The sequence below is a fragment of the Trichosurus vulpecula genome, chromosome 4, assembly GCF_011100635.1.
Source record: "Trichosurus vulpecula isolate mTriVul1 chromosome 4, mTriVul1.pri, whole genome shotgun sequence".
Lineage (NCBI taxonomy): Eukaryota > Metazoa > Chordata > Mammalia > Diprotodontia > Phalangeridae > Trichosurus > Trichosurus vulpecula.
The window spans coordinates 174503510-174647688 of NC_050576.1; the positions used below are offsets into that span (position 1 = coordinate 174503510).

Here is a 144179-nt window from a genome sequence, read left to right on the forward strand (position 1 = left end):
TCCCTATACCAAAGAAATCCCAGGTCCCTCTCCCCGTCCAATCTTGACTTGTGTCTGTAGCTGATTCTTCTTACTGCCACAGAGCCTTCCCACCAGTTATCCACCTATTAAAATGAAACAGTAGAATGAACATTTTTAATTGATTCACCAAATGTTGAAGGAACCCATGGATGAATAAATGGTCTTCATGGCTGCCCATTATTAATAGTTCTACAGCAAAGGAGTTCAGGAGAAGGGGTATTAAGGAGACAGGGATCTAGACAAGGTAGGCTGCAATAGTAATATTGATAACTCCCATTTATACGGTGCCTCAGGGCTTTAAAAGGACTTTCTTCACAACGACTCCATTAAATAGATAATGCAAATATTAATATTTCCATGTCATAGGGACAATAGACAATTGCTCATTATCGTGGTTAACAGACTTGCCATCCTTCTCTTGTTCCACACTCAAAATCTTTCCACCTAAATAGAATCTGAGAATCTAGGGCCCCATCTATGCCATAAGAAAGCATCGGAGGAGGCCTTTGGTGGAGGGTAAAGTCCAACACAACTACTAAAAAGGGCAAGTAATGTGTGATTATTGGCAAATGGGAATGGGTATATGGAATAATTTCAAATGAAAGAAACAGAATACAAGATAGTACATAAGCAATACTCTGAAAATATATTAGCAAAGATCAAGAGAGAATTTAAAGGCATGCAGATAGCGAGAATGTGATGTTCACTTGGTTCTTTTGGGGCAATATTTCCCAAGTTCATAATAATTCTTCTCTGAGTCAGTCTTCCATTCCTTTGCGATACATCTATGAAATTATTGGTAAGAGGCACTGTGGCATAATGGACAGAGAGCTAGCCTCTGGAAGAACTGGGTTCAAGTCTTGCCCTTGGTTGGATACTTAGCTTATCAGTCTTTGAGGCAACTAATTTCTTAAAACTATAGGCTTCAGAACAGGTGCCAACCCGCAATTTGTAAAGGGAATTAAGTCATTTGTGAGTTCCCCTTGCCAATGAAATCACAGGTCAGATCACTATCCTATTAAGACAATAGTCTAAGAAGTTCCAGCATAATTGGAGACCAAAGAGTTGGCAAAGCATAGTGATTCTTCACATATTTAAAGTATTCCAAATTCAATTTGGAAACATATGCTTGTGTTTTGGACGTGCTTTCTGTGCTAATTTGGGCCATCCCTTAAACGGGATTGTGGCCATTACCTGAATGGAGTCTTACAACCCACCCATAGCTGTAGGTATTTACATAATGAGACTTTGTCTCTTCAAATAAACAATGAATCTACTGTAACACAGAACTCATCAGAAGTAAACTGGATCAATGCAATGTTTACTGATATTCGACTTTGAGGAAAGAGCCGTTTTAGGTACTTCGAGGGGGGTGCAAGGAGTTAATAGTTAATAGTTTGGGGCATTCCACTACCTTAAGGAGGGAAATCTTGTACATCTATTCTCCCTCATACAAAAATGGAAATATGGTAGCTTGAAGGCCACCATACTTTGGTTCGTTGAAGAAACTTGTTGAGTGGGAGGGAATAATGTTCCTAGCAGACTTAGAAGACCATAGATTAAAAGTCCAACCCAGATGAGGCCCAGAGAGGTGAAACAACAAGTCCAGCTTATAGAGGTAATAATTGGCAGAACTGGAAGTGTGCCCAGGTTCCCTGACTCCAAATCCAGTGACCTTTCCACTGGACTAGCACTGCTATCATTCACCTTGACCATTACTCGTTCAATGTGCAGGTGTCTGTGTTGTGGAGTAGGCTCTTCCATCATCAATTCATCCTCTACACAACTGCCAAAATAATTTTCCTAAGGCATAGGTATGACCAGGAAGCCCTGATAAACTCAAAAGCCTTGAGTGGTTCCTTATTACCTCTGGGAAGGTGTAGTCGCAGGGGTGGGGAACCTGTGGCTTCCAGGCTACGTGACCCTCTAGGTCCTCAAGTATGGCCCTTTGACTGAATCCAAACTTCCAAACTTCGCAGAACAATCAGTTTGGAGTCAGTCAAAGGGCCACACTTGAGGACCCAGAGGGCCACATGTGGCCTGGAGGCTGCAGGTTCTCCACCCCTGGGGTTAGATAGCTGATCTCAGAATCAGGAAAATAGTGGGAAAATGAAGTTCAGTTGGTTCTTTTAGGGCAATATCTCTTAAATTTATGATTATTTTCTGGATCTTTCATTCCTCTTAGACAAATCTTCAAAGAGAATAGTGAGAGGCATTGTGGGGAAGGAGATAGCTTACCTTGGCCAGGAAAAACCGGGTTCAAATCTCAACTCTGACACATGGTGACCTTGGGCAACTCACTCGGTCTCTCAGTTGTCTAGGAAACTCTAAGACTGTAAGTTATAGAGAAGGCGCTAACTAGCATTGATAGAGTGAGTTTCCTCATCTGGGAATTTCCATGACCAATGAAATTATGGGCCTAATTCTTACTGTTATCCTTTTACTCAACCTAGAATTTAAGGTCCTCTACAATCCATCTTTCCAAACTTACTTTACATTACTTTCCATTCAGGGATTTACTGCATGTTCCAGCCAGATTGAACTACTAATATTCTCCCAAAATTCAATCTCCTGCTTCTGTGAATTCATGCAAATTGCCTGGAATACAGTCCCTCCTCATCTCTGCTTCTTAGATTCCATCCCCACCCTCTAGGCTTGGCTCATTCTTTTCCTGTCTCTGTCTCTCTTGTTTCTGCCTCTATCGCTTTGTTTTTGTTTTCCGCCTCCCCCACCAAACTGTTATACTATACTTATCTCTATACATGCTGTAGCTCTCCCCCCAACCCTTTGCCATCATCCGGCACAGTGAACAACCTGTCAAACTGCTACTGTTGGTCCTGGAGCTCCTGCATCCTCAGCAGTCATAGCTAAAGTCCCCAAATGGAAATGGGGGAGACCTGAAAGGGCTTGGACCCATCAAATGGTTTAGCATCAGAAACCTGTATGATTTTATTAGTGGAAATGATAATACAGAAGATGCTTTGTGGCTTCACCTTTCCATGTGACTTGTAAGTGACGTCTGTGTTATCTCCCCATTAGAATGAGATCAGGGGCTGTCTTACTTTTGTATTTGTGTCCTCAGCATTTTGCATAGAGTAAATACTTAATAACTGCCTTTTCATTAATTTTATGAATTTATTGTTTATTCATTAAAATTTGGAAACGCCAATGAGCAAGGAATTAGTTATCACACCTGCTTTGCCCCCCGTCCTTGCCTCTTTGGCATCCAGGGACAGGCATTGGTGGTAGGACGCAGGTGATTAGATATAGACAAACCACCTAGGAAATGGGCGTCAGAAAAGCTGAAGTTTTATATCAAATGCAAGTCTCTAGAATCTGGAGTCAGGAAACAGGGACTGTATGGAGCTCAGAAAGGCTGGCTTTTGTCAGCCTCTCTTCTATTTCTGCACTCTCGTCTTTTTCCTCAGTAGGTCTATTATGCATATGTCTATATATATACCCATATGGAGAGAAATGGGGGGGAGGAAGGGATGGAGGAAAGGAAAGGGAGAGAGAAGAATGTGAAACAGAGGGAGGGAGAGGAAAAGAGAAAGAGAAGGAAGAGGAGGAGGAGGAGAGGGGGAAGAGAGGGAGGAGGAAAAATGAGAGTGTGAGACAGAAAGGGATGGAGGGAGAGAGGGAGAGGGAGAGAGAGAGAGAGAGAGAGAGAGAGAGAGAGAGAGAGAGAGAGAGAGAGAGAGAGAATCTATATACTTTATGGAGAGATCATTTTCCAAGCTCAAAGGGATAATCTCCTGGCTTCTTCTCTATAGCCCCCTGGCTAAAACTATGACCCCTTAAGGACAGAAGAAGCTCTTCAGTCACAGTGCTTTTCAAGAGATGAAATGATTTTGCAGACAGAAGAGGAGGGAGTTTTCTGTATGGACATTAAGGCATCTGGAGTTTTCCTTTGTTCTTTTCTTTTTTATGTGGAGGACAAAGACCTTTGGGGAGCAGGTGATAAGGCTATTCACTGTGTGGGAGTCCAGAGAAGCAGGCAACAGACTCCAGAGGAGGAACTCACAAAACTCACAAGGGGACAGCTAACTTCTATATTTTACACCAGCATTTAATAGATTTCCAAAGAGAAGATGAAGCTTTTAAAAAATTTGCCTCACTTTGAGAAGGAGGTGACAGAGTACCAAGTACACTAGACCTGGAGTCAAAAAAGTGAAGTCTGAATTCTGGCTTTGCCATTTATTCCCCATGTGAGCTGGGTGAGCTGGGCCAAGTCCTATCCCCCTTCTAGGCCTCAGTATCTTCGTCTAGAAAAATTAGGAGGTGGTACTAGATGGCCTACATCTAACACATCTTTCACCTTTAAAGCCTCTGATCCTTGAGCAAATAACAGGCTCACCTTAACTCATTTTTTCTCCCCAAAAATGGCATTTGATATTTAGGGCTATTCAATCTGGGAAGGAGGTTGTTTTCTGAGGGGAAAAGAGCTGGATTCTAAGTTCTCAAGCAACCTCAATGAAAATAAAATGTCTCAGTCTAAACTGGGAGCTACCACCTAAATAGATGCTCAGACACCTAAATTGGGGACTATTACCCAAATAGATGTTCAGACACCTAAATTGGACACTACCACCCAAACAGATGCTCAGACACTTTACCTTCTGGAAGTATACCTAGCTTAGGGCCTATAAAAACCATCCCCTGAGGTTAAGCCCACCTACTTCCAAGAATATCCAGACAAAACACTTAAGATTGTGTGGGAAGGAAAAGCAGAGTCATAGGATAATAGATTTGGACCCAAAAGGGAACTCGGAACTCATTTGGTCCAACCTTCTCATTTTACAGATGAGGCAAGTAAAGTGGAGAGATTAAGGGGGGAAATTGGGAGGTCAAGTCACACAGGTATTAGGCAGGAGAGCTGAAAGGTTAACTCAGGTTTCTCCCACCAGAACTCCAGCTGTCTCTCCACTGTTCACCTGAGCCATTTCCACCAGGACACCTGGAGGTCAAGGTGAGTCAGACTCTTCATGGAGGACTTTGGTTGATAATGCCTTCTTCATTGGTCTCCCTGTACATTAAATGGGAAGATGTGGTAGTCTCATTCAATATTTCCTCCAACCCCCTTCCTAATAGAAGCCAAGTTCACTGCCTTGGCAAAAGAACCACTAACTAAGGCTAGTTCTTTCCATATCAATCCTATTCATCTTCATGGCAAGGATCTTGAGAGACTATTTTATCTATCCCTGTCTTCGAGCACCATACCACATTTGCCACTTTTCTTACTGGACTACCAGTATCACTCTAACCATCTCAGAGACCTTTGGTGAAAGAGTGGAAGAGGGAAAGGGACAGGACCTATGAGATAATGTATTGATACAGAAAATTCTCAGGTGAGAAAATTCCCTCTACCAATATAGGTTGGCACTTTCTGTGTAATTTACAGTCTTAGAGAGTTGTCTAGAACACTGAGAAGTTAAGTGACTCGTCTAGGGGTACACAGCCACTATATGTCAGGGGTGGTACTAGAACTCATGTCTTTCTGGCTCTGAGGCCGATTCTCTATTCGCTACTTTGAACTGCCTCTCATTTGGTGGAGAAAATGCTTAGAAAACCTCAAAGCTCTCTATAAATATGGGTTATAATCATTATCAAAGTGGAAGGAGTAAGTTCTATTACCTGGTAGACTAAAGTACAGACACATGGAGGAGAAGACAAATGTTCAAAGTTTATTAAACATTAAGAATAACAGACAAAGATTTGGGTTGAACAACATACATGATGCAATCCTGTATCATGATGCACAATTTCAGCTGATCTCCTAGGTGAACGCAAGTCATTTAACAGATGCAGTCTTGTGGTGTTCCCCAAAATTACAATGGTTGATCACTGGATAGACTGGTCTGGTGGTCTCAAATGAAAGGTCCCAGTGTCCTTAAGTATCACAAAAGAGGAAATGTAAAAGAACAAAAGGGCACTCATCTTACCAGTCAAATACAAGCCACCAAGCCTACTGCAAGGCTTGTTTCTGTTGACTTTCTATTCATTCCCAGATGCAGAGGAGAACTTAGCAGGGACCTCAGGCCTTATGGAAATGTAGGAATGGAGGAGCCATTGAGGGGAGGTGGCAAGATTCATGGAAGAGAGTAGGTACCACCCGGAGAGTTGGTCACTTAGCCTGGACTCAGTCCTGTCATCACTTGATTTAAATCCTAACTCTATGTACTGGGTTCTCCCTGTACAAGGGCAAAATCCCACCTCCTGTGGTATTGCTCGAATAAGCAATCATGCTTTCCCTCTTGTAAATAACATTTAAAGTACACTATAGCCTTTGATGCATAGGTAGTTCCTCTACCAATGTAAATTTTAATCCATGCAAACCCTGGGTGACTGATGAGATACATTATGTAAGTTCTTACTTGAGGGAATGTCTATTATTCTGCACTGCTGTCTCCATTCATAGTCACTTTATCTCTATCTGGTCAAATGTGGTTTTCACATGGGCCAAAAGAAGCCACAGAAATAGAATGAAGAGTATTTACTTGTTGAAGGAATTTATTGTTGTCCATAAACATCCCCTAGTGGGCGAGTGGGCTGCTAACTTAGTCTGGCTGATAAGTTTTTGAGACTTCTCTGCAAGTCTAGTCCAAAGAATTATCGAGGGCGGCTGCCAGCAAAGTTTCTAATCTGTAGACTCCTACTTCAAGTTTCAACTCAATTTGTTTTGGGGTGATGCGATTTTTTGAATCCCTAGATTTTTAACCCCTGGAAGGTGCTTATAGTGACGGATGAAAGTGACAATGTGATTTGTATTCAATCAACATTGTTCTAAGGGTGACTGGACCGAATCTACCCTATCCTGATTGCTCTAGATCTCACCAAATCAGAGCATGGGATTACTTCCACTTCAAAGACCAGAATGATTAACTTTCCTGGCATGATTAGCCCAGCTGGGAGGTGGAGGTGGGGGAGACAGAGACTGAGAGGGTGAGGGTAAAGGAAAGACGGTGGGAGGGGGGGAGGGGGAGAAAGGGAGAGAGAGAGAGAGAGAGAGAGAGAGAGAGAGAGAGGGAGAGAGAGAGAGAGAGAGAGAGAGAGAGAAAGAGAGAGAGAGAAAGAGAGAGAGAGAGAGAGAGAGAGAGAGAGAGAGAGAGAGAAAGAGACACAGAGACAGAGAGACAGAAAGAGACACAGAGAGAGAAAGATAAACACAGACAGAGCAGAGAGATAGAGAGGCAGCTAGAGAGAGAGAGAGAAACAGAGAAAGAGAGAGACAGAGACAGAGAGAGACAGACACAGAGAGAGAAGCAGAGACAGAGCAGAAAGACAGACAGAGAGGCAGCTAGAGACAGAGAGAGTGAGAGAGAGTGAGAGAGAGAAACAGAGAGTGAGAGAGAGAGAGAGATGGAGCGCAACAGATATAAGGCACCTGTGCAGACTCAGAAGTGTTTAACTGTAAAGATGAGGTAGCTGCTTAAAACCTCTCCTGGCACACAACAGAAAGAATGTGGTGGGTTATTTTTTTTCCTTTTCCACAGAAAACATCTGTGATGTTAATTCCCTACAAATAAGCCCATTCCAAGAAAGACCAATGTTGTTTGCTCAGCTGCCTTTTTATACTTTGATGAGTTAGGATGGTCCAAAATGCAATCCACCGACACTTTTCCACTTACAAGATATAATTTCTGTCACTGACTTCACAACTGTTAATTACGGCTATTTAAATGTACCCATGTTATTAAGAATATGTCAATTACCAATTCCACTGCAATTAACCACTGCCTCTAAAAAATCTAAGTTCATAATCATTTGAGTTTGAACTGATATACTATCCCATTCCACTCCACCTTTGAGAAGCCAACTTTTCAGATGCTAGTTGACATGAATTTCCACTCTACTCCCTTACCCATCTCCCTCCACGAGCTGTTGTTTGGGGGCAGAGTTAATGCCAGTAGGAGGCTAAGAACCTAGCCTGTTTATCAGTTTTGCTGCATTCACAAAGATGCTACTACACAGACATTACTAAAGGATGGATAGTGAGACACCACTGAAGAACTGGGTACTCAGGAGGCAGGAAATTAGAAAATCTCATTGAATAAAAGAAATATTTAATCTAGAACAAAATGTTCCATCTTTTTTTTCAGTAACATTGCAATCTGTTGACATAATACACTCCAGTGAAACAAGGAACAATCTTTGTTAAAGGAGAAACATCTAGCGAATTACGGACCAAACACTTAGCACCGATATTCACCCCACATTTCAACACCGTATTTGAGACATGTGTCTGCAAGAGAGAATGGGGCTGTTCCAAACACTTGCAGCAGGAAACCCATCCCAGCAATATGTCATTCTAGAATGAACATGAAAATTTTGTGGCAGATGCTTTTCCTAAAAAATACTGTTATCATTCAATAAATATTTGACTAAAATCCATTTTGTGCTTCTGGGTGATATTGACTGACTTACTTTTTAATTCCTAAAAGAAAATACAAAAGTTCCTTATGTGTTTACAAGCATGAAGCATTGTGGCAAGTCTTAGTACTGTCATAAAATTTTCATTTACAGCAGAAAACATGCTGATGAGTCAGTGATTGGCTTGAAATAATAAAGATTTCAAAAACCCCAAAGCATTCCTTCTCTGTACAATAATGGTGAATATATATTTTATATATATCTTTGCTATATAATTTTAAAACATGGAATAAATTTTTTTCCTTTTCTCTTTGCTATATATAATATATGTCTTTCAAAATACATGGTCAGTATTTGTATCTGAAAAATACTGTACAAAAAAAACCCTTCCTATAATTACTCTGTATAAACATTAAACAACTTTTTTTAATAATTTCTCCTTTTGGTCTAGAGTAAACATTCAAATCAATTGGATTAACCACAGTTTATGACAACATCATCCCCTTCTGAGATACACCAGTGTCTTTACATTCATTTTTTTTTCAGAAGTCCACTTTATAACAGAACTTACATCCTAAAGCAAACAGCAATAAAGCAACAAAGGAAATTCCAGAATCGTTATTATTTCATGAATAATTTCAAAACAACACCCGGGTAGGGACAAAAAGGAGAGACGGGGCTTAAAAAACACCCAACTTGCTAACTGAATTAAAATCATTTTTAGAAACAGTGAGAGAGTTCACAAAAAATATATATATATGTATATATATTTTACAAAAGTGAAAGAAAAAACATATCCGAAACCACTGAACTATATTCTGGATATCTGCCATCTTCAAGTGGAACAAGGGGAGAAAACTGCCAAAAGAAGTGGCGGGGGGGGGCAGCGGGGGGAAGAGGCAAAATTAAACTCCTTTTGGTGTTAAAAGCTGATGAGGGTAAGACTCATTATTTGGCTCTGATATCAATGAATTGCCCATTTTCTCATAGACCCAGCATCTTCCTCTGCTTCTCTTACCTGGGGATATTCTGGGCATGCTCAAAATGCTTCACTTTCCTTTTTTTCTTTTTTTTTTCTTTTTTAAGACAATGAAACTCTCAGGTAGGGAATGATCCTACATCCACTATTAAGACTCAGGCAGCATGCTCTAGCATACAACAGGGTTATTGCTTTAGGTACAGACAGTGCAAAAAACACTCTGTGTGCTCTAGTCATGGTGCTCGGAGACTCAAAAGGAAACTTAGCAGATATGGATAAGTAAATATGGGGGCCCTAAGGAATCTAAACACTTGAGATTTGTAGACAAGTATCACCAGAATTTAAAAATATGAGGAAAGCAATCTCTAAATTAATATTTCTGCAGTGTAGCACTAAGTTATCCTGTGCACCTTATTAGCATGTTAACGTTTGATTAGACATAAACAATAGCTTGTATTCTTAAAAACTGAGATCTACTCTTTTTTAAACTGGGATCTTTCTGTCTAAATCCAAGGAAAGGGGTCAAAAGAGTCATCAAGGTCTAAGGAGAAGCAGCACTGAATGGGGTGAGAGGGCCGGGATGCAGGAGACAAAGAAGAGAGAGAATAGCCACCATAGTTCTCAATAGTCCAAGTAAAAATGTGGCACTTTTTAAAAAAACTAAATGAAAAGTCAGAGATGGGAGAAAAGAGGGATAAGGAGAGTGTTTCATAAAAATGGGAAATGCACCCATACTCATTCTTCCACCTAGGTGCATCTGATGTGCATGTGCATGTGTACAAACACACGCACACATCATTCATATCCGTATACACACACATACATACACACACACACACACACACACAAATGTAAGTCAGTTTTTGTTGATGCTTCTAGTAAAGTGCTGATGACAGCAAGGTTGGTTTGGATGTGGTGTTATCAAACAGGAAACACTGTCCATCTATTCAAATGCCAACCCACAAAAAATGCCATCCTACAGGGGGCCATGCCTGGCCTCATACTTGGCAAGTATGTTCTTGCATTTCCCCAACTCTTTCCGCAAGTCGGCCACCTCCTGGCGGAGGGCCGAGTTCTCTTTCTCCAAGAATGAAGCCCGGATGGCAATCTGATTCTCCTTCAGCCTCCGGGCATCTCGGGAGCGCTTGGCCGCCATGTTGTTCTTTCTACGCCTCGCCCAGTACTTGTCATCCTGCTCATTAGTTACAGAAAGAAAAGAAACAAGATATTAGATTTCAGCAGAACTACAAGATGCCCAGAACGTCCGATGGACAGATTTCACACTGGACTGAGGACAATGGGGTTATTCTTCTTGAGCTGCTACTGTGCGCTGTCAGAGACTCTTAGGACTTCAGAGGTTATGTAGTCCAAACCTTACCTAGACCCCTAAAAAGGAATTTTTGAGCCTAGAAAAGTACCACAAACCACACTTGAAGAAAACAGCAAAAGTGCCTTTGTGTCAAAGTGAGAGCCAGAGTGGGCATCAGGCCATTTATTGTGGCTTATCACAAGGCCTGTCTGTGCCCTGCACCAAAGCATCGATTGTTCAACCCTAGTTATGGCTCTGCCCTTACCTGATGATGGCTTTCTTCCTAACCAGTAGGGAACAAGGCACCAGCCTCCTGGAAGGCTATCTTTCCCTCTTTAGAGGCCCATGAAAGGACTGGACATGTGCCCATCAGAAAAAGGGTCACAGCCCAAGCAAGAAAAAGTATTACATACATTTTTTTTAACCAGACCTATGATTTCACTGATGTAGAGAACTCTCCATGAAAAAATTTCCTCTATCATTGCCTATCAGCAACCTTTATAAAACTTATAGTCTCAGAAAGTTGCCTGGGGGCACTAAGGGGTTCAAAGACTTGCCCAGGATCACCAATATGTGTCAGAGGCAGAACTTGAACCCAAGTCTTCAATTTCTAAGGCCAACTCTCTATCCATCTCTAAACCATGCTGGCTCTCTAGCTCATATATATATATACACATAGATACAGATAGTTATAGAGATATAGATACAAGGAGATTTTGATAGATTAATATGTGTATAGGTCTATTTATGTATGTGTACATTGATATATTTACGTATGCATTCTTAATAGCACTTTCTTTCTCTCCCTTTCTCTGACCCCTCCCTCTTTTTTCCTCCATCTCTGTCTCTCTTCCTTTTTCTCCCTCACTTTCTCTTTCCTTCTTCTCCTCTCCTCTCTCTCTTAACTAAACAAAATGTCAGAAGGATGATGAGGGAGGTGTTTCATAAAAATGGAAAATGCACCCATACTCCTCTCATCTAGGTTTACACACTGCACATGAGGCAGGCACACACACACACACACACACAAATGCAAGTCATTTGATGCTTCTGGGAAAAAGATGATGATACCCTCTATCTATATCATGAATAAATGTATGCATGCATGTATGTATGTGTATATATTCCTAATTCTCTATATAGTTCTGTCTCTGTCTAAATCTGTGTGCGTGTGTATTTCTAATTCTATCTACATTCAAGATAGCATTAAACATCATTGACAAATTACAAAGTGAATATTATGTTACAGATAAGTAAGAGATGACAATATAATCTTTTCACTAGGGACCTCAAAGAGGTACACTATATTGATCATCACCCTAATGTTTCTATGAGATACAGAGTGACCAGGGAATATTCAGCAAATGGGGTAAACTGAGACCCAAGGAGATGAAGCAACTTGTCCACAGTCCAACTTTCCATACTCTTCTCTGAAATTCTTATCACTAGGACCCTTTTACTCTCTCACCCAACATTTGCAAACATATATGTATACACACACAGAAGCACTTGCACACACATGCACATATACACACACGATTCTGTAGTTTACCTGATAGACCTTTCTTATGGACCTTATTTAACCTGCCTGATACTTAGATACTTAGTGCTGGTTGATATGGAAGCAATCCTCCTTTCCATCAAACAAAAATAAAAGAAAATCCTCTTAGGAAAAATGTCCTGCATAAATCTTGCTTTAGAACTTTCCATCTAGGTCCCCCCTCTTCTCAAAATCAGCTTTAGGCAATTCATTTATGATGCCACCTGAGCCCCATTCCTCTTTATTTTAACAAATTGCAACAACAAATCTCTTAATCCCAGACTGAAAGGGGCAAAGCTGATGTCTGCAGTCACATGCCATCCAGGAAGCCCTGAGGGACCTAATCTTCTTATTCTCCCCTGGGACCATAAGGGTCATGGTCAATGCATGTGATTATGTCAGAAGGGCCCAAATTATCCCTAGGTCTGCTGCTCCCAGTACGTTGAGATCTGTTTTTCATGCCCAAAGCCTTAGGGGAAATAGAATTATCTTTGAGGGGCATGCTATAGAAACCATCACTGAGGCAGCTGGTGTCACAGCAAATAGAGCGCTGCTCTGGAATCAGGAAGACATGAGTTCAAATCCAGCCTTAGACACCAGGCAAGTTAACCTCTGTTTGCCTCAGTTTCCTCAAGGCGATAATAATAGCCACCTACTCTGCAAAGTTGTTGAGATTATATTTTGCAAATAAGTCTTAGCAGAGTGCCTGGCAAACAGCAGGCACTTAAGAAATGCCTATTCTTTTCCTACTACTCCCTATACACACATACCTTCTGTTTGGCATGTAGAAGCTAGCCATGGCTCCCATTCCTGCCAACCAAGTACCTTACACGTGTCACCATGAGGTCTGCTCACAAAGAAAGCCGAGCTAAAATTTCTCAAGTATGATCAGCAGGGTCAACACAGATAGAAGATGAAGGAGGAGAAGGTGGTCATGAAGCCGTAGCTTATCTGCAGTCTCCATCCCAGGACCTCTCTGCCCACCTCCCTTTCTGCTGCTCCTTCATGAGCCTGCATATTTCTATCCTCCTCCCCCAGGAAATCACTACGTTCAGGCTTCCCCCCAATCAGCCCTGCCTTCTCCCAAAGTGCCTCACAATCCAAAATTACCTCTGTGCCTCCCACCCTCACATCAAAGCTCTCATGCCCTTCTCTGCATTAGGCTGGTTTAATCGGCTTGCTTTCCTAACCAAGCTAAGTGACTGAATGCTATCCAACTTCTGAACTCCCCCAGGAGCCTTTGTTCATTAATCCTCTTAGTTTTCTAACTGGTAGAAATTTAGATACTTTGGAACAGGTCTGCTACTCACTAGCTGAATGACCTTAGATAAGTCACTTCATTTTTCTGGACTGTAGTTTCCATCTATAAAATGGGGGAGGGGGGTTGGATTAGATGGTCCCTGAGGGTCCTTCCAACTTCTGAACCAATGAGTCTATGATTCATTCCAAGAAGCTGGGAGAAGGAAAGGGTGGGAACAAAAATATGGCTCTAGGACAGGAGGCAAAAGAACCAGACTTAGGCAACTTATCAAAGTTTCTTTGCCCCCTTCTCACTTCCATTTCTGTACCCCTTTCCTTCTGTTCTCTCTGAGCCCCAGGGTAAAGTAGCTGTCATACTGCCCAAAGCCCCCTACTCCCTTTAGGGGTCCATCCTCTAAAATGTTTGCCACTATCCCCTACTGCATCACAATTCTTGTGATTTCAGGTAGTGGACCTCAGTTTCCTCACCTACAAAACAGTATGTTAGATGGTATCTCTAAGATTCTTTCCCAGCCCTGACATTTCAGTTATACGATGAAACTGATTCATACAGAGGAGAGTCTCCTCTCTCAATACGTCCCTGTGATGTCTGCTCCTAAACACAAATGAATTCATAATTAGTAGAATGCTGGTAGGTCCTGTAACCATGGGGGAGTCATTTTGGGTTTTGGACTCATAAATCGAAATACAAAAATATTTCTTAAAAATTTCCTATCCCAATTTATTCTCTGCAAGCAGCTTAGGGGAACACTGGCCCACAAATTCTCCTTTATGTGGTTCCCAATTTCAGTTTTATTTCTTAATAAGGCAGGGGGATCCTACTTTTTAATCAGAGGGGGTCAAAAGATATCTCAGCCAAAGCCAAGCTTCAGCCGGTATCATAGAGGCTGCCCTGTTCTGACTTCTGCTGCTTTGAGGACCAGATGCGAAGGGGTACATTAATAAACCTGGAGATTCCCAGAACAATCAGACCTCAAGTGCCAGAAACCTTCAAGAAAATGGTAAGACCTAGCTTTTTTGGTCCTCTTGAGTTAGAAATAAAGAAGTCTTCAGAAGGGCCATGACTCAATGATTCTGTAATACTATCCTCTCCCCTCCCTGACTTTAAAAGTGTGAGGTTTTTTGGTTTTGTAATAGTATTAATAATTGGTCATTCCAATAAGCTGCTTGCCTTTTATGCTTAATCACCATCTGATATAACAACAATTATGTATCTGTTAATTAACTTTATTCTAAGTTTTATCCAATTACAACATTTATTCTTGTTCACATATGTTCAGTCTTCACAGTTTTTTTTTTTTTTGCTCACGTTGTTTCATTGCTTGCTTTTAGCTTTAAAAAATTACAAGGGGAAACTGGTTTTTTGGGGGGAAGGGTATAACACGTAACAGGGAATTGTTTTACCATCAAGAATACTTGAAATCTTTGGCCCATCACATCCTTTACCTGCCAAGTCATTTGGGTCTGGGGAACTCTTTTTAGGCTTTCTCAGGAGTGGGACAGCCCCACTCAGCAGCACTTTGGGAAATTTTCAAATGCCTTGGAAAGCTGTATTAGATGGGCCCCCCCAGCTTAAATGCAATAGATCAGGGCCTGAGATATAAATGGAATTTAGATAATAAGGAAATCAAGAAGCAGCAACCAATTAGAAGGCATACTATTACCATCTCAAATATCAGCCCCACTAGACTGTAAGCTCCTTGAGAGCTGGGATCACATTTTATCTTTGTTTCTCCCTTAGAACCCACAACAATGACTTGTACTTATGACAAGGAGTAAATATTTGCTAGGAAAAAAACCCCATGACTACAGGTTTCCAATTATTTCCCACTGCTTTTTAGCCAGTTCACCTGAGAAGCTGGGGTTTGGGTTATATTTTGCTATGTACCTCAACCTTTTCTATCTTGTCCTAAGCATGGCAGATCCTGTCTTCTCTGTCCCTTCAAAATCTAGTTTTCAACTTGAGATTTATAATGTAACCAAGACTCAGCACAGCCTTATACCTGGAAGGTGTTGCCAGGGATTTAAACTTGCCTATTATAGGAGTTAATACTGATATTTTACCCCAAGCCTCCATTGCCCAGGGATCATGCTAGAAATTGAAGGTGGAACCATTAGCATAAATCAATTCCAGAAAGCTTACATCCCCCCCCTTATTCCAACAAAAGTTTTCTACTTTGTGTACCATATTTGGGTTTAGATGAGTAGGAGGGAGGAGGAGGGGGCAGAGAGCTATTTCTACATACATCAGTGGATCCGAGATCCCATTGCTGTAGTTATTTTTTCCAACGATACAGTAGATTATATCCCATCCATGCCTGTTCATTCTATGTAACTCTTGTCTACATCCTTCCATAAATTCTCCAAGGACTGTCCATTGAATATGGTAAAAGTGCTCCTCCAGACTTTCTGACACTGAAGCCAGTTATCTCTTGCTCTCATTCCACGACCAGCCCACAAATAACCATTAACTTAATTGCTTAGTGTCATTATTTTGAATTTATAGAAGTCAAGTGTCTTAGAGTAACCCAAATGTAGGCAAGAATGTCTGATTCCAAAGACTAGATAATTGAAAAAGTCATTTTTATTTGGCTTTATAATATAACATATATATTTCAGGAACAGATGTGCTTTCCTCATTCTATTTCCATTCAGCAAGGCAGAGGTAAACCAACCTGGGATTAAGCATTCCTCCAGGATAAACTATAAAGTGAATATTATATAGTAGATAACAAAGAGCTGATGGTATTATCTTCCTGCTAAGGCTTCAAAACTCTCTGAAAATGTTGCTGCTTCTCCTAATTTTTTTGTGAAATATAAAGGGATCAGGGGCTGTTCAAGAATGGGAGAAACTAAAAAACAATGAAATGAAGGAATTTGCCCTCTTCCCAAAGGAAGAACATCCAAAACCCCATGTCTCCCAACCACAATACACCATCACCTTCCTCAGGTTGCCCTTTGAATTTTTCTTTCTCCAGCCTAGTTACCAGTTCCAATTTACCTTCAGATCTTCAGGGATGAAGACTTTGCGAGCTTTCTTAATCATGGGTTGTGGTTTGAGTTCTTCCTCTGAGAACTTGCGTTTTCGAGGGTCAAACATTTCCTGGCCAGGGATGCTGGACAGAGCCAAGTCAGCTGGGTCTGGTTCATAACCCACGGGGACCTGGATGGTCTCAGGGTCAATGGGACTCGGCGTGTTGCGGTTTGTGGATAATATCTGACCTGCAATGACATAGGAGGAATTTTGAAACAGAAATACCCCCAAAAGTCCCCAAAGGTAGTGGCTAGTCCACTTTTCTAGGAGGAAGCAAAATTTATAACAGTCATACCTTTTGTTTCTTTGTTGCTTGGGAATCTACTATTTTACCTGTCCTACAATATTCTTGAAAAAAGTAAGGCTGGTAGAATTTTAACCACTTTAATAATTGTAAAACTAGATTCCATGGAGGGAGGCTGACTTGCTAAACCTCACACAGTAGGTCTAGTCACCTGTGTGTGTACAGAGATTTAAGATGCATAAATCTTGACCAACAGCCCCATGAGGCAGCTGGGGGGACCAGTGCATAGAGGACTGGACCTGGCTTCAAGAAGACCCGAGTTCAAATCCAGCATCAGAAACTTACTGGCTGAAAGACCCTGAGTGAGTCACTCAATGTGCCTGCCTCAGTTTTCTCAAGTATAAAATGGAGCTGATAATACTACCTACCTCCCAGGATTGTTGTAAAGATAAAATGAGATATTTGTAAAGTTCTTAGCATTGTGCCTGGCACTTAATAATTTTTCCTGAGGTAAGCAGTGCCAGTATTATCTCAATTTCACAGAAGAGTAAACTAAGACTCAGAGAATGACTCATCTAGGCACAAACAACTAGTAAATGTTAAAGCCAGGGCAGAAAAACAGATTTATTTTGACTCTTAGTCCATAACATCCACATAGGTTTATAGCCTTAAGGTTTGTGAATGTTTTAAAAAAATATTATGGAGAACAGTGACTACATCTCTCCCCATATCATACCATGTTGGAAGCACCTAAAACTTCCAGACCCCCAGAACTAGCTCTGAAAAGGGCATCATGGAAAAGCCTAATGCTTGGGGCAGTGCCTTCCCATCCATCAACTTTAATACAAAGTTCAGTCAAGAATAGACTGGGAAAACAGCAAACAACAAAAAAAGAATTTGACCATTCAAAAGCTACTATTGTGGCAGGGAAGGCCAAGACATAAATTCAGAAGACAACGATGCGAAAATAGCTACAGACAATGTCTTAAAGAATTGCTAATTGGACCAAAGTCCAACAAGAATTCCTAGACAAGTTAAAGAATGAGATAAGAGTGGTAGAGGACAAATTGGGGAAAGAAACGAGAGTGATGCAAGAAAATTATGAAAAGAGAACTAATAATAAAGGAGGCACAAAAAATACTGAAGAAAATAACACCTTAAAAAAAGACCTGGCCTAATGGTAACAGAGAAACAAAAATTCACTGAAGAATTCTTTAAAAAGCAGAATAGGCAAAATGGAAAAGGAGGTACAAAAATTCACTGAAGAAAAGAACTCCTTCAAAAATAGAACCGGTCAAATGGAAAAAGAGGTACAATATTTCACTGAAGAAAATAATTCCTTAAAAATCAGAATTGGGCAAACAGAAGTAATGACTCCTTGATACATCAAGAAACAATAAAACAAAGTCAAAAGAATAAAAAAAGAAGAAAATGTAAAATATGTTAAAAGAAAAAAAACTGGGGGAAGCTAGGTGACGCAGTGAGTAGAGCACTGGCCCTGGAGTCAAGAGGACCTGAGTTCAAATCCAGCCTCAGACACTTGACAAATGTACTAGCTGTGTGATCTTAGGCAAGTCACTTAACCCCAATTGCCCTGCCAAAAAACAAAACAAAACAAAACAAAAAAAAACAACTGACCTGGAAAATAGATCGAGGAGAGATAATTTAAGAACTATTGGACTACCCAAAATGATGACCAAAGAGCCTAGACATCATATTTCAAAAAATTATCAAGGAAAACTACCCTGATACCTAAGATCCAGAGGATAAAACAGAAACTGAAAGAATCCACCAATTTCCTCCTGTAATAGCAAGCAAAATGGGACTTTTTGTTGTCTTTTGTTCTGGAGTGCTTCTCAGCACTAAGACAATCAAGTGTCTTTGATTAAGTCTTGCCTTTGTTTGTCAGAGAGGTGTGAAGCCCTCTGATCCTGAAGAAGTGTACACACACACACACACACACACACACACACACACACACACTCTGAGGTTAGCATTTTGTTTAGGGCTTTCTCAATGGAAGAGTGTTGGTGTGGAGACTCTGGGTAGCCATTAAGGAGCCCTCCAGCTTTGTAAACCCAGATGTTGGTGCTTCTTTCTCTGGTAACTATGTATGTATAGCTTGGTCAGAGAGCTAGAAGGGGGATGGCAGGCAATGCTTGAACCTCACTATCATCAGAATTGGTTCAAAGAGGGAAGAATATGTATACACACTCAGTTGAGTACAGAAATGTTACTTATCGAATAGAGAAATTTAAGGGGAAGAGAATAAGAAAAAAAGATGGGGGATGATAGAAGAAGGCAGATTAAAGGAGGCAATGGTTAGAAGCACAATAGATTTTTGGGAAGGAATAGGATAAAAAGAGAGAGGGTGAAGAAGAAAATGAGATGGAGAGAAATACACAGTAATCATAAATGTAAATGAGAATGGCATGAGTTCACCCATAAAATAGAAACAGATAGCAGAATGGATTAGAAACCAGAATCCAACAATATGTTGTTTACAAGAGAGACACTTGAAATGAAAAGACATATGAGTTAAAATAAAGGGTTGGAAAGGAATCTAATATGCTTCAGCTGAAGTAAAAAAGTGAAAAAGGCAGGGGTAGAGATCATGATCTCAGACAAAGCAAAAGCAAAAACAGACCTAATTAAAAGGTACCACAGACAATGAAGTAATATCAAAAAATTTTCCAGCAAGTTTCTCTGATAAAGACCTCATTTCTCAAATATATACTGAGTATAGAACTGCATGAAATTCACAAAAATAAGAACCATTCTCTACTTGATAAATGGTCAAAGGGCAAGAACAGACAGTTTTCAGAAAAAAGCTGACTATAGTTATATGAAAAAATGCTCTAACTCACTATTGATTAGAGAAATGCAAATTAAAACAACTGTAAAGTACCACCTCGCATCTATCAGAAATGATAAATACTGGAGGGGATAAAGGAAAAATATACTAATAGTATACTATTATATATTATATTATATTATATATATAACATGTAATATATATTATATATTATATTAAATATACTAATAGTATACTAGTATAAATAGTATACTAATGAACTGCTGGTAGAGTAGTGAACTGGTTCAGCCATTCTGGAGAACAATTTAAAACTATGTACAAAGGGCTATAAAATTGTACATACCCTCTGACTCAGCAATACCACTACTAGGTCTGTATCTCAAAGAAATCAAAGAAAAAGAAAAAGGACCTATATGTACAAAAACATTTATAGCAGCTCTTTCTGTGGTGTCAAAGAACTGGAAATTGAGGGGATGTTCATCATTGGGCAATGGCTGGGGAACTGTGACATATGATTGTGATGAAGTATTATGCTATAAGAAATGAAGAGGAGAGTGGTTTCAGAAAAGACAGGGCAATACCTATATGGACTGATGGAAAGTGAAACGAGAAAAACTAGGAGGTCATTGCACACAGTAATAGCCATGTTGTATTGATAATCAATTGTGAAAGACTTAGCTACTCTGATCAATACAATGATCCAAGACAATTCCAAAGGACTCATGCGGAAAAAATGCTATCCATTTCCAGAGAGAGGACTGATAAACTCTGAGGGCAAACTGATGTATAATTTTCTCACTTTCTTTTTCTTTTTTTAAAAAAATATGTCTAATATGGAAATGTGTTTTGCATGATTTCACATGTATAATTGATACATTGCTTGCCTTCTCAATGTGTATGGGAGGGAGGATATGGGAGGGAGAAAGAAAATTTGGAACTCAAAATTTTAAAAGAAAAAAATATTAAAATATATTAAAATATTTTTTGAAAAGAAAAAACATTGTGCTGAGTATCATTCAATAGAATGGGTTAACTTCATAATCCAATGTATTTTATTTCGGGCACTTAAAAACATGATTCCGAGAAGGTCTATAAGTTTTTGTGGACTGCCAAGGGGGTCCATTATACAAAAAAAGATCGAGTCCCCGAGAACAGACTATGTTGCCTTATTAAGGAAGTCAATGGCTTTCCTGCTAAAAACAGAACCTAGACTTCCAGGGCAGCCCCAACCCCCCCCCCACCAACTATAGTAATAATGTCAGAAAATGGTTTCATGGAATTTATCCTATATATCTTCATGGTAAGGCCTCCCAGTATATATGCTTAGGAACAAAAAGTGTCATGTCCTGGGAGCTTTTGGTCCTGGCTTCATAGTTTAATCTGAACTTTACAACTGCTGCTTTTAAATTAAAAACACCAACAACGAGAGTCAGGGATAGCTAAACTTGCTTCACTCCAACTGTTTGTCATTGCCAAAGTATATAAAAACAGACAGACCCATTCAGATTTCACTAAAATGTGTTCTGGGATAGAAGTAGGAAGCCCACAGGTTTCTAGTTGGCCTGAGAAACTCTGCATACGGCTGATTCAGGGTGGAAGGGATGGAGAAGGGGGCAGCAGACCAAGCCAAGGCCTCCAGATGACCTTTCAGTTCCTCATTCAGTCTTAAGTCTCCTTTGCTTCCTTGGGGACAAAAGGGAAGAGCTGCGCCGTGAAGGGCCTATGTAGCTGAGGACAGGGCTTGGTTATGGGCAAGGCTGCTGTGAGAAAGAGGTTCTTGCCTTCCTCGCTTAGAGAACGCATTCCAGGTTTTGATCTTGTGTTTCTTGACGTCGGAGCATATGAAATGTGTTTGAACGTACACCCAAACCCAATGTACCCACTGAAAACTATCTTCTACAGTAACTAATAAGGTTCGGCATGTAGGAGGTAGGTGGAACAGTGGATAGAGGGCAATCACTTCATTGCTCACAGCCTCAGTGTTCTCATCTGTAAAATGGAGATAATAAGGAGACTTATCACACAGGGTGGTTATGAAGATCACATCAGGAAACATGTAAAGTGCTTTGTGTTCTATAAATGCTATTGTTGTGGTGTGAACACACACTAACCTTTTAATCCTCTTTCAGGAAATCCTTTAGTCAATCACCAAGCATGTATTCATAGAAGGATAAGAATTTAAGAACACCTCACTGGACCAAGCTGCATCAATTGAGAGAGGGTGTTGTTTTTTAAATTTATATGGGAAAGAAAACAGGGATAGTAGGATGAGAATTTTTATTTCAAAGAAAAATTAAAATATCTGCTTGTAATTATTTGTATTTAAAGTGCATCTGCACAGAGAAGAGAAATTATAGTAAATTTTTTTAAGAATTTGCATCAATTGACAACCTAGTCCTTCTAAGGGTCAAGCCCTTACTGAATGCCCAGCACTGTGCTAAGCTCTGGAAATACAAAATGCCATTCCTGCCCAAAAGGTGATCACATTCTAATGGGAGAGACAATATACCAAAAAGCTATGTACATAACAAGATGTATATACAATGTAACCAATAGGTGATTGCATAGGGAAGTAATGGTGGTGGGGAGGGGGACCAGGAAAGGCCTCTTCCTGAAGGTGGGATTTCAGATGTATATACAATGTAACAAACAGCTGATTGTATAGGGAAGTAATGGAGGCAGGGTGGAGTGGGGGAAGTGGGGGGAGGCCCAGGAAAGGCCTCTTCCTGAAGGTGGAATTTCAGATGTATATACAATGTAACAAACAGCTGATTGTATAGGGAAGTAATGGCGGCAGGGTGGAGTGGGGGAAGGGGGGGAGGCCCAGGAAAGGCCTCTTCCTGAAGGTGGGATTTCAAAATGAGCCTTGAAGGAAGACAAGACAAGTTGAGAGGAGGAGCTAGAGAGGAGAAGCTGGATAGGAGAAATGGCCCTTGTGACAACAATGTTCTGTAATAATAAGATCTGGCGAGTACAGAGTACTTTAAGATTTGACAAACACTTTGCACCTTCGATCTTTGCAACAACCGTGGAAGGTAGAGGTTATTACTATCCCCATTTTACAGGTGAGGAAACTGAGGCTCAAAAAGATTAGATCATTGCCCAGGGTCACACAGCTAGCGAGAAGGGGAGGAAACAAACCCTTATTAGCCACCTACTATGTGCCAGGCACAGCGCTAAGCACTTTACGGATATGATCTCATTTGATCTTTATAACAAGTATTATCATCCTCATTTTACAGTTGAGAAAACGGAGGCACACCGAGGTTAAGTGACTTGTCAAAGGTCACACAGCTATCAAGTATCTGAGGTGGGATTTGAATTCCAGTCTTTCTGACCGCATGTCCAGCACTCCATGCCTTTATATTTCAGCCAAACCTTTCAGGGGGTTCTAAGAACAATCTGATTCAGTGTAATACAAATATACTCCCCCCCATATACATCTGAGAGAAGACAGGTAGGGTGGCCTGCTCTGGGCCCCTAGAACCTTACCCACGCTCTCTGGAAGATGGACTCTGCTATTGCCCAAGTTCCCACTATGCCTTTTCTGCAAATACTACATGTACATCTACATCATAACTTCCAAGAAGGAGCCCAGCCAAGAAGGCAGATTTCGGCTCTCAGAGATGCAAATGAGGTCTTTCAGGCCTCCCTCCTTCTGCAAGCCACATTTGCTAATTAATTATGTGAGACTCGCTTTCAAAAAAGAAAAAACAAAAAGCCAAAACCCCAAAACATGTGCGCTAGCGTTTTCTCTGGTCTGAATTAGAATTGGGTTCTGCAGGGAATTAAGACTGAGAGGGGAGATGAGGACAAAAGGCATTCTTTGCCTCTTCTTCTTAAAAGGGTCCTGATGACAGAGACTTCCAGGAAGGGCTGGGGAGGATCTGGGAGAAAAAAAAAAAAGGTGGATCAAAGGGGAGCGAAGAAAGCTGGAAAGACATCAGTTCTCCCCAAAGCTGGCTTTCCCTTCTGTCATAGGGCTGGACGTGTTAATTTCAAAGAAAAGTGCTGAAAACTGGATGCTTCCTGTTATGCATGAATTTTAAATGGAATTTTGCAGCTCATATCCCATTAGTTGGTTGATTAATGTTTATCGATGACCGGCAGGCCAAGTCAATTGTGCCTATGTTGACACAGACTGATAATTTATTGACTTACAGCTGCAGCAAGGCAATAAATTATACTTTAGTTTACTACTTTTTCTCCGTAGCTAATTATTTCCCTGAGCCCCAGCTTTGGACATATCGCTCATTAGTTAAATAAACAAAATATTAGTTTGGGAGGACAAGTAGCAACACTCAGGTTCAATATAGGCAGCTAATAAAGTGAAAAGAATATGTGGGGGCCTGGCAGTCAGGAGGTCTGAGCTCCTCTAGAGATGGTATCGTTCTGTTCTTTGTACTTGAATTTTGAGCATCTGACATACAGTAGGCACTTAATAAGTACCTGATGGCTAACTGCTTCTAGTTCTGGCTCTGCCACTAATTAGATTGTGACCTTGTGATCCGGGGCAAATGAAACTTAGCTTCATTTTCATCTCTTCTAAAAAAGGGGACTAGTCAAGACATCCTTCCAAAGTGTCTTCTAGTACTGCCATCCTATTAATTTACTAGTTTTTAATGGTCATTAGCCACTGCAAATATCTCAGACTAAGGCTGAAACTCAAGAACTAATTTAATGGATGGTATCTATAACTAGACAGAGGACTTCCTACCAAGTCTTGGAAACCCCTGTAATTCTCAAAATCGTGTCCTTAGAATTCTATATTTAGAGCTGGAAGGGACCTTGGAAGTCCCTAAAAGCCCAACCCCTAACCCCATCACTTTGTAGATAATTGAAATGAATCCCAGGGAAGTGAATGACTCACACAGTAAGTGGCGGAGCAAGGATTTGAACCCAAGTCATCTGACTCCAAAATCAAATTTCTTTCCATTATCTCCTTCTCCGATCAGGATCCTGGGGTACCAAGGAAAAGCCGGAATCCCAAGTCATAGAAGCTACTTAGATTTAGGCAATGACTCTATTCAGCTTTGTGCTGGGAAAGTTCTTCAAAGTTTAGTCTCTTTATCTCACTCTACAAAAATTTCAAGACACTGAAAGTCTTTTACAATGTGGACAGGACAACTACACATCCTGGATGCTGTGTGACACTCCAAATTTCAAGAAAAGCCTGCTTTTAATAAAGCTCTACAAAATGAATATCCTTCACAAAATGAGCATCACATCATATTCTCCAAGATTCGGGTTGGGAAATACGGCCACCATGTCTATGTTCTCTAACTCCCAGTCACCCAAAAGAACCGCAATTTACATTCACCCTAAGGGTAACAGAGAGGCACATGATAGTCATGAACAGGCAGCTAGCCATAAACAAGGAATCGCAAAGGAGAAGTAGAATCAAAGATGTCACCCAAGAAATGTGGGAGTGAGAAAGAAATTTGGCTGGTCATATGGTCGGTGAGAGGTCCGTGCACTCCACAGGTCGCCTGATGTCAAGAGAAAGTAAGGGCAGACCTCAGCACTTCAGGTGGACCCTTTGTGTCAAACTCATGGGAAGACATGGACAAAAGGCCCACTCAAGACGGACGGGCATGGAAAGGACTGAATCACTGGAGAGAATCCTCTCACAAACAAGATCCCATCTTGGGGGGTGGGGAAGGGGGAGAGGTAGAGAAAATTTCAAGCTCATGGAAGTGAATGTTGAAAACTAAAAATAAATAAATTTAAAAAACCCAAGATCACAGCTCCATCTGAGTGTAATTCCATGTTATATTGCAGCATCAAATGCAGGTGTCCGCAACAAGCAGGCCAACCAGGCTCCCGTTTATTTCTTGCATTCTAAATTGATTAGTAGCTCTCTTTATCTCTGCAGCAGTAATAAGCTGACCTCCCTAGAGACAATCTATTTAGTGGGAAATTCCTTCCCTGGCAACCACAAGGCTCAAAATAAGCTATACTTCCTTTTGAATTGTCTGGTTTCAGAAGAGGACATACAGGGCTGTTGGGCAGATACATAAATATCTGCCTTTCAATCGGGGGTTTCTGACCTGGAGCCCATGAACTTTTTTTCAAAAATATATTTTGATGACTGTATTTCAAATTAATTGGTTTTCTATGTCATTCTATATATCTAATTTTCTGCATTTACATACATCATTCTGAGGAGGGATCCACAGACTTAATCAGACTTCTGAAGGGTTCCATGACACATTAGAAAAAGTTTAAGAAACTCTGCAAAGTTGAAATCCTAGCCTCCTTCTCCTCTCCCCACTTCTCTCCCTCTTCTGCAAGCCTGTCCCCAACTCTATCAAGCTGCTATATATTATATTCGGGGAGGGGGTGGGTGGGTAAAGCATGGTTAAGTGGAAAGTATGTTCAATTTAGGATCAGAGAACCTGAATTCCAATTTTGCTTCTGTAACTATGTACCTGTGAATCACTCAGCTTCTCCGCGAGTCTGTTTCCTTATCTAATAAAATGGTGGGGGAAGAGGGGATGAGCTAGAAGATATTTAAAGTTCCTTCTAGCTCTAAATCTACAGCCTTCTAATTTTGGCATTTCCCCGACCCTACCTCCCACCCCTAAGAAGGGGAATATAACCTATGAACCAGTCCCTAGTCCTCTAAGGATCATTTTTGATGTTGCCCTCCAAGAAAAGAGCCTGCCATGCATCACTGGCATAGCGTGAGCTGAGTTTAAAGAAAAGCTTAGTCGAGGATTAAGTCCGGGAATGGCTCCTTCTGGACAACATCTGGGTATCTAGGAGTCTTTCTAACTCATTTCAAGTTTCCACAGTCCTACATATTTAGTGAATGTCCTTCAACAATAAAGGAAAATATCTTTGTACGTGGTCTGGTGTAGGCAGCATAGTCAGTCATCCAATAAGCATTCATTAATCACCTACTGTATATCTAGCACTGTGGCCCAGAACTGAGAATACAAAGGAAGGCAAAAGACAGACCCTGCTCTCGAGGAGCTCACAGTCTTACGTAGGCCACAAGATACAAAAACCTATGTACAAACAAGCTATAGATGGGATATATTTGAGATAATGAACAGAGGAAAGGTACTAGCATTAAAGAAGAACAGGAAAGGCATATATAGCAGGTGCTCGGGAAATGTTCATAAAATGAAAATACAGAGTTGTAGTGTAGTGGATAGAATGCCAGACTTAAGAGTTGGGAAGACTTGGGTTCAAATTCTGATCCAGCTACTTACTAGCTAGTGACCTTAGGCAAGTCATTTAACTTCCCTGGACCTCAGTTTCCTCATCTGTAAAGTGAAGGGATTGGACTTAATGACCTTTAAAGGTTCCTTCCAACTCTAAATCTATGGTCCATTAAAAAAGGGCCTCCCATGAGGTAAGTTAAATAAACAAACCATTAGTTTGGGAGCAAAAGTCCAATCTAGACAGCTGCTTTAGTGGAATGGAAGCCTGCAGATTTGGACTACAACCAACTAGCTGTGCGACCTTGAGTAAATTAACCCCTTTGAGGTAGTTTTCAAAGTCAACACAGAGTCTATCAGAGTTATTTTCCATGCTCCCTTTTATATAGGATCAAGAGGCCAGCACAAATATGAGCAAAGGTGTGATGTTAGAAATTTAGCCGAAGGCGTGAAATGCAAACACTCACTATGAAACGTGTCTGTCACTATTTGTAATAGGTAACTAGGCTACTCTGTATGCACATATTTAGTGAAAAAAGGGGAGAAAAAGCCTCTCAAATTAAGAGCGTAATGAAAAAAGCCAGGGTCCTCAACACACTGACTGCCAACAACTAGTCTATCAAGCCTTACTATACAGAGGGACCACTCCAAGGGAACTGGGAGAAAAAGGCCCCCAGCTTGTGTTCCCCTCCCTACCACACACCTCATACAGGCTGGGAAGGGCCAGGGAACCACAGTCTATCTGATTTGAAGAAGACAGAGTCAGCTGCCTACACCCGTTCTGCACATTAAGGGCCAACACTGAGAGGGGCAGGAACAGGTCCCATGTATGCTAAGAAGCTTTGACTGGAGGTGGCAGGCAATGAACCTTGTTCCTCTCCCCACAAAAATCACAACACTTCACAAGGGGAAGGTACTTCAGAGATCACTTAGCCATCCAAGGAGGTGTCACTGAACAGAGCAAAGAAGGCTGCATCTGGGGTCAGAAGAGCCAGGTTCAAATCCAGCTCAGCCAATTACTACGATGATCTTGGCTGAGTCACTTAATACTTCTTAGTTTCCTCATCTGTAAAAGAGGGAATCGGACTCAATTGTCTCTAAGATTTCTCTCAGTTCTAGATCTAGAACTTTATGACCTCCATCTCCATCTCTCTCCTCCTCAATGATTGCATAAGCCTTAGTTTCAGTGAGTGCACATCAAAGCTCATGACTATAATCCTCATGGTTAAGTGTTAAGAATGTTCAATTTAGTATCAGAGGACCTGAATTCCAATCTTGCTTCTGTAACTATGTACCTGTGAATCACTCAGCCTCTCTAGGAGTCTGTTTCCTTATCTAATAAAATGGTGGGGGAAGAGGGGATGAGCTAGAGGATATCTAAAGTTCCTTCTAGCTCTAAATCTACAGCCTTCTAATTTTAGCATTTCTCCCACCCTACCTCCCACCCCTAAGAAGGGGAATATAACCTACGAACCAGTCCCTAGCCCTCTAAGGATCATTTTTGATATTTCCCTCCAAGAAAGAGCCTGCCATGCATCACTAGCATAGCGTGTGCTGAGTTTAAAGAAAGGCAGAAATCATATCCTCTTTACTTTTGAATCTTCCACAACACCAAGGACAGTGCCCTAAAGCATAGCAAATTACATAGCCAGCATTTATATAGCCCTTTAACGTTTGCAAAAGGCTTTGCATATGCTGTTGGATCTGATCTTCACAATTACCCTAGGAGGCGGAGGTTATTATCATTCCTCATTCTACAGATGAAGACTTGCCCAGTGTCACACACCTAGTAAGTGTCTGAGGTGGGGTCTTCCTGATTTCAGGCCTAGCGCTCTATCCCACTATGCCACCTAGCTGGCTGGAATTTTTAATAAATGTCTTTTAAATAAATTAATTCTAACATCCTGGCTGATGGCATGCAATACCAGGCCTCTAATTAATAGTAGGTTTCATTTAACTTTAGCATTTTAAAAATAAACTTATGTTGGTAGATCAAAAGCAGCTTCTCATCAGGAAAAGGAAGCAGGACCCTTGGCCAGAGTATTTGATATATGCAGCAATCAAGGCGTTTAGAAGCTGACTCTAAAGGTTATATGACACAGGAGAGAGGCATGTTCTCAAACCTCAAAATCACAGTAATTAACACTCCATTTTGGCTAAGAAAAAGAAATGCACTTGGTACATTCCAACTTGCTCTAGTCCCAGCAATTCCTCCTCCTCTCCCCCTGTCACCCTACGCCATCTGTCATTCACCTGCAGCTCTCATGGAGCTAAAGTCAGAGAAGAGGCTTGCTCTTCAGGTAAGCTCCAGTGGCACCCAGCATGAGACTCTGGCCCTAGGATACAAATCAGCGTTCCACATAGCATGTCTGACTTGACAGGCAACTTGTCTTGCCAACTAGACTGGAGTTAATGATGTGTGTGTGTGTGTGTGTGTGTGTGTGTGTGAGAGAGAGAGAGAGAGAGAGAGAGAGAGAGAGAGAGAGAGAGAGACTGCTGCTTTTATCAACACTAATGAGAATTCTGTCTCTGGACTCCAAGGCTGAGGAGGACAACGAGACCAAGGCAGAAATGAACTTTCTTCTATTAAGGAATCTGACATGGCACCAAGGCTAAGGTGTCAATGAATGAATTTAGGAAGATCAGAACAGCCTGAAAGAGCACCTTGATACAGGGACACGAGGTACAGCTGACCAGGCTCCCCCAGCAGCTTCCTTCCCTAGGGTCTAAGTTTTTTGTTGTCCAATTTTCTCATCTATGTCCGAATCTCTGTGACCCCATTTGGGGTTTCCTTGGCAGAGATACTGGAGTGGCTTGGCATTTCCTTCTCCAGCTCATTTTACAGATGAGAAAACTGAGGCAAACAGGGTTAAGTGACTTGCCCAGGGTCACAGAGAGGACAGTGAGTATGAAGCTGCGGGTACAAGAGCCATGAGGCCCTTTGCCTCAGCTGTCACAGCATCCTGACGACAGCAGACATCAGCAGATCTAAGGGGTTGCAGGGAATGAGGTAGGAGGCCAGCCACAGAGAAAACCCACAGCGTCAGATGCCAAGGACAGGAGGAAGTGTATTTCAATGCTGGTGACACGTGCCTCTGGAGTGGGGAAGCAGGAGGATTTGCCAGTGCAGAATAACTGGGGCACTGTCTCACATCATCATACACCCCTCCCCCCACCACACCCCTCCTCCTCTTTCTTTTCCACCTCAGCTCATTCCCAATGTCCCTTCAACCAGATGACAAAGCTAATATCCAGAAAGGACACAAGTGGCAAGGTGGGGAGCAGTGAGGACCAGTGGAAATAACAGTGGTCTTGGAGTCAGAAGACCTGTCCCAGTCCTGGCTTGGAAAATTACTAGTTGTGTTACCCTGGACAACTTGCTTAACTTCTCTAAGTCTCAGTTTCCTCCTCTGTAAAAGATGAGGAAAATCACACTTATACCACCTACCTCACAGTGCTGCTGAAGAAAGGGTTCTATAAATGTAAGTCATTATTAAAGTACTATACAAACATATTGTTATTAATTATCCATCCCCCACCTTTTCATACCAACATAGGGCAATGGAGAGGACAGTTAGGAGTTTCAAGATAGGGATTTCCAGCTCTATCACAGGTTAATGTAAAGCCACCTTGTTTTATATTTTTCTCCTTTGTAAAACAGAAGGAAACTCTCTCATAGGGGCTCCAGGAGGACCCACAAGGAGATACGGAGCAACCCATCCTCAAGAGCCAAAGGACAACCTTCCTTTTGCATCTTGAGATGGGGAAGTTGTGGCTGGAGCTTCAGGATACCTCACCAGCTTCGTTTTGGGGACTTTGTCTACGTATGTGCAGAGAACATGCTCAGACTAAAAAGAAAGGTGGTATTCTTACCACCTTGAGGACAGAGGGTAATAACAAACAGTATGCAGATTCCGGAGGGTGGCAGATGAAGGGCTAAAGACAGTGGCAAGCACTCTGCAGGCCCCCAGACCCAGCCCTGGCAGGAGCTGCTATTTATATTACTCATAGCCTGCATTTAAATTGCATGTTTTTTCCTTTTTAGAGTACATTCATTCCTATCATCTCATTTCATTCTCCCATCAAAAATAGAACGTAAGAAGGGTACTTTACATAGGGGAACAGACTTAAGAGGTTTGTTGTTCATTTCTTTAGAGTGAATTGGCTAACATTATACTCAGATGGGACCATAGTACAAAACTCAAGATACATTTAAATTTTCATCATTATAAGATTCATTTTTGGATGTGTGTTAATGAAAGACAGGATCAGATTCTCTCTTTGAAACAAAACAACACAAAACTGTTTACTGCCTAGACCGGCACAGTCTGGGCACCATGAAGACCACTAATATAGGGTATCAATCATCATCATCATCTGGTTGCTGTTCAGCCAGTCATGCCTGATTCTTCATGACCCCCATTTGGAGGTTTTCTTGGCAAAGATACTGGGGTGGTTGGCCATCTCCTTCTCCAGCTCATTTTACAGATGGGGAAACTGAGGCGAACAGGGTGAAGTGACTTGCCCAGGGTCACAAGCGAGTGTCTGGAGCTGGATTAGAACTCAGATCTTCCTGCCTCTAGGCCTGGTGCTCCATCCGCTGTGTCACCCAGCTGCCCCTTCATCATTTATATACGGATTTTAAGTTTTGTGAAATTACTTCCAAATACGTTCTGATTCGATCCTCATAACAACCCTGGGAGGCAGGCGCCATTATTTATTATCCCCATTTTACAGATATCAGGATGCTGAGGCAGATACAGGTTAAGGGACTTGCCCAGGATGCAACAGTTAAGTATCTGAGGCCAGATTAAAACTTGCCTTCCTGACTCCAGGACCAGCATTCTATCCACCGTGTCACCTAGCTGCCCCTTAGAATCTCTAGCATCCTTCAAAGCTCAGTTCAAAGCACCACCTTCTCTTTATGAAAGGCTTTTCCTGTTCCCCAAGCCACTACTAGCCTCCCCCTATCCCAATTACTTTCTGTTGACTTTGTGTATGTACTTACATGTACATACTGTTTCCCAATATAGAATGCCCTCTTCTTGGACAGGAGTGTGCTAGTCAGTATTTAACAACCAGCTCTCTGAAAAGAGGGCAGCTAGGCTGTACAGTGGATAGAACGCTAAGACTGAAGTTGGGAAGACTCATCTTCCTGAGTTGAAATCTGGCCTCAGATATTTACTAGCTGTGTACTGGGCAAGTCATTTAACCTTATTTGTCTAAGTTTCCTCATCTTTAAAATGAACTGGAGAAGGAAATGGCAAACCCCTCCAGTATCTTTGCCAGTAAAACCCTAAATGAAGTCATGAAGAGCCAGAACTATCCACAATAAACTACTTTTATTTCAGTCTCACATCAACCCTATGAGGGTAGTGCTACAGGTATTCTCTCTCTTTTACAGATGAAGAACCTGAGGCTGAGAGGGGTTAAGAGACTTTTGCATAGGTAATACAACTAGTGAGTGTCTTCAGCAGAATCAAAACCCAGGTATTCCTGACCCTAATTCCAGCCCACTGTGTACTTCAAAACTAGGCCTTTCAATGATGTTCAAACTCCAAACCAAAAACAAACCGTACACACCTTCCTTGCTCCAACCCTCCCCGATTAATCACAAAAGGGAAACCAGGGTTTCCTTTGGCTTCTGCGTTGCCCAAACATGAAACTGAAATACACATTTTTCTAAGGTTCCTTAGGGAGCCCAATAAATATTTCCTCTCCGGTGCAAATCTCCCTCCAGTAGGACCCTAGGCTTCCAGCCCAATATTTCTGGTAATTCTTGGACAGCAAACTTCAGACTCTCAGCCTCCTCTATCATTTCATCTTGGCTTGCCACAATCCCAAACATACCACTTTTTAAAACGGAATTCCTCATCTTTTACCCCAAACCAGATCCCCCTCCCTCATGTTCAAAACCACAGCATCATTCCTGACTCCTCCTTCTTCCCCATTTCCCATCAGGAGGTAGCTTGGAAAGGTGGTATGGAAAAAAGAGTTTGCAGCACAAGTCAGGAAGGTTTCCAGTTCCTGTTCTGCCCCTAATAAAACTCCATGGAGGGGAAAGAAAGGAGGGGAGGGAATAAGCATTTACAAAGTGCCTACTATGTACCAGACACTGGGCTAAGCACTTTCTACAGATGTTATCTCATTTGACCTTGGCCACAGTAATTTATACCTCTCTGGGCCTCGAGTGCCTATGAAAGATGAAGCTGGCCTGCATCAGGCATTTTTAACTTGGGGGGCTGTGAATTGGTTTTTTAAAAGTATTTTGATCATTTTATCTTAACATAACTGGTTTCCATGGTTATCTTGTGTATTTTATTTTATGCATTTAAAATGATTGTTCTAAGAGCTCCATAGGTTTTACAGGAAAACGGAAAGCCTGTAATATAAAAAAAAAAAAAAAGATTACAAACCCCTCGATTAGATGATGTACAAAGTCTCTTCTTGCTCTATAGGCACGTGGGTTTTTCCTTCACGATATTTCCCATGTACTCTTTCTCTTTCTATTCTTGTTACCAGCCTGCTCGAGGCCCCCACCACCAGATGCCTGGATGATTACAATAGATTCCTGACTCCCCTGCCTCCAATCCATCTGGCATACAGCTGCCAGATTACCGAGATACGTGAAGGATCTGTGATTTTGTTAGGATGGAGGAACTTCTGGTTCTACCATTGTGGATTCACATAACTTAGAGATAAGTCTTTGGGAGTTAGCGGCCTGAGGCACCAGAGAGGTCAAGTGATTGGCCCAGGGTCACACAGCTAAAGTGACTGAAGCAGGGTTTGAACCTGAGTCTTCCTGATGCTTCCTGAACTCAATTCACTGCCAGCGGTACCCAGATTAATTTTTCTAAAATTATAAGGAGCACCTAGAGATCATAGATAAACCTATGAATGAAGAATCCACTCCTTCATTTTATAGAAGATCATAGACTTTGGGCTGGGAAGAACTTTAGAGGCCAGTGAGTCTAACCTCACTTTATAGACTAAGAGATAAAAGTCAGATGACTTTTCCAAGTTCACTTAGATAGATGATGCTTTTATACATCACACCACAGCTCAGAAACCTTTTCAAGGGCTCTTTCTGTAAAGCCTACCTTCTTTAGTCTTACCCTCAGGCCTTCCGCAATCTAGGCCATCTTTCTCCTGGGAGATTCCGGGCAAAATATTCTATTTATTGTTTCCCAAATACATCATGTGAAATCAGCCCAGATGGCGGAAAAGGAGAAAGAAGCATATCCTGCTTCTCCTCCGTGACTACTCCAACAAGGACCGAGGTCCCATTCTTCGGTCATCTCTGAATCCTCTGACAGCATTTACTGTTTGTATTCATTTGGTGCTTAATCTTGGCAGGCAATACTTCTCTCATTGCTACATATTGCTGTCTCCCTCCGAGCAGTGTAAGCTGCTCGGGGGCAGGTACCCTGTATTATCATGCCTCTCCATCTTCCAAGGTAACGATGATGACAACTGACATTTATGTAGTGCCTACCATGTGCCAGGCACTGTGCTAAGTGATCCTCATCACAACCCTGGGAGGTAGGCACTATTATTATTATCCCCACTTTACAGATAAGGAAACTGAGGCAAACAGGGTAAAGAGGCATACAGCTACTAAGCATCTGAGGCTGTATTTGAATGCAGATCTATCTCCTGTGCCACCTAACTGCCCCCAAGAGACTCGGTACAATGCTCCTGTGTCTTCCATTCCTACGGTATCCCCTTTATTTCTGGGCTCTGTATTGGAGGTAATGTACAGCTCGGAGGGCATAAGCTTTTGAGCTGTTTTCTCCAAAATGGACCCGGGTGGTAAGGAAGACACTCTGTAAACGGTAAAGCCCTCTATAAATACCAGCAATCATTATTATCACCCACACCCTCTCCTCTAGCCAGCTTCCCATCTTGTGACTGACCAGACAGAGGCATTTGGAGGCAGGCTGGTCCAGACTCCAGTCTGTAGCCCATGATAACAGTGCTTCTCTGTACAAAGCTAACTAGTCCCTGGTGGATTCCTGCCCTTCACCTCAGCCTCATTAGCACAGTGTTCCAACGAAGCAGGCTAGCCCACACCTACTAACCAGCCTCATTCTCACCCTTCTGCCCTATGCCAGAGACTCCAACTGAATTTTGATAGGAAAGTTTTTTGTAAAGGATGGAATAATCCTGAGGTTATTTACTTAGTCTCTGCATGATCCTTATCACCCTTTATAATAACCCCTTATAAAAGAAATGGATCAGAATACAGACTCTACTAAAAAAACAACCACCACTAACAAAAAGCCTACCACATCACCAAGGTGGCACTTTGGACAACATTTGTTTGGGGATTTGCAACTTCCTCCAACCCCCACCTTATCTCCCTTCCACCTCCCTTGCTCTCCCTGCCAAATAAACCTCAGAAAATTACTTTACAGAGAGTCCAGGAGCTAAACAAAACAGAAATCGATGTAAAGCATGCCTAGCCAAGCAAAAGACTTTTTGTCAGTTTGAAAGAGCTCTATGTTAACTGCATTTCTAACTCCCCAAATCAAACTAAGCCTAAAGACTGTTTGTATTTCCTCCCTCCCCACATGTAGCTATGTAGAAATAGAAGTTGTGATCTTGTGTTTTCTCAATTTTCTCTCTTATTTCCCTGGTGACGATTTGAATAAAGAGAATGTGAGGCAGAATGCCGGCTCATCTATGTGGCTCTTAGCCTCTCTGGGCCTCAGTTTCTCCTTTTATAAAAGGCTAATTGACTGCTAAGGTTCCTTCCACCCCAAAATCTATGTGTGGTCTATGATGTATGATAAGACAGGGGCCCAAAAACTTCATGAGAGATGGCTCAGCCTAAAGATGCTGAATTTAAACTTTTCTGAGCTTTGTCTGAACAACAGATGCTCTTCCACTGGAATCCTAATTTAATGTCTCCTCATAGCATGGAATGAAGGGGGCTGTGGATTCTCTCCAAGGCTATCCTGAGGTTTCATGAGGGCTCTAAGTGCCTTCAGAGCTAAAATAGTTTTTGAAAAATGAGAAACTGGCTTTCTTCAGAGGACCAGCCTAGCTAACTAACCTCAGAGGCACTCATCCTTAGACAGGAAGACATCAGTGAAGGCTCATTCAGTGGCAGCAGAACCTCCAAGGACCACCTACCCAAAGAGAAGCAGTGATCTGTGTCAGTGAAGGGGCTGTGCCCATTGAGGAAGTGACGGGCAAAAATTGGCATTAATAACTGCCATTTATATGGCACTTTAAAGTTTTACATTGCCTGCTCCTCACAAAAACCTCATGAGGCAGACACTGTAAGCATTAATGTTCCCATACTATAGATGAAGAAAGGATCTTTAAAATGCATATGATATCTGCCCATCTTATTTAGTTCATCCAAGACTCCCATTCCTCGCGATCTTTTCCTCATCTGGCCCCCTCCACAACTCCATTCCATTCTGTTCTCTTTTAATGAGGTTCCCTATCTTATGTGATAATTAGCTGAACAAGGAGAGGTTTCTTATGGTGGAGACTGTTAACCTGGGGTCCACCAACTACAGTTCTGCTGTCATTGTTAATATTTTGATCACTGTATTTCAATATAATTGACTCACTTTGTAATCTCATGTATTTTGTGCAATTTTTAATTTAATATTTTACTTTTCTCCATTTATATGTCAAAACAATTTTAACAGTGTTTTTAATTTGAGTTCCAAATTCTTTCCCTCCTACCCTTCCTCCCCCTCACTGAGAAGGCAAGCAATTTTATATAGGTTATACTATTTTATGCATTTGTAAACATTATTCTGAGGAGTGGTCCATAGGTTTTACCAGAAGCAAACAATCCAAGGTCCAACTGTACACACCTTCCTTCCCTTGCCTTTCATAAAACATTAAAGGGAAACTTGGGTTTTCTTTGGTATCTACATTGCCCAAACATGAAACTGAAAAATAAGTTTGTCTAAGGTTTCTTAGGGAGGCCAAGAAATATTCTCTCCCTGTGTAAGCCACCCCAAATAGTACCAAAGGCTTCCAGCCTAATATTCCTTGTAATTCTTGGACAGCAAACTTCACAGTGAGTCTCACCTCCTCTATCATCTTCTCTTAGCCTGTTCTCATCCCAAATTCACCATATTTTAAAATGAAATCCAGCTCCTCTCCTTCAAGTTCAAAACCACAATAATATTAATAAACCACTTTGCAAACCTTAAGGCACTAGATAAATACTACCTATCTATCTATTATTACTGTGACCCAGGCTTCCTTATCTCAATGGAGTGTGTGTGGGAGAGTAAGAGGGAAAAGGAAAGGAAAAAAAAAGGAGAGAGAGTGAGTAGGAGGGAGACACTCACTGTGTGTGTACATGGCACAGTTTACAATCAGAGATGTTAATGCCTTGGAAAAAACACAGCATCTCTGCCACTGAAAGGTAGTAACACACAACAGGTGCATCTTTTTGTCTCCATCTGTAGTTAATGATAATACTTAATAAGCCGTTGCTAGGCAATTGGGGCTCCTTAGGGAGCATACACTGTTAGGATTATGGAATTGTGTACATACATACATACACAGGTGGACAATCAAAAAAAAAGGGGGGGTCAGCTTAATTCCACTAAGTGACCTTCCTCAACCAGATGGGGAAAAGATGGGAACAAGCACTTATTAAGCACCTGTGTGCCAGGCACTGTGCTAAGCATTTTATAAATATTGTATCATTTGATTCTCACAACAACCCTAGGAGGTAGATGCTTATATTATCATCATCACCATATTAACATTATTTTATGTTACATCATATTATTATCACTTTACAGGGGAGAAAACTGAGACAGCGGTTAAGTAACTTGCCCAAGGTCACACGCTTCATACATGACTGAAGCCAGATTTGAACTCTCGTCTTCCTGACTCCAGGCTCAGCGCTCCATCCCCATGCCACCTAGCACATATATAAACCGGAATGAATTTGTTCTAAGGACTCTTGCTTGGAGATGATGATGATGGAAAAGCAAACTGGGGTAGTGTCGGGCTTTGCAATAAACAATAATAATCTCTATGCCAAGATTTCCCCAGGTATGCACTCCAAAAATGTTCTATTGACATCTTACGTACAATGTCAGCAGGAGGCCTGGGCATCCTTCCCACGTTTAGGACTCAGTCAGCACCACAAGGGAGGTGACTTTCCATACGAATACAACCATACAGAGTACATAAGGACTGGATCTGTGATTTCACCAACACAGGGAACTCCCAGGTGAGGGAACACCCTCTACCAAGACATGTGAACATCTTTTCTGAAACAGATCAGTCTTAGAGGGTTTCCAAGAGCACTGAAAGTTTAAATGATTCACTCAGTTACACGTCTGTGTCAGAGGCGGGACTTGAACCCAGGTCTTTCTAGTCTTTCTTTGTTTAGCTACCTTTTCTACGCGCAGGTTTCTCAAGCATAAAGACAAATAGGGTTCAGGGATGCCTTCACGAGCAAAGAATGTATATGTGTGGTTGTGCAGAGAGACAGACAGACAGACAGAGAGATAGACAGATGGACAGACAGAGAGATGGACAGATAGACAAATAGATATAGATTTATATGCCTCTTTACATAGAGACATCGATGAGTATCTATTTGTACATATGCATGGGTAAATACGGATATTTGCTGTTGTTCAGCCATGTCCAACTCTTCATGACTCCATGGAAGATAATGTCCACAGGTTTTCTTGGAAAAGATACTGCAGGCTTTTGTCATTTCCTTCTGCAGAGGATCAAGATAGAGGCTAAGCGACTTGTCAAGGATCACACATCTAGTAAATGTCTGCGGCCATATCTGAACTCAGGTTTTCTTGACTCCGGGCACAGTGCTCCATCCAGGAGTGCCTCAAGGCCACATACGGCCCTCTAGGTCCTCAAGTGCGGCCCTCTGACCGAATCCAAACTTCACAGAAGAAATCGTTTCATTAAGGCAGCCTACCTAGCTGCCTCCTAGAGGTTAAGTGACTTGCCCAGGGTCACACAACTAGTAAGTGTCTAAGCTGGATTTGAACTCAGGAGCAGCTAGGTACAGCGGATAGAGCGCTGGGCTTGGAACCAGTAAGACTCATCTTCATGAGTTCAAATCTGGCCTTCCTGAGGTCAAATCTGTGTGACCCTGGGCAAGTCACTTAACCCTGTTTGCCTCACTTTCTCATGTGCAAAATGAGCCGGAGAAGGAAAGGACCAACTGCTCCAGTATCTCTGCCAAGAAAACCCCGAAATGGAGGCACGGAGAGGTGAACACAACTAAAAAACAACTTAACAGCAACATCCCAACTGCAGGCCCGGCACTCCATCCACCGCCCCGCCCAGCTATCTCAAACATAAACATAAACATACACATACACACATACACACGTCCATGGATACGCACACATACATATATCAAAGCAGCCAGGCAGTATAAGCATAGTAGGAAATGAGTAACTGTCCTCAAAGTCAAGAAGACTCGCGTTCAAATCCAGCCTCAGACACTCACAAGTTGTATGACCACAGGCGAGTCACTTAATGAGTTTCCTCACCTGTAAAATGGGGGTGATAATAGCACCTGGCTTGTAGATACTAATTGTATGAGATAATTCTAAAACACTTAGCACAGCGCCTGGCACGTGGTAAGCCCCACGATATAAATGTTAGCTGCTACCATCATCATCATCATTATTATTATTATTCAAAACCTGCCTCGACTTCTGCCTCCGTGACCCTGGGTAAGTCATTTAACATTATTTAACGTCAGTTTCGTTAGCTGTAAAATGGGGATAATAATAAAGCCTCCCACACAGGGTTATTATATCAAATGAGAAAACATGCTAACTGCTTCGGCAGCCTTTAAGTGCCACATAAACACTTGCCGTGATGATTTTCTGTAGCGCAGTCAGGAAGTGCCGAGTTCGAGTTCCGCCTCTGACACAGCCTGGCTCGGTAGTTTTGTGACAGTCTTGTTACTGAACTTCTCAGTGACCTGAACAATGTTCTAGAACTGTAAGTTTCCACTGAGTCACCCATCTGCTCATGAAGGGAGTTTCCCCCACTGATAAAATTATAGGTTTGGACCAAAAAATATTATGTATGTATGTATGTATGTGTGTGTGTGTTCTATGCACACATATACACATGCATGGATGATAACCATTACTAAAACAGTTTGTAATCTAAATTCTGATTCATGAAATAATCTGCCACAGGGTAGTAAGATGTGTTTTATTTTTGGAATCCAACCGTAAATCAAGCCTTTATAAAGGCTCCTCCCTAAAGCTAACCCTAAATCCTATAGCCCATAGTGAAAACACATCTCATAAACCTGGTGCATTTTCCATTCATTTCATTAGGAAAACAGTAAAAATCGCCAGTTTTTTCTTCCCCTCCCTTTATCCACATTTTACATAAGGGAGATTGATGGTCTTTAGCACTTATATAACAGGTTGACTTCAGTTTATCTCATTTCATATTCCCACCCTACACTAACAGACACTTTAGTGATATTCTCGACTACGCACCATCTTAGAATTGTGTTATTTCATAGACTAAAATTTCCCAGTTCGCTTCAAGTTAAAAGAAGGATACGATTCCCTGGGATCCCTGGGCACCCAAACCTTGCCCCTACCTCTAGTCCCCACCCCCGACACTCTCATAAATGTACTAGCAAGATAAGAACTATTCCAGGCTTGCAAAATATTCCCATATATATTTCACGAGGGACACAGAAACAGGAGTCCCCATCTGTAACTTACCTATAGTGTTCTTCCTTGTGTTAGACTGATCTTGGGAGTGGTGGGGAAGGTCCCAGTTTTCTTCCTAACTTTGCCCTACATGTCTTTAATAATATCAGTCTTACTCAAGGTGAGTCAATCCAGGTTCAAGGGAAGATGATAATTAATAATAATAATAATAAACTAGCATTTACACAGCACTTTTAAGGTTTATGATATTTGTACATATTGTCTAAACAATATGTAATAAATTAAATAAAACTTTGCAAATATTATCTCATTTGATCCTCACAACAACCTAGGGAGATGGTGCTATTATTATCCCCATCCATCTATCCATCCATCCATCCATCCATCCATCCATCCATCCATCCACCCATCTTATCTGTTCTCCAGAGACAGCCTGGCATAGTGAAGACCTGGAAGTCATAGTACCATAGACTCAAAGATGTCTGTCCATCCATCCATCCACCCATCCATCTTACCTGTTCTCCAGAGATAGCCTGGCATAGTGAAGACTTGGAAGTCATAGTATCATAGACTCACAGATGGAAGAGACATCAAAAGCCATGGAGTTTAACCCCTTCATTTTACAAAAGAGGAAACTGAGCCCCATGGAGGTTGGCTGACCCACCCAAGGTCATAGAGATAGTATTAAGCATCAGGTCCTAAGAGGTCCTTAAACTTAGAGCCTACTTGACATCTGACTCTACCATTCCACCAGCTGGGTAAAGCAATGGATAGTGTTGGCCTTGAAGTCAAGAATCCTGCCATAGATCCTCCCTAATCGTATGGCCCTGGCAAGCCACGTAACATTTCCCTGCCTCAATTTCCCCATTTGTAAAATGGATACACACACACATATATATATAAATGGGGAAAATGAAGCTGAGAAGTGTTAGTTCATAGGGTTGCTGTGAGGACCTAATGAGTGAAGATCCATAAAGCAATCTGCCAACCTTACAGCCCGCTACATGTTACCACGATCATTAGTACCGCAGACCTATATGAATGTCGGCTATTATTATTATAGCCGGTATTAGGATAGACCTATATAAATGTCAGCTGTTGTTGGGCAGCTAGTCTCTGTTAGTATTAACTGCTGCCATGGGGAAAATTCCTGCTTTATGTTGACTCTGGGTAGAAATCTGCATAGGGCAAGGAAGAGCCTTTGGCGACTTCTCTGGCACAAGGAGCAGTCTGTGCGCCTCCTGGGTAAACAGAAACTAGACACTATGTAATTAGCAAACACTTCTGTACGTTCTTTAACGTTTCTGCATATTTCTTCTCTAGCTTTTCAACACCTGTGCTTAAAATCCTGCGAACATGCTGGTATGCTCCCTCCCACCAGGGTACTTCACCAGGAGGAAAGTCTTGGCAGGCTGTTTAAACTAAGGTGAAACCACTTCGTATCTCGGTTTAAAATCCTTGATATGTCCTATTTAAATAAGTGCTTAGAATCTTAAAATTCCAGGAACCTAGTTTTTTGTAACTCTTAAATCTTTTAAAGAGAAACCCGTTTCCAAATGATTCGACCTGACAATCCTTCATTTAGTGCCTACTGTGCGCAGGGCTGGTCCTGTGAGTTTGAGGCAACCAGAGAAAATCCTTCTGGTCGGAGAAAATTCAGGTTCCTGCTGCTGAGGGCAAGGAGATGCTCTGCAGAAATGTAATTTCTCTTTTCCTTCAGAAGCAACAGAGTGGGTAGGGAGGCAGGGGAGGAGAGACAAAGACAAGGTCGAAAAGAAAAGAGAACTAGAACCTTTGGGAAACTGTTTCAGAAGCTGAAGGCCCAAAACAAGAGGAATAATTCCTTAGGCTGAGGCCCTCTAAGGGAGCAGAGCTGCTGCTGTCTTCATCCCTCCCTAGATGTTTTTAACTTAGGCTAGCTCAGCAAGGAGAGAAAAAAAAGGCTGAGTTTGCAGGTAACTACAATTATGGTGGAAACTTAGAGGATTTTAATAACGAAAGAACGGTGAGCAAAGACTGCAAGAAGTATTAAAGACTTCTTTCTTTAAGGCTATAATGGAAAAGACAGGCAAGGGTTAAGAATCATTAACAATTAAGAAGTAGTAAGAAAGGCATTAAATGGTAATTGAGGCTTTTAAAAAAGGCTTTCTCTAATTGGGCATCTTTATAAGTATGATACCCTTTTAGGTTTATGTATAGAGGTTTTAATAAAGCATCTTATTTTAACAGGAAAAGTCAAATTGGGTGAGAAAACATGCCTTCCTCTTTCCCTTAGTTAAGGACAAATATCCAAGTGCTTGCTGTTCCAACCCCAAGGCCACAGCTGAGATTCCAGTCTACATTCAGCAGCAGCACAGCCTAAGTGCTGAAGTACCTGAAAAAGAAAGACCTGCAAGCTTAAATCCACAATGCTTGAAGTGGGCAGCATGGTGGGGGAAGAGTCTGCCTGGTTTGGGAAAGGCAGGCATGATGGGGGAGAGGCAGCTTGTTTTGGGAAAGGCAGGCATGATGGGGGAGAGGCAGCTTGCTTTGGGAAAGGCAGCCATGATGGGGGAGAGGCAGCTTACAGGCAGGCATAACAGAGGAGAGCCAGCCTAGTTTGAGAAAGGCAGGCATGATGGGGGAGAGGCAGATTGCTTTGGGAAAGGCAGGCATGATGGGGGAGAGGCAGCTTGTTTTGGGAAAGGCAGGCATGATGGGGGAGAGGCAGATTGCTTTGGGAAAGGCAGCCATGATGGGGGAGAGGCAGCTTACAGGCAGGCATAATAGAGGACAGCCAGCCTAGTTTGGGAAAAGCAGGCATGATGGGGGAGAGGCAGATTGCTTTGGGAAAGGCAGGCATGATGGGGGAGAGGCAGATTGCTTTGGGAAAGGCAGCCATGATGGGGGAGAGGCAGCTTACAGGCAGGCATGACAGAGGAGAGCCAGCCTAGTTTGAGAAAGGCAGGCATGATGGGGGAGAGACAGCTTGCTTTGGGAAAGCCAGGTACGATGAGTGAGATGCAGCATGAAAATGCACTTCACAGAAGACCCCAGTTCAAATCCAATCTCCATTACTGGCTAGCCATGTGACAAGGGGGAAGTTACTGTAACCTCTTGTCTGCTAGAAGGAAATTTTTCTGCAAATTACAGAAGTGCAAAGTAAATGTTAATTATTCTAGTGATTACTACTACTATTATTTTAGACTACAGGTTGTTACCCTTTTGTGTGTCATGGACCTCTGGAAATCTGGTCAAGCTGATAAATCAGGAAACATTTATTAAGTGCTTGCTGTATATGCTAAGCCCCATGCTAAGCTCTGGGGATACAAGGATAGGTGTAAAAACAGTCTCTTCAGGGAGCTCACTTTCTAATGGGGATGACAACATGCAAACAACTATGTATAATCAAGACATACACTTCATAGTAAATGGTAATGACAGAGGGAAGACACAAACATTAAGGGCAGCTAGGAAAGGCTTCTTGCAGAAAGATGGGATTTCAGTAAATGCATACAATAAACTATAGGATTACAAATGAAAGTCAGTTATATTGAAATACAATTATCAATTTAAAAAATGATCACAGACCCCCCCCAGGTTAAGAATCCTTATTTTAGGTTATTCCATTTTAGATGGGGAAACCATAAATTTAATGATATTGTTCTTCAGTTAATGTTTGCCCCCATCTAATTCTAGACCTATCATAGCTTTTTATCACTGGAGAAAATTCCGTTCCTGTTTCTAAAGTATGCCGTCTAGACGGAAGACACTTTACAGTGGAATTGGGCTGGCCTTGGTTTTCCTAGAAACACACAATAAATCACTCAATTTATTCATACAAAAATTAGGAAACGTTTTTTTTTTGAGAGGTGTTAGCAATTTTCACTACGTTCACATCTCACCCTCTACCCACTCTGTTTCCAGGCATCTGCCTTTGTTTACTCATTTCTTTATCTTAACCAGGGATCAATCCCACAGAGGCAGCTGGCAAACACCTGGATGAGGAATTTGTCCTTTCAGCTCCTAAACCTTTGGCCTAAAGAATGGGGCAGAGTGGCAGAGGGCAGCGATCATTTATCCCTGGAAAAGAGATGTGGGTTTTACCTTATATTCCCGCTACTGCTGATTTTCATCAAGTGGGCGTGTTGCCATGGCAACTGTCATATCACATCAATTATGCCACCTCTAACCTACAAGCGTGTCTTCTTCAACCATGCCACCCTAGAGATACATGCCTCTGTTTCTCTGGAGATGTTAGATCGGTGGTTTTTTCTCAATAAATAGTCAAGCCTCAATTATCCACGTATGGTTCATCCCCTTAGCGGATTACCTGTGGCATTATAATGTATCTATTTTTTTTTATTCCAAGGTTTGTTCCCACTATCCCCGCCCTAATTCTAACCAGAGCTCAGTACAGTGCCAGGAACATAGTAAAAATGTTTAATAAATGGATGTTGACTGCGTGTCATCATCACAATCACCATCCCCTGACAAGAGCTGGTATATGCTCAAGGAATATAACTTCAATTTTAATATCAGCTCCAGAAAAACCTAATTTGGATGATAAAGCTGTTGCCCTTGAGAAAAATCACATTAACACACTCCAAAGATCAAATACAAAATAGTTTTGTATTCTCTACCACTTTGTATTACAGCTCCTTCCCATTTAGAGGGCTCCAGGAATTGGAGATGGCCCGCTGACTGGCCCAGAGTCAAACAGCTAATAATTATCAGAGTTGGGATTTGAATGCAGGCCTCTCCAATTCCAAGCCCAGCACCCTACCTATTATGTCAGGTAGCCTCCCAGTTGACCTTCCAACTAATTATTAAATGGGCCACAGTATATGAGACCAAACACAAACTAAAGTAAGCAAGAGGGTAGCCTGGCCTTCAAGGATTAAGAGACTGTGTTGGGGGGAAGAGTCAACAGTTTATGGCATGTGCCATGCATCGGACTCATTAAGGTCAAGATCTAGATAACATGCCCACAAGGCAATAGGCTGGTATGTAGGGTAATATCTCTGTCACCTTCAACGATTCCGGAACTACAGAAGAATAGGGGAGGAGAAAAGGGGGGCACAATGTATAAAAAGCAAAGCAACCTCATGGTAGCCGCAGGAATCTCTCATATGTGTGTGTGTACACACACACACACATATATACATGTATATATGTGCATATATATACACATATGTATATATATATGCACATATATACATATACAAACACACATATACACATATCTCTCTCTCTCTCTCTCACACACACATACACACACACACACACACACACACACACACACACACAGTCTCTCCTGTTCGAATGTAGAGATCATTTCACTCTTTGTATGTGTCTCTGGCGCCTAGCACAGGCCCTGTGGTGGTAGTAGGCCCTAAATAAACGCTTCCTGATTGACTGGATTCGATTTGGGCAGAATGGTCTTTAAATTCTCTTGTGGCTCTCTAATCTCTCCCATGAGGGCGAGCTTCCTAGAGGGAAGGAGCTGCTTTCGTTGCCTTCTGACAACGCAATCTCACATCTGGTCCCCACGCGGAGAACACGGGACAGATACATCCTCACCCTCACACGCAGATCTATTTTGGCACATGCATTCTGGGATGCCGATCCCCTTCTTCAACAGCTCTCCACGCATGAGAAAACTCCCTTCTGCGGATGCTATCTGGAGGGAACAACTCGTCCTCTTCAGGACTGCCATCTCTTTTAAGAGGGAAGGGGAGAAGGGACAGACTCTATCATCGAGTTTTCCTGGCTTCCTTCAAGACACAAATCTCACCTTCTGTAGGAGGTCTTTCTTTGTCCCCCAAGCTGCTAATGTCATCATCCTTTTTTCAGAATGCCTTCATACACTCTTTGAGTATCTGATTGCCTTCATATATTCATATATATATATGGCTTATAGCATACACTTAGTCAAGTGAAGTTGTTTTTAGTAGTATCCGACTCTCTGTGACCCCATTTGGGGTTTTCTTGGCAAAGATACTAGAGTGGTTTGCCATTTCCTTCTCTAGCTCATTTTACCGGTGAGGAAACTGAGGCAAACAGGGCTAAGTGGCTTGCCCAGGGTCAGACAGCTAGTAAGTATCTGAGGCCAGATTTGAACTCACAAAGATGAGTCTCCCTGACACCAGACCCAGCACCCTATCCACCACACCACCTAGTTGTTCCCAGCATACGACTTACGGTAACCAATTACTCACAGTTGTCTCTCCCATTTGAGCGCTCCTTGAGGGCAAGGGCTGTTTTTGCCTTTCTTTGTATTGCCAGTGTTTAGTTAGAAATGTCAATAACCATTTTTTAAGTGCCTCCTAATGTACTAGGGACTGTACTAAGTACTGGGGCTACAAAGGTATCTTTGCTCTCAAGCTGGAACACAGTAAGTACTTAATAAATGCTTGCTGATTGAACTTCGTCAAAATGCCAGGCAGGAAGAGGGGAAAGGAGAGGACAGCGCTAGATCTGTGTTTGGAACATTCATACATTACCATCCCTTTCTTTCTGAGGATTCCCCAGTTTTCCCTAAGGATCCCTAAATGGAAAACTCCCTCATGCCAAATGGATGACTTTATTTCGCACATCTCCAGATTGTATTGGGACAGATCAGAGAAGTAGGCAACTCTTTAGGACAGGGTGGAGGGAATTTGGTGGAAAGTTTGCTAGATTTCAAGTTAGAAGCCTTGAATTCAAGTCTTCATCCTGCTATTTAATCCTTCTGTAGCCTGGGGCAAACGACTTCACCTCTCTAAAACTCAGTGCCTTCTCTGTAAAATGAAGGGGGCCGAACTGGATCAGAGCCAGAGGTTCTTAATCTTGACTCCATCAACTTGTTTTTTTTTCTTTTTGAAAAATATATATTGGAGGGGCAGCAAGGTAGCGCAGTGGGTGGAGCACCGGCCCTGGAGTCAGGAGAACTTGAGTTCAAATCCGGCCTCTGACACTTGACACACTAGCTGTGTGACCTTGGGCAAGTCACTTAACCCCAACTGCTCTGCCTTCCCTCCTCCAAAAAAAAACCAAGTAAAAATATATATTGATAATATATTTCAACATAACTGATTTCCTTCTTAATTCTGTGGGTACATTATTTTATGCATTTAAATAAATACTATTCTTTGATGGTTTCACCAGATTTCCAAAAGGTCCAATGATACCAAAAGGGATTAAGAACTCCCCTTCAACCTTTTTTTAGAGATGATAATTTGTTTTTTACTTTTTAACGTATTTGACTTCCAAAGCATTGTCCTTCAAGATCTATTCTAAGACCAGGATTGGCATTAGTCTTTTTTCTCCCAATCTGGGCTGGCTTCAAGGAAAAATTAAGTGTTGAACTCAGTTAAGACTGCATCTCTAGCACCTCCAATTCAGGCTCCCAATTCAACAAGTATATATTAAGGTCCTTTTCCTGGATGTCTTCAGTCTCTCCTAATGACTACGGCCATCCTGCAGCTTCGCCTCATTGGTAAGGTCAGAACAGAAGGCCCTCCAAATTCTGGGGACGCAGGAAGGCAGGAAATTAAATTTTAAATTAAACTCCTAATGCTCACTTTTAAAATGAGCCCCGCTCCTTAAAAACAAATCTTTTCTCCCCGCTCTTTACAGAGCAGATCCCCAAGGCATTCAGTCGAAAAACTTTCTGCCAACCTGATCCAGCATACACTCTGGTCTTTGGCATTTTTTTTATCATCCCCCTCAGCACTTAATGTCCCTGGTTTGTTTGCTACTAATCTGCGCTTATTGATATGGGACTGTGTAAGTGGTGCTTTGGCTGGGGTGGATGTAACTAACGATACCGCAGATTTCCCAGCGGCAGAGACCCGACCATCTATTTTTCTTGTATCCGCTCACAGCCCTTATTAGGGTACTCAGAACACACTGACTGAGTCTCAAGGTTTCATCCCTCTCCCCATCCTCCCCAGGAAGGAAAGAGTTTTGAAAACGCAGCGCTCAGATAGCCTTTGGCCCTCAGACCAGACAAGCTGACTTGTGAAGATGAGGCCATCCCTGTGAGGCTTAACTGAAGCCTGACTCAGTAGTCCTTCAGTGAGCCAAGTTCATGCTGAACCAAACCTCCAGGCTGTGTTCTGTCACTTCTTTTTTTTTTAGATTTGTTTTTTTCCTTGAATGCTGGATGGTGAGATGCGTTTTCCCTCCAGGTTTTCTAAGGAGCATTCCATTCCCATTCCCTAATCACCAGAGACCCATCTAACAGAGCCTAACTAGAAAGGAATGCACAGCACCGGTGAACTCAGCTGCTTTTAGCAGTCCTTTTTCATTTAATTTCTTTAAAGAGAAATAAAGCGTATTTCTGCGTATATGGAGGAGACAGAGAAAAGGATAGGAAGTGGATGGGTGATTTCAGTTGGTGCAGGGAATTCCAGGCAAGGAAACCCTCTGTACTGATGTAGAGGCATCCTCTGTGCAAATCAGAGGCTTAGAGAACTGAGGTTAACGGGACTTGCCCAGGGTCACACAACCAGTATGGGTTGGAGGTGGGATGGCTTCTCCAGTAGGGAGGCAGCCTCACACCCCATCTGGGGCACTGGAAGGTCCCCAGCCTGAACTGGTGCCCAGCGGGATCCCACCTCTGCTTCACCCACAAGCCAACAGTTCAGATCCCATCGGGAGCTCCTAGAGAATTGGTAGGGGTTTTGTTGTTAGGGTTTGTTTGTTTTTTAAGGATTCTAAAGTCTATTTATTAACCCGATACTAACTTAACAAAAATGGGTGGCAGGTGGCACCAGGCCCGGAGTCAGGAAGACTCATCATCCTGGGTTCAAATGTGGCCTCTGACACTTACTAGCTGTGTGACCCTGGGCAAGTCTCTTAATCCTGTTTGCCACAGTTTCCTCATCTTTAAAATGAGCTGGAGAAGGAAATGGCAAACTACTTTGATGTTTTTGCCAAGAAAACTCCAAATGGGGTCATGAAGAATCGGACACGATTGAACAACAAACTTAATAAAGGGTCATTAACGTTGGCCTCACGAGCATGAAGACTAAGCAAGAAGACCAAAGCCAGAACTGACCTTCGGCAGATCCAAATTTCCAACCTCCCACGCTGGACACTATCCCCATACACACCTTCCTGTCAATGCCTCCTTCATCTTTAGTCTTCATGGCAGGACACTGAACCACCAACCCCACTCTGCCAGAGAGAACCCAGAATCCACTCCCCACTCTTCCCACTAGTGGTGGGCTACTCCTGTGGAACTGACATTCTCACATAACTAAGGACTCCCAGGTCTTTCCACCTATCCCCCTGCAGCTTGATTCTTCTTCACACACGGTCCTCCCCAAGCTCCTCGAGAACAAAGACTTTTTCTGTTTCTATCACCAGTACAGTGCTTGGCACATAGCTCCTAGTTTGGCTATGTATCACACTGTCTTGGCAAACGTGTGACATACGTAAAACTGATGCAAGGTGATGGCACCCAACATGGTGGCAATAACTGGTTGATGCTGATGTAGCCCTTTAGGGTTTCTAGGAGGTGCCACGGAATAGTGGCTGTGGAACCAGACCTAGAATGACCTGGGTTCAAATCCCAAATCTGACACATATTGGCTATGTGACTCTGAGCAAATTATGTGACCTCTTGGGGCCCGAGGCAAACCCTCTAAGATTCTATGTTGTAGAGAAGGTGCCAAATTACATGAATAGAAAGAATTTCCTCACCAAGACTGCTTACACTAATAAAATCCTAGGCTCACTCCCAAAACAACAGTTGCTAAAATGACTGATATACATTGCCCAATTTGATCCTCACAACAACTCTGTGAGGAACATCTACATCTACATCATCGTCATCACCATCACCTTCATCGCCACTACTACCATCATCATCATCATCACCACCACCACCACCACCATAGCTAGCCCTCTAAGGTTTGTAAAGTGCTTTACAAATATTATCTCAGTTTACCCTCATGATGAACCCGGAACATAGATGCTATTTAATAACCCCATTTTACAGATGAGGAAAATAGGCAGACAAAGGTGAAGTGACTTGCCCAGGGTCACACAGCTAGGTCTGAGGCCAGATTTGAACTTAAGTCCTCCTGACTCCAGGCCCAGTGCTCCATGCACTATGGGGCCACCTAGCAGCCCTATAATATACATACTGTAGCTATTATAAACTCCATTTTACAGAGGAGGAAACTGAGGCTAAAGTGACTTGCCCACTCCCTCCACAGTGTAGGAGGTGGGATTTGAACCCAGTTACCTGCTCAGTTGAACTTTTACACTCTTCATGCCACATCATCCTACCTGGTATCTAGCAGTTGCTTCAGAAATATCTGCTAATTTAAAATAAACTAAAATTGCTATCTATGGCAAGTAAAGAAATTGCAGAACTCAATAGATAAGGGAAGAGGGAGAAAGAAACGAGCATTTATTAAGCACATACTATGTGCTGGGCACTGAATTATGTGCTTTACAAATATTATCTCATCTGATCTTCACAACAACCCTAGGAGGTAGGTGCTATTATTGTGCTCTGAGTAAACTGAGGCAGCTGGTAGTTAAGTGACTTGCCCAGGGTCATACAGCTAGTAAGTGACTGAACTTAAGGCTTCCTGACTCCAGGCCCAGTTCTCTATTCAGTACACCACTTGGCTGCTTAATAATATGCTGCTATTTAAAAAAAACACTACGAACTAACAAAACCCAATATCCCAAACTACCTAGCTTCTTTATTTTAATGGGGAACAAAATACCCTTCTTCATCTACCCTGGCCAAAGTGGGGTATATGACTTTCTTGTTGTTGTCCAGTCATTTCAGTTTCACTCTCCCAACCTCATTTTGGGGTTTTCTTGACAGAGATACTGGAGTGGTTTGCCATTTCCTCCTCCAGCTCATTTTACAGATGAGGAAACTGAGGCAAACAGCGTTAAGTGACTTGCCCAGGGTTACTGCGCCACCTAGCTGCCCTCCTAAGATCTTGGGAAAATACTTCTGAATTGTGGTGCTAATGACAAGATTATGAATTGGTGTAAGTTAAGGGGAGTCTGAAAAACGTTTGGCCTCTGTAGGAAGGCTCCCACTGCATTTTTTGTTGTGGACCAAGAAAAGAAGAGAGGAGTACACAAGGATCTGAGATTCCATTCAATGTACACAGACCTCCCCGTGTGGGAAGTTCCTCCACTAATGCAGCTCACAAGTCATTCATTCATAGACATGTCCTAGGCCACTGTCGGAGGTACAGAGGACACAAATTAGTAAAGGAGGGTGGCGGGTGGAATTCAGGATATTAGGTTCTGATAGATGATAGATATATCATAGCAGATAACATGTATCAGGCATATCTAGCATATAGAGTGAACAGAGTATCTATGTCATAATAGATATGCATTATCTGTAATAATAGACTGTAATATGTAATAATAGATTTATATTACATACTGAATTTTCTAATGCTGTGCCAGTTCCCTGGGGTGCTGTCGGTTGGTTTTCCCACAGCCTGAACAAGAGAGCAGCAACAAAAATCTGTGAGTCTGGAACCATTCGGGGTATTCTCTTTACCAAATGAAATGCAAGTCCATTGGGGAAAGGGGAGGTAGAGGGGGTGGGTGTGGGCGGATGAATTAAACTGATACTAGCAAAGGGATACAGCCAAGGTAGAAAAACACTGTACAAACCCACTCAAATTCAGATAAAGTAGATGGTTCAGTGGAAGGTGTTGAGCTGGGAGTCAAGAAGACCCGAGTTCAAATCCTCCCTCAGACACCTAATAACTTGTGACCCTGGGCATGTCATTTCATTTCTGCCTACCTCAGTTTCCTCATTTGTAAAATGTAGATAATAAAGGCACCTACCTCACAGGGTTGTTGTGAGGGTCAAATGAGATAACACCAAGTGCTCTGTAAACATTAAAGTTCTATAAATGCTGGCTATAATCATTGTCATCATCTTTACTATTGTTACTGTGGTCATCTCCATGGGGGTTTTCTCCAGGAGTGCTGAATTTGGATCAGAGGAACTGAGTTCAAATCCTAGCCTTATTACTTACTACTTCTGTGTCCTTGGGCGAGTCACTCAGTTTTCTCTTTCAAAAAAAAGAGGTTGGACCAGCAAGCATCTAAGGAACCTTCCGGCTATAAATCTCTGACCTGATCTCTGTATGTGTCACATTCACATTAGAGAATACTAGAGAATACTAGAAAAACCTGGGAAGACTTACATGAACTGATGCAAAGTAACATGCGCAGAACCAGGAGACCATTGTACCCGGTAAGAGCAAGGCTGCATAATGATCAACTATGAAAGACTTAGCTACTCTGATTAATATAACGATCCAAGACAATTCCAAAGGACCGACAATGGAAAATGCTCTCCACTTCCAGAAAGAGAACTGATCAGCTCTGAATGCTGATTGAAACTCACCAGTTTGTTTTTGGGGTTTTTTTTGCGTGTGAATGTGTGTGTTTACTTGTGCAACTCGGCTAATGTGGAAATGTTTTGTATGACTTCACATGTATAATTGATATCATGTGGTTTGCCTTCTCAAGGGATGGGGGAGAGGAAGGAGGGAGGGAGGGAGAAAACTGGGAACTCAAAATTTTTAAAAATGAAATTTAAAAGTTTTTTAAAAAGAGCACATACTTCCTAGGCAAAGGATTCTTTAAGTAGTTCTTTTAATAAGGTGACAAGAAGATAATTGTTTTCCTTTGTGCTATGTTCTACCACCCCCTTTAATTAAGTTGTTAAAAGATCAATTAAAAACCTGTTGGACGACTTTAAGACTCAAGCCATTTATCTGGGAATATCCCTCTAACTTCTGAGGTCCAATCATGTTTCCATCATTGAAAGAATATTTAAGAACGACGGTTTGCTTTATTTTTAAACACCTCCAAAACACTCTTCAGGAAGATATTTTATTCTATTATTAAGGCACCAATCAGAAAATACTAAAACACAAATTAGGAGGGCTGAAAAACAAAAGGATAGGAACGATACAGAACAATGGAATGAAAACTGATTTTAAAGTAAGAGATACTGGGTTCAGATTCTATTTTTGGCATTTACCAACTGGGTCACCTTGGGCAAGTCACTTATTCTTCCCGGGGCTTCAGTTTCCTCATCTGTAAAACTGAAGGATTGGACTACATGGCTTTTGAAGCCTTTTCCAGCTCTAGTTCCATGTTCCTATAAATTAAGGAACACATCTCAGAGCATTAGGGAAACCATGTAACTGAAAGCATGTGCCTGGAGGTCTGTTGATATGGACTGCTCACGCCGGCTCAGTTCTGGATGAGGCCGGCATGAGCTGGTGGTATCCTTTCCCTTAATGGTCATCACCTCGCACAAAAAAATCTGCCACAGTACAGACAGCACAAGGGCAAATGTGTCATCTTCAAATGGTATTGGGAGGGGATGAGAACTTTTTCTGTTTTAAGCCAAAGAAGGACATCCTTAAATGTTAGGATACATCTTGGTATAAGGATTGGTCAAAATAACATCCCCCAAGATCCAAAACATTGATATTCAAAGTAGTATCGATATAGGTATACAAGCACGTGAAATGTGTGAATTACAAAGTGCTTATTATGTACCTGGCACATAGTAGGTGCTTGACAAAAGCTTGCTCCTTGCCTGCCTTTCTTGAAGGATCTTCAGGGAAACTCTCACAGTTAGAAGTACCTCCCCCAACACAACATGGAAAGGCACTTGTGACTTAGGAAATAAATACCTGGGAGTTGCCTGAGGCTCAGAAAAGCTAAGTATGTTGTCCAGGGTCACACAACTAATAAGTGACAAAAGACAGGATTGGAACCCAGGTCTCCTGGACTCTATCAATCCAGCTAAATGTTGGTAATTCATGAACAGATTACCCACAGGGAACTACTCTGCCCTTGGTGGAACTCCCTTAGGCAATGCGCCATGTATTGCTTCAGTTAACACTAAAATAAGTTTGCCAACCTTCAGCACATACCAACTATGGCAAGGGGAGGTATCCCTGAGGAGGCAGGGTGAGCTAGCCTGGGCTTAAATATTTACCCTGGATAATCCAAGGAACAGATTACCTATACACAAGGAAGAGACATCTGAGCATACATAAAACTAAGATGTAAAGTCCAAGCCCCTCGGCCTGGGATTCAAAGCTTCACACAACGTGACACCGACTTTCCTTTCCAGCTTCGTCTCAAACCATGTGCTCTACATTCCCAAGCCCACCAGTTGTTGCTGTTCAGTCCTTTCGGTCATGTCCAACTCTTTATGACCCCATCTGGGGTTTTCTTGGCAAAGATAATGGAGTGGCTTGCCATTTCTTTCTCCAGATCATTTTACAGGTGAGGCAAACAGAGTCCAGTGACTTGCCCACGGTCACACAGCTAGTGTCTCAGGGCACATCTGAACTCGGGTCTTCCTGACTCCAGGACAGGTGTTCTATCCACTGTGCCACCTAGCTGCTCCACACTATTACCCAGTGCTTCTCCCACCTCCATGCTACTTCCTTTACCTGGAACGTAGGCCATCCATTCATCAATACCTACTGCATCCTACACATCCCTCAAGACTGGCTTCTCCAGGACGCATCTTCCCCATACTACCCCATCCCTCCAAAGTCAAATAGCACTATTTATTCCTCTCTCGTTTATTTCCTAAAATCACAGATTTAGGCCTAAGAGGGACCTTAGGAGTCCAGTCCAATCCCCACATTTCAGAGACAAAGAAGCGGAGGCCTAAAGAAAAATCATAGGACTATAGCTTTAGAGCCGGAAGGAGGCTTAGAAGTCATCAAATTCACCTCCTCGCTTTACAGATGAGGAAACGGAGTCTCAGAGAGGAAATATCTTGTCCTGTGTCACAGAGCTAGCAGGAGTCTGAAGCAGGATTTGAACTCAGTCATCTTTACTCCAAGCCCAGAGTTCTATCCATCAGACCGTACCACTTCTAAGTAACTGTGCCCAAGGTCACACACAAGGTTGTAAGTGGTAGAGCTGAGACTCCAACCTAGGTGCCGACACCAAACACGGCGTCCTTCCTGCATGACCCCCTCTCCCAAAGGTGTTTGTGATAGCTTTTGGGGGAGGTATACATCATGCCTAAACTCTAAGTGCCGTGAGGGCAGACTGTGCGTCTTAGTCATCCTGATACTCCTTTAAGGGCTGAGCATGAGGAGAATCGAGAGCTTAGTACACATCTGACCATGGAGAGGCTGAGAGAGAAAATATGGCTCTTAAAAAACTGAAAGAAACAGTATTCTTTACAGAGAAGGGGGTGGGTAGTCTTCAAAGAGACTTCAAACCGGTGGCAATTAAAAAAAAGACAAAACCAGCCTCCTAATGAACTTCTGAATTTGAACAATTTTACCATGTTTGTGCAGCTGATGCATTAGAAGAGGCCGCTTTCTCAATTCACCTTACCTAACCTCACCTGGGATGAGGAAGCTCATTTTGACAACTGGGAGAACTGAAAGCCTGCGGCCACCCCCACCTCCAACCCCCCCCCATCTCCCTATCTCCCACAGCCTCCCTTTCTCTCCTCCTTCCCCCTCCCCACAAGCTCATTCATCTACCAGGCATGGAAAGGCTTTGAATTATTTTTAAATCTCCCGACACGTTTCTAGGATCGGGGCAGGAGGAGCACCATTTTTCACCCAACGCTACTTCTGTCTGGTAAATCAGGGCAACTAACCAGTGGGCCACTGGATTCCCTGCTCCGTAGGCCTGGGTATGATATCTCCTGCAGGGAGAAAGTCTACCAGAGGTGGCCTCTTAGCGCTCCCATCCAAAGAGACTGAAATCTCTGCCAAATAACCTACTGCCAGCAAAGCTTTCTGAGGGTGCTGACAGAAAAACAGCTTTCCAAGTGATATATAAGGGACCAGACAACCACGAGGGCAGCCTTATGACACAGGAAGTCATTTAAAAGTTGGGAAGGAGGGGCTCTGCTCCTAGCTACCTGGGTCATCACAGTCAGCCAAGTCCCTTTTCTTCCATGGGCATCAGGTTCATCATTTATTAAATAAGGAAGGGGAGTACAGAAGGGCAGCTGGGTGGCACAGCGGAGAGTGCCAGGCCTGGAATCAGGAAGACCTGAGCTCAAATCCGGTCTCCAACTCATACTAGTGTGTAGGACTCTGGGCAAGTCACTTCACCCTTTTTGCCTCAGTTTCCTCATCTGTAAAATTAGCTGGAGAAGGAAATGGCAAACCACTCTAGTACTTTGCCAAGCGAATGTGAAATGGGGTCATGGAGAGTCAGGCACGACTGAACAAGTATAGAACAGATAATCTCTCTCTCTCTCTCCCCAGATCCCTCTTCTAAGGTCCCTTTATACCTCCAAATTATAAATTGTACAACCTGATGTGTTGCTTTTCGTCCTATCCCCAGCCCTTAGCACCGTGCCTGGCATATAATAAGCGTTTAATAAATGTTTGTTGACTGACTGGCGATGGTTGAAAAACTGGGGGAAGGGAGTTATTCTACCATACACGTTACAGTATTAAGTGAAGTAAACAAAGTTTCACTTCCCAAGGAGTCTGGTCTTTCCTGAGGATGCTAGACAATCCCAAGAGAGCTTTATCTTCCCCCTTCCCCCTTTCCCAAATTGACCCATAGGCAGATACCTTCAGAAATCAAAAAAGGGGTCAACCCTCCACCCAGAAGGGCACTTCTGGATTTCCCACAACTTCTCCTTCCCAAGATAAGATACTTCCCCTTCCGGAAGGAATCAGAGACTCAGCTGCAGCCCTGAGGCCAAGTGGAGATGACTGGGGTGGGGGGGAGGTTATAGAGTAACTCAAGTACAATACCTCCTTTTCCCCAAGGAAATAAAAATGGAAGCTGAGAAGAAAAATTCAAGAGGTTCCCCTGATGATCTTAACAGTTCCCTCCTTCTTTTTCTGGAGCCAGACCAACAGGAGAGAGGTCTTTAGATCTCCAGAAAGAAAAAAAAGTGAGCTATTAAAGACAGGAAAGTGTGTAGTTCATTCAAGGATCTTAGAGCTCTGGGTTCAATGTGTAGCTGTCCTGGGCCTAAGACCTATGGGATCCTTATAGGTTCAGCCAGGAAAAGACAGTGAGTGAGGGGAGTCTCATCCAGAGTAGTGTCCAACCAGGAAAGGAGAAGGAAATAAGCATTTATATTGTGCCAACCATATGCCAGGCACTGGTCTAAGTGCTTTACAAATTCTTTTTCCTGGATTCACCGAAGGAGGAAAAGTCCTGCACGCAGACACCCACAAGAAGGAAACAACACTCCGCTGCCATACTCTCCAAATAGACACCACCACAGATGTTCTGCCAAGGAGTTGATGTGAGTGTGTGTTCCAAGGCTGGCCGGGAGCCAGCTTTCTGCTGTGTTATTTTTTTTTTTATTTTTGCACAGAGAGCTGCAGTCTGGCAGCAGCATGGGAACACATTCAGCTCCACGTGACAGGAGAGAGCCAGGCAGGGCTAGCTGGTCTCCTTGTGTTGGTTAAATGTGATCTCTAAACTGTAACACACGAACGGGCCTGGCAGAACGTGAGAAGGCACCCAGGAAACCCTGGATGCTGGAAGGGGAGGGCTCTCTCTAGAGCCCTGGGTTGGTACTACCAATGAGAGGGCATTTGGAGCTCAGGAGAAGAGAGAGGAAAAAATTAGAAGATGGTTGGACTAGAGGTTCTTGAGGGAGAGCAGGGAGGGCGGGGAATAGGCGGGTCATGGACCCATTTGGAAGTCTGCTGAAGCCTACGGACCCTTGTTGAGAAGACTATTGTTCAATGAATAAAACCTACAGGATTACAAAGGAAACCAATCATACTGAAATAAAAATGTAATTTTTTTCTCATCTAAATTCACAGATCTCCTGAAATCTATCTGCAGACCCCAGGTTAAGAAACTCTGGCCTAGGGGGAACTCTAAAGCCCTTCCAGCTTCCAGCTTTTTAATATTCTATGGTTTGGTGGCCTCATCAAAGACAGGCTGGTGCAAATTTTAATCATCTGTTAGTAAACTAATGTTTAAAGTAGGGAACAGTTCAGGGTTTAGGATGAAATTTGAGATCTGGTGAACCTCTTAAAGGAATGCGATATCAAACAGAAGAGACTGAATGTCCTGTGGTGAAGGGTTTGTATAGTGTTGTCAGGGGTGGCATGACATAAAGGTGGTATAGACAGACAGATGGACAAACACAAATCCCCAGTCTCCCCATGTTCTACAATCCCCCTTTAAATGTGTGGAGACTGAGCTTTGGAATTAAACACAGAATGCCTAAGGATGTACAGTCAAGATGACTAAGCTTCTTCTTTGTTGACCCCACTAATCACGAGGACTCCTTTGTACATTCTTAGGCCTGAGTTCGAATCCAGCCTCAGATACTTACTAGCTACCTGACTCTGGGAGAGTCACTTAGCCTGTCTGTCTCTGTTTCCTCAACTGTCATGTGGGGATAATAACAGCACGTACTTCCCAGGGCTGTGTGAAGATCAAATGAGATGTTTGTAAAGCACTTGGCACAGTACCTGGTACATGGCAGGAGTTTAATAAATGTTTGTTTTCCTTCCTTCCTACCTTCCTTCCTCTTCCCTCTTTCCTTCCTTCCTCTTTTCCCTCCTTCCTTCCTACCTTCCTTCCTCCCTTCCCTTCCTTCCTACTAGAAAAGAAGTTCCTCAATTCCATAAACACTTGTTAAAGCACTTGCTATGTGCAAAGTCAATTATCATCTCTGTGCAGATGATCCCTCACTCTATATATCTAACCTAAATCTCTCTCCTGAGCTCCGGTCCCATATCACCTCTTAGACATCATCAAATGCCTCTTGGACATCAAACTGGATGTCCTCTAAATATCTCCAACTCAACACATCCCAAAATGGAACTCATTATCTTTCCCAACAAACCCTCCCCTTCCCCAATATTCTTATTTCTGTGGAGAGCAATACCATTTTTGCGGACCAGGATACTACTGATGAACATGGGGATGTGTGTTAAAGGCTCACCGCTCCAACAACACTAGCTTGGGCCATCATAAGCAAAGAGGTTGTAGTGTAGACTAGGAATTTTAGGTTAACTTTGTTCCCCAAGTAGATGGCTCCCAAGAATGGGCCCTTTGGGGAAGAATATAAAAGCAATTTTTAGGACTCTTGGCAGAGTTCCTGAAACCCCAGAGACCCTCTTTACCAAATGCTTTTAAACACCTTGAGAATTGCTTCTTCCTGGGGGCACCAGATTGTGGTAAGGACTGTTTGTTTGAATCCTCTAGCTCCGAGTGTTCCATTTCATCAACTGCTTTATTGCAACTGGGACAACCAACCTCCCAGTCCCCCACCCAGGCTCACTACCTCAGGGTTACCCTTGGCTTTTCACTCAGGCTCATTCCATCATTTCAATCCATCGCCAAATCCTCTCATTTCTACCTTTAGAATATCTCTTGTACAAGTGCCTTTCTCTCCACTCACATAGCTGGTACTTTAGTGTATGACTCAGGGGTCGGGAACCTGCAGCCTCAAGGCCACATGTGGCCTTCTAGGTCATTGGGTGCAGCCTTTTGACTGAGTCCAGTTTTACAGAACATATCCTTTCCTTAAGGGGATTTGCTCTGTGAAGTTTGGATTCAGTCAAAGGGCCACCCTTGAGGTCCCAGAGGGCCACATGTGGCCACGAGGCCGCAGGTTCCTCACCCTTGCATAGGTTCTCTTTGTGTCTCACGTAGACAATTGCAAAAGCTAGAGCCTGGTGTCTTCTTCAAGTTTCTGCCTGCACTAATCTAGCCTTCACTTAGCTGGCAAAGTGATTTGCCTAAAGCACAGGTCTGAACGGCATCACCCTGCTGTGTAACAAACTCCAGTGCTTTTCTGGGCTCTCTGAAACTCAATATAAAATCTTGGCATTTAAAGCCCTTCACAACAAGCCCCCTTACCTTTCCTAGCTTCTTATGCCTACCCTCCAAGCAATCTGTGATCCATCTATACTGGACTACTCGCTGTAACACACACACACATACACCTACATGTACACAACAGCGCTCCATTTCATGTGGGTCAGTGGCAAAGTGGATAGAGCACCAGGTTCCAATCTGGCCTCAGATATTAGCTGTTTGACTCTGGACAAGTTAACCTGTCTGCCTCAGTTTCCTCATCTGTAAAATAGGGATAATAACGGCACCTACTTCCCAGGGTTTGGGGAGGACAAAATGAGACATCTGGAAAGCACTTTGCATCCTTAAAGTTCTATATCCACACTAGGTCTTATTATTACTCTTTCACCAATATAGTTGTTTTCATACCGTCTCCTCCATGAGCTCCTTGAGAGCGGGGATGTCTTTTGCCCTTCTCTGTATCCCCGATGCTTAGCACAGTGCCTGGCATATAGTAGGTGCTTAATAAATGCTAGCTGAAATATGGAAATGTTTTGCATGACTTCACATGTATAATAGGTAATAATAGGTAATAATGTTTGCCTTCTCAATGAGTGGGAGAGGGACTAGAGGGTAGGTGAGAATTTGGAACTCAAAATTTAGACAAATGAACATTATAAACAAATGAATGATTTTTTATTTAAATAAATGCTAACTAACTGACTACGCATTTGTACCGGCTGTCCCCCATGGCTGGAATGCTCTCCCTTCTTACCATGGCCTCCTAGCTTCCCTGGATTCCTTCAACATTCAGTTCAAATCCTACTCTTTGCAGAAGGCCTTTCTGGATCTCCTTCATTGCTAGTTTTCTTCCCTCTCCTGTGAGATTACATTCCATTTACATTGTAGATATTTTTTATATACAGACTTACTTTCATGGTCATCTCCCACTATAGAATGTGAGCATCTGGACAGTGGGGATCAAGTTTTTGCCTTTCATTCCATCCCCTAGGCTTAGCAAAGCATTAGGTACATAGTAAGCACTTAATAAGTGCTTGTTGAGAGACTGACTGCAAGGCACTATTCTAGGCGCTAGGAATACAAAAACAAAAAGCTCGACTTTTCTTCCAGTTATTCTGGTTCTCTATACTAGCTGGGGAAGTCATCATTGTGTTCAGAATTTGCTAAATTAGGTGTTTTCCTTTGAATCAGTATGGCATGGTGGGGAAAACACTGGATTTGGAGTCAAGCATTTGGAGTTCAAATTCGTGTGTGTGTGTGTAAATGCTGGATTTGGAGTCAAGGACCTGAGTTCAAATTCAGAGTGTGTGTACATGCACAATACACTTCACTGCAGTTGTCCTGACACAGCTGTGTCCAATTTTTCTCAGCTGACAAAAGTTCTTGGCCTCTTCACTTCCCTATTGTTTCTAAACCCCTAAAGACACAAACTCACATCAGGTCCTGCCAAACTGCCTTGCACTTGCCCCTGGGTAGCTACGGCCGAAGCTACGGGGCAGGGGAGGTTAAATCTCGCTACTGGAGACAAGAAGGAATAGAAGACATCAGCAGAGGAAGAAGGGAACTGTGGTTAGCCCTCATGGAGATCCTTTAATGGATTGTTATTGTTCAGTTGTGTCTGACTCTCCATGACCCCAGTTGGGTTTTTTGGATTTTGGGGGGGAAAAGACACTTGGAGTAGTTTGCCATTTCCTTCCCTGGCTCATTTTACAAATGAGGAAACTGAGGCAAACAAGGTTAAGTGACTTGCCCAGGGTCATAACTGCTAATAAATGTCTGAAGGAAGATTTGAACTCAGGAAAATGAGTTTTCCTGACTCCAGGAATGGCACTCTGTTCACTGCACCACCTAGCTGCCCTAATCCCTCTAATGGACTATCCTCAGCCAAATCTGAATCCCAGGCTGATCTCTCAATTGTCCAGCTCACTGTCAGAACTTCCCTCTCTCTTGACATCATCCGGATGCTGTGGGCTTGGGGAGCACATAAGCAAATTTTAATATCCAGGTAGACCCAATATAAGAAAATGAACTTGGCACTTTAGAGTACCAAAAGAGGGAATCAGGGACGGATAAAAACACAAATGAAGCTCATTGTCCTCCGGATTCTGAGATGCTGCTCTCTCGGTTCTCCTTTTCTCTGCCTATTCATTCCTTCTCTCTCCTTTGCTGGATCAGCGTCCCCTCCCCATCTTCCTTACCAAGTACAAGTATCCCACCGAGGCTCTTGTCCAGGACCCTTGTCTCTTCCCTCTCTACGTTTTCTTCCTGAGTGATCTCATAAGCTCCCTGGAGTTCAGTTCTCCTCTCAGTACAGAGGACTCCCCAATCTCCATACCCATTCCTAATCTCCCTCCTGAACTGTCCTGTGCTGCCATCTGCTTGCCTGACACTTCCATCTGGAGGTCCCACAGGCATCTCAAACCCAGAAAGAGAAGAACAGAACTCATTGTCTTTACCCTAAAATCTATCCTTCTGCCAAACTTCCTCATTTCTGTTCATGGCACTGTCATTCCTCCTGTCTCCCGAATTCAAAAATTTACAGTCAACCAATGGCTTTTTCCCTTTCCCTCAACTGCCATATCTAATCACTTGCCAAATCTTGCCATTCTTGGGGCCCCAAATTATTCCCCCTCTCTCCCTCTTAAAATGACTTTGTTTTCCCTTACTTGAGCACACTTCTAATCTGCCTAGTAGAATGTAATCTCCTTGAGGGATGGGGCTGTTTCATTTTGCTTTTATCCCAACTGCTATACACAGTAGGTGCTTAATAAATTTTATGGAATGGAATTAAATTCACGAACCAAAAAGAAATTACTTTTATCAGCATAGTGCCTCACACATAGTAGGCATTAAACACATATTTATGGAATTGAACTCATAAACTGAAAACAAAAGTCTTTTCACTTATCTCCACCGTATTTCACTTATCTACACAGTAGGTGCTTAAAAAATGTTTATAGAATTAAGTTCATGAACCAAAACCAAATGACTTTATTTCTCTGTTCTACCACTCCCTTCTTTTAACCTGGTTAATTGAGAGTTTAGTTGGGTGCAGATATTACATAGATTTGGCATGTTTCTAATGCCATTTTTAAAACAAATCAGCAATACTATTTATTAAAAGAATCACATAACATATGGGTTCCTGGAGGCCCAACACCAAAGCCCTTTCCTGGGCCAAAATTCCCAGTGAATCTTCTGCACTGACTATTGGATCCGACCTAATGGAGACCATATGCTCTTCTGGAGGGTTCGTCTGGGTTTTTGGATGGCTCTGTTGGAGCAGGAAGGCTCACATCTGTGCCTGACTCATGCATTAAAGAAAACTCCAACAGTGCCTGAACCACAGCCTCATTACACCTTTCAAATCCTGCCCCTGCGATTGAGAAGAGAAAAGTAGAGACTTCCTTTATTCCATCCCCTTTAATAATCCAGTCAGGACAAGGGCTCCTTCAGAGGGTAAAAGGATGTGTGCCTTGGGGCCTCAAGGGGGGAACCTGTACTCTTTCCAGGGTGCAGAGGAATAGCACTGGACTGAAACCTTGATGTTTTGCCCAGTGGCCTGGCACTGTCAAGGTCTACTTGGCCTGTTGCAAGGGTGTCCAACCACCCAGAGGTACAGCCAAAGATACAGTTGTCAGCTACTCTTCCAGGAAAGTTGCCATCAAAGGAACCAGTGACTGGCCTTGAGTTTTTCCTCTCCCTTTGGTTTTTGGTGTGTGTGTGTGTGTGTGTGTGTTTTGGTATGGCTAATAATACATGTCTAAGAAGTCCAACATTCTTTCTTCATAGTGGTTATTACAACTGGTAACTCTGAGTTACAATCAACCTTCAGATTTTAAAAGTCCTAATGGTTCCTCATTCAACATTAACATTAACACTGATAAGGAAGCTAGCTTTACTATTTAAACTCTAGCTTTAGTATTTAAAGTTGATCCTTCCCAGGTGGCAACAAGTCTGAGATTCTCAAGCCCCCTTCCAGGTATCATCCTAAGCAATAGCTACTTTAATTTCATTTGCATAATAATTTGACTGCCTGCCATCAGCTGGTACCTGTTAGAGAACAAAGAATGTAGCCGGATGACAATGGAAGGGACCTTTCTGAGAAAGAAGTTCTAACCCGGCCACCTCATTTGAAAGATGTGGAAACTAAGGTCAGAAGGTAAAGTGATTTCCCCATCGTTACATAGTTCCTAGCACATCCAGGCCTAACAATAACTAAAGTTGCCACCTTAGTCTTAACAAGTACTTTTAGATACTTTATCTCATTTGAGCCTCACAATAACCCCATGAGGTATGGAACTGCAGTGTTATTTTCTTCCCATATGATAGCCAAGGAAACAGTTTCAGAGAGAACAAAAGATCTGCTCAAGGTCCCTCTCACAGTAGCCAGAATAAGATCTTAACAGAGATCTTTCTGATAGCAGAAAATCCAGTGGTCTACTCCCAGGTCTCCTAATCTTTGGTATCTGGGCCAGTCTTCTTTTCCCTTTTATCATTTGTCTAGCTTTAAAACAATGTTACCTTATTTTCATTTTTTTGCTCTTTTCCAAGATCATTAATCAAAATGTAATAAAGCTACATTAAATAATGCTGATGCTTTTTTCAAAGTATTTGCCAACTAACTAATTCTATTATCATAAACAGACTCATAAGTGAGGTAAGGCAAATATAATTATTCCCATCTACAGATGGGAAAACTGTGGCATGTGAGCTCAATGAGTTTTCCATTGTCAATACAAACAATGCTCCCATCACAAAGTTAGAACAGTATAGTTCCTTGATTCCCATTAGAAGCAGTACTAAGGCGCTTCTAGAGTCAGAAGCCCTAAAGTCTGGCACAAAAAAAAAAAAAAAGAAATTAAAGAGATGCAATCACAAATGTATTCTGGGAAGTACTAACAAAATGATTTTCAAGAACCCCTGAAGCAGTTTGATAACGGAAGGATGAGAAGAGGCTGTTTCCACATTTAGGATGTCTCTGGAGCTCTCTGTCAGAGCACGTGATGATACTGCCTTCCTTGAAAACAACTTCTCAATGACCCCCATGTTTTCTGGCCAGACTCTGGTCCAAGGTTTTTCAAAGCTGCCCTTTGATCAGAATAATAAGTACTGAAGAAGAAAAGAAGAAAACACCACACTTGGCTACCTTTCTTCTTCACAAAGGGGAGAAGATATATAATTATGCTTGCAGGAACAGTCTAAATTTCAGTCATTGATATTGTACTTATGTTAGATTTCTTACATCTTTTTTATTTTAAGGATTCCATTGGTGGATTCGGTGGATTTAAAGTTGGGACTTCTAGTCTCCCCTTTTATCGAGGGGTTCACAAACAGAGATTTGATTGGGCTTGAGAAACATGCCAGAGGAGCTTTAGCAAGGTATTAGACTCCCCTTGCAAAAGGGGAAAAACCTGCCTAGTACTGATGTACCTCATGATCCCTTAAGAAGGCTGTATCTTTAAAAGCTTTATCCCGACACACCCATATTTACAGCACACAATGTACTGTATCGAGGCCCATGCCAAGAAACTCCACATTTCTAATCTGGTTGAAAAACAAAGTCATATCAGGTTAATCCAATTCTTAAATCACTTAACTTCTTGTTTTCCCCCATTGTTTAACAAACTCCCCCCTCCCCTTTTTTTTCCCAAATAACCTACTCTTGTTTTTCAATGGCCTTATGTTTCGACTGGGTTTCAACAGAAGGATCTATTATTTTTTTTTTTTCCTTTTCAGTTTCCTCCTCTCCCTTTTCCGTACTGTGCAGGCTGTTAACAAGAGCTGTACTTAAGTGATTTACAGTAGGGAAAGCAGGAGGAAGGAGGTATTTAGTACATGTGAAAGAAACCTCATTCTCCCATATTACCACCACCACCTCACCAGATGACAGGGCCACAACTGACCACAGTCAGTTAAAGATCACTGAAAAAGTTAATGAGTCAACAAGCATTTATTAGACACTATATGCCAGCCACTGTGTTAAGTATTGGGGATACAGATACAAGAAAAGATAGTCCCTGCCCTCGAGAAGCTTACCTTCCAATGGAGAAAAACACCACATTAATGGGATCTGAAAAGGTAGGGGAGGAAGATACCCATGGGGAGGCATGGTAGCAAAATCCAGAGAGTCAGAAGCATAGCCAGAAGATGAATGAAGGATGGCAGACCTGGGCCCTTTCTCAAAACGGAGGTTCCAAGAGGAACCCATCAAAGAAGGAAGGGAGCCATAGGGATAAAGGGAGGTTCAAGGGTTGGAAGGTCACAGGTGTGGAAGGAATGAACTTTTTCTTTAAAGCAACCCAAGAACATCATACAAAAAAGTACTTCAAGTTGAAAATGTTCCTGTTCATTGGTAGTTTCCAATGATCAATCCCAAGTTTGCCCTCCCTCATAGTATACATATTGTGATGGTTATAAACACACTGCAAATGACTATTTGTTCATCTACTCTGCCTGTCCATCACCCTATATCACTCTATGGCTGAGATCAGTCTATATACTCAGCAATCTCAGCAGCTCTCAATATAAGTCCAACTTATCTAGCAGCTGCTCGGCTCACAATTTGACAGTGATAAATTGGGGGTACCCTCTCGAACGTCAGACTTGATTATGTCCTTATAATATGGGCTGGGATAATAGAATGAGAAGGGCGAGGCAACCATCTTTCTGAGACGAATTTCATCAAGTCCTAGAAATAGCAGAAACATCTAGTGGTATTGGTATCTCAGACCCACTCTGAGAACATAAAAATTCAGTGTTTTAGGAGCTGGGATACTGCCTTCTCCACCAGTTGAGATCACAGGTCTTCTATGACTTAGTATATTGTCTTTGTGGGTTGCCGTGGCCAGAAAGAAAAAATCACATGTCTCATCATGAGCTTCTCTGAACTATGCTGGTCTTCAGATGAAAGACTCCAAGTTTATCTCTGGGACTATACACAGCTTGTCCAGCTTGGGGGACCCTGCAGTTGGTGCTCCAACTTGCCTTGGAGAACACAAAGTCACCTTCACACCATGACGAGGCATCAAAAGTAGCATTTACTCTACCTAATCATGCAAAAGTCTGAATTACAGAGATACAGCTATATTGCTGTCAATGCCTAAACCAACTTTAATAAACAGATAGGATTAACCTGTAATTAGAAGCATCCATTTGCACACATTTGTAGCCTGTGAAAACAATTTTGTGCTATCGAGTTAAACAAATCCCCTGAAAATGTGCTTATCCTATTAATTTATTTGATACCATTTTTCCACACAGAGTGTGCAAATTCAGAAGTGAACTTGAGCCTAACCAAGATCAAATTACAACATATTCTGAATTAATGAGGTTTAGCTGTTCTTTGAGCATAAGGAGAAAACAGAGTCCACATGGGCTCCAAGTTGCTTTTAGACTCCTAGTTTCTATGGCCGTTTCCTCACCAGTCAGTCCCTGGCACCCAAATGTAGCTTACCACCACCAAAGGAATGGCCACTCTGGGGGTATTTTATCTAGCACCTATTCTAGAACAACACTAGAAAACACAGACATGCCAGATATTCTAACCCAGTCAGCGATCTGCCACTGTCCTACTGGGAGAGTGCAAGACAATTCGGAAGGGCTAAAGTGGGTTTGTGACTCTAGCTGTTCACAGAATAAAGTCAGGGAAGGGGAGAGGGCAAAGATTGTTGTAACCTCAGGAAAAGTGGGCTCCTCTCTGACAGTGTTACTGCAGTGGGGCACCATGTGCTGTAGTCAAGTACCGGCTCCCAAGGAAGACACCTAATCCAGCAGATTCTAAACACCCTGATGGCTTCCAGTGCTAGAATGGAAAGCAAGAATAATTCGACAGTTAGTAGAATGGAAGCTCCTGAGGGCAGGACTTGTTTTCATTTTGTCATCGTTATCCCCGGCATTTAGCACAATCCCATGCATACAGCTGGCACTTAGAGGCAGCACTGGGTCTGGATTCAGAAAGACCCAAGTTCAAATCCAGCCTCAGATACTGACTAGCTACATACAAGATACATACAGCTAATATGTTGGGCTAGTATGTTGACCCAAGGCAAGTCACTTAACCTCTATTCGCCTCAGTTTTCTGAACTATAAAATGAGAAGAGTAAGATCACCTACCTCGAAGGGTTGTTGTGAGGGTCAAATGAGGTAATATTTGTAAAAAGCACCATGCCCGCACATAGTAGGCACTCTATAAATGCTTTCTCCCTTCTCAAACCTTCCCCTAATGAATGCTCGCTCAACTGAAAGATCACCAAAGAGGGGGAGATCTCATCCTACTACAATGATACCATCTAAACTTGGGGCTTCTTAATCTTTTTTGAGTCATGGACCCCATACACTCTGGTGAAACCTCTTCTTAGAATGTTTTTAAGTGTCTAAAATAAAATACAAAGGAAACCAATTATATTGAAATATGCTTATCAAAAAAACCAACTTCTTTTTTAAACCAAGGTCACAGATCCCAGGTTAAGAACCTCATGATCTAACCTCTTACTGAAAGCATTCTGTGTAAAGTTGAATCCATGTTATCCTTTTTCAAAGCGGGGGGTGGGGGGGGGAGGGAGAGGAAGAGGAAGACAGAACCTTTTAAACTTGGGGCAAAAGCCCTGGTCATGCATAGTTGGTTTATGGCACTACTTCCCAATGCTTGGGGCTTGTGAGATCCTTCCCAAATTAAACTGCAGGCTTTCTCTTTTAATTCAGTTAAATAGAGAGGAGAGGAGAGGGGAGGAGAGATCATGCTACCAACCTAGCATCCCATGGATAGTCAGCCCCACTTAACCATTCACATCAAACTCAGAAGCACAAACCAGAGAAATGATGAGACACTCATTCCATCTCCGACCCACTGCCCCTAACCAAGTCCAACAGCAAAGAGATCAGAGGAGCCAGTGCTACCCAGAGTTTATCAGGAAAGGGATCATTGCCATTCCCCATACTCAAAGAAATCACTGCCAAACCATTTATTTCTGACGATCCATTTATGCGACTGCACTTTCTAAGAGAACATTCTGTCACAGACAATTTACTGATGCAGCTCTCCCAGGCATCTGATTGTGGCATGCAAGCACGTGGGCACACACGTGCTCGCATGTCTCTCTCTCTCTCTCTCTTTCTCTCTCTCTCTCTCTCTCTCTCTCTCTCACACACACACACACACACACGCACAGTTCTTTAGGAATAGACTCTTCTAGGCAAATGGGGAGAGGAAGGGTAGCAATTAACAGCAGAGAATGCCTGACTTACAAGACCCCAAAGTTTCAGTGTCCCCATCGATAGACAAGAGTTCTTAAATTCTACTTTAAAAAAATTTTTTTAAAAACAAACAAACAAACAAACAAAACTTTGAGGAATGTGTGCCAGATGCTTCACGTGATTTTTTCAGGGAACTGCATTCACACTAGGAATAAAGCTGTAGGGGAACAAGGGGATAATGAGATCAGCTAAAAGAAAAAGGTGTTTGGATTTTTTTTTGAAAGAATTCTTTGCACATTATTAAACCAGTGTTGTGGAAAAAGCATAGGCTTTGAAGTCAGAGGGCCTGGGTTCCAATCCAGACTATTAATTACTACCCATGACACCTTGGGCAACTTCTCTTCCCTCAGAGGCAATGTGGTATAGGGATGGAATGCAGACTTCTGGGGAATTTAGGAGTCCTCAGGAAAATAATGGGTTCAAATCCTACCTCTGACATTTTCTAACTTATGTGACCTAAAACATGTCTTTTTACCTCTCAGAGTGTCAGTTTCTTCATCTGGAAAGTAGGGGTGACATAGGCTTGCTTCACAGAGATGTGGAGAGAACAAAATAGGATAATGAAATAAAACTCTTTGCAATCTTAAAGTGCTATAAAAATGTAGATTATAATAATATTATCTCATCTTATTTTATGCCCACAACAACCTTAGGGCTGTTATTATCCCTATTTTACAGATAAGGAAACTGAGGCAGAAAGCAGGGTCACACAGCTGGGAAGCATCTAAGGCTGTGATTTCCTCATCCACAAAAGGGTCTAGAGAAAGCAAGGTGATATACAGTCTTGGACCTGGAGCTGGGGGACCTGGTTTCCTATCCTGACTGCCATTTTACCATCTGTGTGGCTTTAGGCAGGTCACCTCTGGGTCTCAGTTTCCACATCTGTAAAATGAGAGGGTTGGAGTAGATGACCATTCAGATCTCTTCTAACCCTAAATCCATGAGCCTACCTACAACCTCTAAGGCTTCCCCCAGGATTAATCCATAGGCTCAGCATCTGAATTGTTTATTATCTCTTTTAAATCACTGTCATCCCTAGCACCTAGCACAGAGCCTAGCATATAGCAGGTACCTTATAAATGCTGTGATTGACTGATTTTTCTCAGAAGACATAGAAAGGTTAAATTCTGCCAGACAGCCCTTCAGTCATCTGTAATATGTTGCTGGAGGTGAAATCAGTGCATTGTGATTGTTTCTACTTTGTATTTTAAGCGAATGGCTTCAGGTTGTGGCAGCTATGGCAGTCTGTAATATTGGCTTGTTACCACAGCATGTTCTCTCTCTCTCTCTCTCTCTTCCCCCTACCCCACTTTCCTTGGCAATCAGGGTCAGGAGTACAGTACATGACCCTGAAGTAACGATTCTTTTCTCTCTTGTGAGAGAAATCAGGTACCCGGCCAGAGGTAGAGCCAGGAACTTTTAATAGGGCATCCCTTCATTCCTGGGGCTGCTAATCTTACATGATCAATAACATTGTATAACTCTGAGGAGAAAGCTCTTTCAAAAAGATACATAAAATCAACTCAACTGGCCAGATCCAGTCAGCTTTCATAAGATAATTTTTTTTAATTTCAAAATGATGAATATTAATGAATTGCATTTGTTAAAGTCCCTCAATGTTCCTGGGAGAGGCAAATCTCATAAGCTTTTAAACTTTAAAAATTCCACAGACAGGGAAAGAATGTTTGAAATTAAGAAATCCCTCAAACTTTTCTTGGCCAAAGTGTTCCATTTGACGACTATAAATCCTGGCCACTTATGTGAAAGCTATTCCCTGTGTTTTTTTTAATTGCTTACACTTAAGTCATTAGAACATTGTGTTTTATAAGGCTGTTTGATGTCCAAGGAGAACATTTATTTTAAAATGCTAATAATCAGGAAGTCCTTGATTGCCAAAGACAACAAAGTGTCAAATAGTTGAAAGAATTTCGAGGCCCAACCTTGAACTCAGGTAGAAATGTTCACAAGTCAGACCCCTTGCTCAGATAAAATACAAAAACCCCCAGGCATTAGCCTAGGGGTTAACTGTTTTTGTGTCATGAACCCCTTCTGCAGTTGGGTGAAGCCTATGGACCTTTGCTCAGAATAATCTTTTTTAAATAACTGAAGGAAAGGCTAAATTTTAAATTAGAGGTCAGTGAAAATAAAGATGTCATAGTCTTTTCACCCAAATTCATGTACTCCCTGAAATCTGTCCATGGAACTCAGGTTAAGAACCCCTGCTTTGACAGGACATTCAAAGCCCTCCACAACCTGCTAGCTTCTACCTTTTCTCATTAACCTGATTTCCCACCACTGCCCTAGCCAGACCCTCTGCTCCAACCACATTAGTCCTCCAAATGTCCTCCAAAATACATCTCTGTCTTTACACCTTTGATCCTTTCTCCACTCTCCCATTACTTCTATCTACTCAATAAACTCCAGTGGCTCCCTATTCCAGGATCAAATACAAAGTCCATTTTGGCTTTTAAAGTGCTTCTTAACCTGACCCCTCCCTACCTTTCCAGTCTTACATCTTATACTAACACCTTATACTCCCCCACTTTGATCAAGCCTCTCTGCTATTGCTTGAATTCGACATTCCATATCCCAACTGCAGGTACTTTGGTTGTCTGTCCTCCATGTCTAGAATAATCTCCACCTCCTTACTCCCCTAGCTCCCTACACCTCCCAGATAAAACCCCACCTTCTGTAAGGTCTGTCCTGATCCCCATAATGTTAGTATCTTCTCTGTTGATCACCTCCAAATTAACTTGTTTATCTTTATATATAAATAGTTTTTCCTATTAAACTTGTAAGTTCCATGAGACAGAGGACTGTTGTGGAGGATTTGGGGGGCAGGGATGTCTTTTGCTTTTTTTGCATCTCCAGGCACGTATCAAATGCTTTTTGACTTGGTTTGACTATATCCTATCCTTCATTTAGTGTTCAAGGCCTATAAAAAGCTTTCCCAGACTACCCTAAGCCCTGGAAATCTCCCTTCTTCCAATTCCCATAGCAATGGCTTCCTACACCAATTCATCGTTATTCATCACTCCTATTCCCAAGAGTTCAATTATCATCTCTACACAGATAGATCCCAAAACTATATATTCAGCCTAATCTTTCTTTTGAATTCTGGCTCCCTCCATTACTAACTGGCTCCTGGACATCTCTTACCTCGTTGTCCCTGAGGCTGTAAAACTCAACACATTCAGAAATGAATTCATCTTCTTCAGTTCCACCCCTATTTCTGCTCCAAATTTCCTTCTTTCTCTTGAAAGCACTACAATCCTTCTAATAACTCAGATTCAGCATGTCGGGCTTATCCTCGGCTCTTCCCTTTCCCTCATTCCCCAAAATCCAACTGGTTTGCCCATTCCTGCCAATTGTATCTCTGTAGCATCTCCAACATCTGCCTTCATTTTTCTTCTTTGCACTTTTACAAAACCACCATCATCTAACTCTAGACTCTCATCACCTCTCTAATAGATATCCCATCCCTGCTTCATTTCCTCCCCCCTCCAACATGCCTTCAACACAGTTTACCAAAACAGCCTTCCTAAAGCCCAGGTCTTACTGCCCTGCTCAAAAATGTTCCAGAGTTGCTGATTTCTTCTAGAGTAAAATACAAATGCTTCAAGCCTAACATTTAAAGTCCTCCAGAACCTGGCTCTAACATTCACTTCCCTGACAAACTGTGTATCATTGCCCTTTATGCATTCTCCATTCCTGCCAAACCGGCCCATTACCTGTTCCCTGAATTTGGCATCTGTGTCTCTGCACAGGCTGTCCCCCATTCCTGGAATGCACTCCCTCTTCTCAGCCAACATGTCACTGCTTTTAGGAAGCCTTCCGTGATCCTCTCAGGCTGGTGGTATTCTCTCCCTCCCCAAATGCCCCTGGATTTGACTTCTCTGTGTGCAGGTTCTACATCCTCCAGAAGAATAGAACTCTTTGAGCATAAAGATAGTTTCATTTTTGTTTCCGCATTACCAAAATGCTAGTGCTTAATAAACATTTGCCAGACTGAAAGAGTCCTTTTATGTCTATGCTAAGATATTCCCAACTAGATTATAAACTGTTGTAAGGGTAAGGTGGGTACAACCACAATCTAGTTAGCCTCTTCCTATGTCCTCATCATCCAGAATGCAGAAACCACTTAAGAGTTAATGATGGTGATGATGCCTCCGGACTGCATTTTTGCCTACAGCAAGTTAGTGGTCACTTTGTACTTCCCTGGGTTTTAAAAGACAGCATGAGACAATTATAATCTTGAATTGATTATATACTGTCCTGCCTGGAAACAAGAAGGTGGAGTCACTTGTGGGGAAGTCACTTGTCCAACTTCTTCCATTTTTTTGACTTTCTAGGTCTTACTCTGATGGTCACCAGACTACCTTTACGTAGGATAATTATTAATAGCTTGTTATTTATAATTAATAATAGTTTACTATGAAAATACAATAGTGTTGGTTTTCTGTTTTTGGTTTTTTCTCCCTAGTTGATGAGCCACTGTCAAAACACTGGAAACAATTAACACACTTGATTTGCCAGGACTGGAGCTTTGTGTTAGTTAATCAATCACTCAATAAATATTAAGTACCTACTATGTGCCAAGTCAGGCAGCTAGGTGGTGCAGTGGATAGGGCGCCAGACTTGAAGTCAGGAAGACCCAAGTTCAAATCTGGCCTCAGACACTTACTAGCTGTGTGAACCTGGGCAAGTGCCCAAGGCATGGGGGAGAGCCAGAGAAGATGCCCAGAACAGAGGGATGGAGTCTCTTGTTTGTGAAATAGCCAGGAAGATAATGTCTAAATTAAAGAGTATGTGTCAAAGAATGGTGTAAGAAGACTAGAAAGATAGAAGGGGTCCAGGTTATGAAGGACTTTGAATACCAGCTAATCAATAAAAAAGTTCTTCTGGAAACAGTTGAGAGGAAAAATTTTTTTTCAACAAGTCTCTCTGCAAAAGATCTCATTTCCAAGCTATACAGTGAAATGATTCAAATGTCTAGGAATAAGAATCATTACCCAATTGAGAAATGGTCAGAAGATATGAATGGGCAATTCTCATGGGAAGAAATCCAAGGTATAAAAAATTGTGATATAAAAAAATCCTCCAATCACCAATAATTAGATAATGTGAATTTCTAATGCAAATAATAATGCAAATTAAAGTGAGGTTCCACCTCACACCTACCCATCAGACTGGGAAACTTGACAAAAAACAAAGAAAATGACAAATGTTGGGGGGTAAGACTATGGAAAAACAGGCAAATTGATGCACTGTTGCTAAAGCTGTGAATTAGTAAAGCCATTCCAGAAAGCAATTTGCAATTGTGCCCCAAAAGTTACTAAACTAAACATATCCTTTGCACTATACCACATATCCCCCCTGTGCCACTACTAGGCTTAGATCCCAAAAATCTTAAAGAAAGAAGGAAAGGTCCTATATGGGCAAATGCAGTTGTTACAGTGTCAAAGATGTGGAAACTAAGAAGGTATCCATCAAGTGGGGAACAGTTGAACAAATTATGGTATATGAATATAATGGAAGACTGTTGTGCTGTTAGAAATGATGAAATAGATTTTTTTTCAGGGAAACAAAAGAAAACTTGTATGAACTGATGGAAGTGAGTGGAACAAGAGAAAAATGTATACTACACAGTAACAACACTACAAAAATAATTGTTGAAGACTCAAAAATTCAAATCAATATAAGACCAATGATGAAGCATGCTGCCCATCTCCTATCAGAGCGGTGACAGACTAGTATACAGAATAGGACACACTTTTGGATACGAATAATATAGGGTTTTTTTTTTTGCTTGGCTATGCATATTTATTACAAGGGTTATGTTTATTCTTTTTTTTCCCCAGTGTTGGGGAGGAAGGAAAAAGGAGGAAAGGGGTGGGAGGAGAAAAAATGTTTGAGAACTGAAAAAAAAATTTAATTTAAAAAACATAAAGGAGTTCCTTCTGAACGAAGCTATGTTAATGTTTTTGTAAACCAGGGGTTCTTACCCTGGGGTCCATGGATCTCTAAAGGGTCCGTGAATTTGGATGGGAAAAAAATTACATCTTTATTTCAACATAACTTGTTTTCTTTGTAATGCTCTGTATTTTATTTTATACATTTAAAAATACTAAGGGTCCACAGGCTTCATCAGACTGCCAAAAGGGTCCATGACACAAAAGAGATTAAGAACCCCTGTTGTAAACTTTTGTGACAAAGCAGGCTGAGGAGAGTCATAAGCATCACCTAACCAGGGAGTGAACCAGGATTTGGGGGCTAGCACTATGGCCAGAATATGGGTCAGATGAAAAATAAAGATTCAATGGATACACCTGTACCCCTGCCATCCCTGAGGCTGTGGGAATGAAGCCTAGCTCCGAAGAGATACTATCTCCCCAAAGGACTTATTTTGTTGTTTGGGATTCAACCAAAAACAACTTCAGGGCTGAAAGCAGGGTTCCCCAGGGTAAAGGAAATCTAAAGAAACAGTCGTCCAACACAAGTGATTTTGACAGGCCCGGTGCACTGCGGGCCAAGAGGTCCCACGTTCTCAAGGGAAACACTGAGCCAAGTTAGGAAGCAAAAGCTGGGTTAATAAGGCTGATAATGTCCGGGCCCTCAAAGGGGGAAATGTTAAGCGAAAGAAAAGTTTCACTGAAATTCTCCATTATAGAAATAAACACAAACTCTATACTGTACTTCCTTCCCTTTCAGAGGAACCAGTGCCATAGCTGACGGAGCACTGATTGGAAATCAAAAGACCTGGGTTCAAATCCTAGCTCTGCTGATAACTGTTGGAGGGTGGGATGGTGGGAAGGAAAGAAGGGAGGAAGCACTTATTATCTACTATGTACCAGCTTCTGCACTAAGTGCTTTACAAATACCACCTTATTTGATCCTGGAGACAACCTGGGAGGTAGGTACTTTGTGAGGAAGAAACAAGGTACCTTCTTCACAATAAGTTATTACTATCCCCATTTTACGGTTGAAAAAACTAAACTGAAATAGTGAGAAGAGACTAAGCCAAAAAAAAAAAAAAAGAAGAGACAAAGGCATAGCTATCACTGGACAAATGGAGATGGAGCTTTGTCCTACAGAGGGTGGATTTCCTTAAGGATGAAGTGGGATTTTTACTATAATCCGCTGTGAGCCCCTCAGACTCACCTTCCTCCCCACAACCTCCCTTGCTCCACCTCTGCCCCGTACCCAGGGCCACGGCTAGACCATGAGGTCAGACCATCCTCTCCGCCCTATGACCCCCACACTCAACCATTTCTCTCTTGGGTGACGATATTCCTCAGTACGGCTGCAAAAGACAATCTGTACAGTCCTTCCATAGCTATAAATCCTACAATCCTAGGATTCTCCAGTCTTTCCAAGGATAACTAGGCAGAGCAGTGGATACAGCGTTGGACCTAAGAGTCATGACAACCTGAGTTCAAATCCTGCCTTAAACACGTACTCTGTGTGACCCTGCACTGGTCACTTATCTTCTCCAGCCTCAATTTCCCCATCTGTAAAAAGGGGATGATAATAGCTCCTCCCTTTCAGGGCCATTTTGAGGATCTAATGAGATAATATCTGTAAAGTGTTTTTCAAACCTTAAGGTACTGTATAAGTACTACTGATTGTGCCCAACTATCCTCTTTCTCCTCATCATTTTTCACTTAGGACATCAAAAATGATCACAGAGTAACAGTAATCCCAGGTTTGTGAAGGATTTCCAGAGTGTCTTCTTCAAAATGTCTTCATTAGGGGGAAAGTGCCTGTGTTATTAGGCCTAATTTACAGAGAAGTAAGCTGACCAAAGAGAAAAGGTAGCTGAGAACCCTAATTTAAAACTGCTGGCCCTCCTACGTTAAGCTTCTACTATCAGATGCCTGAGCTTTCCCTCACTCGCTCTCCATCCTGGCTGTCTGTTTTGTCTTTCAATCTGCCTACCTCTTCATATTTTTCTCATCTGACATATGTAAGGCTGCAGAGAAAACACTGTCATGGCTTTTGGAGTGGAATAACTTAAAAAAAAAAGACACTGACATCTTAACAGCATTAATCCACTCACAGCCCTGTCTGCGAGAGAGGAGAAAGGAAAGAATATGGCCTCTGGAGGTGGCCGTGGAGGGGAGAAAAGTTTCCCTGGCTTGGGAGGTGTCCCCACCTAGCTTGTTTTTTCCTCTATCAGTTTAACTCTGCTCTCTCAGGGGCAGAATCATCCCAATCAGGAGAGAGGGAGGGAGAATAGGAGGGAAGGGGGGAGGGAGAGAGGGGGAGAGGGAGAGAAAGAGTGAGAGAATGTGTGTGTGAGAGAGGGAGAGAGAAAGGGAGAGGGGGAGAGAGAGAAAAGAGAGGAGGGAGGGGGCAACAAACCATCACTAGAGTGTCTCAGACTCCAGAGGGCATGGCCACGTGCCGATGGCACATGGACCTTCAAGCAGCCTCCGCTGCCAGGGCTCACGTGAGCGTGGGTGTGCAGAGAGGGCTAGGGAGCTGGCAGGGCTCACGCTGGCAAGAAGCAGGAGTGGATGGGCAATAGGGAGGTGTCCAGACACTGCCCCAGGGAGGCGGGGAGAAGGTAGGTCAAGCAGTGGCAGTTGGAGGCATGATTCAAAATGAATATGCCATCCTGGGAGGTGGAACTGGAGGAAGTCCTGTGTGTCAACTTTGGGTGAAGGGGGAAAAAAGAGGAAGGTGTCCATGCTACTCCTTTCCCTGATTCAGACACCGAATAAGCATTTGTCTGTGGGATCCCTAGGGATCATGTTTCAAAATAGAGTCTGGGGAGGGCAGGGGCTACTTCATTCTCATGTTTATCTCATGGAGCCAAGCACTGTTTCTTGCACACAGAAGGCGCTTTATAAAAAATCACCATCCTAATTACCCTGGTCCAGGCCCTCATCACCTCTAACCTGGATTATAACAATAGCCTCCTGACTGGCTCCCCTGCATCTGGGCTCTTCCCTATCCAATGCATCCTCCACACAGCTGTCCAACTTTTATTCCTAATGCCCATGTCCCTCCCCTGCCCTGAGAAGCATTTGTGGCTTCCTACTGCCTTTAAGACAAAATACATACTTTCTCTTTTTGAAATATAAAGTCCTTCATAATTTGGCTCCTGCTGATCTTTCCAGAATGATTTATACGTTACTTCCCCTCACACATTTGTATCCCCGGCACTTAGGACAGTACCTGGCACACAGGTAGGTGCTTAATAAATGTTAATTGAATTCTACACTCCAGCCAAACTGGCCTAGTGCCCATCTCTACATATGACATTCCATCCCCTGCCTTCTGCCCTTTGTCCAGGCTGCCCCTCCTGCCTGGAATACTCTCTCTTCTCATCTCATGTTCTTGGAACCCCAAAGAGGTCCATCCATTCAAGGGGCTGCTCAAGTGACACATACTTCAAGTCCTGCCTGATTCTCATGCCCCCCCCCCAAATCTAAGTATTTATTTTATATATATCTTGTAATTACTTATCTGTGAACATGTGGTATCTGCTCCAGCAGAATTGAAGCTCCCTGGGGTCAGGGAATATCTCATTTTTAAATGTCCATCCTTTGTGCCTAGCACTGTACCTTGTGCATAGTAGGCACTCTTAATACATGCTTGTTGACTGATGGTTAGCTAACAGTTATACAGGGCTTTAATTTGTAAAGCACCGTATATATATATAAATATATCATATATATAAATATATATGTATACATATATAAATATACATATATATATTTATATATATGATATCATTTAAGTCTAACAACTCAGGGAGGCTGGAATGACAGGTATTATTACTCCAATTCTCCAGATGGGAAAACTAAGGTTCAGTGAGGTTAAGATTCTTTGGGACTATCACATAGCTAACAAATGCTGAAATAAAATCCAGATAATGCTAAGGAATAACCTTTACAAGGGCTTGACTGGGGAAAACTGAATCATTCAGTATGTAGAATGAAGGAAGCTCACCTGGCATCCCAACAGGCCAACTGAAAGAAAGCCAGCTTGATCCCCTTTGAAAGCACCTTGATCCTGATGGATTAGAGACACTTTCCCAAACGTACCCTAGACTACACTGCAGTCATCCATCGCTGCTGCTGCTTGCTTGTAGATGGCTCATTATGCCTCCTGGGAAAACCTACAAACTGCGGACCCTTGAGGGAAGGAAGGCACTGGGGCTGCAGTTCACAGCTGTGTGGTAAAAAGCAAGCCAGTCCAGGGATCTTGGCAGGGCCTCACTTGATGTCCACAAAACCCATCTAAGCTACTACGGAACATCTTAGGTTGCACACATCTCCCCCAATGCCAGGGGCCTAAACTTTGGCCAAAGAAGATCAGCAACATTTCGGTCCCTTGCTAAAAGTACAATGACCTTCTCCTATGACATCCAATCCTTCACTTTTCTCTTCTCCACCTACTTCCTGTGCTCCTCAGGATTCTGCCCAATAAGACATTTTTAAGCATTTACTATGTGCCAAGCACCGCGCTAAGCTCTATGAACACAAATATAAGAAAGCAATATAACCCTTGCCCTCAAGGAGCTTATATTCTAATGGGGGAAGATAATATGTAAAGGGGTGCTAGAAAGGGAGGGGAGGGTGCCTGAGAATTCACATGTAAAAAGTTTAGCTGTCAGTAAAAGAACTTGTATTAACTGCTTACTATACATGCTAAACACTGGGGCTGCAAATATAAGCAAGCAAGGAAGGCCCTGCCCTCGAGATGCTTATATTTTAACAGGGGAAGACAACATATGAAGGTGTGCTGGAAAGCATGAAGAATGGAAGAGGAAAGAAAATGCCAATTCACATGTGAGAAGTTCTGCAGATGTCTCTGACTCAGTTTATCACTATAAGCTGGAGCTTTTTAAAAAACAGACCAAAATGGACAAACTCACAACAATTAAAAAAAAACTGGGTTCCAGTTTCTCAGGCACTTTTCCGAATCACAGAATTTGAGAGTTGGGAAGTGGCTTTCCGCTTCAGCTCATGCACGAAAAGGATCCCCACTGCAAACGTACCAGAGACATAGTCATCCGGCCTCTACTTAAAGATCTCCAAGGAAGAGGAAGCCACCCCTGGCCAAAGTCACTCATTTCACTTTTAGATAGCCCAAGGCCTTGGGAAATTGTTTTTGTTTTTTTACCCCTGACAACAAGCCTAAAATGGCTTCTTTGTAACCTACATCTTTTGGTCCTTTTACCCTCTGGAGCTGAAAGATCCAAATCTGATCCCCTCCTCCATGTGAAATCTGTCCTCCGCTTGCTAGATGTGTGACCCAGAGAAAGTTGTTCCATCTCCCTGGGTCTCAGTTTCCTTTGCAAAATGAAGAGGCCGGACTGCATGGCCTCTGAGGGCCTTCCCAGCGCCAGGGCTACATGTGACCCCATAAAGTCTTGCTGCCACAGGGTTCTGATCTGACAATGGAACCTTGTTCATTCCCTGGAACTCAAGCCTGGGGAAGATACAGTTGAAAGGCAAACATGATGTCCCCTCATTTTTCTACCAGGGTAGGCAGGATACTCCCGACCACGCAAGACAAAACAAAACAAAAACACACCACAAGGAACCGATTTAGGAACTGGCTTGGCTGGTCTGTGACAGACATAATCCTGCCTTTGTATGCTGTGGATACCTCTCCTCCATGGAGCTGCTGTCCTAAACCAACCACTTTTCATGGCCCTCCTCAGTGCAAGCAGGCACAGAATCCCATTTCTCCGAACGCAGCCCCACCTCCCCACCCGCTTGTCTCCACAGAAAACACAGGGAGCCTGGGCCTTGTGCTCTGCCTCCGGTGGTGAAAGAGCCAAAAGCAGTGCAGTGTTGACTGTCTTGGGAACCTCTGGGAGGGAGAGCTCCTTGGGAGCCAGAGGGGAAGGTGCCTTTCAGCACATGGAGGCATCTTTTCATTCATCATTTTGTCAAACCCTCAAATTATCTGGCTTGTCATGTATAACCTATATCAAATTGCTCGCCTTCTTAATGAAGGCAGGGAGGGAAGGGAGGGAGAGAATTTGGAACTCATCATTTTTAAAAAATGAATGTTAAAAGTTTTTACATGTAATTGGAAAATAAAATATTCTTTTAAAATTAAAAAAAAATTATTCTGCTTGTTGGCCCCAAAGATAAACAGGACAAACTCCAATGGAAGAACAAAATTCCCCGCGCCCCCCCCCCAAAATCAGGGAAATCAGTCATATACTTTTCATTCTGTCACTCTACTTGAGAAGGTAGGTTCCACTTGGCCTGATAAGGGTAGGCAGGATGGGGAATCAGGGTCAAATGCGGGGTGAAATGGTCCTCACCAGGAAGCTCGCTTTGCTATTCCAAAAAGGATTGGGTATTGAAAAAGATATACGTAAGTTGTCAGCTTATAGCTTCATTTCCTTTTTCCTACCAGGCACCATTGGTAACATGGTGCTATTAGGCATGGCTTAAAGGGTACATGCTGAGCAAATAGCAGAATACAAATGTTTAGTAAAACTGCACTCTAATTATCTCCAGATCAGCCTGACATCTGAGTTTTACCAACATGCTAATAGAGGATAAGTACATTTTTATTAGCATCACATACCTTCTCAACAACCTAAGGACTCCTGGGATTCCTGAAAGCTACACAATATAGACTAGACCTGCGGTGTTTTACAACCGGCTCTCCAGGGGGAAAAATGGAACGTTTTCTCCAACACTTTCTTAAGTCTAGACAATCAACCAAGCCCTGATTTGTAGTGTGTGATGATTTTCAAGGCATAGATGTTCACGATGAAAATTTACAAGCTAGTTCCAGAACACCACAGGGTGGAAAGAAATTTCACAGGAGGAAATGCCCTCTACCAATGCAGGTTGACACCTTCTCTGCAACTTAAGGTCTTAGAGAATTGCCTAGAACACTGGGAGGCTGTGACTTCTCTGGGGTCACACAGCCAGTATGTTTCAGAGGCAGGACTTTAACCCACGTCTTCCTGGCTTTGATGCCAGCGCTCTGTCTCCTAAGTCATGCCAAAAATGCCAACTCAAGTAATAGGGATTAGGATCTGCTTTGCAACACCCCAAACTCAACCTTCACTGGCTGTTTCCCATGCCTGAAATGTTCTTCCTCTTCATCTCTACCTCCTGGCTTCCATCAAGTTCAAGTGAAAATCCCACCTTCTACAGGAAGCATTTCCCAATATCCCTCACTTCTAATGCCTTCCCCTTGTTATCCATTTCGATTTATCCTGTAGATAGCTCATTTGGACATAACTGTTCTCATGATGCCTCTCATTAGACCGTAAGCTTTTTGAGATTAGGTATTATCTTTTACCTTTCTCTGTATCCCTAGCACAGAGCCTGGCACATCGCAGGCCCTTAATAAATGTTTATTTACTAACTGACCTCCCCAGTTATTTTGAACTCCAATAATTAATGGCCCCACGACTTCAACAAAGGAGATTTTTCCCTTCCAAGGATGCATACGGCAAACCACTCACGCCTGCCCATCCTGTGCAATTCTCAATCTTGTCCACCGAGACACAGAGTCCGTACCACGTACCAAGGCCTTTCCTCAGTTTCTCTGGCTATTCTGAGAATATTAATTGAATGTACTACATTCTTTAAAATTAGCAGCAGTGCCTAGGCAGGGACCTATTCTTCTAACCAAAATTAATGTACCTGAAGAAAATAGCTACTTGTTAAGTCTTTTTTTTTATTTCACTAAAATTTATTGTTAGATTTTCGGTGTTGGGAAGAAACTAAGTTTCAAGCATAGTTTGCCTCTAGAGAAAAAGCCATCGAAGCCTGTTTGGTTGGTTTTTTTTTTTTAATCAAAAGGAATGAAGTGATACACTTTCATATTCAAGGTTTTTAATACTATGGGATGGAACTCTGGGATAGCATGAAGGTAGAGGAAGAGCAGTGACAAAGCCACCAGTGACCCAAGGTCACTAAAAGAACCAGCCCCATGAGAAACAAATGAACTCTGCCAGGCAGTCACTAAAGATGCCCATTTCTTTTTGAAATGTCTGGGGAGGGGAAAAAAATCATTGTCTCTTGATTCTCAACAAGAATGGGTATGGGGAGGCAGGGTCTGGTCTTAGAGCTGTCATGTTAGAATGCACTTTAAGCAAAAGAAAGACAATTATTCCCCATGCAAGCTACACACCTGAACACAGGAGCTGTTCAGTAAGTACTGACTGACTGATAGATTTTAAGTCAATTAGGTCAAAAGGCAAAGGGGCGTAGTGCCTATTCATGCATCGCTGGGATTGAAATACCCAAATGAAGCAGTTATCCTTCTGAATGCATCCTGATATTTAATTCTGGGAGGAGTTACTAGCCCTACCTAATAAATGCAAACCAAGACAAGTCCTGATCCCTGTAAGGCAGGTGCAAAGCCTTTGGAAAAGAAGGTATTTGGGGAGATAAGAGAAGATACGTGAGATAAAACATGGGGACCAACGGCAGTGCTGGAGTCTATTTCTGCTTAGACATTTGCTTTTCCTCTGGATCTTTGGTCTCTGCTTTTCCGATTTTACAAGGCTATCGATTTCTCTGGCCCTTGTTCTCACAAGCAGATGTCCCCTGACAATAGCATGGTCCATTCTCTACAGCCCAAGCTCACTTCCCAAGAAAGGGAGGGGTTTCCCAAGGCTCTGCTGGAGAGGAGGTAAGCGGCTCAGAGTCAGGATTCCAACTTGAAGAGGGAGGAGTTGAAAACATACCCCCACCCCCACCCCCATTTTAAAAGAACAGTTTCCTTATTCACATGGTTCCCTTCTATTTTCATTACTTTCTCCTTGTATCCCAGAAATTGCTACACGGGAGGACAAAGATTATAAATAAAGGTCTCTTGTACAGCCCATCATTGGCACATTCCCTCCATCCTCCCCTCCAGACTCCAGACCCTGATGGCTCCTCTGGTTCCATCTTTCTTCCCAGTTACCCAAGTATGAAAGTGTCCTTATTTTTCCCCATTTTGCACTGAGCAAGAACTTTGTAGGTGCATAGACAGATTTATTCCTTTCTGCCTTTTATGTGCAGAAGGGATTTTAAGCACCAGTTATGTCCCATGAAATTCCAGGGAACGATACAACTGCTATCACCAGAGTCCGTTGGTGGGGGGGGGGGTCCTTTAAATACTAAGCACCCACAATGCACCTTAAGATATGACTCATTTTTTTAACCAAACACACACACGCATATATATATATATAATATATCATATAATATATGTATATATGTTTTTTGAGAACAAAGTGGAATTAAATGAGAGGTGTGGTTTTTGATGAAAATCTAAGATAAGAAAATAGCTAAAAGGCATCAGAAGAGTGGGTAAGATAGATTCTAAGTTGACTAGTAAAAGGGTCAAATCTCCTTTTCTGGTACTTAAATTTCTCAGTCAGACCACCAAGAGCCCAAGACTGAAGGATACTGCTTCTCACCCCCAATTATTCTCCCCTCTTCTCTCATATCTTTTCTTCATGCCAAATCTACAGAGCTATGAAAAGGGCTAGACACCAGGAGAACTGGGGCAGTGTAGCAAGCCCATCTGAATCATTCAGGCAAGAAAATTCAAGCAAAAAACATTTATTAAGAACCTACCACATACAAGACATTAAGCTAGGCCCTGAAAGAGATACTCCTTTCTATCTGTTATCTAAGCAATTTGGGAATTTAAAAAATAAAAAGATTTGTGAGTACTGGATGGTTTTCAGATTTAGAGCTGGAAAAGGCCTCCTAGGACATCAAGTCAAACTGCTTTGTTTCACAGATGAGGAAACTAGAGGCCCTAAACCTGAGCCCTGGAAGTGACTTGCCTAAGGTCACACTGGTAATAAATATCAGAGGCGGGATCTGAACCCAGGTCTCCTTGATTCCAGAGCCAGGGCAGGGTTCCCCTGTACCAATCGTCTCTCCGAGCTGAGGCCCCTGTCGAGGGAAATGTTCAGACTCCTAGTTCTCCAATTCCTGGGCATGGCCAGGAAGCCTCCATCTCCCCCCCTCCCCACCCTGTGGGGGGGCAGCCTTCCAGGAGGTTTACCTGGTCTGATGGGGCTCTGCAGGCAGTTCTGAGAGGAGATGCTGGGGTGCACCGAGGTGGAGGCCCGGCTGCTGAGGTCCATGACAGAGGGGGCGGCTGAGGTTGCTGGCTGCAGCCCAGGGGGGTGGGGGCTGTGGTCATGCTGAGAGGGGCTGGGGGGGATGCCATTTTCTGACAAGAATTCTTCCAAGTCCATATATTCCAACTGGAAAGTATCTCCGTCATAGGGAAGGGTTTTGTCCCACAAGGTGGGTCCCAAGAAAGCAGATTGGGGGACCATAGGGCTACTGTTGTCATCATCCAGCTTCTTCTTGTCTTTTTCTTTACCAAAGGCTATAAAAGAAAATAAAAGTTGATTTGTTTTTCTTTTTAAGGAAAACTAAACCTGCTCCTCTATTCCACTAGTCTCCCCTTCCAAAAACCACTAGGGGACTTTTCTCATCCCAAATGGCACTATATCCCCCTGCATTTGTCCTCAGTCAGGCTGGATGTGGAGTTCTGTCTGCTTTTCGCCATCTCCCTATTTACTTTGGAAAGAGGCAATTGCTTCATTGGATGGGGCATGAGCTAAGATTAAAAACCTGCCGCCTAAGACGGATCCGTGAGCGCCCATAGTGGGGCAATCAGTTGAACAGTTGAGTTCTGACTGAGGAGATAAAAATTCACATCTACTGTAGGGGAGAATCTTTACTGTGATTACTTACAGCCACGGTTAAGGCTAACATTATTTGGATTTTATACGCACACATTTGCTCACAGGTATATCTCAATTCTCAACCCTAAGGGTTCATAAAAATCCAGATTTACAAAACACGAATTATTCAGAGGGGCTATTTGTTTGATAAACTGCTTCTTCTCCCTATAAGAGGCCACCAAGATATGCCTTCAAATACCAAGTACCCCAGGGTATTTTAAGATAATTCCATTAAAAAAAAACCAACTGTATTTGTATACAACTTTTCAAGAACACAGCTGTTGCTTAACAGAGAGACAGCACCAGCATGCACACAGTAATAACACGTGTCCATGTAGCTATCTTGTACAGGCAAATAAATACCTGATATTTCATTCAATCTATAATCGATCATTTGACGTTTGTCAATTTCAACCGCACAAAGTCCCCTAAGAACCTGGTTTCAACTCTGTAAACACCACATTCATAAGTGCTGCCAATTTCCTGACAGCTTGGATTAAAATGCTGAACGCAGTCAAGCCAAAATGTATTATTTCTTTCACGTGTCCTTTTTTTCAAAGTGGGTGGGGAGAGGGGATTACAGGCATTCTGCATTTTGGGAATTTAACAAGTCCCTTAAATTCGTAGCAACAAGTCTAGATTAAGCAAAGAAGGTACAAATCTCCTGAAATCAATTTTAAGAAGGGCTTTATTTATAGGACTTTTACACTACAAATGACCAGACCTACTGTTGTGATTAGCTGGGAAACAGAAGTGCAGAAGCCTTAAATCGCAAATCTATCACATTTTCAACATAATATACTTCGCTGGCGACAGACCAGAGGAGAAGTAGTCAGTGGAGTCTATTCCTCAGACCATCTTTCCCCAACGCCTTTAACGCCGAAATGTCATGAGACTCGTTCTTACTTTACACGTGAGCATCCATCCTTTCAAGTTCTCTCCCACCGGGAAAGTTGGAGGGGGAAACTGACCAGAGAAACTGGCACGGGGATCAGCTTTCAACAGAAAAGCCACTCTCTTCCTCCACTACACCCCTTTCAACTTCTGAAAGTAAAAACGCCTCCTAAAATTCCTTCCTTATCCACACCTTCAATTTCTTAATAAAAATAAAAACAACCAAGATCCCACTACTATGATATTACGCTGCTCATGCACTGCTGCCTGCAAACCTCTCCAAGAGACCCTCAAAACCACGTAAAGTATAAATGTAAAAATTTACACTCTCACCTCTCAAAGCTCCCCTCTCCTTTAACTTTACTGGTGGGAATATCTAATGAGGGGAGGGGGGAGTTCCCCCACCCCTAATTTTAAGTTGCATCAGCTCCTACCTGCACAGCTGAACAAACCACAGAGGTTGGGCACTGGCTCCCAGAATTACTTAAAATAAAGCGGAAAGACGATTCGGGGGTGGGCGATGGAGGAGGAGGAGGGGAGAGAGGAGAGCGGGTGAGAGAGCCAATCCTCAATTGCATCCAAGCAGAAGCAGCACCAGGTCTGGCTCTGGGGCGTGCAGGAGAGGGTAGAGACAAGAGAATGGGGAGGGCAAAGTGGGGGAGGGGGGGGAGGGTGGTGCGGTGAGGGCAGCTGGAGATTCAAGGTGGGTGCCCAGGAAGAAAAGCAAAGTCGGGGAAAGCCCCAGCCGTGGAGGAGGTCTCTTTCTCCACATCAGGGGAACCCGAGGTAGAAGAAGCAGCGGCGGCGGCGGTGGTGGCTCTCACCGTCTTCGGGGTGCAGGGGCAGCTTCAGGGGGTTCTCCAGCAGAGACTTCAGCACGCCGTAAGTGGGAGGGATGAACGTGGGGTTCAAGGGGAGCGGTCGGGACATTTTCTCCATCTCGGTGTACTAGGCGATTTTTTTTTCTTTTCTTCTCTTTTCTGTTTGCAAAAAAAAAAAAAAACCCTCCCCTTCCCTCCCCCCCCAATCCCCCAGCCCCAATTTGCTTTTCCTTCCTCTGTCAACGTGTACTCCTCCCAGGCTGTGGTGAAGCCAGAGGAGTGTAAGGGAAATTATGCTAATATAATCAAGTGCATACACACACACACACACACACACACACACACACAAATAGACACACAAATGAAAAATACAGAAGTTTCAGGAAATAGCTGGTCCTGGGCAAGCGGCCGAAGTGCAAGACGGGCTCCAGCAAGACCCTTCTCAGACCCCCTCCCCTGCAAAATGTTACTTAGGGCGAAAATTGCAAAAACAGCGGAGGGGGCTGTAAAATTAAAAAATGCACGGCATAACCCGATCACCCGCGCCCCAAAAGCCCGAGGCCGTGCGCGCTTCCCACCCCCACCCCCCCCTCCCCGAGGCTGCTGCTGCTCCTGCTCCTGCTCCCAGCTCTTGGCCCGCAGCAGCCCGCTCAGTGCATTCGGCAGCCCATGTGCAGGGACGCAGGCAAAAGTGACGTCAGGGCCCGCACCGCTCCCCCATAGGCGTGCGGGGGCGGGGCCACTACCCCCACCCCTCCTCCCTCGGCTCCCTGCCTCTGCCTCCCCCCTCCTCCGACCACCGCCGTCAAGATACTGAGTTTGGCGTTGTCGCGCGCGTCCTTCCCAGGAGCTGAGTTACTAGGACCTTGGACACGGGGTGGGTGGGACCCCAAGATGTTTCCCGGCTGACTTTCCTAGCAAGGCATTAGTAGGGGGTGCGGGGAAGGGCGGTGGATAGCGAAAATGCAGAGAAGAATACTCCTGGACCCGCCCCCTTCGGAAGCCCTACCTCCCATTCCTTCCCCTGGAAAATCTCCTTAAAATTAGTTAGAAAGAGGAGGGAAAGGTGGAGCGTGGAGTGGAGGTGGGAACTGAGCTGGAGCGAGTCGTTTCCAGGGCATCCTGGAGGCGCCTTAAGGACTTCGTATGATGGGCTTGAATCATATGCCCCACGGAACAGAGACAGGCTGGGCTGAGAATGAATGAATGAAGCAAGCAAACATCTCTTAAGCATTTACTATGTGTAAAGCCCTGTGCTAAGTAAGGTCTGGAGATACAAATCGTATAGCAAGACAGTCCCTGCTCTCAAAGGAGCTCTCATTCTAATGGGGGACACAACACATGTGGAAGGTTTCAGCTTCAAATCAGATGGAAAGGTCTCGCGGTCCTCAGGGTGCAGGGACAAAGCAGATGGTAATGCCTCGTTAATGCCATTCCCACAGATAAAAATCCTATCCGTTTCTGGGGGATATTAGCATGTCAAAGAACCCAAGGTGATTTGGAGATAGAAATAGGGACTGACTAGTCCTCTGATTTTATTAGTACGTGAAACTCCTTCCATCAATGTAGGGAGCCACCTTCTCTGCAACATACAGCCCTAAGGGCCTAGAGTGTTTGGAAGGCTGTAAAAAGCCTCATTTGAAGGAACGGGCTTTTTAAGCATCCACCCTCCAAGAATCATGATAACCTTAATGTCTGTCAGTCAGATTGTCAATCTAGCCATCAGATGTCTGTCAATCAGCTCCTTTTCTGTTGCAACAAGTACAGGTCCAGGAGCCATGGGAGACAATGCTTCAATACTTGAGGTCGTGAGATAACATGAGAAACGGGGATAATGTAAGCAGATTTTCTCTCATCTTCTTGCTAAAGTCGATGGAGATAGTGTCAAGATAGTTAGAAAGGTCACTTCGCTGTACTTCACTGTATTTCCTCCGCTATAAAATGAGGAGTTTCTACAATGCTAGATCATTTCCAACTTCCCTTCAACCTCTAAATTCCTATGAAATTGTATGGTCTCCAACAGGACACCCCACTGGATTCTTTGGACTCCACACCTGACTTCTCCTCATAGGTGAAATTTTTCCCTTGTCTTCCTGGGTACCTCACCAGGGTATTCTCCTGGGGGTGCAAATCTGGCCTTAGATACTTACTCACTCTGATCTCGCAGAGCAAGTCACTTAACCTCCATCTGCCTCAGTTTCTTGAACTGTGAAAGGAGGGTAATCATAGCACTAGCTCCCCTGGTTGTTGGGAGGGTCAAATGACAGAATATTTGTTTTGTTTTGTCTTTTTAAGGAGCTTAGCACAGTGCCTGGCATATAGTAGGCACCATATAAGTGCTTATTCACCTCTTCCCCTTCCTCCCTCCCATCATCTTTCCAGGATCCCTTTATATATCTTCTGTCATTAGACTATAATCTTCTTGAAGGGAAGGATTATCTTGTTTTCCTGTATTGTGTGTATCCCCAACATTTAGCACAAGGCTCTTATCTATCCCTCTAGCTATCTGTCTCTCTATGCATCCTTTTCTTTAGCTAACAAGACTAGTATCTCTAGACCCTTTGCTATCTGATCAGGATGACAAATATTCAATTGCCTAAAGCAAGAGTCTGGACCAGATAATTCTATTGAAATAAAGATGTTATTTCTGCCCCTCCCCCCCGCCACAGTAAATAGGACCCCCAAATCTATCAATAACCTCTAAGGGCAGAAGTGTCCCACTGCAGTCCACTGGTTGCCAGGGGACCCACAAAAGTCAGCCTACTTATACGAGTGAAAAATTTTTAACAAAATAAATGAACACTACAACAAATACTGTTAATTGGTGATTTTTCTCAGTCAGCATGTGGCCCACAGGGATCCATTTCTATTTGAGTTTGACTCTCAACTCACAGAGTGAACAGAAGACTTTTCAACTCTTTGACAAGGATTCCTTTTGTAGAACTTTCTGGTTTGGATTTTTGCAACTGAGGTGGTTGGGGCTGCTCTTCTAGGGGCATGGTAGAGCAGAGCAGAAAGACTGGGGTGAGGTTGGTTACAATTACCAGCATTCAAGCACCTTTATCTGCCCATGTATTCATGGTACCATAGGAAAAAGGTAAGGCAGGGACTTGAAAATTTTTTGATAACTATGTCAGTATCATCATTGATTCTCTTTGTAATCTTATGTTTTTGGTATTATGTATTTAAAACATTATTTTCTGAAGGGATTGATCAGATTTAAGGCAATGTCAAAGAAACCCATGACACACAAAAAAATGGTCATGAACCCCAGCCCTAGAATCTTATCTGAACGAATAGTGACAACTTCCTACCTGAAAATACCAGGGTGATCCATGATCACAGTGATCATGGATCCCCTGTGCTTGTGAAGATAAGGCATATAGTAGGCACCTAATAAATGCCTGTTGACTTCACAGTGTTTTGTACATCTTTGAAACACTACATAAATCCACAATGGTGATTTGAATTTTTTTTCTTATGTCAGACTCTCATGATGGGAAGGGCCCACTCTAGAGGATTTTCTTATCCTCTTAGAGTACCTATGCACATGTGACCCCATCTTAACCCCCTAACCTTTCTATTTCCCCATCCCTCAGGCTTGTTCCCAATTTGCAGGTACATGATTCATAATCGTGGGGCAGCTAGGTGGCGCCACAGTGCACAGAGTTCTGGGCTTGGATTCAGGAAGATTCATTCATCTTTCTGAGTTCAAATCTGGCCTCAGACACTTCCTAGCTGTGTGACCCTAGGCAAGCCACTAAATCCGTTTGCCTCAGTTTCCTTATCTGTAAAATGAGCTGAAGGAGAAAATGGCAAGCCACTCCAATATCTTTGCCAGGAAAACCCCAAATGGGGTCACAGAGAGTCAGTCATGACTAAAACAACCGAACACCAATAATAACTTACAGTATTACAGAATAAAGTTTTATTAAAACAAAACAGATATTCTTGATTGAGTAGTCATTAGCCCCAAATAAGTATGTAAATCCCCACAGTGGTTTCCACCCATGAGCATGAGGGCTGTTCTCATGAAGGCCCTGCCCGCAGCTCTTGTTAGGGCCTGTGGCTTCCTGACGCTACAAGGGGGTGGGGTAGTAGTAGAAGTAGTGTTTCCTTCTGTCTCTTACTTCATGCCAACATTCATGGCTCAATCATGCACAGTGTTTTAGGTGGAGGCCTGCACCTCTTTAACCTCCAACCTTTGATTCCATCTCTTTGGTGCAAAATGAGAGCACAATGCATACCCTCAATAATTTTCTTCTTTTTACCCCAACTTTCTCACCACCAACTCTTTTCCCCTTCTACTTGTTGCAGATTGGCCCAGAATCCACTAGGAGATCAGGCTTGGTAGTCTTTAGTAATGTTTTCAAGGAGCTCTGCCATAAAAGTCCATCTTTTAAACCCAATATTTTTCCTGCTGAGCCCCTGTGGAGGCAGATTTTGGAAAAAAGAAAAACTATATTCACAAGTGACCCAAAAATCAAGGCAATGATCCATGGAGGGATCAAGCAGGCTTCAGCAAATGAATAATGATGAATAACGAACCCAAGAGGCACACTGGTACCTACAAGAACCAGAGAAAGGCCTCTAAATAATAATAGCTTATATTTCTACAGCATTTTAAAGTTTGCAAAGGGCTTTCAACATGTACCATCTCATTTGCTTGTGGATGGATTGATCATCACAAATCTCTGAGGTAAGGGCCATTATAATTACCAGATGAATTTTTATTGGAATTATTACCAGATGAAACCAGTGCAGAGATGAAGAAGCTGAGGCTGAGGCTAACTAAAGTTAAGTGACTTGCCCAGATTCACACAGCTGGGGATTATCTGAGGACATGAAGCTAGGGCTTCCTGATTCCAAATCCAGCCCTCAGTTCACTATGCTAGGTTATGTCAATTGTATTACGTGGGTCTTCAGTGAAAGATTTACAGGGGAAAAAAAGACAAAAAGTGGAATAAGACATGATGATATAGAGTAATTTCAACCTGTACCAGGGGAAAGATTGCCCAGATTTAGGAAATTTTGAATCAAGAAGGGTATAGGCGTGATCTGGAGCATGCTAGAAGAGTGCTTTCCATCATTAGGAGGCTGTTCCCACAAAAGCTCATCCATCTCCTTAGCTCTTACTGTCTCAGTCATGGTACATGACACACTTACTAGCTGTGTGACCTTGGGCAAGTCACTTAACCCCAATTGCCCTGCCTTCCCCCCTCCAAAAACAACAAAAAAAATAATGGTATATGGCTACCAGTCACAGAATACTGTGATAATCTCCAAAGAATAAGAATTTTACGTGACAAAAAGGACAACAGAAGCATGCACTATGGTTATAAAGAGAATGAAGTCTGTGAACTATGGTGAATTGTTCATGAGAAGAGGAGTAAAAGGACCTGGGTTCCCATTCTGGCTCTACCACTTCTTACCTGTATGAACTTCAGCAAATCATTTAGTCTCTTGGGGGCCTCAGTTTCCCCATCTGTACGGTGAGAGAATTGGACTAGATGATAGCTAAGGTTACTCTCACCCTTCATTGATGATCAAAGATACACATGTCCAGAAAAGGACACAGGTCACTCATCAGGCAAGAGTAAAGGATGACTATTTTGATCCAACTACATACACAGAAATACAAGCATACATGTGTACACATACATGTACATATACATGTGTGTATGTCTATACATACATGTGTATAGATGGATACTAGAGCCCCCAGGAAAGGCAGTCACTTCTGGACCACCAATCCAGCTTCCAGCCCAGCCCTCACAATCATCATTCAGGAAATCAATTCCTGTGAAGAAAGGGTCAGCCATCCCCACCAAATGCCCCCAAAAAGGACATGTAAGCCAGTCTAGCTGAAGCATCATGGTACCTTGAGGGAGAGGCAGGAGGCAGCAAGTATCAGGAAAATCAAATCACCATATCTCCCCTCTCCTTGACCTCCCATCTCCCCCTGGAGACAGCCTAGGACCCTGAACCCAAGAGCCTTAGGAGCAGCAATGCTTCCAGCCCATTGCCCTCAGCTATCACTCTGGGAAGCGACTCCTAAGGAGATTCAGCCTGGCAACTGCTCCTACAGGGGCTACAGCCACAGCTTCTGAAGAGCCAGACAAGGAGAGTCCTTGGTCCTGTCAAAGGACACAAAGTGAGAAAAGCATATTATCTTGTCAGTGGAATAACATTAAAGAAGAGGCCATTGTCATCTTCATCCCTGCACCCTAAAGACCATGGAACTCTTCCATCTGATTCAAAGCTGATACCTGCCATGTGTTTAACCCCTGCTAGAATGTAAGGACCTTGAGAAAAAGGATCATCTTACTTTTCTTTGTGTATCCCTAGCACTTAACACAATACTTTGTACATGGTAGAAATTAATAAATGCTTTATTCATTCATACATATATGCGTATTTACATGTGTGTATATAATATATATATACATTTATATATGGCGAGAAACAGAGAGGGAGGGAGAGAGAGAGAGAGAGAGAGAGAGAGAGAGAGAGAGAAATTTAGTTTGTAGATATTCGTTATTGTTGTTCAGCCATGTCCAATTCTTCATGACTCCATTTGGGGTTTCCTTGGAAAAGATATTAGAGTGATTTGCCATTTCCTTCTCCAGCTCATTTTATACATGAGAAAAGTGAAGTAAACAGGGTTAAATGACTTGCCCAGGGTCACACAGCTAGTATCTGAAGTCAAATTTGAACTCAGGTCTTCCTGACTCCGGACCCAGAGCTCTATCTACTGTGCCACCTAGCTGCAAATATATACCACAGGGATAAAGAATGAACCTGTGATTTCTTTGGAAAAGATAACTCCTGGGTATGTATATATGTGTGTGTATGTGAATAGAAATACACACATACATACTTACATATGTATACACACATACATAAATATGTATATATGTGTATGTATTCTGAAATAGCTACAAAGAAATCCATGTAAATGAGAATGAACATGCATGTATACCTGGCTCTTTTGCAGAGAAATGCCTTTCTAGGAAAAAGCACAACTATTTAACTCAAAAGAATTTAGAGATTAATTTCTATTTGGGTAGACATTCCCTTCTATAGCCCCTCTCACATTTCAGGATGGACAAACATTTACCACTGTCTCCCAGCTTGAAAACACAGAAAAGTTCAAAGCCCTATGGAAGATTTTTTAAAAATAGCCTTAAAAATCATCACTCACTGGGATTTAGTGATAATAAATTACACTTAACGCATGTGATAAGACATGCCAATTTCACTTATTTTACTCCCTATAATTTCCTGAAATGAGACATTGGTCAAAAGAAATTTATGAGCTGATTAAAGAAAGTTCTGTAATTATCTGCAAGCCTATAATAAATAGAAAAGTAGTATGGCACAGAAGATAGAGCTGTCTTCAAATCTCAACTGGACTGGCTGTGTGATCCCGGTCCAGTCATTTAAATTGTCTAGTCAGTGTTCTAGACAACTAAGACTGTAAGTAGCAGAGAAGGTGCCACTAAAGTCATGGGTCTAGTCCCTATATTTGTCATAAATATCTGTACCCTAAATACATAGAAACTTACAAATCAACCCAACAAAATTTTGTGTTCACTATTTGAGCACTTGATAGGCAGCACAGATGTTGGCCTTCAGCAGATTTTTGGAAGCTATATTGAGTTGGAGTAAAAGTACTGCTCTGTCACCACCGTGAGACCGCTTTCCAGTAGCCAGGATGCATCGTTTCCCTTGTGACCCTGTGGAATGGATGGTCAAAGTGAGAAGTGCAATCTGTGGCCATAGAACAAAGCAAAGCCAATTGACCCATTTGGGAACTGAGCCCAAATTCTCCCTTGGCCTCTTTTGCTAATCCAACCAGATAAACTTGGATGCTGATGAGCTAACTAAACTGTTTTGAAACACTGGAGAATCTAACTCCTTATAATCCAGATTTCTCCTCCTTTACATATATTCATCAAGGTCACCTAAAGATATTAGCTGACCTGGATGCCCATTATTTTTCCCCTTATTGTGTTTCATTTATTTATATATGACAGCCTTTTGGTGAATGGAAAATATCAATTACAGAGTCCAGTGGCTTTGTCCTTCCTCCTTTGCCTGTCGGTTTTTATACCGATCTGAATGTTAGCAGTGTTTGTTATCAATGCTTCCCAGATTCTCCATTACCTCCCCATCTTAGATTTCTGTTTACCTGCTGTGACTTAAAACCCTCACTAGTGCCATTCTCTTCCTTATTAGCTTCTGCACCTACTGAATCGGAAAGAATTCCCACATGTTCTACCGCCATGTTGCCAACCTTATCCCTCCAGGTATGGCCGTCCAGTCAATACTTCCGTAATTGAAAATCTCCTGTAACTAGCAATTTGGTTATCTTATACACCAAGGTATGTGTACAATTGCTTAATAGCCCAGCGCTCTTTTCAGGGGAGATAGCAGAGAACATACAGTGTTTCCATTGTTTTAAAAAGCTTGAAATATTGGCCACCTCAATCCTTAAAGACGGCAGTATTCTCACCTTCTCTTGGATGTGCTTTTTCAGAAGCTCCAGTTCTATTAAGGTGTTGGGTTTCTGATGGCACTCTGAAGCATTTCACATAAGTTGATCTGACCTCCCCTCCTCCTGAGCCTCCCAGGGACATAACCAAGAAAGTACTAAAGTAGGACTTCAGTAGATTCGCTAAAGGATTGAGGGAGCCCTATTCCTCCTAAGGTCTAGTGCCTTCCCTTCTAGTGCCACCTTTCATTTACTCTGTATTTATCTTTTTAAAAAAAAATTAATTGTTTTCAATTAACAAACATCACCCCTCTCTCCCTCCCATCTTTCCTCTCCCACTGGAAAAAAAGAAAGAAAAACAAAAGGCCTGCAACAAACATGCAAAGTCAAAAAAAAGAAATCCTCACATTGGCCATGACCATAAAACGTATCTCACTCTCTGGTGAGACCACTAGGTCTCACCTCTAGGTCCTCAAGTGCAGCCCTTTGACTGAATCCAAACTTCACAGAACAAATCCCCTTAATAAAGGGATTTGTTCTGTAATAAAGGGATTTGTTCTGCAAAACTTAGACTCAGTCAAAAGGCTGCACCCAAGGACCTAGAAGGCTACGTGTGGCCTTGAAGTTGCAGGTTCCCCAGCCCTGATTTCTAGTCCATCGCCTCTCTGTCAGGAGGCAGGTGCCATTATTTGCCACTGGTCCTCTGGAACAGTGATTGACAACTACATTAATTAGAGTTCTTAAGTCTTTCAAAATTTTTTATTTTTTATAATCTTGTTCTTGCAGTATAAATTTATCTTCTGGTTCTGCTCACTTCAAAGTTGAGATGATGTCCACTCCCCCCATACCTTCCTTGTTTTATACACTTCTACTTGTGCCCTCTGATTATGTGAATGAATAAGTTCCCTTCACTCCTCCCCTTCTCTTCCCTAGTGATACTTTTCCCCCTCCCTTTCCTCTCTTCTTTTAATAACACCACAATATGACAAAATATGCTCCTAGACCTTTCATGTTATCTTGACTCTTGCTGACATTATAGTTCTCATGGGATTCTAATGTCACCCCTCCCCCCCATGCAAACACTTCACCCTTAAAAATCCCTTCTGATTGTTTATGTATGTTTACTTTTTATGTTTGTCTTGAGTCATGTGTTTATATTTCAAAATTTCTATTCAGCTCTAGTCTATTTATCAGGAATGCTTGGAAGTCTTCTGTTTCACTAAAATTCCATTTTTTCCCCTCTAGGATTACACTCAGATTTTCTAGGTAGGTTATTTTTGGTTCTAAGCCTTTACCTTTTGCCCTTTGGAACATCATATTCCATGCTCCCTGCTCCTTTACAATGGTGGCCTTTAAATATTGTATGATATCGATTATGACTCCTTGGTACCTGAACTCTTTCTTTCTAGTCACTTGCGGTATTTTTTTTCCTTTAATATAGAAGCTCTGGATTTTGGCTATGATGTTTCTGGGAGTTTTAATTTTGGGGCTTCTTTCAGGATGTGACCTGTGTGTTCTTCTGTTTTCACGCTGCCCTCTACTTCTAATAGATCCAGGCAGGTTTCTTTAATGATTTCTTGAACTGTGATTTCTAGGCCCCCTTTTTTTCCTTCAGCTTTTGGTTTTTTAGTAGTCCAGTGATTTTTAAATTATCTCTCTTTGATGTGTCTTCCAGGTCAATTGTTCTTTATTTGAGACATCTTTTTTCTATATTTTTCCCAACATTTTGGCTTTTCTTCAGTATTTCTTGTTGTCTCCTGGATTATCAAATTCTATAAAACCCATTTTAATTTCAGGAGATCTATTACTTGGATAAGGTTTTTGTTTAAATTTTTTCCATAATAGTATTTCTTTTCCAATTACATGTAAAGAGTTTTCAACATTCATTTTTGTAAAATTTGGAGTTACAAATTTTTCTCCCTCCCTCTCTTCCCCAAGCGAGCAAGCAATCTGATATAGGCTGTACATGTACAATCATGTTAAACATATTTCCACATTAGTCACATTCAAAAAAACAATCCGAACAAAGGGGAAAAACTACAAGAAAGGAAAAAACAAAAAAAGAAGTGAAAATAGCATGCTTTGATCTGCGTTCAGACTCCATAGTCTTTCTCTGGATGTGGAAAGCATTTTCTGTCATGAGTCTTTTGGAATTGTCTTGGATCATTGTATTGCTGAGAAGAGCTAAGTCTATAAAGGTTGGTCATCACCCAGTCTGTTACTATGTACAATGTTTTTCTGGTTCTGTTCACCTCACTCAGCATCAGTTCATGTAAGTCTTTCCAGGTTTTTCTGAAATCTGCCTACTCATCATTTCTTATAGCACAATAGTATTCCATTACATTCATATGCCACAACTTGTTCAGCCATTCCCCAATTGATGGACATCCCCATAATTTTCAATTCTTTGCTACCACACAAATAGTGCTACAAGTATTTTTGGTACTTATGGGTCCTTTTCCTTTTTTGTGATCTCTTTGGGATATAGACCTAGTAGTGGTATTGCTGGATCAAAGGGTATGTAGTTTTATAGTTCTTTGGGCATCATTCCAAATTTCTCTCCAGAATGGTTGGATCAATTTACAATTCCACCAACAATGCATTAGTGTTCCAGTTTTTTGGGGTAAAGTTCTTACCTCTTGTGTTGAGTTGCTAGTTCTCTTTCCAAGTCTCTTCTCCACAGCTTTCATTTGTTTTCCAATTCTTTTCTTTATCACTCATTCCAAATATATTTTAAACTTTTGATCTTATCAAATTAATAAATATTAATTTATTAAATTTTATTTAATTAAACTTTAAAATTTTAAACATTTTAAAACTCTCACATCATTTCTTTTAGGAATTCTAGTTGGATTTGTGCCCAAGTTGTGCTTGACTTTGTTTGTAGATGTTTTAGATTCTTTTTCTTCTTCTGGGTTTGTGTCTTGGGCTTCTCTGGATTCATAATAGCTTGTTGTGGTTGTTTAGTAATTTTTCCAGAGATTTATTCTGGGCAGACTAGCATCATTGGCCTAGCTGGGAGCTCTGGGGGCAGTCTGAAATACCAGCTTTTTTGGGAGATCTCCAAGCTACTGTTCCAGGGTGGGGAGAGACTATGTCTACAATATGCTCTGATTGACTTCAGCCTTGGAGTTCGGGGTGCCGGGAGTTCTGGGTGCCAATTCCACAGTCTTGACCCTTCTGGGAGCCAGGGCTTCTGTTGGTCTGGACTTGAAGCTGAGTCAAGATCAGCTCTAGACATCTTCATGCTCCTACCCTGGCTTGGGACTTTGGTCCCTAGGTACACATTCTCAGTCCCTCTAACAGCCACCTTATTTTTGATGTTGGCTGGAGGCTAAGTCCTTAATCACTTCTTGGCATCCTGGTACCACTGGTCTACCTCAGAGCGCTGAACATTGAGTCTGTAATCCCAACCCAACCTGTTACATAGTTCCTGCTCTGGTCACTTGCCCATAGGTTGAATTTGTGATTGTGATAAAGATGAGCCCCTATAGTTTCCTCTTTGGTTTCACAACCACTGTTCATTATGGTTTTCTTTGTAGATCATTATTGGAGCAGCTGTAGGGGCAGTTGGGCCATACATGTATACACTGCATACACATACATTATATGTATGTACATGTATATCGTACATGCATATGTGTATTTGTATATGTACATATGTGTGCATATGTTGCCTCCCTCTTCAGAATGTAAGATCTTTGACCAGAGAGGCTTTTTTTGCCTCCTCTTTATAATCACAGCACTTAGTACAGTGACTGATGCAGAGTAAGCATTTAATTAAGGCTTGTGGGCTGAATTATTGGTCTGTGGTGTGGATATGTTTCGCTGGCAGTGTGTAGTGGGTAGAAAGAATAATACCAGTTCCAACCAGTCTATTTCCCCCTAATTTACCTTGTATTTATCTCCAAACTCAATTATGTATTGCCCTTTCTCCTTGGGACCAACAGAAAGAGGTGGTAGTCTCTGAGAAATCAAGTGCTAGTGACTTGATTTTTATATCTTTTCTTCTTATTTGAACCCATTCACTTTTTTCTACATAAAATTTTGAAAAGTGACCCCATTCATTCCCCCCTTAATTCCTGTCCTCTTCTTAACTATAAAAATTATCAATACAATTTCATTGCTGAGATGAGTCTTCTTTTTGTTCCTGTGGGTTAGCCACCTTTCCCATCCTGTTTCAAACCCCATTTCTATACTAGTAGCTGTTTTCTCCAAAAATACAGTTTCCTTAATTTCACGGAGGTAATCTACCTTGTCCCCAAGAACCTTATAGTACTATCCTATAGATCCATTTCCTGGGCCTTTAATCCTTTAGCTATCAATTACAACTCCTGCCACCACCCAAGGAAAGGGGAGGGCTCCCTTTGAAAGAATCCTCCTCTCTCCCTCTTGCATTTTCAGTCTCACTGCCTTCTGTTCGGCCATATCTTTTGGTCTTGTGTACCTCCCTCAGAACTTTAATATGGCCAAGATAAAACTGTAGAGTCCAATGGAAAGGATCATCCCTTAAGCGATTGGGGACCCAGGATAAATTATACTGGATTCTAAGAATTTTATACAAGGTGAAATTGGAATAAAATTAATTTCCAGAGCAGCCTCTAGGAAGAGAATGGCAGCTGTCCCAAAAAGATATTGGCATAGTCTGAGAGATACGAGGGAAGCAAACCTCAGCTTGCTGATTGTGAATGAATGCCGTGTGGTTAGGTCATTTCTAACAAAGTTGTAACTATGACAGAGAGATGTGGGATTTGTTCCAGGACACGACAACTTAGAGACACCAGTAGTACTTATATTCCTTCAGCAGGTAGGGAAAAAAGAGTAAGCTTAGTACCTATTTGCAAGAATGATTAATTAGAATAGGAAGCTTCCAGATGGCATGTTTCCCACTCCCTCACTCCTTGACTCAGCCTTTCAAGCTATAGGTTTGGGTGACCCTAGTCACACCCCCCACCCCCAAATGAATTTGTTTTTATAAGTTGGTTTAAGTATGATTTCCATGCTGTTCACCCTAGGCATATCTCGTGGTACCTGCCCTAGGTGCCAGAATTAGTAGTTGTCACTCTGAATTTTAGTGCCAGCTAACAGGCTCCACCTCCTCCCAAGCTTCTGCCTGAGTCATTCCAGCTGTTGGGAAAGGGAAGGAATCACCTTACGTTCACCATACTTGAGAAAAAGACCATCACTGGTACTATTTAATGAATGCTCAGCTAGTCAGGGCATTTTTATTTTTTGATAAAAAGTGATAAAAAGTTTGACAATGCCACACTAAGAAAACTCCAGCGATTGGCCACCTCCTACACACATCTCTAGCAAGAGTGAGCAAATGGAGGCAAATATTAGCTGTCTTATGCCTGTGGAAGGAGACCGGTTTTTAAAAAATGGATAATATTCTTTGGTATGAAACCTTCAATTGCCCATATGTTAATATGAAAAACATAGCTTTGAAACAGATAACGCCATCCTCACAAGATCAACCTCTTAAAATTACAGGTATTCAGTTTTCTGTTCAAGATTTATGTTAATGTAATAATCGTAAGTGGTTCAGAGAAGGAGACTGCAGATTAATTTCCCTGAAAATCTTTAAGACTGAATCATTTCAACCAGCATTTATTACATACCTACCGTGGTCTAGGAGATGCAGCAGACAAGAAGCCAGAATACCTCTCCTTATGTAACACCTCTCCCCTCTAGGAGAGCTTGGGTGGTTCACTGAAAGACACCCCTTGAGGCTACATGCCACATCCACAGAAAAAGCCAGGATTCCTGATTGATGGAGTAGCTTCTGAGCACATGTGGAGAGCTGATATCAGAAGGAAAGAGCAAGCTTGATATAGCCAGTTACTGCCATATGAGCACGCATATTAAGTCCCAGCTCAGCAGCCATTTAAAATGCTTTTCTTCACCATGCAGGAAGTAGACAGGTAAGAATCATGGTTCCTCCATTCACTCATCATCACATTTCCAGAAACAGGCTCACTCAACATCCATGTGGGTTACTTGTACATGCTCCCAGGAATAGGTGCTCATTCAGGAGATAAGACAAATGTACTAATAAGTATTATATAGAATAGTTAACATGTTAAATATACAGGAGAACTGCAAACCAAGTGCTGTGATAAGAAGAAGAGATTACTTCTATCTGGAGCTATCAAAAAAAAAAAAAACACTTCACAGAGAAGATGGCACCCACAGTGGGCTTTGAAAATGAGATGGGATTTTAAGAGGCTGAGATAGTGAAGAAAATTGGGCATATGCCTTGAGATGGGGAAGGAAGAAAGAAAGGAAGAACAGTTTTTACTAAAAATTATTTAACATAAAAAGTTTTGAGTTCCAAATTCTATTCCTTCTTCTAGCCCTTCCCCCACCCATTGAGAAGGCAAGCAATATGATATAAATTATATATGTGAAATCATGCAAAACAGATTTCCATATTATCCAGTTTGCAAGGAAAAAAGGAAAAATAAAATAAAATAAACTATACTTTATTTTGTACTCTTGGGTTCATCAGTTCTCTTTCTAGAGCTAGACAGGTTTTTTCATCATGAGTCTTTTGGAATTGTCTTGGATCAGTGTCTTCATCAGAGTAGATAAGTCTTTCACAGTTGATTATTGTTACAATATTGCTGTTACTGTGAACAGTGATCTTGTTCTCACTTCACTCTGCATCAGTTTCATATATGTCTTCCTAGGTTTTTCTGAAACCACCCTGATCTTATAGCACAATAGTATTTCTTATAGCACAATTGTATGCATGAAAAGCATATACCCCAACTTATTCAGCCATTCCACAATTGATAGGCATTCAAATTCCAATTCTTTGCCACCACACAAAAGAGCTCCTAGAAATAGATCCTTTTCCTTTTTCTTTGATCTCTTTGGGGCACAGACCTAATGGTGGTCTTGCTGGGTCAAAGGGTAGAGTCCTTTGGACACAGTTCCAAATTGTACTCCAGAATGGTTGGACTATTCCACAACTCCACCAATAGTATAGTAGCATACTTATTTTTTCCATATCGCCTTCATCATTTGTCATTTTCTTTTTCGGTTTCATGTTAGCCAATGTGATAAGTGTGAGGTGGTATTTCAGAGTTGTTTAATCTGAATTTCTCTAATCAAATGATTTAGAGCATTTTTCATATGACTGTAGATAACTTTGATTATTTCTGAAAACTATCTGTTCTTACCCTTTGACCACTTATCCATGGGGGAATGGCTCTTCCTTTTATAAATTTGAATCCATTCCGCATATATTTGAGAAATGAAGCCTCCATCATAGAAATGTGCTGTTCTGCTTTTCCTCTACCCCTGGCTTTATTGGTTTTGTTTTTGCAAAACCTTTTTAACTTCACGTAAACAAAATTATCCATTCTTTCCCTGATCCTCTCTATTTCTCAGTTGCATAAACTCTTCCCCTATCCATAGACATGACAGGTAAAATTTCCCATGCTCCCCTAATTTGCCTACGATATCACCCTTTACATATAGATGTGTACCCATTTTGACCTTATCTTAGTGTACAATGTAAAATGTTGATGTATACCTAGTTTCTACCAAACTGCTTTCCAGTTTTCCCAGCAGCTTGTGTCACATAGTGAGTTCTTGCCACTAAAGCTTAGATCTTTGGGTTTATCAAATACTAGATTACTATGGCCGTTTCCTACTGTGTACTGTATACCTAATGAATTCTACTGATTCACCACTCTATTTCTTAGTTGGTACCAAATTGTTTTGATAATTGCCACTTTGTAATATAGTTTGAAATCTGGTATGCTAGGCTGCCTTCCTTCACATTACTTTTCATTGATTCCCTCGGTCTTCTTGACCTTTTGTTCTTCCAGATGAATTTCTTTTTCTAGATCTACAAAATAATTCTTGGGTAATTTGGCATGGCACTGAATAAGTAAATTAATTTAGGTATAATTGTCATTTTTATTATGTTACCTCAGCCTACCCATGAGCTATTTCTCCAGTTATTTAGATCTGTCTTTCTTTGTATGAAAAGTGTTTTATAATTGAGTTCATATAGTTCCTGGGTTTGTCTTGGCAGGTAGACAACCAAGTATTTTATATTGTGTAGAGTTATTTTAAATGGAATTTCTCTTTCTTTCTCTTACTGATGGGTTTTGTTGTTAGCATATAGAAATACTGGTGATTTATGTGGGTTTATTTCATATCCTGCAACTTTTGCTAAAGTTGTTAGACTTTTCAATTAGTTTCTTAGTTGATTCTTTAGGGTTCTCTAAGTAATCCATCATATCACCTACAAAGAGTGATAGTTTTGTTTCCTCATTGCCTGTACTTGATATAAGCATTTATTAAGTACGTACCAGGAGCCAGGCCCTGTGCTAAGATCTTTACAAATATTAGCTCATCCGATCCTGCTATTATTACCCCCATTTTGTGGTTGAAGAAATGGAGGCAAACAGTTTCAGTGACTTTCCCAGGGTCCCAGAGCTATTAAGCATCTGAGGTACGATTTGAACTCAGGTCCACTGTACCACCTAGCTGCCACTTAGTCAGAACTTGGTGCTAAGTGCTCAAGCTTATTAGAGTCCCCTCTGACAGCTGGTCATCTGACTTGCCTGGCACATACTGCCTCCTGTCTCTCCCTCGGGGTACCCTGCTGCTTCAGCTAGGCTGGCTTGTCTTCCCTGTTTGCGGTGGTTAGTCGAGATGGCTGGCCTCCTCTTTACAGGTGTTGTTATCTTGGATGATGATTGTAAGGGCTGGGCTTGAGGCAGACTGGTGGTCGGATGGGTGCAGCCACCCCCAGGGATCCTGTGCTATCTGCCTATTGGTAGCATTTAGTTAGCAGTTATTGCTGATGGGGATGAGGAAGGTGAGCCCCATCTCCGCAAGGATTTCTCCATTCAATGATGGCTCCGGGGACTGGGCTGGAAGCAGGTCTGGGAATTGGGGGGCATTGCTATTCCCAAGGCTCTTGGGCTCAGGTTCCTGGGCTGTTTCCATCAGAGTCTGAGGGGATAGAGTGGTCCTGGTGGTGGTCCGATATACCCTTGGGATCCCTTGTTGCTTTGGAGAGATAACAGTAACTTACTGCAACTTTAAGACCTCATATAGAATGTAACCCATATATTATGTCACTTGAACCTCACAATAAAAGTATTGATTGATAACAAATGTGAAATCTAATGTCATACTGAGGTATTATTTTGATTTGCCAAGAGCTTTCACAATTCTCTTAGAAGATACCTGTTTTCTAATCTGTTAACCAGGAATTAAGTATTTGTGAACCAGTGCGCCTATTTGCAAATGGGCTAATTAGCCCAAATGCAGTCTGATTACTACTGTAGTCTCACCCGGTGTATGCATGTATATGCATCTGTATGTGTCTTTTACCATGCCCCTGTTGATGGAAAATGGAAAAGGGGGAGAAAGTTGGTGTGCATTAACTTCCCTTAACATCTAGTGGCAAATACCACAAACAAAGGCCTCATCTTTTAAATTCATTGACTTTAAGCAGTCCCTCCCAGTGGAAACCATCACAGGGCATTTAGGGCTAAGCATATTTGTAAACCGTTGACTGTCGTTGTTTGAGGAAAATGAAAATTTTTTAAGGGGGTGGAGGGAAGGAAGAGGAGAGCTAATTAATGATTGGTTCTCCTCCTTGCACATCACCTTGTCTCATTTTCCAGGCCTTTCTCTGGGTGCCTTTGCTATCTTTAGTCCATTGTAAGAGGGAAAATCAATCCCACAAATGACAATGGAGGGTGAGGTCTGAAAAGACTGGAGGACAGACACTGCTTAACTTCCAGTCCAGCAAACAAACTCAATTTTGTTAGATAAACCATCCCCAAGGATGTAGGGAACTCTTGTGATGTTTGTCCTGTAATTCCAGAATGTGCTTCAATGGTTGAACAGAAAAAAAAATGATATCAATTGTTACAGAGCATATGCCATTTTTAAGACTCCCTGGCCCTCTTGAACAATATCAAACCATATCTTAGAAAGGCTAACAACACCCATTATGGTAAAACAGCTAGTAAGTAGTAAAACCAGTAAAAGGTGTTTTTTTTTGAGGGGGAGGGCAATTGGAGTTAAGTGATTTGCCCAAGGTCACACAGCTAGTAAGTAGTCAAGTGTCTAAGGCCAGATTTGAACTCTGGTCCTCCTGACTCCAGGGCCAGTGCTCTACTCACTGCACCACCTAGCTGCCCAAGGGTTTTCTTTTAGTTTAGACCTACTGTTACTAATCCCGTAACCAATTAAAATCTCCAACATGTACCTAGGGGGAGGACATAAATGTTTTATAATAGCAGGTATGTCTAAGATAACATGTCAAAGTATATCATCCTGCAGAAGACACCATTAGCAAGGTGATGGATATCAAAGAGGGTTAGGTGCGAACTAGGAAACCTGAGTTCTAGTACTGACTCTGGTGTTGGTTTACAGCCCACTCCGACAAGCCACATAATTCTGAACTTCAGTTTTCTCATCTGTAAACTGAGGGGATCAGATTAAATAATTAATGAGCTCCATTTCAGCCCTAAATTACTTTGAGAAGGGAAGAAGACAGGATAGAGAGAAAGGAGGAAAGAAGGGAGGGAGGAAGGAAGGGAAGGAGGGTGAAAATAAGGGAGGGAGGGAGAGAAGGAAAGAAGGCAGGAAGGAAGGAAGGGAGGGAGGGAGGAAGGAAGGAACAAGAAGAAGGGAGGAAGGAACAAGAAGAAGGGAGGAAGGAAGGAAAGAAGGAAGGAAGAAAGGAAGGAAGGAAGGGAGGAAGGAAGGGAAGAAGGGAGGAAGGAAGAAGGAAAGAAGGAAAGGAGGGAGGGAGGGAGGAAGGAACAAAAGGAAGGAAGGAAGGGAAGAAGGAAGAAGGAAAGAAGGAGAGGAGAGAGGAAGTGAGGAAGGAAGGGAGGAAGGAACAGAAGAAGGGAGTAAGGGAGGAAAGAGGGAAGGAAGAAAAGAAGGAAGAAAGGGAGGGAAGGAAGGAAAGAAGAAAGGAAGGGAAAAAAGAAGGAAGGACGCATTTATTATGCAAAGTGCTTTTAAATTATTATCTCACTTGATCCTCACAAGAAGGTGCTATTATTATCCCCATTTTACAGCTGAGGAAGCTTGAGTCAGACAAAGGTTAAACGACTCACTTAAGAGGGTTACAAAGCTAGGAGGAAAATGTCTGAGGTCCAATTTGAACTCAATTCTTCCTGACTCTGAGCTCAGCCCTCTATCCTCTGTACCAGCCAGCTACTTAGGTTTCCTTACAGGCTACTATGGAGCAACTACGGATACTGTGGTCTTTACTTAATTCTAATTCCCAATACTTAGAAAAAGTTTCCTCTAATCATTTCATCCTCAAATAAGAAATTAATTACACATTGAAGAAACCACAGGCTTATGTAACAAATGTTTTCAAATTCAGGCTACTGGGATCATCTGCGTTTCAGGTAAATGGGTGAATAGTTGTCTGGAGTGAATTCCTGGTGAAGCTTTGGGTCTGTCTCCAATTAGCTCCTGGGAAAAATGGTATTTGGGGACAATGTACACAGTGTATACCATCAAAAAACAATGAAAACGGTGTAGGGAGTTTGGAATACAGATTTGTGATTGTTGGTGGGGGGAGCAAGTTCTCCCCCATGGAGACAGAGAGTCGTCTATGACTTAGTAGATCCTTGTCTGAGGTCCACAAGCCCGGCACAGGCAGTAGTGAGGGGAGACTTCAGTTATGTAAATACCTGCTGGCACCCTATGCCAAAATCGGAGCAGCTAGCAAATTCTTGACTTGCCTTAATGATAACTTAATCCTTCCAAAGGTAATGAATCAAGAGGAAATTCTGCACTGGATCTGATTACAGGAAGGAAATGGGTGAAAATGATGAGACCATTGGTTTTGTGAAAGAGGAGAGGAAAACATCATAGCCTGATATACACCATCGATTTGGGGAAAGCAGATTTCTATTTCTCGTATGAATGTAAACTGAATTTCCCCTTTTTAGATTAGAACATTTACTGAGCATAAAACCATCTTATCTCCTTATTAAGAATAAAAGCAATGTTGGGACAGCTACATGATTTTGTCAAGAGTCTATAACTTTTGCTTTCCAGTGCTGCTCCCTGACAATGTAAATGATATTAGCATAACTTTTCATAGTGGAATAAAAAAAGAGGTACGAAAAACACAAACGGCATGGATACTGACATGCAGTGGGATAGAAAGCTCTGGATGTTGTAAAAAACACTAAAGCATTTTTGCATCCTTTAGCAGTCTGGTGAAGTTCTGTGGACTCCTTCTCAGAATGTTGTTTTTAATGCATAAGATAAAGATACATAGGATTACAAAAGAAGCCAACAATAGCAAAATACAATTGACAAAATATTTTTAAGAACAAGTTCACAGCCCCCAGGTTAAGAAGCCATGATCTATGGGCATCTCTTGGGCAAGTGCTAAGGATGAAGAGGGAACCAAACCCAAGATTGAGGAGCAGGAGATCTGCATCATCAGATTTAGAGCCAATTAATCCATTCACAAGAGAAAGCTGTTTATGTTCTTCCACCCTTAGGATCAAATCTTCACATTATCTACAAGATTTTGGGGAAACTTGCTTAACGCTATGCCAAAAGAGTTATAAACTGTGTATACCCTTCAACCCAGCAATACCACTATCAGGTCTGCTTTCCAAGGTGATCAGGGACATTGGGAAAGAACTTACATACTCTAAAATGTTTATAACATCTCTTTTTGTGGTGTCAAAGAACTGGAAATTGAGGGGATGCGCATCAATTGGGGAATGGCTGAACAAGTTGCAGTATATGATTATGATGGAATATTATTGTGCTGTAAGAAATGAACAGGTTGATTTTAGGAAAACATGGAAAGACTTGCATGAAATAATGAAAAGTGAAATGAGTAGAACCAAGGCAACATCCTATACAGTAACAGCAATATTCTTTGAAGAGTAAATGTGAATGACTAAGCTATTCTGAGTTATATGAATATTCAAATCAACTACAAAGGACCTATAAAGGAAGATACTATCCACTTCCAGAGAAAGAAATGGAAGAATGGTTTTACATATAATATGTGTACATGTATATGTCTATATCTGTATCTATATCTATCTATCTATATACATACATACATATATATATATGTATATATGTATATATAATCTGTGTCAAATGGTGGCCTTCTCCAATTCAAGGTTGGGAAGGAGGGAAGCAATTTGGAACTCAAATGTAACAAAAATAAAATAAATATTAAAAAATGTAAACAAAAAACTTGCTTTTTCTCCCTAGATTAGATGGCCTCTGAGTTCTCCTCTAGATCTATGATCCTGTAACTTTTGACCTCAACTCAGTACCTAGGGCCCTCTACTCCCACCCCCACCCTCACCCATACTCATCGGTATGGAGAGAATAGATCCTAGGCTCATAGATTTAGAACTGGATGGCACTTTAGACGCCACTGAGGTAAGCTCTTTTATTTTATGGATGAGGAAAATGGAGATCCAGGGGAGCTGAGGGATTTACCGAAGGTCACACAGCTAGTGAGTAATTAAACACTATTCAAACTCATTTGTTCCTCAGGCCAAGTCAAGAAGCATTTTATCTAGCACACCAGCTAGCTTGCCTAGGAAAATAGCAGCAGCTGCCATAAAAGGCCCACGACTTCCAGAAGCCAGATTGAAGTAGACAAATAGTATACTCCCTGTAGGTTTACTTCCTTCTCGGCCTGAATCTCTATTCTATCACAGTGGCCTCAGTGCAGCCGGCATGTGCTCTAAGGATCCTCATCCCAGCCCCACCCTTCTAGATGAATCCCAGGTCTCAGAGCCAGGCTACCTCCCCTCAGGGTTCTATGGGTACCTTGGAGAGAGGTGGAGGTGATTCTCTATTGTCATTGGCTCGACCCTTCACTAGGGTTCTTTATACCAAGATTAGTAATTGAAAGTCAATTTCATTAGCTCACCTAGAGTAACTTCTAGAAAGGTATATTGGCTGAGGTGGTACAATTAGAAAAGATGGTCTAAAAGAATCCCCTCAAACATCTTTAACACCCTTTCCATGACTACCTACAGAGTTTGAGGGGAGAGTGGTCTCAGGTTTGGAGTACACATCTGGCAAAGGGGCTCCCAGCTGCTGGACTCCCTTCTGCCTACTCATGGGATGCTCAAGAAGCTGCCCTTCAGTATGACATAGTTTCAGTGCTAGGCACCTTGTCCTTGATTCCCAATGCAGACACTGCCATCAACTGATCTGAGGACACTTCGAGGACATGGGTGGGAAGATGGGAAGTCCAAAATCCTCTAAAGCTCGAGAAGTCTTCCTCCTGCTAAAGGTGAATGTGCTGGAAATCCATGCTTGCTCCAGATTCTGGAAGGTCTCCTTTCCCAACAGGCTTGACAATTTACAGGTAATCTTCACAATCCCCTGTATTTCAAATGCCCTGAAGACTGATACCAACCTAGATTGACTTCTCAGTTTATACCTGCTCTCATAGGAGCATAGACTAGAAGGGCCTTAGAGGTATCTAGTCCAATCCTACCACGATTTTATAGATGGTGAAACTGCGGCCCACAGATGGAAAGCAACTTGCCCAAGGCCACACAGCAGCACACCCTGGATTGGAATCCACGCTTTCTATTTCCAAATCCACTATTCTTTCCACTACACCCCTCCTAAGTCAGACCAGCTCCTCTAACTCAAGTGGGGTGGGCCCTTCCTCACCCAGACTTTAGCATCATCATCCAAACATATCAACCCTACCGTTTCCCGGATTAGACACAAGCAGACATCCAAGCACTACTTGGGACATCATAAAAACTACATAAGATATTTAAAAAAGAGAAAGAAAATGGAAGAAAGCCTTGAACATAAAGGTGGGTCCTTTATTGAAGTTCATGAATGAAGACCTGCCTAGAGGGATTGCAATCTGTACCACTAGAAAGAGCACCCACACCAAATGAAACCGTAAAATAACCTGGCTGAGACATCTTTGTTCAAAAATCTAAGCAACCTAGAATTTTTTTTTCCAACCAATTTGCTTTCTTTCTTGGAAGCTCACAAAAAATAGATGAAACAGACTTTTTTTTTTTCTACTTGCTTGGCAAAAACACTGCTTGTCCTGGATGAGTGGTTATTTATAAGGCACACTTAGCTAGCACTTCAGTAAGGTGGGATCTCAACTCTGAGATGTGTGCCACCTCTCCCACGCAAACACACACACATCCACACATACCCAACACACATCTCTAAATCAAAACCTTGGGGGAGAAGGGGATGAGGAGCACAAGGGAACTGATTTTGTACTTTATCTTATTAGAGTTAATCATGATAACAATGAATCTTTGAGGTTTTAACATGGTGTCCATCTACCATGGCCAACAATGAAGGCAGTGTGGTACAAACAGTGCTAGAATCAAAGGATTTAGTTCCAAATTCTGGATCTGCCGCTTTTTACCACCTAGGTGACCAGGGGAACCCATGTTCAGGCTCAGTTTCCTTGTAGGTAAAATGGGGGGAAGGGTTGGATTGTTGTCCTTAAGTCATATCAGTCTTGTCCAGTTCTTCATGATCCCATTTTGGGGTTTTCTCGACAGAGATACTGGAGTGGTTTGTCATTTCCTTCTCCAGCTCAATTTATAGGTGAGGAAACTGAGGCAAACAGGGATGAGTGACTTGTCCAGGGTCACACAGCTAGTAACTGTCTGAGGCCAGATTTGAACTCAGGAAGATGAGTCTTCCACTGTGCCATCTTGCTACCTAGATGCCATTAAATACCTTTTCATCTCTAAATCTATGATTCTATGATCATTTTAAAGGAAATAGAGAATTGGGCAAGTGTCCCATGGGTGGGGAACCTGCAACCTTGAGGCTGAATGTGGCCCTCTAGGTCCTGAAGTACAACCCTTTACTTTGGATTCAGTCAAAGGGCCACACTTGAGGACCTAGAGGGCCACATGTGGCCTTGAAGCCGAAGGTTCCCAACCTCTGGTAGACAGCTGTGAGTAGTAGCTAGATAACTATGATTCTACTCAAAACTTTACCTGCAGATGATCCAAGATTTAGAGTTGGACCAGGCATTATAGGCCAAGGTGTATAACCTCATTTAATAGAAAAACAAGGCTTAGAGATGTAAAGGGACTTGTCTACAGCCACAGAGGGAATAAGTAGCAGGTTGCATTCAAACCCAAGCCCTCTGACTCCAAATCCAGTGTGCTTTCCATATATTTTTCCTAATGTAACAAGCAAAAAAAACAAGGTTTCTTTTTTCCCCTTGGGTAAAGAGAACATTGTACTACTAATGTGCCCTTGAGCAAGTTGTAACTAAAGCTTAAAACTGCACTAAGACTTTTGGGACACACCTAGGACTTAATACTGAAGATTCAAGTATTCACGGACCCAACATGATCCTTTGGAAACTGGTCCTGATTTTCTTCTAAGTACAGTTTCTGATACCAACCAGGTTAAAGCTGAATTGGAAGGAGCATTGCTTTAAATTTGTTTTCAAACAGTGACAAGTCTTAAGCATTCCAAATCCAATGGACCTTTGGGAAATGAGGTTGTGGCTGTTTTTTTTTCTCATTTATCCTCTTCGAGGTGTAAAAAAACCACTGATTTTTTTCTAGTTTACGTAGAACTCGCCTCTTACCTTTTTCTCTGTTATTCTAAGAGCTGAGCTGTTGGAATCTGATAATAGCCTGTACGTGCTGTTCCTATCCTCCCTTTCCCATTCCCCTCCCCCCTAGCCATATATACATAATATATATACACACACACACATATATATACATATATACACACACATATACATGTATATATACATATATATATACACACATATATACTGGGTGATTCCCCATTAGAGAGGAACATAACAGATCTAATGTCCTTTATCTAGCAAAGTCAGATGCAAATAGAACTTTAACCTCCAGAAACTCATGGTTAAGTTTCATGGATTTGCCCATGAAACTGCCCATTTAAGGACCTCAAGCTTCTTTTTGAAACAAAGGTCCATTTTATCACCATCGCTCTTCCAGGTGATGTTGGCCAGGAAGCCTGCCTACTAAGAGAACTGATGTAGGGAATCACCCCAGAAGCAATGGAGATGCTTGAGCTGGGCTCAGCAAGGCCCCGACATGTTACAAACAAGGCATTAGGTGGAGGTGGCATATAGAATAACACATGACCAGAAAAAAATGGGATGGTCACATACCAAGAGTAAAGTTTAAGCAATGGAAATCCCATGTTCTGCATTGGCATTCATCCACAGAATGTCAAGAGAATATAAGAAAGTTTCCTAAAACACTGAGGACTCCTCTGTGGCAGATGTGTAGAAAATATAAACAGTTGTTGTTCAAGATAGGCAGATGTGGATGAGCTGTGATCTGCACCATTAGAGGGAGTACCCCCATCAGTGAGATCCCAGATTTTTTAGAGTTTGGGTTCTTAACATTTTCAGGGACCCCTCTGGCAGTCTGATGAAGCTTAATCGACCCACTCTCAGGACATTTTAAATGCATGAAACATATGCAATTACAAAGGAAATAAATTACATTGAAATACGCTATCATCAAATTTAAAAAAGACAAGTTCATAGACCCCAGCTTGAATATCCTTTCATTAGAATATTGGAGTATGGGCCAGTGGGCCCGTGTCTGAAGGTCCAAAATTGGAATTCTACTCTTGGCACAGAACACGCAGTCACAACATTTCAGAGCTGCGTCGGCAGCTTAAGAAAAGTGTGCGTTTTAAACATTCCAGAGATGCAAGTGGAAAAATGCTAGATACCCGTGGATGGCTTATGATGTCATTAAGTACCAGGTTGTGAACCTGAGAGACGGCATGGACTATGGGACGGCGGGTAGTAAGGCTGTTGGGCATGGATGCAAGAAGAAATTCGTTCAACTCCTGGTTCTGACACTTGTTTGCAAAAGCAAAGCACTTCACAAATATCTGATTTTACCTTCGTACCCCCATTTTACAGATGAGGAAGCTGAGGCAGACAGAGGTTAAGTGACTTTTTGTACCTCGGTTTCCTCATCTGTAAAAAATACCCTCCTCCCTCAAAGTGTTTTGTAAAAGTAAGTATTAGAAATGTGAGTTGTTATCAAATGAAGGGCAGGGTTTGGGGTGGCTCTAATTCCCCTCTGATAAGAGGCTAGGGAAGGTTCAAGGAATACAAGAGCCGGAGACGATAAATGTTGCTTTAAGTAGAAAACCAGTGGCACGAATGTCATGCACCGCTGGAAGCCACAGCACGCACGCACCCTGCAAGACTGCACGTGTGCGCTGACACCTGCCATGAGGTCTGCTGCTTTCTTCCAGATTCCTTTGGCTCCCCGGGCACAAACCCAGGCTGGGCTGCCCACGACGCGGCGGTGGGTACTTCAAGTCTCTCTTCTTTCCCCCCGCCCCCCGTCCTCATCCACGCTCGGGTCTGGCTGGGGAGGTAGGCTCCCTCGCGCTCCCTTTCGCCCGCCCGAGCCTCTTCCCGCCCTGCTCCAATCGGCCAAGAACCAGAGAATCCACTCCAGCAGCAAAGGCGCGCTCCCCGAGCCGGCCCCGCCTCCTCCCTTCCCCGGTCACGTTGGCTGCAGAGCGCATCCAGGCTGCGGGGGCCTTCCAGAGGGAGGAGACGGGGGTAGCTGAGGGGAGAGGGGTCACGTGAGAGTAGGAGTCTGACCTACTTTACCCCCCCTTCCCCCCCCCCCCCACCTCCGCAGCTGGCGCTTGCGCAGAGGGCCACCTCTGTTGTTCTCTCCGCCCCTTGCCCGGGAGATTCACATGGAAATACATGTGCCCTGCTCCCCACCCCCTTCTTTCTTCGGGCCGGGGTAGGCTTGCGCTGGGAGGCGTTGGGCGCATCTGGAGGGGTCAGCCCGTTCGCTACCTTCCAAGTTAGACCTGACAGCAGAACCAGTCTGTGCAACGTCCCCACTTCCTAACTCGCGAGCTTTTGCAAGCGTTCCTCTGTACCCCCTCGGGGCTTTGCAAATCCCATCTCGCTCCAGGGGTGCGGGAGTTGTTACAATTTCTGCCACATTTTTTCTGGTTCTGCCCTTGCTTCTCAAGCTTCCTGATAAATTCTCTCCAATGATGTATTTTTACCCCGAGGAGTAAAAGACATCACCACTGCGCCTTTCAGCACGGTTGTTAATCTCTGTGTTAGACTTGTCACTGAATTAGCTTCTGCTTATCACCTGTGTGACTTCAGCAACGTCTCTTACCCCACCTGGGCCTTAGTTTTCCAACTGTAAAATGAGGAAGTTCAATTAGTCAACAAAGAATTACTAAACCCATCTATGTGCTGGGCACTACGCTGGGGGCTGAGATGGCAAAGACCTTGGTTGCTGCCTCCAGGAGCTTATTAAGGGAATTAACATTAAGTGCATAATATGGGCTCATGTACATATATTAGACACTGAACCTGTGATTTCATTGGTATAGGTACCTTATGGTGAGGAAACTCTCTACCGTACAGGTTGGCACCTTCTCTGCAGTTTATGATCTTAGAAAGTCCTCTAGCGCACCGAGAGGTTGGGACTTGCCCATACTTACACAAGGGACTCTGATTTGAGAGCCTGTTTCTGAGTCAGAATTACTGGCTTGTAGTACTGCCTCTAACACATGCATATTAGCCATGGGACCCTGGGCAAGTCACTTTATCTCACAACGTTTTAAGCAACTCTTTATGACTGAAATGTTGGGAGGATGCTGTTCTGCATGGGTAGAGAAATTTCTCCCGGGGAAGTCTCTGCACAGAGCCTGTCCAAGAGAAAAATAGAAACAGAGACTGGACCTGGCTCTGCTGAGGTACAGAGGAGTTACACAGCTAGTGTTTCTAAGGCAGGATTTACACTCGGGTCTTACAAATCTCAAGTCCTGCGCTCCATCCACTGTGCCACCTAACTTCCATGTCTAATGTTTCATGCAGTGTCAAAAGCTCCAGAGAAAGACCTGTAGCCGGGGGTTGGAGCAATATCTAGGACAAAACTCCCCGAGCATGAGGAGACTTGAACAGATCGTGATCTCCACCACTGGAGGGAGCTTTTAACCCCTGCCCCCCTCCCCCTGCCCCATGAGGAACGACCTGTGTAAGGTTCTGCTTCTTAAGCAAAGATAATCCAAAACAAAGAGCAGTCTTTCCCCATGCCTTAGGTCAGTAAGAGTATGAACATAACATCAAGTCCATTTCCCCTGTTGGAAAAGCTTTGTGGGTGTTGTCGTTCAGTCATCTTCAAATCTTCATGACCCCATTTGGAGTTTTCTCGGCATTTGCTAAATGTCAAATTGCCAAATGGTTTGCCATTTCCTTCTCCACCTCATTTTGCAGATGAGGAAACCGAAGCAAACAGGGTTAAGGGACTTGCCCAGGGTCACACAGCTAGTAAGCATCTGAGGTCCTATCTGAACTCGGGACACGAGTCTTCCTTACTGGAGGCCCGGGCTCTGTACACTGTGGCTCCACCTAGCTGCCACTGAAAAAACTTAAGACATGCTATAATACTGGTAGACCAGTAATCACTAGTGCTATGTATGCATTATTTACTATGTTTTGAACACTATTAACATACTTGTAATGTTATGAATGTGATATTCATTTGGGTTGAGAGTCCTAGAATCTTGATTGTTTACCATTTTATCAATGATTGGATAAAATATTACAATGCATGTTTATCAAATCTGCAGATGACACAAAATCTCTGCTTCCTGGTATCCCTGGCTTCCTTCGAGTCTTGCCTCATGCAAGAAGCCTTTCTCAGTCCACCTCTACCATCCTGTATACATCTGGTTTGCACGTGCTGTTTGCATGTTGTCTCCCCTGTTAGACCCGGCTCCTTAAGAACAGGGACTGCCTTTCAACTTTCTTTGAATCTTCATTTCTTAGCACAGTGACCAGCACATAATTGGAGCTTAATAAATGCTTGTTTGCTTGACTTGGGAGGAGTAGCTAACACACTAGAAGACAGTCAAGATCACAAAAGACCTTAATAGGCCATTGTGTTAGGCTGAATCAAGTAAGGTGAAATGTAATTCAACTAGATATAAAGTCTTATGCTTGGTTACAACTTCACAAGAACAGAATAATTAGACAGCAGTTTGAAAAAGACTGCAAGGTGTTCGTGACTTGATACAAGTTTACTATGAGCTAGCAGTATGATGGGGCCTCCCAAGGACCACATTACAGTAAGCAGAAGCTCCAGGAATAAGAAGGTGATGGTTCCCCTGTAAGCTGCCCTAGTCAGAATACATCTGAAATTAGTACTGAGACCTAGTCAACGCAGTATAGCAAGGATGCTAATAAACTGGAGACTACCCAAAAAGGACATCCAGGATGGTAAAGGGTATACAAAATTTACATAGGGAAGGAAGCAGAGGCTGATAGGAGGAAGCGACTGAATGCGCAAAGGCATGAAGCGAGGAATAATCATATTGCATTCCGGAGGCTCTAAGAATACCTGTTTTAAAGAGGGTTGATGTTGGGGGTCAGAGGAAGATAAAGTTGAATAGGTAAATCTGGGCCAGATTGAACGCCGATTTGGGGAGTTTGCGTTTGAACAAAGTGCTTGGCACATAGTGAGGACTTAATAAATACTCTTAATACTTTCATCCTATACCTCCCTACCTCAATAAATGCTTTTCCATTCATTCATCCATTCACTCACTTTCATTCATCCATTCAACCTATAGGCAATGTAGGGTCAATTCCATGTACTGTATTCTATGCATAATCGCTCATCTATCATCTTCATCATCATCATCATCAAAATCATGGTTAATACTTATATAGCACTTTAAGACGTGTAAAGCACTTTCTATATATTATCTCATTTGATTCTGTAAGGCAGGAACTATTATCCTGATTTTACAAATGAGGAAACTGAGGCAAAGAGCTTGCTAAGTGACTTGCCCAGAGTCATACAGCAAGTAAGTATTTGAGGCAGGGTGTCTATGATACAGTTTCACAGAGAGGTCATTTCACTTGAAAACATCTTGTCTTTATAGATAGCTTATGTTTTTAATATTATCTTCATTTTCAAATGTATCCCTCCCCCTCTGCTACCCAGCAAGTCATCCCTTAAAACAAAAGTTTGAAAGAAAGGGAAAAAAAGCAGTTTGACAAAACCAATTAACTCCGTATGATAGTGTATATAATATTCCACACCATTCATCTTTCACCTCTGCAAAGAGGGAGGAAGGCTATATATTATTTTTGCCATTATTCACTAGGTGTCTGTTGGGTTCTCCCCTTAGAGTGTTGCTGGGTACTAGTCTCCTGATGATCATTTCAAGACGCTTAGGGAAATGTTGATCTTTATGGGCAATTCCTTGTCAATCATTTCCATTACTGAGTTCATTAGCTACATAAGAAATTTAACAGGTCTGGGGAAAGATAAATGAAAAAGATTTATCGCTCCTTTTTCTCTCTATTGATAGAAATATAAATAGATGAAAATCTCATTAAAACACAGCTCATTATTATTCTGCTCCACATATGCAGCATTTAAAGTCATATCTCCCCAAACTCAACAACTGTATGTACCTTTTCCAAAGCCACATTGTATGTAAGCTACTGGAGGGCTTTTGTCTGTTTTTAAATGTTTTGGTTTCATCTTCGTTTTTTTTTCCCAAAATAAATTTTATTTGACATCTTTGTGAAATATATTACATTGCATTTATTCCAAATATCCTCTTGGGGTGAGGAGGGGAGAGGGGAGCCTTTCCAAATTGTAGCAAAATTTTTAAAAAAAGCTTTAAAATTACACTGTTACATCAAGGCTGTTAAGACTATATGCAAAATTCGCATCCATATTCTCCACCAAAGGAAGGCAGTGAAGGTACGTTTATTAATTTCTTTGTTCTTTATAAAGTACTGAATGCTCAGCTCTGTTTTATTGTTACTTTGTAGTGATACTATTTGGAAGACTCACACAAGTAACTGAAAGATCAAAAAGAGATTCCATTAGAATTCATTACACTTTTAGAGCTGGAAAGAACCTTAAAATTCCCTCTTAAACTCAATCCTTTCTTTTTACTTCATGAGAAAATTGACTCAAAAAGTGGCTTACCCAAATGTGTATGTTATTCCTCCTTCATTTCAAAGAGGACCAATGACATCACAGGGTGGTGTCTTGACTTCTTCGTGAATTGGATTTAAGTAAGAGTTGCACAAAATTGTCAGCCGTACTCTCTCTCTCTTCAGGAGTCATCCAAGTCCAGTGGCAAGATAAAAGTCAAGACAACTGGAGATGGCCTAGGAGGGCAGTTGTTGACATCTTCGATATCTGACCAAGCTCTAAGTCTAAGTGTCCCAGAAGTGCCTATTTCAGTTGCCTTCATAACCCTTGGAACAAGTTGTTCTCATCTGCCCATTTTGTCAGGGGAAGTCTTCACGTGCTTTGGGTAGACATCTATTCCCCTAACTCACAGATATATTTGAGAGGCCTGTCGGTTACCATCAGCTTGATTTTAGCCCATTTGCTGAGACAGTTTTACTGGGGGTGTATGGCCACTGCACGTGTTACAAAAGAGTTGGGTAAGAAGGTGGACCACAAAGATGTGGGACATGAACAACCCTGAAAATGGCTCAGTAAGCTCTATCAACCAGAGGTGTGCTAGTCCTTCCTGAACACCCCACATACACCTCACAAGTGTGTAGTACGTATGTGTGCATGTGTGTATGTTTTTAGTGAATTTGTGTGTATGCGTATATGTATGTGTGTGTATTGTTTTTTTAAAATTATCATTTTTATTTTATTAGCTCGGCTTAATCATAAGCAACTGATGTTTTTCCATTTATTTAGATCTGACTTTATTTGTGTGAAAAGTGTTTCATAATTGTGTTCATATAGGACTTGGGTTTGTCTTGGCAGGTAGACTCCCAGATATTTCATAATGTCTACAGTAACTTTTATAGTGTCCACAGCAACTTTAAATGGCAGTTTGCTTTTTTGTAAATTTTTTAAATTTTATATTTTATTATCTATTTAATAGTTTTAGTTTTCAGCATTGATTTGCACAAGATTTTGAGTTCCAAATTTTCTCCCCATTTCTACCCTCCCCCCCACTCCAAGATGGCATATATTCTGATTGCCCTGTTCTCCAGTCAGCCCTCCCTTCTGTCACCTCACTCCCCCCCATCCCCTTTCCCCTTACTTTCTTGTAGGGCAAGATAGATTTCTATGCCCCATTGCCTGTGTATCTTATTTCCAAGTTGCATGCAAAACAACTTTTTTTTGAGCATCTGCTTTTAAAACTTTGAGTTCCGAATTCTCTCCCTTCTTCCCTCCCCACCCACCCTCCCTAAGAAGGCAAGCAATTCGACATATGCCATATGCGTATCATTATGCAAAACCCTTCCACAATACTCATGTTGTGAAAGACTAACTATATTTTGCTCCCTCCTATCCTGTCCCCCTTTATTCAATTTTCTCCCTTGACCCTGTCCCTTTTCAAAAGTGTTTTCTCTTGATTACCTCCTCCCCCTATCTGCCCTCCCTTCTAGCATCCCTCCTTTTTATCCCCTTCCCCCTTCTTTCCTGTGGGGTAAGATACTCAATTTGAGTGTGTATGTTATTCCCTCCTCAAATCAAATCCGTTGAGAGCAAGATTCACTCATTCCCTTCACCTGCCCCCTCTTCCCTTCCAATGAACTGCTTTTTCTTGCCACTTTTATGTGAGATAATTTACCCCATTCTATCTCTCCCTTTCTCCCTTTCTCAATATATTCCTCTCTCAACCCTTAATTTGATTTTATCTTTTAAGATATCATCCCTTCATATTCAACTTACCCTGTACCCTCTGTCTATATGTATGTGTATATTCCCTTCAGCTACCCTAGTACTGAGGTCTCATGAATTGTATACATCATCTTTCCATGTAGGAATGTAAACAAAACTGTTCAATTTTAGTAAGTCCCTTATGATTTCTCTTTCTTGTTTACCTTTTCATGCTTCTCTTGATTCTTGTGTTTGAAAGTCACATTTTCTATTCAGCTCTGGTCTTTTCACTGAGAAAGCTTGAAAGTCCTCTATTTTATTGAAAATCCATATTTTGCCTTGGGGCATTATACTCAGTTTTGCTGGGTAGGTGATTCTTGGTTTTAATCCCAGCTCCATTGACCTCTGGAATAACATATTTCAAGATCTTGTGTTATCCCGATTGTGTTTCCACAATATTCAAACTGTTTCTTTCTGGCTGCTTGCAGCATTTCTCCTTGATCTGGAAGCTCTGGAATTTGGTGACAATGTTCCTAGGAGTTTTCTTTTTGGGATTTTTTTCAAGAGGCGATCGGTGGATTCTTTCAATTTTTATTTTACCCTCTGGCTCCAGAATATCAGGGCAATTTTCCTTGATAATTTCTTGGATAATGATATCTAAGCTCTTTTTTTGATCATGGCTTTCAGGTAGTCCAATAATTTTTAAATTATCTCTCCTGGATCTATTTTCCAGGTCAGTGGTTTTTCCAATGAGATATTTCACATTGTCTTCCATTTTTTCATTTCTTTGGTTCTGTTTTCTAATATCTTGATTTCTCATAAAATCACTAGCTTCCACTGACTCCAATCTAATTTTTAAGGTAGTATTTTCTTCAGTGGTCTTTTGGACCTCCTTTTCCATTTGGCTAATTCTGCCTTTCAAGGCATTCTCCTCATTGGCTTTTTGGAGCTCTTTTGCCATTTGAGTTAGTCTATTTTTTAAGGTGTTATTTTCTTCAGTATTTTTTTGGGTCTCCTTTAGCAAGTCATTGACTTGTTTTTTATGGTTTTCTTGCATCACTCTCATTTCTCTTCCCAGTTTTTCCTCTACTTCTTTTACTTGCTTTTCCAAATCCTTTTTGAGCTCTTCCATGGCCTAAGACCAATTCATATTTTTCTTGGAGGCTTTTGTTGTAGGCTCTATGACTTTGTTGACTTCTGGCTGTATGTTTTGGTCTTCTTTGTCACCAAAAAAAGATTCCAGACTCTGAGTCTGAACCTGAGAGTGTTTTCACTGCCTATTCATGTTCTCAGCCGATACTTGACCCTTGAGCTTTTTGTCAGGGCATGACTGCTTGTAGAGTAGAGAGTACTTTGTCCCAAGCCTGAGGGGCTGTGCTGTTGTTTTCAGAGCTACTTCTACACAGCAAGCTCTGCCACACCAGCGCTCCTTCTCCCCCAAGAACCACCAACCAGGATTGCACCCCAGATCCAGGCAGGGCAAAGCAGGCTTTGCACTCCTGCTCTAATCAGCCACTTAATTCCTCCCACTGGGTGGGCCTGGGGCAGCCGTAGCTCTGGAAGCAGCCTCAGAGAGGTACCACCTCCATCGCTGCCCCCCACCAGCCCCCCTGCCCCGGGTGGTGGCCAACTGCAAACTCTTTTCACTCTGTCCCAGCCATTTTCCCCACTAAACTGCTCCGTTGTCTTTGGCGTTTGTGGGTTGAGAAGTCTGGTAACTGCCGCAGCTCAATGATTCAGGGTCCTGTGGCCTGTTCGGCCCGGCTCCCGGTCTGGTTGGTCCTGGCGCAGCCCACGCTGGGCTCTGCTCTGCTCCGCTCCCAGCTCTGTGCAATAGACCCTTTCCAGTGACCATTCAGGCTGTCCTGGGCTGGAGCCCTGCTTCCCTCTGCTATTTCGTGGGTTCTGCAGCTCTAGAATTTGTTCAGAGCCATTTTTACAGGTGTTTGGAGGGACCTGGGGGAGAGCTTAAGCAAGTCCTTGCTTTCCAGACGCCATCTTGGCTCTGCCCCTGGTTTCTTCTTCGTGTCATTAACTCCTAGCACAGTACCTGGCCCGTATAGTCATCAATCCGTAATAAATATTTATGAATTGATGTAGGTCCATTGAATTGTGAACCAAAACATAAGCCTTATAAGTCCAAGCAATGGGTTATGATGCTTGTGGATTTGAATGGCCACTTTGGCCCCTTAATGTCACGAGGCTAGTGGAGGTAAATGAGGAGGTTCTCAAATGGAGACTGAACGGTCATCACTGCAGGGAGGATTCCTGTTCAGATGGGGGGTGGACAATGACCTCATATGGTGTTGAGACTCGGTTTAAGAAGCTCCAAAGGTGTCATGAGTGGAAAAAGTTTAAGAAACCCTGAACTAGATGACCTCTGGTATTCTCTCCAACTGATAATGATATCACTTCATCCTCTACCTCCCTGCCCAAGCATAATGTTCATTCCCGAAAGCTGCAACAAGTTAAAGAGTTCCCCTTGCCTGCTCTTTACTTCTTTCATCATTAGAACGACAGTTCATTACCTTTGATATATTGTGATGTGGATGGGGGTGGAGAGAGCATGGAGGAATCAATATGATTCTTATACATCCTCAGTTCTGAAAAAGAGATTAGGAGTAGAGGTTCACTGCTGATCAGCCAGACCTAAGGTTTGAACTGAATTGAATTACATCAAAAGTTAATTATCAGGAGAATCGAGCTGTCCATCCCTAAGAGAAAGAGTGGAATCTGCAGCTTGTTTTCTCTTTTCATCGCTTGCCCTCTTGTTAAAAACATCCAGGATAGGGGCAGCTAGGTGGCACAGTGAGTAGAGCACTGGCCCTGGAGTCAGGAGGACATGAGTTCAAATCCGGTTTCAGACACTTGACACATTTACTGTGTGACCTTGGGTAAGTCACTTAACCCCAATTGCCCTGCCTTCCCCCCTCCAAAAAGAAAATTAAAAACATCCAGGATGGGGAAGCAAGTCAATGAAGATGAGTTTAAGGTTCCGTTGGTAATACTTAGCTTGGAGATGACAAAGTTCAAATCTCACTCCTGTTGTTTATTACCTGTGTATGACTTTAGGCAGGTTTCTGGGCCTTGGTTTCCTCATTTGTAAAGTGAGCGGGTACACTCAATGACCTCTAGCATAGTGCCAGGCTTAGAGTAAGTACTTTGTTGTTGTTTGCCCTTCATTTTCAAAGAGGACCAATGACATCATGGGGTGATGTCTTGACTCCTGAGCGAACTGGATTTAAGTGAGGCAGAGCTGCACAAAGTCCTCGGCCTCACTCTGTCTTCCAGAGTCATCGTAATCCAGTGGCAAAACAGAAGTCAGAATGACTGGTGATGGCCAAGGATGCAGTGGATGACCAAGGGCCTAGGTCAAATCCTTTTATTAAGGGCATTTGTTCTGTGAAGTTTGGGTTCAGCCAAAGGGCCACACTTGAGAACCTAGAGGGCCACATGTGGCCTTGAGGCTGCAGGTTCCCCACCCCTGATCTAGGCATCTCTGATGCTTGACCAAGCTCTAAGTACTCCACAGTACCTGCTTCACTAGCCTTCATGGTTATGGGAACAAATTGTTTTCATCTGCCCATTCCCCAAGGAGAAGTCTTCACATTTTTGCGTAGACAACCCCCCCAATTCACCAGTGGGTTTGAGGCCAGTTGGTCACCCACAACCTGGTTCAGCCTATTTGCCGAGAGGGTTTACAGGATGTGGCCGCTGCCCATGCTGCAACTTCTTGGAGCCACCAGTAAGAGTTGAGTGCCAGGTGGACACCAAAGGTGGGTGAGCAGCCCTGTAAACAGGACTCAGCAAGCCCTCACACCAGAGCTGCCAGTCCTCCTTGAACACCGCTTGAAAAGTCATACATTAAGTAGGTACTTAACAAATGCTAGTTGACTGACTTCTAGCCCTAGGTCTAGGATCCTATGGAATATTGCAGATACTGTCAGAGTTGATTGATTTAGAGTAAACAAAAGAACTGCCCTTGAATGATTGAAAAGCTGTGATGGAAGACAGGGTTATCCTTGTTTTGCTTGTCACTGGAAGGCAGAATAAAAATCGGTTTGTTGAAACTATTATAGAGAGACAGTCAGACATTCTACAGGAAGCTTTTCTCAATCCTTTTTAATTGTATGTTGCCTCCCCCATTAGACTGTGAGCTCCTCCAGGGTAGGGATTGTCTTTTGCCTTTTTTTGTATCCCCAGGGCTTAGCACAGTGCTAGGTACATAATAGGAGCTTAATAAATGCTTATTAACTGACTGACTTCTCGACATAAAACAAAAACAAATCTTTTAGACCTTTCAAGAATTACAGGGGCAGCCATGGAGGATGGTGAGTTTCTTGTAAATGCTAATTTTTAAAGTGAAGTCTGGATAACCATTTGTTGAGTTTATCAAAGATGGGCTTTATGCTTTGGGTAAGGTTTGAACTAGATGACCTTCGAAGTTCCTTCTAACTCTGCCATTTGTGATCTTATACTGAAGTAACCTAATATAACATAGTTAGAATATTATTCCCATCCCTCAAACCCAGTGCTAAAAAGGGGTTACAATGAATACAGATAATCATTGATTATCTATGCTAGTGGGAGAAAGATAATTCTCAAGTCATGGTGTATTTGACTTTGGAATGCATTCTTTTCCTTCACTCCTACCCCTAGTGAATTTACTGTACGTTCCTACTTGGATTTTGCTTCAAATAATGTTATAAATTTTAATCCATTAATAAACACTGGCTAATATGAGAAGCAGCCCAGGAGGATTCTGGGTGGCAAGAGAAAGACAAGACTGTGATAAAAAAAAAATCTAGCCCCATACAAAAAACTAACATTGTATCTTGTTTTGCTTCAGATTTGCAAGTGATACCAAAAGGAGTGACCACTATCCGTGAGGACAGGTGTGACTGACAGTTCTGATGGTGCATGACACACAATGCTTTCCGCACTATACACACACAGAGAATGAGTCTTTTATTTGTCGGACGAAGGTGATGTGCAGAGCAGGACGCTGTTGGCAATTCTGTTTCTTAGACTTTGTCTTTAAGCCTCTTTTGCTTCTATTATCCCATCTATAAAATTAGCAGTAATCCCGGTGTGGCAGAAAAAGGACAGGACTAGAAATGGAGAAGCCTGCATTCTGTATTCTAGCCCCAATTCTGTCACTGACAAAGCGAGCAACTTTGGGGAAGTGACATTTTCTTACTACGCCTTAGTTTCCTCCTCTATTAAAAATATCTGATGTTTATATATCACTTTCTAAGCCCTTTATAATCATTATTATCTCATTTAATCCCCATTTGTGAGGATCAAACAGCTCTGGGAGGTGGGTGCCATTATCACACTCATTTTACAGATGAGGAACCTGAGGCAAACACAAGTTAAGTGACTTGCTCAGGGTCAAACAACCTGTGTTTGAAACTGAATTCAAATTCAGGTCTTCCTGACTTCAGGCACAGAATGGTGAACTAGGTGAAATGTTCCTCCCGTTCTAGACCAAGAGTTCTTAGCCAGAAATCTACAGACTGAGGGTAGACTTCAGGGTGTCTATGAACCTAGATGGGGAAAAAAAATGTCTTTATTTTCACTGACCTTCAACTAAAGTGTAGCTTTTCCTTCAATTACCATAAAAAATATTCCTCTGAGAAGTGTTCCACAGGCTTCATCAGATTGACAATGGGGTCCATGACACATACAGAGAAATTGAGAACTCTTGGTAGAACTCCTGGTCTGGAGACAGTTTTGATGTAGTGGATAAAGTGATTTTTCTAAATTGCAAGTCTGACTATGTTACTCTCCTCCTCAATAAACTTCAATGGCTCCCTATTACTTCCAGGATAAAATAAATAATCTTCTGTCTTTGGTCCTTCATAACCTGGCTTCTTCCTACCTTTCCAGTCTTCTTATACTTAACTCCCCTCCATGGATGCTACGATACAGTGATGCTGGTCTTGCTTTTCCTTGCACACTCCCTTCCATCTCCTGACTCTGCGCCTTTCAATCGGCTGTTGCCCAGGCCTGGAATGCGCTCCCTTCTTATCTAAACCTCCCGGCTTCCCTCTCTTCCTTCGAGCCTCTGCTCAAATCTTACCTTCTAGAAGAGGCTTCTCACAGTGACTGGCACACAGTAGGCACTATATAAACTCTTATTCCTTCCCCTCCCCCTTCTTACATATCCTCATGATAATCTTTCTCTATGAGATGACCTCTCATTTACCTTGCATATATCTTATATGTACATAGTTGTTTGTGTGTTGTCTCCTCTATCAGCATGTGGACACTTTGAGATCAAGGACTCTTTTTGTATTTCTTTGTATCCCTATCACTTAGTACGATGCCCAGCACAGAGCAGGTACTTGTTGCTGGGCTTGTTGTCAGGAAGATTGGCATTCAAACTCTGACTCTGATACATTAGCTGTATGACCATGAGGAAGTTATGAAAAACATCTCTAAGCCTCAAATAATGCTAATAATACTACTGCTTACTTCACAGAGTTCTTGTTAGGCTCCCATGCGACAATATATGTAAAGCACTATTCATACAAAGGCTATCTCTTATTTATCTGGCCCCTAATAATCCTACAAGGCCATGATAGCTATTGAAAGGAAAAATTGTGAAGACCTCAAAGGGTATCTCAGATAATCTCTTAAAAGGATTCTGAAATCTTTGAGAGTTGCTGTATAGGCCCAGAGTCACTTGGGGGTTATTTGGGACTCTTCTTTATCCTGAAACACCACAAGAGACCGGTTCATTGGCCAACTGCCACAAGGACTTCTGAGGAGGTAGAACCTCAGAGGACCAACTGCCACCCAGCATGGAATCCTTGTTGCTAGGCAACCACCCTGGAGAAGGGAAAGAAACCCACTGGGCCTGGAAGTATGGAATGGCAGGGTTGGTGGTTGAGTTGGTATTTTTTGTGTTTTTTAAGGAAAAAGACAGTTATAGATGAAAAGAAATATGGTCCTGAGACAAATGGAAAATAAAATGGGACAATTTGACTTCAGAATGCTCAGAGGGAGGTCAAAGGGTCTCTTTTTATTTACCTTTATACTCATTCATGCCCAAGATGCGATTTCCCCAGAGGTAAAACTGTCATTTTCCATGCAGGCTTTTGAGTAACTAGCATTTTTAAAAACGCTTTTCTGGAAGGGAGGTTAAGAAGAGAATCAGAATCCAAGAAACTCAGCCTGGTGTCCTGCTATCATAGGATTTTAATTCAGTTTAATCCAAAAAAGGGTTTATCATGATTTCTAGTTAAGAAGGTGAGATAGAAAGCCATAAAATAGCTCATTTAATTTACTTATGCTATAGCAAAGATCTAAAAAGATATCAGATGATCAAGAAATGCCAAAAAGAAACTGAAGTAAGCTCCTCCATCCAGCCCAGGACTGTACAAGGAGATGGCTGGAAGCCTACACACACTAGGAGAGGGATTGGGCCAGAAGAGGAAGAAGCCAACACCAGCTCCAATAAACAGCCTGAGGCTTTTCCCTAAACTGATTTCATAGGATTCAAAACTTGTAGGTAAGTTCTCTGAGCAGGAATGTTTTGGGGAGATGCAGAAACCAGAATGAACTTCTTGGGGATTAAAGCCAGCAAGATCTCAACTCTGATCTGTGAGTGGCAGACAATGAAGGATGGCCATCTTCCAAAGGTCACTACTTCAGGTAGAAAGAGCAGGGAAGAGCACACTTGAGGACACTAATGGCCACAGCAGGAATCAAGGTCAGCTCAAACCAAGTATAAGTTTGGGGCGGGGGGGGGTGGGGACTTGGAGAAATGAGTTCAAAATAATCTTCAGTTTACAAATGGTGCCTGTCAGAACCACAGTAGGGCATGGAATCAACTCCCAGTTGGGGATTGTGCAAGGAAAAAGAGTTGAGAGATGGACTGAGGTCAACACCCACATTGGGCCACCAGCCTAGAAAGAGAAACCAGGGATTGTAGCAGAGGGTGGGGCCTGGTTGGTTCAAGCTTCTCCATTCAGAATTGCAACAGCAGTGATACATTGCTACAGGATCAAGCAGGACCTGACTATCTCATCTAGGATTGTGGGAAGCCTTAGCACAAAGTCCCAATCTAGAAAAAGAAGTTGGGAAACAAAATACCTAACACAACAAGGAAATGTTATGTTAAGAGAAGCCCAACGAGTTAATCCAGAAGAAAATAATAATTCCATAACACATGCAAGTAGAACCTCCCTGATTGTAAGGATAACAAGACTGATTGGAAGAAATGAAGCAAGGGATAGAATATGAAAATTAGAATTGAAAGTTAAGCTTTTGAGGAAAAATTGAAGGAGAAAAATAGTTCAGAATAAACTATATCCAAGTTTAAGAGTCCCTGAAAAACAAAATAGAGCAAACAGAACTCAATGATTCTACCAGACAAAAAGAAATATTAAAAAAACTCAAAAACAATAGAGGAAAATGACAACTGTTGTCAGGGCTATGGGAAAACAGGTACACTACTGTGTTGGTGGTGGACCTGGGAGCTGATTCAATCATTCCTGAAAATAATTTAAACTTATGCAAAGAAAGTTACCAAACTCTACATAACCCTTTGACCCAGCTACATCACATTAGTAGGCTTATACCCCAAAGAAATCAAAGAGGAAAAAGAACTATATATCCAAAGATATTTATAGCGGCTCTTTTCATGGTAGCCCTGGAAATGAAAGAAATGTTCTCCCACTGGGCGATGGTTAAATAAATGGGCTACGCCACTAAGTAGGCTTAATTCAGAATGGATTGTTAACTTTCTGGAACCCAGAGATGGATTTGACTGTTAAGTCATTTTCTAAAGCAAAAGTCTCCTTATGAGTAATATTTATTTTGCCATGCATCCCTTAGATTATATATATATATATATATATATATATATATATATATATAATATATACATGTGTGTGTGTATATACACATGCACACACACACTTAGCTTTTTTTTTGCTCTTGAGAGAAGTGGAATTGAATATGCTATTTTAGAAGATTTACAATCGTGGGGTTTAAAAGATTTGAAATAATAATTTTAATAAAATATTCAGTTATTTTGATCAGTGTAGCTAACCAACCAGATACATTTCTTTTTTGTTGCCTGGCATCCTCTGGAAGCTCATTTCCCCCACTCCCAACCTTATGGACAGACCCAATCCCCAGAGGTCAGTGGACTACTACTTCCCTTAGCATTCTGGGGATAACCCTGAGAAGTTGGGATTTCTAGTATTTCAACTCCTGAGCCCTCACTGATGTGTTCCTCATTATCGATCAACCACAAGACTGTTATCTTTTAGAAACAGGTTTTACTAAGAAAGTATAGCAAGTATAGCAAGAATACTTAGTACAAAACAGACCCACCTGGATACACACTCTCCCCTTAAAAACACAAGCTCATTGGGGAAGAATTGGCTCAGACTTGGACTTTTTTTTTTTTTGCTTTGTGTAGCTTTGCACTGAGCTCTGAGGATTGATGCTCTTCAAGAGTCCATAACTGGCTCTTCTTCCTTCAAGGGTAATACTCCCTGAAGCTGCTGTTCTTGAGGAACTATCTTTCCATGTGTACCTTCAGACACTTCCTCTGTCATTTTCCCTGTCTAGCAGTCAATGCTACTACCTCTGGTGGACTCTTTTAAAAATAAAACAAATCCTTCAATACACATCTACATACTTAGCATTGGGACCTCTGGATTTACCATACTTGCAAGGTTAACTAGGTACTCCTCTCTTGGAATACACATTCCTCCCAAATCAGAAAAAGAATAAATGTAAAAGAAACATGTACTGATGGACCCGTGATGGTCATATGGGCGGACCTAGCCAACTACCACTCTCACACCCAGATGCTGAAAGCAGTCTTTGACTCACTTGCGAACAAAGAAAAGAGATGGACAAGTTACACCTTTTGTATGCTTATTTAGTTCTTAATCAGTTCTTCTTGAGTCATCAATTTTTTCTGGATCCACAGACAGTTATAAGACTTTTCATCACCACAATACCAAATGCTGAGTCATGATGACCAAAATGGCTCCCTAAAGTTTCCACATGATCTCTTGGACTGAAACCAGAAGGGACAATATCTGAGCATGCTTCTGAGCATGGCCTTCATAGGCCAGTCCTGCCATTACCAGTATTGTTTTATGTGCATTTTTTTTGGAAGATGCAGATATTAGGTCATAACAGCTTCCCAGCAGGATTCATGTTTCTCTGCATGTAGATATTCATCAAACCCAATGCAAAAACAATAGATAAAAGTGAATTATCTCTTAATTTTAATTGCACAGAAAGTTTCCAACATAAATTTATTCTTTTGTTTTTTATATAGTTCTGCTTAATCATTGGTACCATACTTTAATTTCCTATTCATTTTTGGATATTTTAGTTGTGCTTTTATATATGTGTGAAGAAGAGTAAGAAGACCAGTTTGTCTTGACAGGACAGCTAGGTGGTACAGTAAATAGTGTACTGGATCTGGAGTCAGGAAGACCTGAGTTCAAATCCTGCCTCAGACACTAGTATATAACACTGGGCAAGTCACTTAACTTCTGTCTGATTTAATTTCTTCAACTTTAAAATGGGAATAGTAGCACCTACCTCTCAGGGTGATTGTGAGGATCAAATGTGATAATATTTAGTGCTTAGCACAGTGCCTGATAATAAGCAATTTAAAATGTTTATTTCCTTCCTTCCTGTAGAGTATAGAAAAGTAAGTAATATATAATAATCTAGAGAGGCACAGTAGATTGGGACCAGGATGTTAAGAAATAGAAGCAAGCAATAGAATGGGAAAGACAAGAGATTTCTTCAAGAAAATTCGAGAAATCAAGAGAAAATTTCATGCAAAAGTGGGCAGGATAAAAGACAAAAATGATAGGGATTTAATAGAAGCAGGAGAGATTAAGAAGAGGTGGCAAGAATAAACAAAAGAACTATACAAGAGAGACTTTAATATCGTTGATAACAGCGATAGTGTAGTTACTGATCCCAAGCCAGACATCCTGGAGAATTAGGAATTAGGCCTTAGGAAGCATGCCAACAATAAGGCTAGTGGAGGCAATGGAATTCCAGCTGAGCCATTTGAAACTCTAAAAGATGATACTGTTAAAGTGCTTCAGCAAACTTGGAAAACACAACAATGGCCACTGGATTGGAAAAGATCCTAAAGAAGGGGCAATGCCAAGGAATGTTCAAATCACCAAACAATTGAGCTCATTTCACATGACAGCCCAAGGTTATGCTTAAGATCTGAAAGCTTGGCTTCAGCAGTATGTGAACCAAGAACTACCAGAAAAACAGGCTGGTTTTCAAAGAGGCAGAGGAACTAGAGACCAAATTGCCAACATCACTGGATTATGGAGAAAACAATGGAGTTCCAGAAAAACATTTATTTCTGCTTCATTGACTACACTGAAGCCTTTGACTGTGTAGATCACAATAAAATGTGGCAAGTCCTCAAAGAGATGGGAGTATCAGACCATCTTGTCTGCTGAGGAACCTATATGTCAGCCAAGAAGCAACAGAACCAAATATAGAACAACTGATTGATTTAAGATCAGAAAAGAATCATGACAAGGCTATATATTGTCACCTGATTTACTTAATGTATATTCAGAGTACATTATGCAAAATGCCAGGCTGGATGAATCAAAATCTAGAACTAAGGCTGCTGGGAGAAATATCAACAACCTCAAATATGTAGATGATGCCACTCTGCTGGTAGAGAGTGAAGAAGAATTAAGAAACCCCTTGATGGGGGTGAAAGAGGAGAATGTAAAAGCTGGCTTGAAACTTAACATTAAAAAATCCCCAAAATCTAAGATATTGACAACTGGTCCCATCACTTCCTGGCAAACAGAGTAAGAAGAAATGGAAGCAAGTCAGTTTATATTATTGCATTCAAAGATCACTACAGACAGCAACTGCAGCCATGAAATTAAAAGATGCTTTCTCCTTGGAAGGAAAGCTATAGCAAATCTGGACCACATACTAAAAAGCAAAGACATCATCTTGCTCACAAAGGTCCATATAGTCAAAGCTATGGTTTTTCCAGTAGTAATATATAGCTGTGACAGTTGAATTATAAGGAAAGCTGGGTGCCGCAGAACAGATGCTTTCAAATTGTGATGCTAGAGAAGACTTTTGAGAGTCCCTCGGACATCAGGGAGGTCAAATTAGTCAATAAATATACATCCCTTTGGGAGATGAGGAAGCTTTCAAATGATGCAATATATAAGATCTCCTCATCATCCATTCTTTTGTTAAAATTATTTTTCAAGTAGCAATTTTTAAAAATCTGTTTCTCCCACTACCTCCCCTCATTAAATAAATTTAAAACAAAACAAAAATCAAATCCCTCAGTACATAGCTATACGCTCCAGCAAATCAAATTCCCACATTAGTCATGTCCAAAAATGTATGTTTCTTTCTGCATTTTAAGTTGGTCACCTGTGTATCAGGAGATGAGTGGTGAGTTTTATTTTCTTTAGCACTTTAGTTTCTTTAGTACTTTAGTACTTTAGTAGTCATAGTTGATAGTTGCCTGGGTTCTAAAGTCTTTCAAAGTTGTTTTTCTCCATAATGTTATCAGTGTAAAAATTGTTCTCCTAGTCCTGCTCACTTCACCTTGCATTAGTTCGTAAAGGTCTTCCCAGTTTCCTTGAAATTATCCATTTCATCATGTCTTATATTCCATTATATTCATATTACCCAATTTGTTTAGCCATTTCCCCATAGGAGGATAGCTCCCTACTTTTCAATTTTGAGCTACTATAAGAGCTGCTATAAATATTTTTGCACATATAGATTCTCTTTCTCTTTCTCTGATTTGGGGTTTAGGCCTAGTAGCGGTAAAGCTAGGTCAAAGAGTATGTATGATTTGGGAACTTTCTGGGCATAGCTCCAGACTACTTCCCAGTAGGCCTGGACCAATCAGAACTCCACCCTCAGGACACTAGGGTACCTATTTTCCCACAGTTCCTCCAACATAAGTCATTTTTCTTTTTTGTCATCTTTGCCAGTCTGATAAATGTGAATTAGAACCTCAGAGTTGCTTTAATCTGCAATTCTGTAATGAGAAATGGTTTGTTTTTGTTGTTCGTCCTTTGTTCTTGAAGAGGACCAGTGACATCATGAGCATGTTTTTTGACTTGCTCCTGAGTTGGATTCGAGTGAGGCAGAGCTAAGCAATGTTGTCAGCCAGGAGAAGGAGGAGGAGGGAAAAGGGGACGGGGAGGACAGGGAGGAGGAGGAGGAAGAAGGAAGAAGAAGAGAGAAGGAGGAGAATACCATCATGGTAAAGACAGTTAATATAAAACCATCTTCTAAGAACCTAGATCGCTCCTTCCCACAATTACACACAGCATCCATTGGAGCAGTAGCCTTAAATTTAGATAATAGTAGTGAGGCGCAGGTGTAAGAAATATATGTGAAAAGGTTTAATTCATGTTACCTACTCTGATAAGTGATTTAAAGTACAGATGTCCAACACTCAGCCTTCCTGCAGTACTAAGTAAGCTGAACCAGATTAAAAAGTTATTGGGAAATATTTAACAAAATAAATTAAAATACAATAAAGGATAGATAACATTTTAAAATTAAGTCAATGCGTGATTTGGAAGGGTTCTTATGTGTGGATTAGTGGCCCCTGATTCTAGTTGACTCTGACACCACTGAGTTAGAGCATAACACACTGGGGAGAAGATTAGTTCTCTTGACCTTGGAAATTACGAAATAACTGCAGGTTTTATAATATAGCAGAAAGATCATTGGATTTGGAGTCAAAGAACCTGGGTTTGAGCCCCAGCTCTGTTCCTGCTACTTTAGTTTTCCTCTAGGGTCCTTAAGGTCCATTCCAGTTCTCTATCCCAGCTTCCCCTTGAATTCATTATAATTTACTAAAGGAAGGGATGTGAATATTGATGTAAAGCAAAGAGCAGATCAAGAAGCAAAAGTTAAAATTGAACATGGAACAACTGATTGGTTTAAGATTGGGAAAGGAGTATGACAAAACTATATGTTGTCACCTTATTTCACTTTCATGCAGAGTTCATCATGTGAAATGACAGGCTGGACAAATCAAAAAGCCAGAATTAAGGTTGCTGGGAGAATTATTAACAATCTCAGGCATGCAGACAATACCACTCTAATGGCAGAAAGTGAAGAAGAATCAAGAAGCCTCTTGATGAGGGTGAAAGAGGAGAGGGTTAAAGATGGCTTGAAGCTTAACATCAAAAAAAAAAAAACAAACTAAGATCTGGGCAAATGTTCCCAACACTTTTGAAATGGAAGCAGTGTCAGATTTTATATTCTTGGGCTCAAAGATCACTGCAGACAGTGATGAAATTAAAAGATGCTCCTTGGAAGGAAAGTTATAACAAATCTGAACAGTATATTAAAAAGCAGAGATAACACCTTGCCAACAAGGGTCCATATAGTCCAAGCAGTGGCTGTGAGAGTTGGACTATAAGGAAAGCTGAGTGTCATAGAATTGATGCTTTTGAATTATGGTGCTGGAGAAGACTTTTGAGAGTCCCTTGGATAGCAAGGAGATCAAATCAGTTGATTCTTAAAGAAATTAATTAAGGCTCTTCTTTGGAATGACAGATAAAGAAGCTGAAGCTTAAACCCTTTGGCCACATAATGAGAAGATGTGACTCAATGGAAAAGACGCTGCTGTTGGGAAAGACTGAAGGCAAAAGGAGATAGGGATGGCAGAGGATGAATTGGATAGTGTCATGGAAGCATGAACATGAGCTTGGACAGACTTTGGGAGATTGCAGAGGATGGAAGGACCTGGCATGCTATGATCCATGGGGTCACGAAGAGTTGGACATGACTGAATAACTGAACAAAAAAACAGCTTCCAGGCCAATGGCTTGAAGTCCTAATACCTTTCTATGAAACCAGCCATGCTAGCCCTTTGAAAATGGATGCTTTTGTTTGTTTTGTTTTGTTTTTTAATATGGAGTTTAATTGAGCCATCTGGAAAAGTTTACCAAGAGGGAAAAGGGTGTTGAAGGAAGGCCACCTCCCTATCCCTGTCAGCCTCTATTTCCTGAGGGCAGGAGGGATGTTGGAATGGAATGGCTTTGGAGGTGGGGAAGGTAGCTGAGTAATCCAGGGTGGGTACTTCTTGGAAAATTGTCATTAGCATAGTTGCCTCGGGGTTAGAGAAATGAATATGTTTGTTTTGTCAAGGTGTCTAGTTGCCCTTGACAGAGCAACATCACAAGTACATGTCCTGTGGACAGGAGTTCAAAGAAAGTCACCATTTAGAGCCCAAGTGTGGGGAACCAACTGACATATTGAAGGCAATCTTTTTTTTTTAAAGGAGACATCCTGTCACAGGACCATGGGATCATAGGAGTAGAGTTAGAAAGGATCTGAGAAGCCATCTCATTTTACAGATGAGGAAAGTGAGACCTAGAGAGGTTAAGTGACATGCTGGGCCAAGTAAAAAAGGCAGAGGTAGTGGTGGGGAGGGCAAACAGAAAACATTTGATTCAATTTATTAAATACCTACTATGTGAAAGGTACTGTGCCAGGGCCTGAGGACACAAGGATGAAAATGGCATGGTCTTTGACCTTAAGGAGCTTAGCATATATTGGGGAAGTAATAACATATTTCTAGGATAGGGTCCAATAGGAGGCAAAGGAAGGGTTTTAAAGAAGTACTCAGAAATATTTGAGAACACTTTCAATTTGTGTGGGGAGGGAAGTATTGAGGGGGATCAGATCAAGAAGAGTTTCATGGGCAGCTAGGTGGTACAGCAGTTAGAGCGCCTGCCCTGGGGTCAGGAGGACCTGAGTTCAGATCCTGCCTCAGAAACTTACTAGCTGCGTGACGCTGAGCATTGATTGCCACAAAGAAAGGAAGGAAGGAAGAAAAGAAAGAAAGAAAGAAAGAAAGAAAGAAAGAAAGAAAGAAAGAAAGAAAGAAAGAGAAAGCTTCATGGAGATAGCCCCTGAGCTAAACCTTGAAAGAAGAGAAGGATTCTGAAAGATGGAGATGACTAAGGAAGGCCTCCCAGGCATTGGGGATTGCCTGTGTGTTTGAAGGTCATTTCAGATCACAGTCCTCACTATGACTGGGCAAGTAGAGCTTTATCCCAAGATACTGACATCCTCACAGTGACTACAATTTCTTCTATCTTGTCCTCTCATATCCACATTTCCATGAGTCCCAACTACTTCTCTTGGGCCATATCCCACCAGGTCCTGTCTCCATGCTGCCCCTTTCAAAGGTGCCCAACTTTCCTCTACTCTTACCAGGGCAAGGATTGGACTGCCTCCTTCTACGCCTTGTGGACTGTCCCGTGTAATGCCACACGAAAGTATGATTTGCTTCACACGAAAATATTCCTAATTTTGGCTTTACTTAAGATGGTGGACTTTTTGTCATACAGTCATAGAGTCTTAGATCTGGAAGGATTCTTGAGGAGTCATTGAATTGAGGCTGTATCTCCAAAAAAGAAGGGAGCATCTAAGACAGGAGTGGAGAACCTGCGACCTTGAGGCCACATGTGGCCCTCTAGGTCCTCAAGTGCAGCCATTTGACTGAATCCAAACTTCACAAAACAAATCCCTTTAATACAAGGATTTGTTCTGTAAAACTTGGACTCAGTCAAAAGACTGCACCCAAGGACCTAGAAGGCCACCTGAACTTGAGGCCGCAGGTTCCCCACCCCTGATCTAAGATGTACACTGCCTATGTTTAATTCAAACTGTTCAGGAATGCGAATTCTCCTCTGATTGTCAAAAAGAATCTTTCCAACATCTACCTTGAATATTTCTTGATGTAATTGAAACCTAGGTCTTCTATTTTGGTTTTCCTTGGCAGTAACAACTATTTGTGGGCCTTCTAATAACCCTTCATGGGCTTGAAGGAAATTTTATCACAAGTGAGCATTTGCTTCCCAAGGTTAAGGCATTTTGAAAGCTTTAATCTCTCCTGGTACCTAAATAATGAATTGAAATATAATATTGGCACAAGTTAAGATATGTCTGTACTAAATTGTGGGTATACAAAGGCCCAGATTTGTAAATGACTTCTATCACATCCTTCTTTTCACTTTCACAGTGCCTCCCCTGATCACTATGATCAATGGGGTATATTTCAAAGTAGCAGGATATTTGAGGAAGAGAAGTACAGATTTTGAGCTATAAGGGACATACAAAGTCATCTGGTCCAACTCCTCCCCCCCATTTCATAGCCAAGTAGCATAGCCACTGGCCTTGGAGTCCAGAACACTTGGTTTCAAATGTTATCAAACTTTATCTTAATATCTTTAAGGCCCTGGGCAAGAAGCATAGCCTCTCACATCCTCGGCCTTCTCATTTGTAAAATGGGTGTGATGATAGCTTTTTAATAACTACCTCATAGGGTTATTGTGAGCATCCAGTGATATAATGTATACAAAATGCTTTGCAAACCTTTAAGCAATGTGTGTGTGTGTGTGTGTGTGTGTGTGTGTGTGTGTGTGTGTGTGTGTGTAAATTTGGTACTATGTTAGCACATGCCTGCAATCACAGCTACGATCTGACCGAGTCTGGTGGATCTCTGGAGCTTGGCCTTTTTGAGCTATAGTAGGCTAAACTGATTGTGTCTGCATTACATTTGACATAATATGGTGAGCCCATATTATGGTGAAGACCAGTGTACCAGGGATGGACCAGCTTAGGTCATAAATGGAACAGGTCAGAGTTCCTGTACCAATCATTATGGTACCAAGGCCCTGAGCAACTCATGTATTTCTAGCCAGGGTGTAATAGGGACACCTAGTCTCAGATATATGTATGTGCATACAATATGTGTACAAACATGCACAAGTATGTTGTGTGATGCATGCATGATATATTGTAACAACAATGCTACTTGCTGCTACTGTGGCTGTGTAAGACCAATAACCCTAGCACACATGAGGGCTGCTGGCACAGGTTCTTTGATCTGCTTTTCTAAGGAAAGCAACTTTAAAGGGTTTACAATCTCGCTTTAATTAAACATACATGTATCATTCACTTAATTCAGGGGAAAAAGCACCCCAAACTTCAGAGAAAACACAAACAGAAATTACAAGTAGAAATTATATAAACAGAGCAAAATAATACAGATCAGCAGACAGGCTTCTAGCTGTATGTCCAAGTCATTACTTACACAGTTTCCAGAGAGAGAAGCACTAACGTCTGGGTTTTTCAAAGCTGGGAAGGCTCCAACAGCTACCCAGAGTCTCATCTGGTCAAATCACACGACAATCTTCCAGTGAGTGAACCCCAAAGCAAAATGCTAACCTCAGAGTATATATACACTTCTTCAGGGTCAGAGGGTGTCACAACCATGTGACTCAAGCTCATGTGACCTAAACCTTCCCGTAACTTAAGCAGGTCATCAAAGACTCCTGATTCAATCAAAGACTCTTGATTGAAACAAAGGCAAGACTCAAAGGCACTTGATTGCCTTAGGACTGAGAATCACTCCAAAACAAAAGATAACAAAAAGTCCCACTTTACTTGCTATTACATATATATGCATTATATGTACACTGAGTGTGCCTGCATATATATGTGTGCATATATACTTGTGTGCATATATATTACATATAGAAATATATAATTGTTGCTATTACAAAGCAGGAAACTGAAGTCCAAAGAACCTAAGTGACTTGACCAAGGTCATATAGGTATTAAGCAGCAGGACTAATCCAAACACAGGCTCTCTGACTCCAAATCTAGATGTTCATCCCCCGCTTCGATGTGTTACATTCTTTTAGGTAAAAACTGAGAGAATTGTAAAATCTTAAAGTTGCTAGGTTCTGGAGAGGAGATGTCATCATTTCCTTTCTTCTAAACAGGAGACTGAGCAGGACAAGCAATGATCCCCCAAGACCCAATTAGTAGCCAAAGGTCAAGACTCAGACCTTCTGACTCCCAGTCCGTTATCACTGGGATGCAGTGGAAAGAGCTCTGGCTTTGCAGTCAGAGAACCTGGGCTCGAATCCTGGATTTTCTAGAAAACCTATGTGACTTTGTCACTGGCCTTCAGATTTCCTCACCTGGTAAAAAAAGGAATTAGATCTTGTCGCTGAGTCGTTTTAGTCATGTCTAACTCTTAGTGACCCCATTTGGGGTTTTCTTGGCAAAGATACTGGAGTGGTTGCTATTTCCTTCTGCTCATTTTACACATGAGTAACTGAGACAAACAGGGTTAAGTGGCTTGTCCAGGGTTACACAGTAAGTGTCTGAGGCCAGAACTCATGAAGATAAGTGTTCCTGAATTTACTCCCGGTGCTCTATCCACTGAGCCAACTAGCTACCCAAGGGGTTATATTGGATAACCTCTAATATCTCTCCCAGCTCTAAACTTATGATCCTATAACATGGCATGAGAAGAGGTGGTCAGTTACTCTGAATTATAAGTGTAAAATGTTTCAAAAGCAGTCAAAGCTGAAAAATCTGTCTACAATTTGAGGTGGTATTTTAAAAAAAAATGTAAATTAACTTACCCTTTAAATATGCCTTGGTCTGTGCTGTTTGGATGGCCTAGCATTCCCTCCAGCATGCTAGTGATTTTTTATCACATTTAAAAGAGCTTTACAGAAGGAGGCCTACCACACAAGTTGAAATCCTAGAGGTGTTTTTTTTCCACCTTCTAAGACATCACAAATACACATTGGAAGTGAATTTTTAAAAGATACCTCTAAACTGAAAAAGTAATATTTCCCCCCTCCTTTCTACTCTGAGAAAAACATAAAGATGAAAATCATGCTCTGCATAGCTCTTTAATTACTGCCTGTAAAATATCTAACTTCTATTACTCAGGCTCTATTCCAGTGACTTTTTATGGATTCAAGGTGACCAGGGATTCTCTAAGGTGATACCAGTAGGGCACAGGCTATTGACAGGTCCTGTAGAGCTGGGCACAAGATCAGCAAAGGACAGTGTTCCTGTCATCTGAGAATCAGCCTCACTAAGTGCTGGTTTTTGAACAGAAGGTTGACTACCAGATGATGAATGTTTTGGGGGCATAGCAATTCATGGCCAACATTTAACCAAAGCTGGGAGTGGGTAGTGGTGATCCATGTCAGGGAAGGGTCCATACTTAAGAAATCACAGCTCTTTTGAAGTACTGAATTAAGTGGGCCTAACTTAGCTGATGCTTATTAAAAATCTTTTTAATATGAATTTTCATGGTGACCACCTCTTGAACATCAACAATAAAAATCTTGAATGCACCTCATTATGTGTTAATGTTCTTTTTATATGTAAATTTTTCTCAATTAGTAAGCATTTACCCTATCAACAGGGAAAAAAAGACAGTCTAGTAACAAATGCATACTCAGGCAAAACAAATTCCCATGTTGACCATATCTAGAAATGTGTCTCATTCTGCATATTAGTCTATCATCTCTGGATCAGAGGTTGAGTGGCATTTTTCACCATAGGTCTTTTGGAATGTTGACTGCTTCTTATGTTGATCAGAGTTCTTAAGTCTTTCAGAATACTTGTTTTTGTTATACTGTTTCTCTGAAACTGTGCCTTCGTTTTTTATAGCACAGTGGTATTCCATTACATTTAAGAATGTTCTTTCAAATACTATAGGATGGAAACATATATGTGTGTATATATATACACATATGTGTGTATACACATTCATGTACACATACATATATGTACACACATATATGTATATATGTGTATATATGTATATACATATATATACATGTGTGTATATAGATATATAAAGCACACACAAATCATTGCCCCTCAACATTGCTACAATGCTGGTGGCTGTTGGAAGACAAACCATTCCCTTTTTAGATTTTTAAAAAGGTATTAATGCTCCACCTTCCCCTTTCTTGAAGACTGCAGAATTTTATTGGAGACTTCTATCTCCAATTGATTAATGAGTTAGCATGGAACCTTGAATTCCTTGGCTTTTTATCCTGACAGTTCTTAAGCCATTTCAGTTTTGAAGTTTTCAGGTGTTGTTCTGTAGTGACTTTAAACTTCACTGTTCAACAGGCAGAAGCCTGAGGGATAAAATCAATAAGCCTTTCCTTACCATCCATCTCTCCTCAAACTGCAAAGTTTATGTATGGAATAATCTGAAACCATGAATGTCACTAGATGTCTGAAACTAGCCCTGAGCACAACAATAACACACTTTAGTTAGGTATACAATGGATCATCTCTTCAGTTTTAATAATAGCTCTACAGTAGGGGAGAGAGCAAATGGAAAATTGTCAGATAAGTTGAAGAGTTATCAAATCAATTGTCCCTTTCATGACAATTTAGACAGGGATTGGGATTGAGGTAGGACACCCCCGGAGTACCTATCACACAGTTTCCAAATCACCTGAAATGGGCCCTCCAAACTCCAGGGTGCTCCAGACCCATTTCTTTCTAGATTTGGTTGTCTCTTTGTTTTGGTGGGAGATTAAAAAAGTGCTTGGACTTTTGTTAAGTTTGGAAATTCATTAATCTGCTCTTTTAGAGAGAAAAGTAGAGGTCCTTGAGTAAGTTGCTCTTAGAGAGAGAGGAAAATCCCCTATGCAACTCTCCACATGTGGAAGAATGGTAAGGGTCTGAAAGCCATAACGTAGGAGAGCAGAGTACGTGTGCTTTGTTCCTGTCTATTACCCTACATTTTTAAACAGTGCAGGTTAAATGGGAAGGCATTGTCCAACAGCGTTAAAATATGTTTGCCTTCTGGAGGGGGGAGGGAGGAAGTTCAAACCACAGGGTGGCACTATGGTCCTGGGAGGGACTCTGGGAAGGCAAAGGATTCACCTGAATGTCAGGATGTTGCTCCATACTTACTTACATGGCTCTTTGGGCAAGGGTCCCCAAGATAGAACCTTTTCTACATTAGCTCCCAAAACTTGAAGGGCTCCACTAGATTGCAAACTCCTGGAGGACAAGGACTGTCTTTTGCCTCTTTTTGTATTCCCATTGCTTAGCATAGTGCCTGGCACATAGTAGATGCTTAAAAAATGTTTATTGATTGATTGAATTAACATATTTTTATATCATCAAGAAATAACCACTGATATTCATTCCAACTCAGAGATGACAGGTCTATATAAGTAAAGTCGATAAAATTAATGAAATTGAGCTGCTTCTCTCTTAGCTCCACTCCTGACTCTTTGGGCCTTTGTCACCTCTTCACCTTGGAGATGCTTCCACCCCTGCAGTCCTCCTCCACTGATTGGTGAGCTCCTGCCCAGGACTGCCATTTCATGAAGTGTCCAGGCCATCCATGTTCATTTTTTGTCTCTGAAATCCATTTCTGTCTCTCAGCACTTGTCTATCTTGCAAGTACCCTTATCTTCTCCCCTCCCTTTCTGGCTTCCTTTTGTGTGTTGTCTTCCTCCAATAGAATATAAGCTCCTTGAGAGTAAGGACTGTCATTTTTACTTTTATTTGTATTCCCAGCCCTTAGCCCAGTTCCTAACACATAATAAATGCTTAATAAATGCTCTATCATCTTTCTCTAGTTCTCAAATTCACTTAGCCTCTGAAGAGTCTCTTCTCATGTAGAAAAGTAGTTTAAAATATTAAATGCGCCTTTTCTTAAATGATTAAGCACTTAAAAATGTTTTTTGGCAGTTTGAAGTTACTTCTACATTTTGTGTTCATATAGCTTTTAAGTGTGTTTTTGATATTTTGGATGGAAAGCTTATTAAAGTGATAACCAAAATATCTCCGTAAGCCCAACAAGAATCAGTCCTTTTCTTCCCCAGCTCTCAAATGTTGTAATTTTGCAATCTGGGAAATACATGATTTTGATTGGCACAGGGAAGGAAGCCATAATTTTATTTTTTTCATTTGTTATTACTCTTTCAGTCTTTATCAAAGGAAGAAATAGGAGCTTTTCAGCTGGCAACGCGCCAATATCACTAATCAGAATGTTAACAAGATTCCTCCTTTTGAGGCCTAATTTGGGTCTAATTAACAATAAACAAAGCGAAAAATGTGTCATAATGGGTAAAAACACTGTTTCTCTCTCACTGTGCAGGAGCTGTATTTGAATCTCTTTATAAGAGGAAAAATAGAGCTAAACACAGACTTAATAAGCAACTCTTCTCATAGAATCAAGTTTTTCTCCATAAAAATT

General features: G+C 41.9%; 1 protein-coding gene across 4 annotated transcripts; it reads right to left on the minus strand.

Annotated features, from left to right (window-relative positions):
* Positions 1-8062: 8062 nt before the first annotated feature.
* On the minus strand, positions 8063-88045 carry HLF (HLF transcription factor, PAR bZIP family member). 4 transcript variants are annotated; one of them, XM_036757246.1, is made up of 4 exons: positions 87899-88045; positions 85487-85819; positions 16481-16701; positions 8063-10562 (listed from the first exon to the last, which is right to left on the minus strand). In XM_036757246.1, the coding sequence occupies exons 1-4, from the start codon at positions 88011-88013 to the stop codon at positions 10347-10349; spliced, it is 885 nt and encodes a 294-aa protein (XP_036613141.1). In that variant the 5' UTR covers positions 88014-88045; the 3' UTR covers positions 8063-10346. The 4 variants fall into 4 exon arrangements, with proteins under 4 accessions (XP_036613141.1, XP_036613140.1, XP_036613142.1 ...); XM_036757245.1 differs by having other exon boundaries at positions 8063-10565; XM_036757247.1 differs by lacking the exon at positions 87899-88045 and adding an exon at positions 87509-87580 and having other exon boundaries at positions 8063-10565.
* Between the last annotated feature and the right edge of the window lie 56134 nt (positions 88046-144179).

Excerpts from the sequence above, each read along its gene's own strand:
- HLF (XM_036757245.1), bottom strand. The coding sequence starts at position 88,013 with ATGGAGAAAATGTCCCGACCGCTCCCCTTGAACCCCACGTTCATCCCT. Across the intron at positions 85,820-87,898 it reads GCCCCTGCACCCCGAAGACG|CCTTTGGTAAAGAAAAAGAC; the intron begins GTGAGAGCCACC and ends TTTCTTTTATAG. Across the intron at positions 10,566-16,480 it reads TCATCCCTGAAGATCTGAAG|CAGGATGACAAGTACTGGGC; the intron begins GTAAATTGGAAC and ends GTAACTAATGAG.